At 44.8% G+C, this 128,258-nt stretch overlaps 1 protein-coding gene across 2 annotated transcripts; it reads left to right on the forward strand.

The window, feature by feature from the left end:
- The first annotated feature begins 42,042 nt into the window (after window positions 1-42,042).
- Window positions 42,043-121,262, forward strand: LOC134609268 (autophagy-related protein 9A-like). 2 transcript variants are annotated; one of them, XM_063452912.1, is made up of 16 exons: window positions 42,043-42,211; window positions 101,999-102,139; window positions 102,510-102,553; window positions 103,179-103,243; window positions 103,643-103,810; window positions 104,491-104,632; window positions 108,536-109,284; window positions 109,661-109,814; window positions 109,915-110,094; window positions 110,232-110,474; window positions 114,577-114,788; window positions 115,710-115,815; window positions 116,022-116,106; window positions 116,641-116,798; window positions 118,997-120,302; window positions 120,361-121,262. In XM_063452912.1, exons 2-14 carry the CDS (start codon window positions 102,031-102,033, stop codon window positions 116,778-116,780), a joined length of 2,397 nt encoding a protein of 798 aa, XP_063308982.1. In that variant the 5' UTR covers window positions 42,043-42,211; window positions 101,999-102,030; the 3' UTR covers window positions 116,781-116,798; window positions 118,997-120,302; window positions 120,361-121,262. The 2 variants fall into 2 exon arrangements, with proteins under 2 accessions (XP_063308982.1, XP_063308981.1); XM_063452911.1 differs by lacking the exon at window positions 42,043-42,211 and adding an exon at window positions 84,337-84,525.
- The last annotated feature ends 6,996 nt before the right edge of the window (window positions 121,263-128,258 follow it).

Genomic DNA, 128,258 nt, shown 5'->3' on the forward strand with positions numbered 1-128,258 from the left:
TCTACTACTTCAAAGACCGGATTTACGTACCTCCCTCTTTCAGAATTAAAGTACTCGAATTTATTCATGATTCTCCTCTGGCAGGTCATCCAGGTATAAAAAAGACCCTTGAATTGTCTAAAGGATACTATTGGTGGCCTCGTCAAGACCAAACTATTGAATCTTATGTCAAATCTTGTTCTGTATGCCAAAGATCAAAACATGTCCATCATCAACCATTTGGTCAATTATTGAATTTACCAATTCCTGAACGACCTTGGCAATCCATTTCTATGGATTTTCTGGTAGAATTACCTCCTTCTCATCATCATACCACCATTTTAGTGGTGGTAGACCGCTTCACGAAAATGTCTCATTTCATTCCTTTAAAGAAGTTACCCACATCCTCTGAACTTTCGAAAATATTTCTTGATAACATAGTCAAACTTCACGGACTGCCAGACGAAATCATTTCAGACCGAGGAACTCAGTTTACCTCCAAATTTTGGAATGCATTATGTGCCACTCTTCATATCCAACGTAAACTATCATCTGCATATCATCCTCAAACAGATGGACAAACTGAAAGAGTCAACCAATGCTTAGAACAATATCTACGATGTTATTGCTCTCACTTACAAGACGATTGGATAACTTGGTTACCTATGGCAGAATTTGCATACAATAACTCTTTTCATACCAGCAGTAAAATGACTCCATTTTTATCCAATTATGGATTTCATCCTTCCTCATTTCCTGCTCAGACAGTTTCTTCATCTAATCTCTCCGATTCGAATCAAATCTCTCATATGTCCTCTTTATTCAAGAAATTGCATGAGAATCTAGAATTGGCCTCCTCCAATCAAAAGAAGTTTTTTGATACAAAAAGACAACCTTCACCTTCTTATAAAATTGGTGATCTTGTCTGGCTTTCCTCAAAGAACATCTCTACAAATCGTCCATCAAAGAAGTTAAGTTCTCGTTTCCTTGGTCCATTTCCAATAATATCGGTTATCAACCGTAATGTTGTTAAATTGAAACTTCCACCAACTTTAAAGCTACATCCTGTTTTTCATGTGTCCTTGTTGAAGCCTCATCATCCTGACCCTTTCCAAAGAAATGTCACTACTTCTCCTGATCCCATATTGGTCCAGGGTGAAGAAGAATACGAAATTCAAAGTACCGTATATACTCGAGTATAAGACGAGTTTTTCAGCACATTTTTTGTGCTGAAAAACACTCACTCGTCTTATACTCGAGTCAGTTGTCTGTATTATGGCAATTTTCATTGCCATAATACAGACAAGGACCGGGGGCTGTCAGGAAGCTGTAACTTACCTTCACCGCAGATCCTGTCAGCTCCCTTCTCTCTCCTCCGTCCGTGCAGCTCCCAGGTCAGCTCCCTCTGCAACTCTCGCGAGAGCCGCGGGGTCAGAGCGTTGCCACGAGAGTTGCAGAGGGAGCTGACCTGGGAGCTGCACGGACGGAGGAGAGAGAAGGGAGCTGACAGGAGCTGCGGTGAAGGTAAGTTACAGCTTCCTGACAGCCCCCTCCTACAGCCCATCCACTGGACCACCAGGGAGTGAGAGCCCCCCTCCCTGGCCAGCTAACAAGCAGGGAGGGGGGACGAAAAAATAAATAAAAAAAATAATAAAAATAATAATAATTAAAAAATAATAATAACATAAAAAAATATATATATCACAATAATAATTAAATAATAATGCCCACCCCCACCAATGCTCTGCACACACACTGCACTCACACACACTGCATTCATACACACACTCATACACACACTGCACTGCATTCATTATATACACACACTGCATTCATACACACACTGCACTGCATTCATTATATACACACACTGCATTCATACACACACTGCATACACACTGGATTCATACATACACACATACACACACTGCATTCACACTGCACTCATACACACACTGCACTGCATTCATTATATACACACACTGCATACACACTGCATTCATACACACACTGCACTCATACACACACTGCACTGCACTCATATACACACACTGCACTCATTATATACACACTGCACTGCATTCATTATATACACACTGCATACACACTGCACTCATACACACACTGCACTCATACACACACTGCACTCATATACACACACTGCACTCCATTCATTATATACACACTGCATTCATACATTATATACACACTGCATTCATACACACACTGCATTCATACACACACTGCACTCATACATACACACTGCATTCATTATATACACACTGCACTCATATACACACACTGCACTGCATTCATTATACACACACTGCATACACACTGCATTCATTATACACACACTGCACTGCATTCATTATACACACACTGCACTCATATACACGCACTGCACTCATATACACGCACTTCACTCATATACACGCACTGCACTCATATACACGCACTGCACTCATATACACGCACTGCACTCCATTCATTATATACACACTGCATACACACACAGCATTCATATACACACTGCATTCATACACACACACACTGCATTCATTATATACACACACTGTAAATAAATATTAAATTAATATAATTTTTTTAGGATCTAATTTTATTTAGAAATTTACTAGTAGCTGCTGCATTTTCCACCCTAGTCTTATACTCGAGTCAATAAGTTTTCCCAGTTTTTTGGGGTAAAATTAGGGGCCTCGGCTTATATTCGGGTCGGCTTATACTCGAGTATATACGGTATACTGGATTCAAGGATCCATCGTGGCTCCTTACAATACCTCATCAGATGGAAAGGATATGGAATTGATGAAGATACATGGGAAAACTCCTCTGTCGTTCATGCTGACAAATTGGTTTCCAAATTTCACAAGCGTTACCCTTCTAAACCAAGTCAATAGCACCCAGAGGTTGCTCATTAAAGAGGGGGTACTGTCATGCCTTAACTATGGTATCCTCTTACTTCCTGGTTCCACGGAGCCTAGCCACACCCCTTTATGACACGGTCTGCCTATTTAACCTGACTGCACCAGCTGATCAGGGCTGGATTATTGAACTACGTTCCTTACTCACAACCCGGCTACAACTTCGTTGTGAAAGCCTCTGCTACCAGACCGGACTGAAAGACTCTGCAAAGTTCCCTTCACCTCTCCTCATCCACGACTAAAGATTAAACACTCTTCATACGCCTCTGAGGAGATCTCGGGAACCAGTGTTCTATGTGCCGGAAGCTAAGTAAAACCAATGTGATAAGAGTTGCATCTAAAAGCTGTTATTACCTGTCTCCAAAAGTCCTTCGGTAAAAACAATCCCGTTACAGCTAACTTCAACTCATACTTCATATCAGTTATCTGCATCTGTCTTGCTTCAGTTAAAGTATGGAACAGCTATTGTAATTACTTATCACCTAAACCGTTAACTCTACTAAGAGACTCCTTATTGATTCAGTGTCTGCAATTTACTATCGTTTACTACTTAAAGCTACAGTACCTGTAGATTGGAATTAAAGTCTTTACCTTTTACTTTCTTTAATAAATATTCAAACTATACGAAATCTGCAGTTGTGTTCCTTCATAACAAATGTTTAGACGTGACAGGCGGCCACTTCGACGGCTTCGATAGTTCGACGGTTTTGGTACTTCGACGGCTTCAGCACTTCGACTGTATTCGAAGTGCCAGTTAAAATGTTGAAACACTGCTCCCAAGTATTAAAAGCCAGGGCCAGGAGCAGTATACACAAATCCATTATGCCCAAATGTACGTTTTCCAGGCCAATACAGTCCAGGGCCATAGTCACAGGGGAGGAGGCAGGCAAGCAGGCCTCTCCAGGACAAAGTGGCGAGGGGGCACTTCGTCACAGGATGGTTCCAGGAAATGACTAATGAGCTGGTTTAAATGTTATGTTATTTAAAATTACATGAGAATAGATCTTAATTACCTAGGAGGTCTAACCAGCATTGAAAGGGTTATTCTAACTGTCAGCTAAAGTTTTATGGCCTTAACCTGCAAGCTCTGTGTCTGTGTGTAAGTTTCACTTTCGTTTCTCTGTGAAGACCGTCATAAATCTTGTCTTGACAATTAAGATTGCTATGCTAACCATTGGATTGTGTATTGCCATTGTATTGCATACTATGTTATACTAAATATTCATTGATTATTTTCACGCATGTTACTTATTATTAGTATTATTTAATTTGTCACAATAAATTGTATCTATTTTTATAACAAATTGTGATTTTATTTATATGGAATACATTTCACTTACACGATAACGATCTTTGGGATCTGAGAATTGAAATAGTGGGCAATTCTCAATTGTTTACTATTATTATCCCATAAATATCCCCACAGTGGGGACCCAGGGTGGGGTGATAGGGCACCCGGGGAGGGGTGATAGGGGACCCGGGGAGGGGTGATAGGGGACCCAGGGTGGGATGATAGGTAGCCTGGGGAAGGGTGATAGGTGTTATGGTTGCCTCCGGGCTAGCTGGAGGTTGGACCGCTTGGATATCCTAGTTCCCGAACTTGGAGGGTGAGAGCTGTCAGGGTATTTATATTGGCAGACATTTTGTGCTATGATAGAAATACAAAGTATATATTCTGAAGTCAATCTAAACAGACCAGACTCCATTTTGTTATTTTCAAGTTGACAAAGAGACACAAGATTTCTATCCTTTCTCTAAAACTGACCGCTTTGCCCGAGCTGAATGGAATGTGTAGTATAAACAAACCAAATAGATAAAGAAATGAGAACGGGGGATGGATAGACTGTCTAAATGCTAATGGAATAGAATAAATTCTAAACCCAGACATAGGTGACAGGGAAGATTAAATAATTATTTTACTTTCTATACCTAACAGATTCCCATTGTATTTAGGCGTCATTTGTAGTATTACAAACTGTCATATTAGGAATTACTACAGAAAATGCAGTCACATAGTCTGAGAAAGACCCTTTGATCTGAAAGGATACTTAAAATTATGGCACTGTAAAGATAAGCCAAAATGATGTCAAAATAGCCACCAGGAAAAGTTAACTCTTTCCTGGATAGGTATGTTTAGTAGGACAAGACTGCCATCTTGAGTCCAAATACTAAAATGGTTACCTAGAAGGGAACCACACCCCTAGTTTCCTATTGGTTCTCACCTAGAGAAATTTCCCTTTAAAAAGTTAAGAGAAAGGGGAGCGAAAAAAAAAGGCTAAGAGGAGGATTCAAAGATTGAGGCAGTCGGGGGGCAAGACACTCCATGCAGAGCAAGAGAGAAACATTCCTTGACACTTAGCTACCTGAGAACATCTGATGAGAAAATATCTACTTAACTGGTAAATATACTGGCATTTAATTAATTAATTAAAATTAATAGCATGATATATGACTGAATAAATCACGATCAGATTTCCATATTTAGAAATCTTAATTACTAAAGAATATATATATGGTTATAGCATCTGCAGCTGGGATTAATATAGCCATTAATGTATTTGTGTGATTAATATCACATGTTAGCATATCGTGACATTTATCCAGCTGTATTGATTTGCTCTAAAATAAGATAAAATATCTGTTAGACAAATTAAATTAAAAAAATCAGCTTATATAACATAGTAAGATTTCTCATTGGATGGATCAAGGAAGTGACTAATGACTGTTTAAATATTATTTTATTTAAAATTACATAGGAGTAGATCTTAAACCCCTAGAAGAGGTCTAGCCAGCATTGCAAGGGTTATTTCTAACTGCCAGCTGAAAGTTTTTATTGCTTTATTGCTCTACGCTGCAGCTCTGTGTGTGAGTTTCACTTCGTTTCTCTGTGAAAGACAATCGTAAATCTTGTCTTGACGGCCTAATGCTGTAGATTCTAAGCTACGTCTTAGTCATTAGGAGATGTTTTTATATTACCACTTTGTATTGCATATTGTGTTATACTGAATTTACATTGATTATTATCATGTATGTTACTTATATTATTATCATTTGAATATAAAAATAAATATTATCTATTTTTATAACAAATCTGTGACTAATTGATATGATATACATTTCACTTATAACGATAAACGTTCTTTGGGATCTGAGAATTAAATTAGTGGGTAATTCTCTCTGTTTACAATTATTATCCCATAAATATCCCCACAAATTGGATGCACTGCTGAGATCGTTTAAGTTGAAATTATATTCCATATACAATAATATTTGTAATTCATGCAATATTAATCTTGATTTAGAAAAGAGTTTTGTATTGAGATTAAATCACTGTATAAAATATGGCCAGCGGCAGCGATAAATCTGTAACAGATAATTGTGAAATAATTGAAGACCTAAGAAAAAATGCTCTAATCCATATTCATAAACATGAAATAAACATGAAAAATGATTTAAGCTATGATGTTTGGTTGAAAAGCATAGAATGGGATGCTAAACACACGATGACAACTGATGAACACATACTAACACATCTTAAAGTAATTGCTGAACAAAAGCACATAGAGAGAAAAATGGGGTTCATAATACACTCTTGGCCTTTCTTTATGACAGCACTTCTTAAGGCGTTAGATGAAAACAAGGTATTGAATACCAAACTGGACACGTACAGTGAACAATTTGGCATTCAAGATGGGAAATACCAAGATTTACTTGCTGAGCATAACACTCGTCAGGCTGATCATGAAAAAGAAATGAAAGCCTTGAAGGATAAATGTGCACAGGAAATAAATCAGCTTAAAACGCAATTGGATGAGTATGAAGAGGAGAGCCAGGAATCAGGCAGTGAGGTTGATAGCCATCATTCTGTGCCAAAAAGTTGCACAAAAATGCAAGAAAAGACTATCTATAAATCCCCTCCTTGTTATGATTTTCCCACACCGAACCAGGTTTTCATAAAACAGTCTCTAAGTAAAGATGTGAGTAATTCTAAGAAAACACCTGTAGATTCTTGGCAATCTTGGGCAGAACAGTTTGAAAAGACTGTCCTGGCCAAACTTGACAGAGGGAATCAGACTCAGGTTGATAGGAATGAAAACAGACATGGTTCTGTACACTGGCAGGATTCTGATGCTGATCAGAATTGTGACAGTGAACAAGAAGCTCAGAGTGATGGGAGTGAAAGTGATTGCACTGTCCACTCTGAAGGCCATGTGACTGATATGCCATCTGCACTGTTGTACGGGTCTAATTCCTCTTCAGCAGACAGATCGCATAGACGTTTACACAGGGAAAACAGAAACAGAAATCGTAAATCAACGACGCCTGTTTATGAATCGCCAAAGGTTATTAAGTTCCTTAGAGAGACTGTCCCACAATTTTATAGAGGTTCAGGAAACATATCTGAACATCTGGAAAATTATGATAGAGCCATGAATTAATTGGGCATGTATGATGACATTCAAAAGAAATGGTTCATTACATGGACCTTTGATTCAATGTGCCGTGTTTATCTAGAGAGTCTTCAAGCTATGCAATTAATGTCCTGGTCCAAGATGAAATATGAAATAATCATGGAATATGGTAAGTATAAAACCGTTGCGTCTGCAAAGAAGGCGCTTTATAACTTAAAGTGCCGTCCAGATCAAAGCCCCAGAGAATTTTTAGTAATTCTTAAAAATGCATACTCCGTGGCCCAAAGAAAACCCAGGTATGAAAGCACAGATTTTAAAGATCTGTATTTTTATGCCATGCCAGTAAACATACAAATGAATCTCGCAAGAGATTACGATTGTAAGCTACCGTTAGAATGGCTAGTCAGTCAGTGCATGAAATTGTATACCATACACCATGCACATGACGAAAATCAGCCAAAGGTTAAGAAACATGGTGATAAAATGGTGTCAGAGACTAAAATTCAGTTAGGTTTAGAAACCCAACAGAAAAAGAGGACCTATTCTGAGGTTTTGAAAACACCAAAGCCTCAGAAACAGGAAAACGCCAGAAGCAATTCTGCAAACTCCTCTGACAATAACTCTGAAAAATCCAATTCCAATGGGAATAAACGCCCCTGGGTTAATAAGAACCAAGGCAATTCCCACTGGAGAAGGAATCCTCAGGGAAATAGGAGATATAGAAACAGAAACAACCAATCTGCTTCCAATAACTCCCAACAGTCTCAGCCATCCCAGCCAAATTCTATGGGGCAAAAACAAAACGGCAATGGGGGAAATAATTTGCGTCGTCAGGTTGGTCAATTGACAGACCAGATGGGCAAATTAATGGAGGAAATAACAAAGATTAACCAAGCCTTTGCTATCAATCCTTTTTTAGGGACAGCTCCAATTGCAGAGCCACCTGTGCAACTGCAGCAGCAACAACAAGTGCCGCAGCAAATATAGCTACAGTGACTAAACAGGATAGGTTATCAGTAGATGTAATACCTAACCCTGTTTCCTTTCCAGGTACTAACAGTCAAATAAACGATAGTTGTGTTAGGAAACCGAAAAGAGGAGATTACCCAACCCGGTTGTCCTATAATAAGGCAACCAGATGGGTAGAAACCCAGTCCAATCTTGAGCTAAAACGTAGCAAAAACAAAAAAACTTTATTAAAGTCTATTAAAAGACTGGGTGAGGGTCGTAATGGACAGAGTCCTATAGGGAGAAAGAATCTTTCTCCCTATAGGACTCTGTCCATTACGACCCTCACCCAGTCTTTTAATAGACTTTAATAAAGTTTTTTTGTTTTTGCTACGTTTTAGCTCAAGATTGGACTGGGTTTCTACCCATCTGGTTGCCTTATTATAGGACACCCGGGTTGGGTAATCTCCTCTTTTCATGTTCGTAATTTCAGGGTTATGCCCTATTACCCAGTCTAGGTGACCGTCTCTCTTGGGGCACGGAAGTTGGGTTTGGAATTTTTCTTCCCAATCTTCTGACCCCTAGAGGCTTTTCTAATTTTTCTCTGTGTTAGGAAACCTATTGCCTATCCCGTCACTTCACGTCCGGGTGAAGGAGGCGCAACGTGTTCCTCTGTTATTTCATTTCAGCCAAAGGCTAAAATAGCCCCAGCAACCACTAGTTTCCAGGATCCAGCCCTGAAAGGGTTAACTGATGAGATGCTGACCACTAGTTCCCGCTTGACAGTTCAAGATAATCCTAAAAAGGATGGGCCTGTGGGTAAGACTGAGCATTCCTCAGTACAGGTAGAAACTACAGCTGTGACCGGTAATGTATGGAAAACAAGTAATATGTTGACACATTCTAAATTCTTATGTGAATTAGAAGAACATGAAGGAAGGTACTACATGTCTGTAGAAATACAGGATTCGCTACCCCAGCCTTTTAAAGGGTTAATAGATACTGGTTCACAAGCCACCATCTTATCCCATACCTACTTCCAGCAGATAATGGACTTAGCAACGGATAAGCCGAAGCTAAGAGATTTCCCCAATGCTCTGTTGAGTGTTGGAGGAAATGCACTTCATGTTATTGGCAATACCTGGTTAAAGTTTAAAATAGGTAACAAAACCTTTAGACACCCGGTGATAGTGGTAGATCTCCCCTATAACCGACTAATTCTGGGTATAGACATACTCAGAAGACTTAACACAATTATTGACTGTGTGAATGGAATTTTATGGCAAGACAGGAGGCTTCATATTTGCTTTATCTTTCTTTACTGAACCTCCCAGCAGCAAAGGAACAGTTAACAGTAATGTAAAAAGTTCAACCAATCAGATAATATAACAGTATTATATGATGTCATCAAACTCCTCCCATATCCTCTTTCTTTGCTGCTCGCCTCCCAGGTGAGTCTACTCCAATTATATTGCTGTATCATTTAACCTTTAATACACTATTTCAATTAAAAAATGTATTACAATGGTCATATACCTTTAACACTTTATTCACTTATCACTTTAACAACACTTTCTGTGGAAACATTTATGTTCTATTTATTTTAATTTCATTCTATTCAATCTTGGACTACTTTGTCAATTTCCTATTAAACTTTATTTAGGTTTCCCCTTTAAATCGCACAAGGTTTTTCCTCCTGCGACTCATTACTGCTTTTACTATTCTCAGTTTCGTGCCCTCGCGTTACCCCGCCCGTTCGCATCAGCACTTAGCAAGTGCATTGTTTCCCGCCCTTTTGCTGGCGGCGGCCATTTTATTCGCATTCCAGTCACCAGAGCAGCGATCAGCTCGCCTGACTTCGGATCTGGTAAGTACTATTTTCCTCTTCTGTTATAGCACCTTAACCCCTTAAGGACACATGACATGTGTGACATGTCATGACTCCCTTTTATTCCAGAAGTTTGGTCCTTAAGGGGTTAAAGTGCTAATACCTGAATTTCTTTTAGTGATTTTTTCCCCCCTTTTATTTCCTTCTCAGGATTTTTTCCAACACCTGCTGTATTATCATTGTTGTTACTAAATAAAGGAAGGCTTTGTGGGTGACCCCCACCATTTTATTATCTGCCACTTCATTATATTGAGTGTCTTTAATATCAATTCTTAAGGTGTTTCAACACCAATATTACTGTTAAGGGTGACCCCCTTATACAAATACACTATAATTACAGTGATACAGCACTTTAATATCAAATCTTAAGGTGTTTTAACACCAATATTACTGTTAAGGGTGATCCCCTTATACAAATGCACTATAATTAAAGTGATACAACCCTTTAATATCAATTCTTAAGGTGTTTTAACACCAATATTACTGTTCAGGGTGACCCCCTTATACAAATGCACTATAATTAAAGTGATACAACACTTTAATATCAATTCTTAAGGTGTTTTAACACCAATATTACTGTTAAGGGTGACCCCCTTATACAAATACACTATAATTAAAGTGATACAACACTTTAATATCAATTCTTAAGGTGTTTTAACACCAATATTACTGTTAAGGGTGACCCCCTTATACAAATACACTATAATTAAGTGATACACAACACTTTATTACTACTCAGTGGTGAACCCCACTGTCTATGGTTATAATTAAGTGGTTAACCCCACTGTTTACTATCATAGTGGTACAACCCACTTGTGTATATTTTAGTGGACAACCCCACTAAATATTGAGTGCCGCCTACGTATTAAACTTCACAAATATTTTGGGTGACCCCCATCTATACTCTGAAATAATTTTGGGTGAACCCCATTCAACTCCATTCTTTCAAATTAATATACTTAACTGTTTGGCAACCGCGCTAAGACATACCATGTCTGACAATAATGAGCCCGCTATATCCCAGGTACTCAGAGCCTGGTTGGTTTCAACCATTGCAGATTCCATCCCCAAGGCATTAGCAGCCTTTCATGAGAAGACTTCGGCCGAAGTCACCCCTACTGCACGTCAACTCTCTGATTCCAAGGACTCTCAACCCTCGGATCAGGAGGTTACACGCAAACGCCCCTGGAAAGGGGAGAGTAGGTCTGTGGGCAAGGGCAAGGCTCCTGCCAAGTCCCAAAAATTGATTGCCACTCGCCCCGTTCAAGCTAACTTTACCCCTTAGAGGGTCTACATCCCACACGTTAGACGGGGTTGACGATTATTTCCTTGGATATTCTGGTGAGGACCCCTCGGCGAATGCGCTAGGGGATACCCCATCGGAATTTGTCAAGGAAACCTTTCTCACACATAAAGATCTAGATGCTATACTACCTAATCAAAAGGACCCGATTCAGACATCCTTCTGGATGCTTCGGGTGATCCTTTATTTGACCCCAGGGTCATCAGACACCCACGGTCGGCAGAATGGGCTCCACCAGAGCACATTTCCAACTTTTGTAAAATGTGGTTATGCAAACCACTGGACAAAGAAATTAGGGCAAAACTCAGAGCCGAGTGCCCTCGACCGACCATTCCAAACAAGGTAGCTCTCACGCCAGATTTGACCCAAACACAGTTAGAGAGTGGGCCCAGAGAGCCTTATGCTTACTAGGCAACGCTAATGTGGCCATGTCCACTGAGAGACGCTAGGCGGCACTGTACAAACTGGATGCAAAATTAGCCGATCTGAGCTCCCGAGAACTGGGACCAGAGGCAATGGATTACGGTTTGGGGACTCGTTCATGAAAGACCTTTCCAAACATGTAGTGGTGTTCACCACCCTAAATAAAGCCCAATCCTCCTTGCGCAGGGTTTTTCGTTCTCAGTCAGGCCGTTTTTCTGGGAGAGCTGGACGTTATAGAGGCCGAACGAACAGCAGAATTGCCTTCACAGGCTACAGGCCTCGCCCCTCTGAAAACTATTGGCAATCGGGACAACCCCGACCCTACCACAGGCAACTATTCACTAATAGAGGGTCTATCCGGGGACGTGGATCTGCCTTCCTACACGGAAGAGCTGTTCCAGGTAATAAATCTCCCTTCTTTCAATGTACCTATAGCAGGTCGATTAACCAGTTTTTCCAACAGTGGGAATTACTTTCTCAGGATCTATGGATCCTACACACAGTCCAAGGGTTCAAATAGATTTCCTTTCCACCCCTTCCAGGACACCCCACCTACACCACTACAGATGTCTGCAGCAGACAACCTGACACTACAAACCGAACTGCGCAAGCTAGTAAAAAAAGAAAAGAGCCAATAGAGAAATCCCCTTTCCCGCATACTTTTCTAAGCAACATTTTTTTTTTGGCCACAAAAAACTGGAGACCTACGCCCAATTATCAACTTAAAAAAACCTGAATCACTTTGTCAGGTATCGCCACTTCAAGATGGAGGGCATCCATCTACTCAGGGACCTCCTTTGCGTGGGAGATTGGTTCTCCAGCTTCGATCTCAAAGACGCATACCTCACAGTTCCTATTGCTCGCAACCATCGAGCTTTCCTTCAATTCCTCTGGCAAGAGGAAATCTGGCAATTCACATGCCTCCCGTTCGGACTATGCTCCGCACCATGATGTTTCACGAAACTGATGAAACCAGTGATGGCGCTACTCCGATCACAGGGGATTCGATCCATCATATATTTGGATGACATCCTGATAATGGCAGAAGACATTCGCAAATTGTTATCAACCCATCAGATTCGCTTACGCGATCTGGCCCATACTATAGGCCTACTGTCCGCCTCTATCCAAGCCATTTACCCAGGACCTTTACACTACCGAGCCATGCAACGGCTCAAGACATACTACCTACACCGTTCCACCTCCTACGATCAGTACATCCAACTGACAGACGAAGTTCGCTTCACTGGTGGCTTCACAATATGGAAGCCTGGAATGGCAAAGCCATCTTCGGATCACAACCAGATTTCATTCTGGAATCCGATGCCAGTCTCCTGGGATGGGGCGCCACATGCGCCCAAGGGTCCACAGGGGGACTTTGGTCCCCATCCGAACAAGCACTGCACATCAATTGTTTGGAATTGATTATAGGATCTTTCGCAATTCGCAGTTTCACGAAAGACTGTTTCAACTGTAGTACTGCGCATGGACAACGTCTCTGCAGTGCGCTATGTGAATCGGTTAGGAGGCTCCCGATCCAAGCTACTATACGATCTGACCAAAGATCTTTACCAATTCTGTCTAGAACGGAACTTATCTATCAGAGCGGAATATCTTCCGGGCACGGACAACCTAGTCGCGGATTGGTTCTCTCGCCATTGGAGGGATGTAAGCGACTGGCAATTAGACCCCCGCGTGTTCCACCAAATTCATTGCCTTCGCGGGCCCCTTACACTGGACCTGTTTGCATCCCGTCTGAACCGCCAGACGGAAGCCTTTATCAGCTGGCTCCCAGACCCCAGTCATGGGCAGTCGACGCCTTTCTACATCCTTGGCCGGAGACAGGAGCCTATGCGTTCCCACCTTTCTCCATGATCCAACGCACCCTCTACCGGGTCAAAGCCCTAATAGTGACGATAGTCATTGTCACTCCACTAAGGAGAACCCATACTGGGTCAGCTGGTGTTTTTCAGCACCTCTGACGATCAACCTAAATTTTCTGTCTACCCTATTTGATCAAGGTAAATCCTATCGATCAATTTATGTCTATAGATCCACTATCTCTGCGGCCCATAATCCCATTGACAATGCGTCAATAGGGAAACATCCTTCAGTCTGTAGACTTTTACGAGGGATCAGGTTAGCCAGACCCCCTCTTCCTAAATACTCCTGTTTCTGGGATATCACTCAAGTCTTTTCCCTTTTTAGAATCCTGGACCGCTAATGAAAATTAGCGAACAAAACTAATTCTTCCTCTGTATTCTACCTTACTTTCCTAATAGACAGTCACTCTGCGTGGCACTCTGCGTAAGGCATTATTTAGATGCCACCACCACTCTACGCCCCCCTACGGGACCCCTCCTCGTGTCTTATGTAAATCCACACAAACCGGTATCCGCACCCACCGTCGCACGGTGGATCAGATGGATACTAGCACAAGCAGGCATTGACTCAAAGTTTGGCGCATATTCAGTCAGAGGAGCAGCCACATCCTCAGCTTCCTCTCAGACATTTTGTCATCTGCAGATTGGTCCAGAGAGTCCACATTCCGTACATTTTATTTCAAACCTATGACACATGCTGCATCTTCTATCATATAGGAGCGTTAAAACAGCAAATATGAAGCCTCCTGTCTTGCCATAAAATTAGGGATTATTCTAGCTTTAGTGACTGAATAATCTAAATTTTATTAATGACAGGAGGCGAATATTTTCCCCCCCTTCTTTATTTTCACTTTCTAACACCCGCCCAGGTAAGTTACTATGCATTCCAGTCTACTGGTTACACACACTTTATACACCATCTGCCATAGGTTCACGCCATAACACTTCTAATCTAGTGTTTGAAATATTCAATATTATATTCAAAGAGTAACTACAATTTGTTCTTAACATACATGCCATACATTGCATTCACCTAGTATGAGAACCTATACTCTCACGTCTCTTCTCTATTCCCTTAGTGTGAAAAATACCTACCTTTGTATATACGGCTCCTTCAAGCATGCTGAAGATTCCACATGTTGACTACTTCAGGACTCCAACTTAGTCCGCAGTTCATCGTTACAGTTTACACGGTTGACACAGACATATCATCGACCACAGCAAGAAAGAGGATATGGGAGGAGTTTGATGACATCATATAATACTGTTATACTATCTGATTGGTTGAACTTTTTACATTACTGTTAACTGTTCCTTTGCTGCTGGGAGGTTCAGTAAAGAAAGATAAAGCAAATATTCGCCTCCTGTCATTAATAAAATTTAGATTATTCAGTCACTAAAGCTAGAATAATCCCTAATTGTATGGTCACAAGCTAAGGTTCCTATAACCTATGAGAAATCACATGTACAATCTGATCGTAACTGCCATGTAATAGAAGAAAGACCTGACTCGATAGAGGTACATTTTAGGAATAGTCAGTCACCTGACGTGACTATCCTGCAGGTGAATGACGCAATCGCACCTGTAGATGAACATTCCGTAAGAATTGCTCCAGAGAGAATCCAGAATGTCTCTCTGGAAGGTGATGTTTTAACCATTTCTCTCCACAGGGACTATGTTGAATCTGTAGATCTGGCAGGTCATGCTCAATTCCTTGCCAGAATTGAAAGGGTTAATAACAACTTATTCTTTCCTATTCAGATAAATGACTTAGGAAGAAATAGGAATGCAAAGCTGGACTTAAAGAGTGAGAACAGCTATATTAGCAGAAGTCTGTTAAAGCAGATCGCTAATCCTAAAATGATCAGGTACGCTTCCCCACATGACAGGTGGATCCAGAACCTGGATGGCGAATCAGAGAGTCACAATGTGATAGCAAAATGTTTACTATCTATTTCCATCGGAAATAAGACAGTTAAACATTTATTCCTAGTGATAGACGAACCTCGCTATCAGGTTTACATCGGCAATGATGTCATACATCGCTTTGCCATACACCTTGACCTGATTAATTCCAACTTATGGACAAGGTTAAAAGGTAATCCTTGTGGATACCTACACCAGGAAAACGCCCTGAAATCAGGACAAATACTACCTTATGCGGTAAGTATCCAAATACCTGATGACATAACCATTCCACAAGGGACAAGTAACTTTCTTTTACCCCTACAGGTCAAGGAAGGTCAGAGATTAGAAAACTCTGATGCCCTAATCTGTTTATCCAAACGGATACAACGATTAGGGATGGTGGTAACACATACACCAATGGTAAGTATTGGTAAGAATCCCACCTATATCATGGTCAACAATGTTACACCCAATAGCGTTACTTTACCTAAAGGAACATCATTAGGTCTAGCATTGGATACTGAGTACTATACATTTGGTTTCCAAAACCAAATTATAGGCCTCATCCCTGAAGAACACTTAACTGAGGACGAAATTGTCGATCAAATATTCCATTCCTCCCCAGAAGGATTATTCACTATCCTATCTGTATATCCCTTCAACGTCGAAGACGGCTCGTGTAAAATCGAAGAAGCATCAATTACCTTCGATCATCCGCTCAATGAGCAGGAATCACAAGAGTATCACGACCAAAGAGAAAAGGTAAGTCAACACCGAACTGACCTAACTTCTAGGCTTGAAGAAGCTTATGAGATAGGCCAGCCTGAAATCTTTGCAGGATTTCAGGAAAGGCTAGAAGAGCAAATATCTTTAGCTGACGGTTGCTCCAACAAAGCTGAGCGGCAGCAGCTAAAGGAAATCCTAATGGAATTCCAAGATATTTTTGCCAAAGATTCCTACGACTGTGGGTTAACTAACCTCCACGTAGCCAGAATACAAACTGATCCAAATTTACCACCTGTATTTTTCAAACAATATAGACTCCCATTAGCGTCATACGATGGTCTACAAGACATCATTCAGAATTTAAAGGAAAGGGGCATTATACGTCCAGTGCACAGTTCGTATAATAATCCGATCTTGGGGATTCTGAAACCTAATGGACAATGGCGTTGCGCTGACTTACGACAGCTAAATAAACGCGTCTATATGTCTGGTTGGCCAGTGCCATACATAGACCAATGTTTGGTACAAATGCAGGGATCCAAAATATTCACTGCCATTGACTGTGCGCAGGGATATTGGACTGTACCGGTCCATAATGAAGACCAATACAAATTGACCTTCACATTTGGAAAGCAGCAGTATACCTGGACCCGTATGCCTTTCGGTTACATAAACTCTGGTCATGAATTCGCTGTGTTCATGCATAAAGCTATGCCTGACGCACTCGAGAGAGGAACGTTATCATATGTCGACGATGTCTTGCTGAAAAGCACTTCCTTTGATAGGCATATTGTGGCAGAAGCAGCCACAAGAGACTGTGACCTAAAATGTTATATCGTATTTGGACTACATGTCCCTGAATGTACCGTGTATTTTATCAGCATGTTATTACATTAACATTGTACCGTGTATTTTATCAGCATGTTACTATAATCGGTTCCCGAACCAGAAACCCGTAGCCGGTTCGGGAACCGATTGAAAGTACCGAATGCACGACCACCCTGCTGTGGTCGTGTGCCTCCCCTTAATAGAAGGGAAACAATGTTGCAAGTACCGTAATGGGGTTCGTGGGTGGCCGCCGTTCGCATAATCCCCACGTGGCGGCGGCCATCTTAACTCCCGAACAGCGGTGTTTGGTCGTCGAGCGTCTGGAACTAAAATCGGACGCTCGACTACCCAGACACCGCTCAGACCTCCAGGACCACCAAAACGCACGATTCAAACTGCCGAACGGCCCGCCGTTCGGTAGGATGAATCCCCCAGACTAGGGGATTCATCCGAACGTAAGATTAGAGCCGGATGGCTGAAATGTTCGGTACTTTTTGTTCAGTGAAATAGACCGACTACAGGGCCAGAATCCATGGAGCTGTTTTCGGCTACCGAATCCCTGCAGTCGGTCAAATCTTTAAATGGCTTTAACTCCCGAACCCCTGGTCTGATCTGGGTGAATTTTGAGTATGTTGCTCACCCAGAACAGACCTACCAGGGGACCCCTCATTTGTCACCGTACCCCCTGTATTTAGGGGACATCCCGAAACTGGGGAAAATTCTGTTCCCACTAATGAGCTTAACTGTTAATCTAAGGGGAGGAGAGGGAGAGGAGGTGACTACGATGTGATTGGATATTTTAAGTTACCTCCCTTGCATGGGAAAAAGACATAAAAGCAAATGTGTGAATAAAGCTGACAGTTGACCTCCAAGCTATGTGTCGTCTAGTTCTTGGAGGGAAGGGATTGTAACTACGCTACCTGTTTTATACCTGTCTTGGATTGCTGTTCCTGTCTACCAGCGGAGCTACCTTGGATCATACCTCTACTCCGCTACACATATAGAGATTAGACATGTTCTCACTCAGTTAAGAGAGGCAGGGATTAAACTGTCTTTACAAAAGGCGCAATGGTGTCGCACCCATGTCAATTTCCTCGGACATGAGGTAACCTCTGAAGGATTAAATCCCCAGAGGAAGAAGGTTGAAGCCGTCCTAAAGGCTAAAACACCTTCAAACATCAGGGAATTAAGATCGTTCCTTGGTATGACTAACTACTCCCGTAAGTTTATAGATAACTATGCAGAAATAACGAAACCACTCTTACACCTGCTTAAAAAGGAAACTACCTGGAACTGGGGGGAGCCTCAGGACCTAGCGGTAAGTGAACTGAGGAGGAAGCTCACTCAGGCACCCTGTTTAGCATACCCAGAGGGGGGTAAACCCTTCTATCTGGAGACAGGTTACACCGATTTAAGCATCAGTGCTGTTCTGTATCAGAAGCAGGACAGTTTAAACAAAGTTATTGCATATGCTAGTAAGACTTTGTCACCTGTTGAAGTTAAATTTAACACGTGTGAGAAGGCGTTATTGTCGACTGTCTGGGCACTACAAAATTTTCGTAGCTATATCCAAGGTGAGAAAATAATTGTAGAAATGGCTCACCAACCTCTACAGTATCTGCAGAGTGAAAGAATTAGAGACGGTAATCTCTCTAACAGTCGAATTACTGCATGGACTCTATCCTTACAGGGATGGCCGTTAGAAGTCCGTTATAAACACAATAAGAGAAGCCCAGTTGCCCAAGGTTTAGCAGAATTACATGACTGTACTGCTCCATCTCTGGATGATAATGACACCGGATATGACTTCCTAGAAGAGCAATTGCTATCCCCTTATAAAGTTTATGACGAGGAATACTGTCGACCACTACCGTGGGTATACATTGATCGTGTGACAGACCCCTTTGGAGTGAGAGATACCATCCCGGAGAATTGCCTTTTTACCTTGATTGTTGTGGACTTCGGGTACTTCTGGAACTGTACCGTACACGCAGCCACGTGGGGAGAACAATGGGTCGCGGCCATTTTGACCGCACGAACTAATGACCGAACACTAAAGAACTTTCCACACGGTGAATTTCGACCTTACCGGTAACTTACGCCCATGCTGTTCGACAGGTCCAGAGTACGGAACCAGAGACACCAGATCCACAAGAGAGTTTTCATTTATATTATGTGGTTTTAGTGTAAATGGTGCAAACGTGTATCTAGCGAACGGCCCAACCGATCTAGGGGATTTTCACGTATATTGTTCCCCTAGATCCCCGTTCTCTAATACACGTAGCACATTGTATTTCAGTTAAATATTGTGTGTGTTATTAAACGTATAATAATTGTGGAATATTCTGCCCGGTACAGTGGGAGGGATTCCCACTGTAAATGTATTATCTCCTCAGGATATGGGGAGGAGTTTTTGTACGGCATAAAAGCCTGAGCTGCAGAATAAAGATTATTCCTATTTTGACCCTCAACACAGAGTCTCGTCTCGTGCTTGGAGGGGATATTTATTATGCTGATTCATATTCTCTTGGAACGTGTTCGTTACAGCTGACTTCATCTTGGGGGAAAGGACACCTTCTTGGCGGCGTAAACCCCTACTACTCCGGGGTGCCGCTACAGATGGTTGTTCATATCACCACGTCGCTGGTGCTGAACGGAAGTTAGTTGCAGGTATCGAATCGCCTGGATAGGTGATTATCCCAATGTATCTATAGGATACAGTATTGGTCCCAAAAGCAGTTAGATAGCCGAACTCTGTGCAATATATAAGACCATTCAAATGGCAATAGAATATGGTATCACAGAATTTGTTATCATAACTGATTCCAACTATGTTCGCAACAGTTTCGTTGAATATCTGCCTAGCTGGAAACGTAACCAAATGCTGAAAAGCAGTAATAAACCTGTTAAACATGGGAAATTGTTTTGTAAAATTGATGAGTTGGTTAAGGAACATGGTTTAACCATATTTTGGAAGCAAACCAAAGGCCATTCTAAGATAGAAGGTATTGACAAGGATGGTAATGACTTAGCCGATTCACTGGCAAAACAGGCAGCCATCAATGGTGAAACCCTAAACATTGATGATCTTATGGGTTCAATTCATGTTGAAGCCATAACTAGACGACAGGCTAGAGATAATGCCGACTTAAATGTCGTGCAATGGAGTCAAGAAGCTCCTAGTGAGGACCTAATTACCAGTCAGAAGAATGATCCTGTCATAGGTATATTCTATAAACATATAGAAGACCCTACTGCCAATCCCATCACAGATGAGGATTGCAAAAATAATGAAGATTTACGAATCTTGATGAGATATAAAGTCCAATTTTGTATCATGGATGGGTTGCTGGTCAGAACTTCTAAACATGGTATTCAACAATGGGTAGTCCCAACTGTATACCGAGGGTTAATGCTCCAACACGCACATGATGCACCTACATCTGGGCATCGTGGTGATAAGATCACATATGAGATATTGCGTGATTATGCATATTGGCCACACATGTTACGAGATGTTAAGACATACTGTCAGGGATGCTTGATTTGTCCGCAATATCAACCCCATGGTCCAACCCATCGTGCACCACTTCAGAAGAGGGGGGTGTCATTACCCTGGTCTGATATCCAAATTGACTTTATAGGTCCTGTAACAAGATCTTCAAGAGGTAACAAATACATGTTAACCGTTACATGTATGTACACAAAGTGGATAGAATGTTTGCCTTGTAAAGAGAACACGAGTACCGTGTGCGCCACTTTGTTGATTAACCATGTCTTTTCCAGGTTCAGTCTGCCTCAAAGAATTGAGTCAGACAGAGGTAGTCACTTTACCAGCGAAGTAATGGCTAAGATGTGGAATATTCTAGGTGTTAAACAAAAGCCACATATTGCATACCGCGCTGCGTCTAGCGGGGGGGTAGAGTGAAATAACCAGTCTATCGTTAATATTCTGAAGAAGTACATTAAGGAGTCTGGTAAAGACTGGGACATTAAATTGCCCCTAGTTTTAATGGCGATTAGAGCTACACCTAGCACTGCTACCAAATTGTCACCTTTTGAATTGATGACAGGAAGAAAGATGGTTTTACCACAGTATTTATTATATCGTACTTCGGATCATAATTTGATCAATGCTGCCACTACACATCAGTATATTGAAGATTTGCGCAAGCATTTACAGCATGCGTTTGCTTTTGCCCAAAAGAATATAGAAAAAGCAGCGACAGGGGTTAAGACCTATTACGATTTAAAAACCACGAAAAAGGAATATGAGATAACAGATCAAGTCTATCTGTATAATTTTGCGCGAAATCAAGCCAAGGAAAAGACATTTTTACCTTCTTGGAAAGGACCATATGTCATCATTGACAAAATTTCCCCAGTAGCGTACAAAATAAAAATTCCTAAGGATGGTGATTTTATTGAAAAGTGGGTTCACATTAACCAGTTGCGTGCTTGTCATCCTAAATCTCAATTAACACCTTAAGGACCAAACATCTGGAATAAAAGGGAATCCTGACATGTCACACATGTCATGTGTCCTTAAGGGGTTAAGGATTGTAGGTGTGGATTTGGATGCAGAAGGGTGAACGACTAACCTGGATGAATGCTTGATTCACGTGGTATCGTATGATGTGAAATGTTGTGATGTGCCATGATCTCATGTACGCTCATGTCATTAACCATTTCCTTGTCATCCAATAACTACATTTTCTAAGCAGGTTACTAGCTTGTTTAACTGCTATAGGCATATTGCTGAGGAGTCAGTAATAAATGTAGTGAGGGATGAAGTTATAAAAATAGAATTAGAGAGAATACATATGTTGATGAATCGTAATAATGTGTTGTCCTAGGCCAAATGATGTAACACTGTTATAAGTTTATATGCTTAACAAACCTTGAATCATTAGTAGATAAGTCTGAAATGAGTTCCTGATCCGTGACTGTCGAAAGATGTCCAAGAAGGATGTGGCGTGTTTCTGGATCCTGTGCCAAGAGCTACGGACCGATCCGATCGCAGAGATGGGACCATCCTCCGGCATCCTGATTCAAGAGACACCAGGGTTCATCTTGACAGAGAAGAGGATCCTTACCCAACGTGTGTTCGTCAGCTTGGACCCCAAGATTTCCATCGAGAAGGCGTACAACATTTCATCGATGCAGCTTCCTGAGTTACAGACTTGGTACCAGACGCACCTCCAAAGAGCACAGGACCGTGTACGAAACATCTTGGAGCAAGCCCGGAAACCATTTGTATCCAGTTCTATTTCGATGAGCAACCGACCTAAAAGGTTCCTCACCGCTATCATTGTTGCATTAGTTTGTGCCACTGTCGGTGCAGTTGTCGCAACTGGAATGTCTGCAGCCAACTCTATTACTATCCAAAAGCTAGATATGGAAATTTATGCGCTAAAGCAACACATTAACGATATTCATCAGGTGATAAAACAGCAAAGAACACTTCTCCAAGACGTGTTAACTATTGTGGAAGACAAAGTTGTTACAACAAATTTGCATTCGGAGTTAATTGCCAAATCCACGGAGTTGCACCAAAGTCATGACTTATTTAAGCGTGAACTTCTATTTCTGCATGACCCGATATTGTCATATCCATGTAAAAGTCCAGACCCCAGATGTTTTGACTTTTCAACCGTGGGTACCAGATTGGTATTCAATACCCATTTTGAATGACTGTGAAAAGTTCAAAGACAATAATTTCCAATGTGATGGAAAACCTTTTGTGTACGATTCTACCAATGCTTTGTGTGGGATCGAGTACCTTAACCCGTTCGCGCCGTTACGACGTGCTATGCCGTCACGGCGTTTATGGGCTTAAACGCCTTCACGACGGCATAGCACGCCGCGGCGTTTAAGCACACCCACATGTTCCCGATCCCTCCCAAACTGCAGATCGCGGTTGGGGGACCTGCCTGGCAACCCAGGCAGGTTCCCTGTGGCCAATCCGCAGTGATCTGCAGTTTGTGATCGCAGTGACAGCCAGTCACTGCGATCACTGTTACAATGTGTCAGCCAATGATTTTAAATCACTGGCTGACACATTGTCTCTGCCCCTCTCCTCACCTCACTTCGATCTGAGAGAGAGAGGCAGAGAGATCGTTGCTGGAGAGTCCTGTGTCCTGAAAATTGTTAAAAAGAAAGTAAAAGTAAAAAAAAAAAAAAAAAATGTAACCCTTCCAGTGCTGGTCACAGCATTTTACACTGTGATCAGCCTGTTTAGGGATTTTAGTACATTTGTACTATTATTAATTTTTTTTTTTAGGGTCCAAAAAATTTTTTACATTTTTTTTTTACCCTTTGTCAGCCGCAGCAACCCAAATCACCCTTAACCCTTTCCCCGCTGCCGTGATCACTGTACTGTACAGTATCGCTACTGTACAGCATTGTACCAGTGATCACTGTGATCAGAGGGCTCTCTGATCAGGCTGACTTTTTTGGGGGGTTATTTTTATTAAAAAAACAGAAAATAAAATAAAAATTAACCCTTTCTGTACTGGTCGCAGCAGCCTAAACTGCGATCAGTACATTTATTTTATTTTTTGTGGGTTTTTGAGGGTGGGTAGTAGGGTGTTAGGCAGGTAGGAATTTAGTAATTTCCCCCTTTTTTTTTTTTAAATTAATTATTGAGTAGTCCCCCCCCTAGAATGGCACGACACTACTCGGCCGAGGAGGCGTACGCCATTCTGGCAGGCAGTGATAGTGACACTCTGCAAGATAGTGACACTATCACTGCCTCTGACATTGAGGCTATGAGTGACTCCTCTAGTGATGGTGCCCCACCACCACCACCAAGAGGACGCTCAGCAACCCCAATGCCAGATGGAGACTGGGTGCCCCCAAACCTGATGGCCCCAGATATTCCCCCATTTACGGCGACCCCTGGCATCACGGTTATAGTGGATGCTTGGGAGCCCCTCAAATATTTTGATTTGTTTATGTCAGAGGACGTATTTCAGTTATTGGTTGAGAAAACCAATTTATTTGCCAACCAATATCTGACTGCGAATCCGGGGTCACATTACAATCGGCGTAATATGTGGCACCCCACGGATCTCGCAGAAATGCGCAAATTTTGGGCCCTAACTCTAGTTATGGGCATTGTCAAAAACCGAGTATCAGGTCCTACTGGTACAAGCACCCCATCCTGGCGACCCCTCTTTTCCCTGGGGTTATGAAGAGGGATCGCTATGAGCAGCTGCTGCGTTTCCTCCACTTTAACGACAACACACTGTGCCCCCCAAGAAACGACCCATCGTTTGACAGGCTGTACAAAATTCGGCCCCTAATTGAACTCCTGTCAGACAAATTCTCCCAAAATTATGTCCCCGAAGAAAATATTTGTATAGATGAGTCCTTAATGAAATTTAAGGGCAGATTACTTTTTAAACAGTATATCCCTTCTAAACGGTCCCGATACGGTGTAAAATTTTATAAATTGTGTGAATCAAAATCTGGCTATACATGGGCGTTTCGTATTTATCAGGGGAAGGATAGCCATCTTGACCCACCAGGATGCCCTGATTCTGTGGGTACATGTGGCAAGATAGTATGGGACCTAATCCTTCCCTTGTTAAATAAGGGATACAGGCTATGGGTCGACAACTATTACACAAGCATAGAGTTATTTAAAACTCTATTTTGCTTTGAGACCGTAGCCTGTGGCACAGTGCGTAAGAATCGTAGAGGTTTCCCCCAAGCCCTGGCAAGAGGTAGACGCAGTAGAGGCTCCCTTTCAGCGCTCCGCCAGGATGAGTTGCTTGCCCTTCGGTTCACCGATAGGAAAGATGTGTACATGTTGTCTACAATGCACGACGAAACTTCAGTGCCAGTGTCTGTGAGAGGTGGAACTGAGCAGCTGGAGAAGCCGAAGTGCATTGTGGATTACAGCAAGTTTATGGGGGGAGTAGACTTGGCTGATCAGTGCATACAGCCCTATCTGGTGAACCGGAAGAGTAGGACCTGGTACAAGAAAATTGCAGTCTACATAACCCAGATTGCAATTTTCAATGCCTATGTGCTTTATAAAAAGGAAGCCATAGGTAGACCATGCCCATTTCTAGAGTTTATGGTCAAAATTTTGTCCCAAATTATATTTGCCCAGACCCCAAATCCTAACCCTCCTTTGGAATCAGACAGGGGCGGACTGAGAGCCTTTGGGGCCCCCGGGCAAAATTAGATCCCAGGCCCTTTGAATGCACAAATATATGTCCCCCTCCCGTTGCGCTGAAGGGGTTAAAACCCCTTCAGCAGCGTACCTTTATCCAGCACCGGGCCCCCTCGGCGCTGGTGACCTCTCCTCCCCCGCTGACGTCAGCTCATGAGTGGAGCGAAATGCGCATGCGCGGCAAGTGCGCTTTCAAACAGTCCATAGGAAAGCATTTCTCAATGCTTTCCTATAGACGTTCTACACGTCAGGATGACACCCACTAGAGGTTTGATTAACCCTGCTAAGTAAACATAGCAGTTTCTCTGAAACTGCTATGTTTACATCTGAAGGGTTAAAACCTGAGGGACCTGGCACCCAGACCACTTCATTGAGCTGAAGTGGTCTGGGTGACTATAGTGTCCCTTTAAATACAACTCTCATATAATACAGCATTCCTTTGGATGTGTATATTGTGAAGACCTGTGTATTAATGCATGTTTGTATTTGAGTCTGTGTGAATGCACTTGTGCATGTCTGGATGTAGTGTCAGTGTGAATGCATATGTGACAGGTGACAGAGTGTGTGAGGGAGAGGGTGACAGGTGGCAGAGTGAGGGGGTACCTGGAGGCAGAGTCAGGGAGGGAGGGGGTGACTAGTGACAGAGTGAGGGAGGGGGTGACTGTCCCCCTTACTCTGTCACTAGTCACCACCTCCCTCCCTCACTCTGTCACCAGTCATCCCCTCACTCACTCTGTCACTAGAGTGAGGGGGTGACTACTGACAGAGTGAGGGAGGGGGTGACTAGTGACAGAGTAAGGAAGGGAAGGGGTGACTAGTGACAGTGACAGAGTGAGTGAGGGGGTGACTAGTGACAGAGTGAGGGGGTGACTAGTGACAGAGTGAGTGAGGGGGTGACTAGTGATAGAGTAATGGAGGGAAGGGTTGACTAGTGACAGAGGGAGGGAGAGGGTGACTGTCACTAGTCACACCCTCCCTCTGTCCCTAGTCACCCCCTCCCTCCCTCACTCTGTCACTAGTCACCCCTCCCTCACTCTGTCACTAGTCACCCCCTCCCTCCCTCTGTCACTAGTCACCCCCTCCCTCCCTCTGTCACTAGTCACCCTATGCCTCCCTCACTCTGTCACTAGTCATCTCCTCCCTCTATCACTAGTCACACTCTCCCCCTCCCTCACTGTCACTAGAGTGAGGGGGTGACTAGTGACAGAGTAATGGAGGGAAGGGTTGACTAGTGACAGAGGGAGGGAGAGGGTGACTGTCACTAGTCACACCCTCCCTCTGTCCCTAGTCACCCCCTCCCTCCCTCCCTCACTCTGTCACTAGTCACCCCTCCCTCCCTCTGTCACTAGTCACCCCCTCCCTCCCTCTGTCACTAGTCACCCCCTCCCTCCCTCTGTCACTAGTCACCCTATGCCTCCCTCACTCTGTCACTAGTCATCTCCTCCCTCTATCACTAGTCACACCCTCCCCCTCCCTCACTGTCACTAGAGTGAGGGGGTGACTAGTGACAGAGTGAGGGAGGGGGTGACTAGTGACAGAGTGAGGGAGGGGGTGACTAGTGACAGAGTGAGGGAGGGGGTGACTAGTGACAGAGTAAGGGAGGGGGTGACTAGTGACAGAGTAAGGGAGGGAGGGGGTGACACAGTGACAGAGGGAGGGGTGACTAGTGACAGAGGGAGGGAGGGGGTGACACAGTGACAGAGGGAGGGGTGACTAGTGACAGAGGGAGGGATGGGGTGACTAGTGACGGAGGGAGGGGGTGACTAAGGACAGAGTGAGGGAGGGAAGGGGTGACTAATGACAGAGAGAGGGGGTGACTAGTGACAGAGGGAGGGGTGACTAATGACAGAGGGAGGGGGTGACACAATGACAGAGGGAGGGAAGGGGTGACAGAGGGTGGGGTGACTAGTGACAGAGGGAGGGTGGGGGTGACACAGTGACACAGGGAGGGAGTGATTAGTGACACAGTGACGGAGGGAGTGAGTGATTAGTGACACAGTGACGGAGGGAGTGGTGACTTGTGGCAGTGAGGGAGGGGGTGACACAGTGACAGAGAGAGGGGGTGACTAGTGACAGAGGGGGTGACTAGTGACAGAGGGGGGTGACTAGTGACAGAGGGAGGGGTGACTAGTGACAGAGGGAGGGGTGACAGTGACAGGGGAGGGGTGACAGTGACAGGGGGAGGGGTGACAGTGACAGAGCGGGGGTGACAGTGACAGAGTGGGGGTGACAGTGACAGAGGGGGTGACAGTGACAGGGGGGGTGACAGTGACAGAGGGGGGTGACAGTGACAGAGGTGGGGTGACAGTGACAGAGGGGGGGTGACAGTGACAGAGGGAGGGGTGACAGTGACAGAGGGGGGGTAACCAGTGACAGGGGTGTGACCAGTGACAGAGGGAGGGGTGACTAGTGACAGAGGGGGGTGACAGTGACAGGGGGGTGACAGTGACAGAGGGGGGTGACTAGTGACAGAGGGAGGGGTGACTAGTGACAGGGGGGTGACAGTGACAGAGCGGGGGTGACAGTGACAGAGCGGGGGTGACAGTGACAGAGGGGGGGTGACAGTGACAGAGGGGGGGGTGACAGTGAAAGGGGGGGTGACTAGTGACAGAGGGAGGGGTGACCGTGACAGGGGGGGTGACTAGTGACAGGGGGGGTGACCAATGACAGAGGGGGGTTGGCCAGTGAAAGAGGGGGGGTGACTAGTGACAGAGGGAGGGTGACAGTGACAGGGGGGTGACTAGTGACCGAGTGCCTATCTGTCTCTCTGCTCCCTCTTCTCTCCCAGGCTGCTGCTCCCTCCCCTGGTGGCTGTGATCGGGCTCTGTGTGAGAGGAGAATACAGGAAGTGATGTCACTTCCTGGCTCCGCCTCTCCCATCACACAGAGCCGCATGGGACAGGAAGGAGGAGCCCTGGCAGAGAGGAGGTGAAGCTGCCAGGTCTCGGGTGAGGGTGAGAGGGGGGTGATTTAAAGAGCGGTAGGTTGCTGGGGCCCTGCGCTGCATCAGGGGCCCCAGCAACCTAATAAAGGAAAATACTTGTTTTATTTTTTTGCCGTTCCAGTTGGAGAGATCTCTCCAGCTGGAGCATGGCTTTGCTGCCGGGCCCCTGGCTGCCTCGGGCCCTCGGTCCATGACCGATATGCCCGAGTGGTCAGTCCGCCCCTGGAATCAGAAGATGTCCAACGACTTACCAGCAAACATTTCCCTTCCCGAATCCCCCCGACATCCTGTAAAAGGCCACCCCAACGAAGATGCTGTGTTTGCTGGAAAAGAGGAGTCGGAAAGGACTCCAGTTATTATTGTCCCTCCTGTCCATCCCTACCCGCCCTCTGCATAACAGACTGTTTCAAAGTCTACCATACAGAGCTGAACTACTAAATCACTCTGTATGGGACTTTGGCAGTTTGTTTGCTTGATTTACCTGGATTCCCTGACCTCGGCTTGTCCTGACTATGCTTCGTTAGCTGCCTGTACCGACCCATTGGCTTGTTTTACCGACTACTCTGATTTCTGGATTCCCCTGACCTTGGCCTGTCCCTGTTTATGCTAGCCATTCTAAAGTGGCTACACCAAACAACTCAAAATACTACATTTGTAGTACTTGAAATGTGCCTTCTCAAAAAAAAAAAAAGCAAAAAACTAATCACAGGGTTAATGCTACAGTATCTGAGTCAAAGATCTATCTGCCTCTCTCTGCCTTCAGATCAAAGTGTATGTGTACTGTACTATTCCTGTGATATACTAAAAACCTGGAAACATTGTACATGTAGGTATCGTTATATTTAGAAGACAGTGTTAAATCAAAATACTGAGGTTTTAGTGCACTAACTAATACCAGGATTATGACATTTCTAGTGAAAATGCAATTTATGTGATTAAAAAGACAAAAATAAAAGTAGAAATTGCTACATGGGCCCATCATTTCTGTTAAAATGGCTAAACCAAACATCTCAAGGTCTGCCATTTGTTGTACTCTGGGTTGCCTACTTTTGAAAATGGTATGCCATAACGGTGAAAATGTTATTACCCAGGCTGCCATGCTCTCTAAATAGCCACATAGGGCCAGCAAATAACTTTGTCAAACTTACAAGCTAAAAGGACATCTAATATATTTCGCTCTGTACTTATCGGAAAGAATCTGAAATAATGATACGTGGGGGTACCGTTATATTCAGAAGACAGTGTTAAATCAAAATACTGAGGTTTTAGTGCACTAACTAATACCAGGATTATGACATTTCTAGTGAAAATGCAATTTATGTGATTAAAAAGACAAAAATAAAAGTAGAAATTGCTACATGGGCCCATCATTTCTGTTAAAATGGCTAAACCAAACATCTCAAGGTCTGCCATTTGTTGTACTCTGGGTTGCCTACTTTTGAAAATGGTATGCCATAACGGTGAAAATGTTATTACCCAGGCTGCCATGCTCTCTAAATAGCCACATAGGGCCAGCAAATAACTTTGTCAAACTTACAAGCTAAAAGGACATCTAATATATTTCGCTCTGTACTTATCGGAAAGAATCTGAAATAATGATACGTGGGGGTACCGTTATATTCAGAAGACAGTGTTAAATCAAAATACTGAGGTTTTAGTGCACTAACTAATACCAGGATTATGACATTTCTAGTGAAAATGCAATTTATGTGATTAAAAAGACAAAAATAAAAGTAGAAATTGCTACATGGGCCCATCATTTCTGTTAAAATGGCTAAACCAAACATCTCAAGGTCTGCCATTTGTTGTACTCTGGGTTGCCTACTTTTGAAAATGGTATGCCATAATAGTGGAAATGTTATTACCCAGGCTGCCATGCTCTCTCAAAGGCGAAATAGGCCCAGGAATTAACCTTGTCAAATTTCCAACTTTGAAATGGACATCTAATATATGTGTCCCTGTGACTTCCCCCAAAAAACAGAAAATCCGGTACATGGGGGTACCGTTATATTCAGGAGACAATGTTAAAAAAAAATTGTGAGGCTTTGTTGCAATAACTCATACCAGGAATAAGAAATGTCCTGTGAAAAGTGAGTTCATGTGTGGAAAAAAGCACAAATAAAACTATTACCGCTATGTGGGGCCTTCATTTCTGATAAAGTGGTTAGATCAAACATCTTAAAATGCACCATTTGAAATACTCTGGGTTGCCTACTTTTGAAAATGGTATGCCATAATAGTGGAAATGTTATTACCCAGGCTGCCATGCTCTCTCAAAGACAAGATAGGCCCAGAAAATCGCTTTGCCAATTTTCAATGTTTAAAACCAAAAATGGACAAGCGTATATTTGACCCTGTAACTTTCCAAAACCCCATAAAACGTATACACGGGGGGTACCATAGCGCTCGTGAGACATCACTGAACAGAACTAGGAGTGTTTCACGGCAGTAAACTATATACTGACAATAATATTCTCAGTAAAAGTACAGTTTTTATGTGAAAAACGCAAAAAAAAACACGGAACACTAACTTTGGCTAGCCTTTGTGCCCAAATGGCTACTACAAAAGACTGGCCATACCCAATTTTGAATACCTTGGGATGTCTACTTTTTCAAATGGTATGCCATTAAGGGGTAATTTTGATTTCTTGGCTGCCATACGGTCTCAAAGGCAGCCTAGACACAGCAAACTAATCTGACAAATTCCATTGTGAAAAATCATAAATGGATAAGCCTTATATATGACCCTGTAACTTTTGAAAACCCCATAAAACCTATACATGGGGGGTACCGTGGCGCTCGTCAGACATCACTGAACAGAACTGGGAGTGTTTCAGGGCAGTAAACTATACACTGATGTTAATATTATCAGTAAAAGTACAGTTTTTATGTGAAAAATTGAAAAAAAAAAACCTAACATTAACTTTGGCTAGCATTTGTGCCCAAGTGGCTACTACAAACGATTGACCATACCCCATTTTGAATACCTTGGGATGTCTACTTTTTCAAATGGTATGCCATTAAGGGGTAATTTTCATTTCTTGGCTGCCATACGGTCTCAAAGGCAGCCTAGACACAGCAAACTAATCTGACAAATTCCATTGTGAAAAAGCATAAATGGATAAGCCTTATATATGACCCTGTAACTTTTGAAACCCCCATAAAACCTATACATGGGGGGTACCGTGCCGCTCGTGAGACATCACTGAACAGATCTGGGAGTGTTTCAGGGCAGTAAACTATATACTGTTGTTAATATTATCAGTAAAAGTACAGTTTTTATGTGGAAAATGGAAAAAAAAAACCTAACATTAACTTTGACTAGCATTTGTGCCCAAGTGGCTACTACAAACGATTGACCATACCCCATTTTGAATACCTTGGGATGTCTACTTTTTCAAATGGTATGCCATTAAGGGGTAATTTTGATTTCTTGGCTGCCATACGGTCTCAAAGGCAGCCTAGACACAGCAAACTAATCTGACAAATTCCATTGTGAAAAAGCATAAATGGATAAGCCGTATATATGACCCTGTAACTTTTGAAAACCCCATAAAACCTATACATGGGGGGTACCGTGCCGCTCGTGAGACATCACTGAACAGAACTGGGAGTGTTTCAGGGCAGTAAACTATATACTGACGTTAATATTATCAGTAAAAGTACAGTTTTTATGTGAAAAACGCAAAAAAAACCACGGAACACTAACTTTGGCTAGCCTTTGTGCCCAAGTGGCTACTACAAAAGACTGGCCATACCCCATTTTGAATACCTTGGGATGTCTACTTTTTCAAATGGTATGCCATTAAGGGGTAATTTTCATTTCTTGGCTGCCATACGGTCTCAAAGGCAGCCTAGAAACAGCAAACTAATCTGACAAATTCCATTGTGAAAAAGCATAAATGGATAAGCCTTATATATGACCCTGTAACTTTCGAAACCCCCATAAAACCTATACATGGGGGGTACCGTGGCGCTCGTCAGACATCACTGAACAGAACTGGGAGTGTTTCAGGGCAGTAAACTATACACTGATGTTAATATTATCAGTAAAAGTACAGTTTTTATGTGAAAAATGGAAAAAAAAACACCTAACATTAACTTTGGCTAGCATTTGTGCCCAAGTGGCTACTACAAACGATTGACCATACCCCATTTTGAATACCTTGGGATGTCTACTTTTTCAAATGGTATGCCATTAAGGGGTAATTTTCATTTCTTGGCTGCCATACGGTCTCAAAGGCAGCCTAGACACAGCAAACTAATCTGACAAATTCCATTGTGAAAAAGCATAAATGGATAAGCCTTATATATGACCCTGTAACTTTTGAAAACCCCATAAAACCTATACATGGGGGGTACCGTGCCGCTCGTGAGACATCACTGAACAGAACTGGGAGTGTTTCAGGGCAGTAAACTATATACTGATGTTAATATTATCAGTAAAAGTACAGTTTTTATGTGAAAAACGCAAAAAAAAACACGGAACACTAACTTTGGCTAGCCTTTGTGCCCAAGTGGCTACTACAAAAGACTGGCCATACCCCATTTTGAATACCTTGGGATGTCTACTTTTTCAAATGGTATGCCATTAAGGGGTAATTTTCATTTCTTGGCTGCCATACGGTCTCAAAGGCAGCCTAGACACAGCAAACTAATCTGATAAATTCCATTGTGAAAAAGCATAAATGGATAAGCCGTATATATGACCCTGTAACTTAAAAAAAAAACATAAAACCTATACATGGGGGGTACCGTGGCGCTCGTGAGACATCACTGAACAGAACTGGGAGTGTTTCAGGGCAGTAAACTATATACTGATGTTAATATTATCAGTAAAAGTACAGTTTTTATGTGAAAAACGCAAGAAAAAACACGGAACACTAACTTTGGCTAGCATTTGTGCCCAAGTGGCTACTACAAAAGACTGTCCATACCCCATTTTGAATACCTTAGGATGTCTACTTTTTCAAATGGTATGCCATTAAGGGGTCATTTTCATTTCTTGGCTGCCATACGGTCTCAAAGGCAGCCTAGACACAGCAAACCAATATGACAAATTTCATTGTGAAAAAGCATTTATGGATAAGCCGTAAATATAACCCTTTAACTTTGAAAAACCCCATAAAACCTATACATGGGGGGTACCGTGGCGCTTGTGAGACATCACTGAATAGAACTAGGAGTGTTTCAGGGCAGTTAACTATACACTGACAATAATATTATCAGTAAAAGTACAGTTTTTATTTGAAAAATGGAAAAAAAAAACAAACACTAACTTTGGCTAGCGTTTTTGCCCAAGTGGCTACTACAAAAGACTGGGCATACCCGATTTTGAATACCCTGGGATGTCTACTTTTTCAAATGGTATGCCATGATGGGGTAACTTACATTTCCTGGCTGCCATACGGTCTCAAAGGCAACCTAGGCCCAGCAAACCAATCTGTGAAATTTCTATGTAAAAAATAAATAAATAGACAAGACGTATATTTGACCCTGTAACTTTCCAAAACACCATAAAACCTATACATGGGGGTTACTGTTTAACTCATGAGACATTTCTGAATACAAATATGTATATTTTATTGCAGTAAAACCAAACAGTATTGTGACATTAACAGTTAAATTGACATGCAGAAATTGAAAAATATCAAAATTTCTTAATTTTACAAACTTTTTTAGATTTTATTCATAGAAAATGGAGTTCTATATATGAATGTTTGATATGGAATGAAAGCCCTGTTTCCCCTGAACAAACCGATATATAATAAGTGTGGGTGCACTTAGTATGAAAGAGGTAAATTATAGTTGAACAGACATAGAGCCAAATTCTGTGGTTTGTTTACGTTTTGTTTTGATCACAACTTGTACATTTGGCTCCGTCCTTAAGGGGTTAAACATGGCTCTGAAACATGTCAAGTAACTATGTCAAAAACCGACAGTAATGCGTTAGTACATGCTATCTTAGTAAAAGATAAATGGTTGGTAAGCACGTGTCTTAAAAACATGAGTGTTTTTCGCAGGGACAAGGTGACTAATAAAGTAATTGCCTTACCAGCACCTGTATCACTGATCAAGGTACCCCACGACTCTCGTATCACCATCGGTGACGTTACGCTATACCCAGTGTACACTGATGTCATCGAAAGTGCTATTGAGATGGTGGATCCCTTCCAGAATCTAGATATCCCTCTAGATCCTAATCTAAAGTTCTTGCTGGACCATAAGCCCAACCAAACTATCCAAATGTCGATCAGGAAAGACAACATTTCTGTGGACACATTTAAATACTCTGAGTTAGATACTGACCTTATTGATCGTGTTGACTGGTTCATCCATGTTAAGATTGTTATTGGGTGTGTCATGATAATAATGATATTATGGTTGATTGTACTAAGCGTAAAGTTCAAAACACTTACAGGTACAAAAACATACGAACATGTTCATTCCACGCATGGGCCTAGGTTAGAAATGATGTGATTGCACAATATGTCTTGTGACTTCCATAGTGCCTACTCATAAGCTAAATTACTTGGCTATGATATGCACTAAAGGGGGGTTATGTCAGGGTATTTATATCGGCAGACATTTTGTGCTATGATAGAAATACAAAGTATATATTCTGAAGTCAATCTAAACAGACCAGACTCCATTTTGTTATTTTCAAGTTGACAAAGAGACACAAGATTTCTATCCTTTCTCTAAAACTGACCGCTTTGCACGAGCTGAATGGAATGTGTAGTATAAACAAACCAAATAGATAAAGAAATGAGGTTGTCTGTATTTTATGCTATGTTATGTATGTATTTTGCTGTGTCCTATGTGTCCATTGTAATTCGTATGCTAGCAGCCGTAAGCCACTAGCATTCAAGTACTTCGTTTCATGAACAGCGACTATCTGGGCTGTTCGTGAAACGAATATGGGCCCCCCTGATAGACCACACATTAAGAGACGTGTGGCGCTCGTTAACCGATTGCAACAATGTTGCAATCAGTAATTAAAGGCTTTCCTAGGTGGCCGTCGTTCGACTACCGACCACGCGGCGGTCGGCCATCTTGGATCCTTTGTCTCTTCAGCGGTGTTTGGTCGTCGAGTGCCTGGAACTGAAAACGGCTACTCAACGCCACGAACACCACTGGACTTCCAGAGCGGTCGGGAGTTCCGCCCGTATCCCATTATGTTTCCCATCGGGGTTCGGTAGTTTTAAACCGAACTCGATGGTTAAGTTTATTTCGTGCGCTGTTCGGTAGTTTTAGCTGGGATCTGAGCGGTATTCTCACGAAGTATAACCCCGGACCCCAGCTATCTACCGACCATCAATTCGTGTAAAAAAAGTGAATTATATGGAAGTTATGGATTTTAATGTGAAATGTCGGTTTTACTGCACGGAGGGATAATCCACTTAACGGTGTATTCCAGTGGGAGTATCCCTCTCGTGCAGCAGTGCCTGATGAGAGAAATGTCCAGAATGTTAAGTCCCCCATGTAGTCCCCTACTGTATTACCCCTGCTAAGTCTGTCTGGAAACCCCTTGCATGGGGAATGGTATAAATATGGAAGCCTGCGAATAAAGACCTCAGTTGACTCCCAGAACTGTGTTTCGTCCGGTTACTGGGGGAGTTGGGATATTGCCTTACTTTTTAGCGCTGACTATGGATTTACCCTTAATACCAGCGGAGATCGTGGATTTTAATATTGCACTCCGTTACAACCACTAGCGGAAAAAGCTCCAAAAAAGTCAAATTCCGTCCAAACGGGGAAGACCGCCACTCCTCCGGCCACTCCCCCGCGCACCACTGGCCCCGAAAATACACCCCGAAGCCAACGGACCCCGAGGCATCGGTAAAGAGCTCTAACGCAGCATTGGAGGTGGCCTCCCTCAACCAACAAGAGTGCCCATTGTAACGGCGTAGGAAGGAGCTCCACACTGCCAGATCCGCCCGAAGGCGCCTCATGATCCGAATGTAATGGAAGGGTTCCCTCACCCCCACTGTGGACAAGGACAATCTGAGACAAAATGCCCGACCCATCGGTAAAACCCGACACGCGAAAACCAAGTGCCCCAAAAGGCCCTGCATTTGACGCAACTGAACCTTCTTAGAACCCTTAACCAAGTCCACCAGACGAAGTAACACCTCCAACTTTTCCTCGACCGTTTTCTGTTCGGAAACTGGAACTCCGAAATCCGACGCCACACACCGGAAGGCCTGGAGCAAAGAAAAACAATCCTGAGAACCTGACGGACCGACAAACAAAAAGTCGTCCAGGTAATGGGTCAAGGAACCCAAACCTGACACTCTTGCCGTGACCCACTCCAAAAAGGAAGAAAACAGTTTGAAATAAGAACAAGAGATAGCGCAGCCCATGGGCATGCACATATCATAATAGTAGGAACCGTGAGCAAAACACCCTAACAAGTGGAAACAATCCAGATGGAGCGGCAACAAACGAAAGGCGGACTCAATGTCCGATTTAGCTAATAACGCCCCACGACCGGCCCGCCGAAGGAGGAGCAATGCCGAGTCGAAGGACGCATAGCGCACCCTGCACACATCCCTGTCGATGTCATCGTTGACCGACGCCCCCGAAGGGTACGAGAGATGGTGAATTAACTTAAACGCTCCCGGATCCTTTTTGGGTACCTATCCCAACGGAGACACTCTCAGATTGTGGAATGTGGGGGAAATCAAAGGGGCCGGCCATGCGGCCCCATTGAATCTCCGCCTCCAATTTTTCCCGTAATAAGTCCTCTTTTCCCCGAGTGGACCGAAGGTTGTCGGCAAACCGACCCTCGTCCGACAGAACGAATGGAATCCAGAAACCCGTCGTGAATCCGTCGAACAAAAGGCTTGCGACGTCCCGCTTAGGATACCTGTCTAGCCACGGTTGCATCTTTTCCGCGCTCACCGGAGTCCTCGCCGCGAGAAACGTCGTCCCTACCAGAGCCCTTGGCGGCGGATGGTCTACCCTTCCTGAAACAGCGAAGAGCCGGGTGGGCTCCCCCACAGTGGGCACACTTGTGCCGGAATCTACATGAACTAAACCACTTACAGTGGCTCTCGTTGAAGAGCCAACAGACTCCCTTTCTCTGACCCGCCGAATTACCCGTAGGAACGCCGGCAGCCCCTGGAAAGGGAGAGGGACGACACGGGGTCATCAGTAGCAGCCACAGGCTGCCGTCTTGCACCCCAAAACCCATGCCCGGACACGCCGCCATCTTCTGGCGGAATTGCTGGTCGTATTTGAACCAGCATTGCCCCCCATAAACCTTGTACACGCCCCAAATTAAGTCCAGATAGCCAAATAGCGATGGGGCCCTCTCTGGGAAGCGACGCACTAGAACACTAGCAAAGATATTAAATCCCTGCAGCCAAATTCCGAACGTGCACGGGATAGCCTTACCCTTCTCGCCGTCCAATTGTTCACCACGCCGCGGTCTGTCCACTGACTCCTTATCTGGCGGAACGAGGGAAAGGAGATCCACATACTCACCCCGAATAATCTTCTTCTGCACCTCGGATGGCACATGTAAACCTAGCGGAGCCAGTTCACACCCAGGGAGAAAAGAACCAACCCCTACCCCCTGACCCCTTAAACTATCCACACCAATTTGACCCTGAGCCCCTTGACCACTACCCCTAGCTTGTCCCTCCACTAAAAGCCTCAGCAGGCGCAGCACCTCACTATCCTGCCCTGATCCCCCTGCAGAACCCCAGGCGCCAGCGCATGCCAACTCACCGAATGGGGGAAGGCGCAGGGGTCGTCCTCCAGCACCCTCTCTCTCCTCTTCTGACTCCTCATCCTCTCCCGAATCACGCTGGAGCCTCCCAGCTCCCAGGGGGGCTGCAGCCGACACGGCCTCCCGACCGCCGGCATCCTGGCAGTACATGAGCGTTGGGGCTGCCGCCCGCTCCGCGGCACCCCGTGAAGTGACCGGTCCTGTGTGCTCCCCCAGCCTTGGGGCTGCCGCCCGATCCGCGGCACCCCTGTAACTATTGGATCCTGCAGGCTCCTCTTCCGCCCGTGTTCCCGGCCATCTGCTTCCGGCGCGGGCACCCACTTCCGGGTTTTGCCCGTCGCCATCTGCTGATGTCATTTCCGGTGCGCCGTCCGTGCCCAAACGGCGTTGTGACGTCACTTCAGGCCGCGCCGGAAGAGAAGGTGGAGGGCTCCTTGATCTTCCCGCCGGCTATAATCTCCTATGCCGGCTTGGTTCTGGGGGAGCATTGTGGCAAACCTAGCCACTTCTGGACTATATTTAACAAAGGTTGTCCGTAGGCTGAATGTGTTACTGTGTACCTTGATTGTGTATGTATTATATTATGGCCGTTTCGCATGCTGGCAGCCGTACGCTACCAGCATGCAAACCTTTCGTTTGACGAAACACGGCTATCCGGGCCGTTCGCCAAACGAATGCGGGCTCCCCAGGTAGACCACACACTCACAGTCGTGTGGCACTAATTAACCGATTGCAACAATGTTGCAATCGGTAATTGAAGGCTCTCCTAGGTGGCCGTCGTTCGGCTACCGACCATGCAGCGGTCGGCCATCTTGGATCCTTTGTCTCTGCAGCGGTGTTCGGTCGTCGAGAGCCTGGAACTGAAAACGGCTACTCAATGATCCGAACACCGCTAGACTTCCAGAGCGTTCGGGAGTTCCGCGTTCGCCACATTCTGTTCCCCATCGATGTTCGGTAGTTTCAAACCGAACTCGATGGTTAAGTGTATTTTGTGCGGCGTTCGGTTAGTTTAGCTGGGATCTGAGCGGTATTCTCACTAAATGTGCCCGCAGACCCCAGCTATCTACCGAATGGTCATTCGTATGAAAGCGAGTAATATTATGTGAAATATGGATTTCTATGTGAATTGCCAGTTTTGCTGCACGAGGGGATAATCCACTTAATCGTCCATTTTAGTGGGATGGTCCCTCTCGTGCAGCAATGCCTGTTGGGATAATCATACTGCCTGATGGGAGAAATCCCCTGTAACAACTGGAAGGAAACCCCTTGCAAGGGGAACTGCATAAATATGGAAGTCTGTGAATAAAGCGAGTTAGTTGACTTCCAAACTGTGTTTCGTCCGGTTATTGGGAGGATTGGGGATACTGCCGTGCTTTCTAACTCTGACTGTGGATTACCTAAGATACCAACGGAGATCGTGGACTATAATACTGCGTTCCGTTACACCCTCCTTCATTATACAGCCTCCCCTTCATTATATAGCCCCCTCCTTCATTATACAGCTCCCCTTCATTAAACGCCCCCCCTTTATTATAAAGCCTCCCATTCATTATACAGCCCCCTTCATTATACAGCCCTCCCTTTATTATACAGCCTCCCCTTCATTATACAGCTCCCCTTCATTAAACGCCCCCCCTTTATTATAAAGCCTCCCATTCATTATACAGCCCCCCTTCATTATACAGCCCCCCTTCATTATACAGCCCTCCCTTTATTATACAGCCTCCCCTTCATTATACCGCCCCCTCCTTCATTATACAGCCCCCCTCCTTCATTATACAGCCCCCCTTCATTATACAGCCTCCCCCTTTATTATACAGCCCCCCTTCATTATACAGCCTCCCCTTCATTATACCGCCCCTCCTTCATTATACAGCCCCCCCTTCATTATACAGCCTCCCCTTCATTATACAGCCTCCCCTTCATTATACAGCCTCCCCTTCATTATACAGCCCCCCCTTCATTATACAGCCCCCTCCTTCATTATACTGCCTCCCCTTTATTATACCGCCCCCTTCATTATACAGCCCCCTCCTTCATTATACAGCCCCCCCTTCATTATACAGCCTCCCCTTCATTATACAGCCCCCTCCTTCATTATACTGCCTCCCCTTCATTATACAGCCTCCCCTTCATTATACCGCCCCCTCCTTCATTATACAGCCTCCCCTTCATTATACAGCCCCACCTTCATTATACCGCCCCCTCCTTCATTATACAGCCCCCCTTCATTATACAGCCTCCCCTTCATTATACAGCCCCCTCCTTCATTATACAGCCCCCCCTTCATTATACAGCCCCCTCCTTCATTATACTGCCTCCCCTTCATTATACAGCCTCCCCTTCATTATACAGCCTCCCCTTCATTATACAGCCCCCTCCTTCATTATACAGCCCCCCCTTCATTATACAGCCCCCTCCTTCATTATACTGCCTCCCCTTCATTATACAGCCTCCCCTTCATTATACAGCCCCCTTCATTATACAGCCCCCTCCTTCATTATACAGCCCCCCCTTCATTATACAGCCTCCCCTTCATTATACAGCCCCCTCCTTCATTATACAGCCCCCCCTTCATTATACAGCCCCCTCCTTCATTATACTGCCTCCCCTTCATTATACAGCCTCCCCTTCATTATACAGCCCCCTTCATTATACAGCCCCCTCCTTCATTATACAGCCTCCCCTTCATTATACAGCCTCCCCTTCATTATACCGCCCCCTCCTTCATTATACAGCTTCCCCTTCATTATACAGCCCCACCTTCATTATACCGCCCCCTCCTTCATTATACAGCCCCACCTTCATTATAGCGCCCCCTCCTTCATTATACAGCATCCCCTTCATTATACAGCCCCCTCCTTTATTATACAGCCCCCTCCTTCATTATACCGCCCCCCTCCCTGCCTCCCTCCCTCCTTCATTTTACAGCCCCCCCGCCTTCTTTACACTGCCCCCCTCCTTCATTGTACAGCCCAGCCCCCTCCCTCCTTCATTGTACAGTCTCCTCCTAAGCCTTCCTCCTACATCAAAACTACCTCCCCCTGCACTGGCCAGCACAGCCAGCCCTCTACACTGAGTGCGGCCTGCCCCATCTGCCCCTGCACACACACTACTGCCTGCCCCATCTGCCCCTGCACACACACTACTGCCTGCCCCATCTGCCCCTGCACACACACACACTACTGCCTGCCCCATCTGCCCCTGCACACACACTACTGCCTGCCCCTGCACACACACACACTACTGCCTGCCCCATCTGCCCCTGCACACACACACACACACACACTACTGCCTGCCCCTGCACATACACACTACTGCCTGCCCCATCTGCCCCTGCACACACACACACACACACTACTGCCTGCCCCATCTGCCCCTGCACACACACTACTGCCTGCCCCATCTGCCCCTGCACACATACTACTGCCTGCCCCATCTGCCCCTGCACACACACTACTGCCTGCCCCATCTGCCCCTGCACACACACTACTGCCTGCCCCATCTGCCCCTGCACACACACTACTGCCTGCCCCATCTGCCCCTGCACACACAATACTGCCTGCCCCATCTGCCCCTGCACACACACTACTGCCTGCCCCATCTGCCACTGCACACACAATACTGCCTGCCCCATCTGCCCCTGCACACACAATACTGCCTGCCCCATCTGCCCCTGCACACACAATACTGCCTGCCCCATCTGCCCCTGCACACACAATACTGCCTGCCCCATCTGCCCCTGCACACACACTACTGCCTGCCCCATCTGCCCCTGCACACACACCACTGCCTGCCCCATCTGCCCCTGCACACACACCACTGCCTGCCCCATCTGCCCCTGCACACACACTACTGCCTGCCCCATCTGCCCCTGCACACACACTACTGCCTGCCCCATCTGCCCCTGCACACACACTACTGCCTGCCCCATCTGCCCCTGCACACACACTACTGCCTGCCCCATCTGCCCCTGCACACACACTACTGCCTGCCCCATCTGCCCCTGCACACACACTACTGCCTGCCCCAAGTCAGGGGCTGCACCATAAACAGGAGCTGCTGCCATGAATGGGCGATAGCTGGAAGCCCGGGGCACAAGGTAAGACCTGCCTCTGTCTCCATTTATACCCACTCCCTTTGTACCCCTTCCCTGGGTAATGGCAAGCTGGGTGCTGGGCCTGCCATCTTGAATTATCTGATACAAGGTGTCAGCAGGACCTTGTAATGTCACCTCCCCTCTGTGTCATGTTATTTTAATATATATATATTATATACACTGTGTGAGCTATATTATATTCACTGTGTGAGCTATATTATATACACTGTGTGAGCTATATTATATACACTGTGTGAGCTATATTATATACACTGTGTGAGCTATATTATATACACTGTGTGAGCTATATTATATACACTGTGTGAGCTATATTATATACACTGTGTGAGCTATATTATATACACTGTGTGAGCTATATTATATACTCTGTGTGAGCTATATTATATACTCTGTGTGAGCTATATTATATACACTGTGTGAGCTATATTATATACACTGTGTGAGCTATATTATATACACTGTGTGAGCTATATTATATACACTGTGTGAGCTATATTATATACACTGTGTGAGCTATATTATATACACTGTGTGAGCTATATTATATACACTGTGTGAGCTATATTATATACACTGTGTGAGCTATATTATATACACTGTGTGAGCTATATTATATACACTGTGTGAGCTATATTATATACACTGTGTGAGCTATATTATATACACTGTGTGAGCTATATTATATACACTGTGTGAGCTATATTATATACACTGTGTGAGCTATATTATATACACTGTGTGAGCTATATTATATACACTGTGTGAGCTATATTATATACACTGTGTGAGCTATATTATATACACTGTGTGAGCTATATTATATACACTGTGTGAGCTATATTATATACACTGTGTGAGCTATATTATATACACTGTGTGAGCTATATTATATACACTGTGTGAGCTATATTATATACACTGTGTGAGCTATATTATATACACTGTGTGAGCTATATTATATACACTGTGTGAGCTATATTATATACACTGTGTGAGCTATATTATATACAGTGTGTGAGCTATATTATATTCACTGTGTGAGCTATATTATATACAGTGTGTGAGCTATATTATATACACTGTGTGAGCTATATTATATACAGTGTGTGAGCTATATTATATACACTGTGTGAGCTATATTATATACACTGTGTGAGCTATATTATATACACTGTGTGAGCTATATTATATACAGTGTGTGAGCTATATTATATACACTGTGTGAGCTATATTATATACACTGTGTGAGCTATATTATATACACTGTGTGAGCTATATTATATTCTCTGTGTGAGCTATATTATATACACTGTGTGAGCTATATTATATACACTGTGTGAGCTATATTATATACACTGTGTGAGCTATATTATATTCACTGTGTGAGCTATATTATATAGCTCACACAGTGAATATAATATAGCTCACACAGTGTATATCATATAGCTCACACAGTGTATATCATATAGCTCACACAGTGTATATAATATAGCTCACACAGTGTATATAATATAGCTCACACAGTGTATATAATATAGCTCACACAGTGTATATAATATATATTATAATATACACTGTGTGAGTTATATTATATACACTGTGTGAGCTATATTATTATATACACTGTGTGAGCTATATAATATACACTGTGTGAGCTATATTATATTCACTGTGTGAGCTATATTATATACACTGTGTGAGCTATATTATATACACTGTGTGAGCTATATTATATACACTGTGTGAGCTATATTATATACAGTGTGTGAGCTATATTATATACAGTGTGTGAGCTATATTCTATACACTGTGTGAGCTATATTATATACACTGTGTGAGCTATATTATATACACTGTGTGAGCTATATTATATACACTGTGTGAGCTATATTATATACACTGTGTGAGCTATATTATATACACTGTGTGAGCTATATTATAATCACTGTGTGAGCTATATTATATACACTGTTTGAGCTATATTATATTCACTGTGTGAGCTATATTATATTCACTGTGTGAGCTATATGATATTCACTGTGTGAGCTATATTATATTCACTGTGTGAGCTATATTATATTCACTGTGTGAGCTATATGATATTCACTGTGTGAGCTATATTATATGTTTATACACTGTGTGAGCTATATTATATACACTGTGTGAGCTATATTATATACACTGTGTGAGCTATATTATTATATACACTGTGTGAGCTATATTATATTCACTGTGTGAGCTATATGATATTCACTGTGTGAGCTATATTATATGTTTTATACACTGTGTGAGCTATATTATATACACTGTGTGAGCTATATTATTATATACACTGTGTGAGCTATATTATATTCACTGTGTGAGCTATATTATATTCACTGTGTGAGCTATATTATATTCACTGTGTGAGCTATATTATATTCACTGTGTGAGCTATATTATATACACTGTGTGAGCTATATTATATTCACTGTGTGAGCTATATTATATACACTGTGTGAGCTATATTATATACACTGTGTGAGCTATATTATATACACTGTGTGAGCTATATTATTATATACACTGTGTGAGCTATATAATATACACTGTGTGAGCTATATTATATTCACTGTGTGAGCTATATTATATTCACTGTGTGAGCTATATTATATTCACTGTGTGAGCTATATTATATTCACTGTGTGAGCTATATTATATTCACTGTGTGAGCTATATTATTATATACACTGTGTGAGCTATATAATATACACTGTGTGAGCTATATAATATACACTGTGTGAGCTATATTATATTCACTGTGTGAGCTATATTATATTCACTGTGTGAGCTATATTATATTCACTGTGTGAGCTATATTATATTCACTGTGTGAGCTATATTATATTCACTGTGTGAGCTATATGATATTCACTGTGTGAGCTATATTATATGTTTTATACACTGTGTGAGCTATATTATATACACTGTGTGAGCTATATTATTATATACACTGTGTGAGCTATATAATCTACACTGTGTGAGCTATATAATCTACACTGTGTGAGCTATATTATATACACTGTGTGAGCTATATTATATACACTGTGTGAGCTATATTATATACACTGTGTGAGCTATATTATATACACTGTGTGAGCTATATTATATACACTGTGTGAGCTATATTATATACACTGTGTGAGCTATATTATATTCACTGTGTGAGCTATATTATATACACTGTGTGAGCTATATTATATTCACTGTGTGAGCTATATTATATACACTGTGTGAGCTATATTATATACACTGTGTGAGCTATATTATATTCACTGTGTGAGCTATATTATATTCACTGTGTGAGCTATATTATATACACTGTGTGAGCTATATTATATTCACTGTGTGAGCTATATTATATACACTGTGTGAGCTATATTATATTCACTGTGTGAGCTATATTATATACACTGTGTGAGCTATATTATATACACTGTGTGAGCTATATTATATACACTGTGTGAGCTATATTATATACACTGTGTGAGCTATATTATATACACTGTGTGAGCTATATTATATACACTGTGTGAGCTATATTATATACACTGTGTGAGCTATATTATATACACTGTGTGAGCTATATTATATACACTGTGTGAGCTATATTATATACACTGTGTGAGCTATATTATATTCACTGTGTGAGCTATATTATATTCACTGTGTGAGCTATATTATATACACTGTGTGAGCTATATTATATACACTGTGTGAGCTATATTATATACACTGTGTGAGCTATATTATATTCACTGTGTGAGCTATATTATATTCACTGTGTGAGCTATATTATATACACTGTGTGAGCTATATTATATACACTGTGTGAGCTATATTATATACACTGTGTGAGCTATAGGATATACACTGTGTGAGCTATATGATATTCACTGTGTGAGCTATATGATATTCACTGTGTGAGCTATATTCTATACACTGTGTGAGCTATATTCTATACACTGTGTGAGCTATATTCTATACACTGTGTGAGCTATATTCTATACACTGTGTGAGCTATATTATATACACTGTGTGAGCTATATAATATACACTGTGTGAGCTATATTATATACACTGTGTGAGCTATATGATATTCACTGTGTGAGCTATATTATATGTTTTATACACTGTGTGAGCTATATTATATACACTGTGTGAGCTATATGATATGTTCTGGACACTGTGTGAGAAATATTCTATACACTGTGTGAGCTATATTATATGTTCTATACACTGTGTGAGATATATTCTATACAGGGAGTGCAGAATTATTAGGCAAGTTGTATTTTTGAGGATTAATTTTATTATTGAACAACAACCATGTTCTCAATGAACCCAAAAAACTCATTAATATCAAAGCTGAATATTTTTGGAAGTAGTTTTTAGTTTGTTTTTAGTTATAGCTATTTTAGGGGGATATCTGTGTGTGCAGGTGACTATTACTGTGCATAATTATTAGGCAACTTAACAAAAAACAAATATATACCCATTTCAATTATTTATTTTTACCAGTGAAACCAATATAACATCTCAACATTCACAAATATACATTTCTGACATTCAAAAACATAACAAAAATAAATCAGTGACCAATATAGCCACCTTTCTTTGCAAGGACACTCAAAAGCCTGCCATCCATGGATTCTGTCAGTGTTTTGATCTGTTCACCATCAACATTGCGTGCAGCAGCAACCACAGCCTCCCAGACACTGTTCAGAGAGGTGTACTGTTTTCCCTCCTTGTAAATCTCACATTTGATGATGGACCACAGGTTCTCAATGGGGTTCAGATCAGGTGAACAAGGAGGCCATGTCATTAGATTTTCTTCTTTTATACCCTTTCTTGCCAGCCACGCTGTTGAGCACTTGGACGCGTGTGATGGAGCATTGTCCTGCATGAAAATCATGTTTTTCTTGAAGGATGCAGACTTCTTCCTGTACCACTGCTTGAAGAAGGTGTCTTCCAGAAACTGGCAGTAGGACTGGGAGTTGAGCTTGACTCCATCCTCAACCCGAAAAGGCCCCACAAGCTCATCTTTGATGATACCAGCCCAAACCAGTACTCCACCTCCACCTTGCTGGCGTCTGAGTCGGACTGGAGCTCTCTGCCCTTTACCAATCCATCCATCTGGCCCATCAAGACTCACTCTCATTTCATCAGTCCATAAAACCTTAGAAAAATCAGTCTTGAGATATTTCTTGGCCCAGTCTTGACGTTTCAGCTTGTGTGTCTTGTTCAGTGGTGGTCGTCTTTCAGCCTTTCTTACCTTGGCCATGTCTCTGAGTATTGCACACCTTGTGCTTTTGGGCACTCCAGTGATGTTGCAGCTCTGAAATATGGCCAAACTGGTGGCAAGTGGCATCTTGGCAGCTGCACGCTTGACTTTTCTCAGTTCATGGGCAGTTATTTTGCGCCTTGGTTTCTCCACACGCTTCTTGCGACCCTGTTGACTATTTTGAATGAAACGCTTGATTGTTCGATGATCACGCTTCAGAAGCTTTGCAATTTTAAGAGTGCTGCATCCCTCTGCAAGATATCTCACTATTTTTGACTTTTCTGAGCCTGTCAAGTCCTTCTTTTGACCCATTTTTCCAAAGGAAAGGAAGTTGCCTAATAATTATGCACACCTGATATAGGGTGTTGATGTCATTAGACCACACCCCTTCTCATTACAGAGATGCACATCACCTAATATGCTTAATTGGTAGTAGGCTTTCGAGCCTATACTGCTTGGAGTAAGACAACGTGCATAAAGAGGATGATGTGGTCAAAATACTCATTTGCCTAATAATTCTGCACTCCCTGTATTATATGTTCTATACACTGTGAGCGAGCTATATTACATGTTCTATACACTGAGCGAGCTATATTACATGTTCTATACACTGTGAGCGAGCTATATTACATGTTCTATACACTGTGAGCGAGCTATATTATATGTTCTTTACACTGCGAGCGAGCTATATTATATGTTCTATACACTGTGAGCGAGCTATATTACATGTTCTATACACTGTGAGCTAGCTATATTACATGTTCTATACACTGTGAGCAAGCTATATTACATGTTCTATACACTGAGAGAGCTATATTATATGTTCTATACACTGTGAGCGAGCTATATTATATGTTCTATACACTGTGAGCTAGCTATATTACATGTTCTATACACTGTGAGCGAGCTATTACATGTTCTATACACTGTGAGCGAGCTATATTACATGTTCTATACACTGTGAGCGAGCTATATTACATGTTCTATACACTGTGAGCTAGCTATATTACATGTTCTATACACTGTGAGCTAGCTATATTACATGTTCTATACACTGTGAGCGAGCTATATTACATGTTCTATACACTGTGAGCTAGCTATATTACATGTTCTATACACTGTGAGCGAGCTATATTACATGTTCTATACACTGTGAGCGAGCTATATTACATGTTCTATACACTGTGAGCGAGCTATATTACATGTTCTATACACTGTGAGCGAGCTATATTACATGTTCTATACACTGTGAGCGAGCTATATTATATGTTCTATACACTGTGAGCGAGCTATATTACATGTTCTATACACTGTGAGCGAGCTATATTACATGTTCTATACACTGTGAGCGAGCTATATTACATGTTCTATACACTGTGAGCGAGCTATATTACATGTTCTATACACTGTGAGCGAGCTATATTATATGTTCTATACACTGTGAGCGAGCTATATTACATGTTCTATACACTGTGAGCGAGCTATATTATATGTTCTATACACTGTGAGCGAGCTATATTACATGTTCTATACACTGTGAGCGAGCTATATTATATGTTCTATACACTGTGAGCGAGCTATATTACATGTTCTATACAATGCTTGGTTTATTATATGTTATATATGCTGTGTGAGAAACAGTCATGGAAAAAGTACACCCTCTTTGAATTCTGTGGTTTTACATATCAGGACATAATAACAATCATCTGTTCCTTAGCGGGTTTTAAAATTGGGTAAATACAAGATTAACAACACATGACATATCACACTGTGTCATTTATTTAACAAAAATTAAAGCCAAAATGGAGAAACTGTGTGTGAAAAACTAAGCACACATTATATACCTTATGATCGCTTGTAGAACCACCTTTAGCAGCCATAGATTGAAGTGATCGTTTTCAGTTTCTCACATCGTTGTGGAGGAATTATGGCCGACTCTTCGTTATGACGTTCCTTTGGTTTATTGAGGTTTGCTGACATTTGTTTGCGCACGACTCTCTTAAGGTCCCGTCACAGCATTTCAATCGGGTTGAGGTCTGAACTTTGACGGGGCCGTTACAACACCTTGATTCATTTATTTTTCAGCCATTCTGCTGTAGACAGGGGCAGACTGACCACTAGGGCACTTCGGGCAGTGACCGAGGGCCCGTGGCAGTCAGGAGCCCGGGTGCAGTAGAAGTTATGGACCAAATGGTAAGATCAGCAGATCACCCCAGCAAGCCCTGCATTTTTTTTTTTCCAAACTCCTTTATGAAATGCAGGCGGGGATAGGATTTTACATTATATCCCCACTTCTCAAAACACTGAGCCCCGGTCACGCGGGAAGGAGCCTGAACAGAAGGGAGGACAAGTAAGGAAAGGGAGTTTAGAAGAAACAAATAGGGAAATTGTAAAAAAAAAACAGAAAATTGTGAGAGGTCAGGAGGGGTTTGGGATTGAGAGATCAAAACATTAAGGGATTAGCTAACGTGTGTGGCTGGCAGTGAAGGACCTCCTCACCTCACCAAGGTCCAGCACTCTGCAGGTCAATCAGCTCTGTCACTTTAAATGTTACCAGCACTTTCTGCACACTGTGGCACTTTAAATAATACTTCTTTGAAATGATGTCAGTTTGGTGATTTTTTCCTCTTTCATAACTCTGAAAGAAAATTTGCTATTCATCTGTAAAATAGAATACTGGATGAGGCTCAATAAAAAGGAAAAATGATATGTTTAGAATAAGCTCTGAGAGAAATATGAATTCGAGGAGTGTGATTATTGGGAAAAGATCTGTGGGAATTGAGTATTGAATTTACTTAAGAGAAAAAATCACAACCTGGCGTTTTTTTTTTTTTTTGTAAATATGATTTTTATTTCAAAGATAAAAGAGTCATTCCGAGACGTGCAAGTCTCCATGTACAGTGATAGGCAATATTCAGAACACAACGTGTGTCCAACCATATAGAAACAATAGAGCACAGATATAAACTTGTGGGCGCGAAGGCCCCATGGAGCAGTGGACTCGCAGGTCCTCGTCAATACTCAAAACATCTCCACTATGCTTCACATAACCATATTATCAGGTAATGACTGTCTCGTGGTAAATTGAATCTGATGTTACATAAAATCATAATAAGCACTGTATATTCAATCACGACTAGGATTCAGGACATAACGTATGTCCATTTGGGAGAAAACAAAAGAACAAAAACACATTCTCGTGGGCACGCAGGCCCTATGAATCTCAGAGCTCGCAGGTCTTCGTCAGTAGTCAACAAGCAACATTTTGTCCGACTAGGTCTGTAGCTATCATGAGTTTGGTCTGGTGAGATATAGGATCGTAATGGGCACTACGAGTTCGGTTACCGACCAGGTCTTCAGATGTGTAGGTTGGTTAAGCCGATGGGCAGAGTTGTGTACATTAGCCGTCAGTGCCCAGTGCTCATGGTCACTCAGCCTAGTGTGTCTGCTTGCTCTGGGTTACGGGTCTTCATCTCTCTAGTCGGTGCGAGGTAAGTGAGTCAGGGAGAAGGGGGGTAGGGTTCAGGTAGGGAAGGAGGAATAGGGTTAGTCTACTGTCTCTGCATTTGTCGGTCGTGGGATATCGGTCGTGTGGCCCGTTAGCATAGTCTGGAATTCCGGTTTCGTAGTCGTCAGTATCCACTGCGTCCATATGTCTAGGTAAGTCTGTTGTTGTTTTTGCGGGCCAGCCGCGTGCATGATAAGTTCCTCAACAGCTCTGAGGTCCTCCATTTGGGTAAACCACTGGGATATGGGTGGGGCGGTTTTTTTCTTCCAAAACTGCGGGATTAATTTTTTGCTACATTAATGATCCGGATCGTGAGTGTCTTTTTATATTTGGATGTGGGGGTGGATGTGTGGTGGAGCAGCATGGCCGCCGGTTCAAGAGGTGGGGGATTATCTGAGAAGCGGGCTATAACTTGATGGATAGTGTGCCAGAACGGTTGTATCAGTTCACAGTTCCACCAAATGTGTATGAGTGTGCCTATCTCCTTTTCACATCTCCAGCATAGGCGGGAGTCTTGAGTGTTTATGTGATGCGCTGTAGCTGGTGTGTGGTACCATCTCGTGAGTAGTTTAAAAGCTGTCTCCTGACTCTTGCTAAATGTTGAGCAGTGGTGAACAGTGTTGCAGATCTTCTCCCATTCTGGGGCGCTAAACGTCTTATTTAGGGATTCCTCCCATTTCCCCATAAAGTTAGGTGTCTCTACTGGGGTTTGCGTTTGGAGAAGGGAGTAGAGATGTGAAATTCCATGTGATAGTGGGTCAGGGGCTGAGCACAGTCTCTCAAAGGTTGTGAGATCTCTGCCCAAGGCCTGTCCCTGTGGGAGAAGTTTTATGTAGTTGCGTACCTGTGCATAGCGAAAGCGCGTCAGGAAGGGCTGAGGGGTCACCCCACGTAACTCTGTCAGGTCTTTCAGTCCCCGGTTGGAACAGACATGTCTTAGTCGGGGTAGGGGGTCGTCTACCAAAGTTTGTAAGGCTTTCGGGTCAAGGCCCGGTTGGAAGTCCGGGTTGTGGGTGAGAGGTAGTAAGGGGGAAGGGTACGTACTAAGAGCATGACACCCCATGTTCCTCCTCCATATCGTCAGAGTCGCTCTTGTGTAGGGTGTGTATCGGGCTTCCCTCCCTGATCCTCCTGCTGGGAGCCACGGGAGTAAGGCGGTGGGGACACCCGCTGCGTGTTCCTCTATGGACTTCCACAACTTGTGTACCCCTAGTTTGGACCACTCCACTACTCGTTGTAGGTGACACGCTTTGTAGTATAGTAGAAAGTCTGGGAGGGCTAATCCTCCTTTGTCTTTGGGCCGTGTGAGCAGTGAGTGTTTCAGTCTGGGTCTCCTCCCGTTCCATACATAGGACCCCAGTGCTCCCCGGAGTGTCGTGAAGAAGGATGTTGGGATCAGGATAGGCAGGGCCTGGAAGAGGTAGAGCAGTCGTGGCAAAAAATTCATTTTCACCACTTGCACCCTACCCAACCAGGATATGTGGGGGAAGGCCCATTCCCTCATCTCATTCCGAAATTGGGTCAATAGTGGGGTAAAGTTTGTCGCATACAGGTTGGTTACGCTCACTGTCAACCAGGTACCCAGGTAGCGTATCTTGTCCGAGGCCCATTGGAATTTGTAGTTCCTGCGCAGCTGATCTGCGCGAGGTGCGGGTACACTAATGTTTAGGATATATGATTTTGAGAAGTTAATTTTCAGTCCTGAGAGGAGTCCGAATGTACGGAAGGACTGCACTAGGTTGGGCAGGGAGACCTCTGGGTGTGTGAGGAAAAAAAGTAGGTCATCCGCATAGGCGGCAATTTTGTGGTGCGTGTCCCCAGTGTGAAGGCCGGTGATGTCGGGGTGATGTCTAATGGTGTTCAGGAATGGCTCCAACGCTAGGACGAAAAGCAGCGGGGAGAGGGGACATCCCTGACGCGTGCCGTTATGTATAGGGAACGGGTCTGTTAGGGCCCCGTTGACCAGCACGTGCGCTGATGGTTTGGAGTACAGGGCTCTGATCCAGCCCAGGAGATGTGGTCCCATTCCCATGTGTGCCAGTGTCCGGAACATGTATTCCCAATTAACCCTATCAAAGGCCTTCTCCGCGTCCGTGGAGAGTAGGAGAAGGCCCGTGTCTGTCTCGGTTTTCCTATGCATAAGCGTCAGGGCCCTGATAGTATTGTCCCTAGCCTCCCGACCCAACACAAACCCAACCTGGTCTACGTGAACCAGGCTGGGTACGTGCGTCTGGAGTCTAGTCGCCAGGACCTTTGCCAGGAGTTTAAGGTCTGTATTGATAAGGGATATGGGTCGGTAGCCGCCACAATGCTCCTGATCCTTCCCCTCTTTGGGGATGATAGTGATGTGCGCCATTAGTGCCTGTCCGGGGAGTTCGTGCCCTTCTCTGATCGCGTTAAACATATCTATCAATGGGGAGTATAGTATGTCAGCGTATGTCCTGTAATATTTTAGTGGTAGCCCGTCGGGGCCCGGGCTCCGTTGTTATGGGCAAATGCAAATATTACAAGTTTTAGAATGAAATGTTGTATTTCTTAAACTGTGTACTTTGTCTTTAAGAGATATTGCAAACTGACAAGGTGTTAGAAATGGAACATATTGTTTTTCATAGATGTTTCTTTAAGCAATAACCTCAGTGCATAATATGTTTGCGCCATTTTGTCCCAGACTAATTACAATAACAATAATGCATAAACAAGCTGCAAGGCTATACTACGACTCTTTCAGTACACAATATACTGTGGTAACCCCAAGTTAATGGAACTTCCCCAAATCCGGGAATCTCCCACGACTGTGCACGTACGTCTTAGTATAAACAACAGATAAGCTATTCAGACTTTGGGAAGCCATCTTGAACTAAGTCAGGAAAATGTCCATGACGTGTGCACTTGCTTTTAGTTATGGCCTTGTATCTAAAGGGAGGTCCTAAATTGATTTAAAGTAGACAAGTTACTTTTTCATATATGAACTATGGTGACTCTAAAATTACGACACTTAAGGTATAAATAAGTACTTTTAAATGTTAAGAAACAGAGGAGAGACTTGGAGACAGACGCTGCTCCATCTTAAAATGACAGAGAGGCTGACATGATGACATGTTCAGAAGGGTATGTTAACCTATTAATGATATTTGCAAGCATTTAATTTCATCTTATAAACTCTGCTATAATGGATTTTATATTTATATTTTTATATAATAAATATCTAAAAAACAAAACTATTGCTTCCAAGACAATCCTTATTTTATATTGTATTCTCAATTATTTACATATGTTAAATAGAGGATCTCTTACTAACTATATAAAATTATGGCTAAGATATCTGTATGGTTAGCCCTACTAAGTTCTATGCTTTAAGACATTATAGTGGTAAATAAGGGAACCGCCAGCGGTTACACCGTCCTGATTTGGAGCTTTTAATCGCTAGCGCAAGTTCCTCCAAGGTGATGGGTTCTTCCAGTCGGTCTGTCACGCCTGTCGCTAGGGTGGGGAGTGTATGGGCCGAGAGGTAGTCATCTATAGAGTCGCGGAGTCTGAGGGTGTGCGTGTCTGTGTGCGGTCGTGGTAGGGAGTATAAGTCTGCATAGTATGACCGGATGATCTCCTGTATCTTCGTAGGGTGTCTGTGGAGGTTCCCTTCCTTGTCCCGAATGCGGTCTATGTATGTGTCCCGCCTTCTTTTGTTGAGCATGCGTGCTAGGAGCTTCCCACTCTTGTTACCGTTAACATGGAAGAATGCCTTATGTCTTAGGACTGCCCTATGTGTGGCGAAACCAACCTCGCCACTATGAGCTGGAGAAGCCTGGTTGCTCGCCTGCTTCCTTTGGACTATGGACCAGACTTTAAAAAGCTTTATTTTACCTGCAGAAAGGCATATTCGTGCCTTTCAGCCGGGGTGTTCAGTAGATTCCAGCTACCGAACAAACTACCGTATGAGGGACCACCTAGGAGATGGAGTGTGCCGTCAATTAACCGCCCAGAAGCTGCGGTTAACCGCAGCTTAATTGATGAACGCTGGGTGGCCTTTGTTCGTTTGCCGACCACGAGGTAGCGGCCATTTTAATCGTGCGAAAGACCAGCGGTGTTCGGCGAGGATTCTATGGAACTATAAACGGACACTTAATTGCACGAACACCGCTGAGCCGTCTGTCGCCTCGGTCCTATCGTACAAGGTTAACCGAACACTGGAATTCGGTATTTCTATGGGAATTGTAGTAACCCAGATAGCTATACCATGGAGCCTATTTGTGTGATTAAAGACTTTGGCTCCATGGCGATTAAACTGTATTCGTGTAGTCTGGGTGCCAGTCACTTAATAATGTGCACCCAGACCTGAGCTATCTGGGGATATGTAACATGTCTGTGTTGGGTGGAATAAAAGTGACATTATATATTTTAAAGCATAATACTGTATTTAGATCCCCACATGTGTAATGGAGTCTTGTCTTTGTCCTGGGAGGTAATTGGATTACCTCTACAATTATCTCCAGGGCAGAAGAGAGGAAACCAGGATGCATTGTGGGAATGTTTACTGCTGTGTGTCTGTAATTGGTTTATGTCTGTCCTTTGTTACAGTCTTCCATTTGGTCCCCTAGGGGAGTGTCCACCAGGTGGGAGACCTGCATAAATACTGGGCAGGTAGCCCTGAGTAAATGAGTTGCTGTTTAACCCTGAAGCTGGAGTGTGTCTCTTTCTTGGGGGGAAGGGGACTGTATGCCGACTGCCAGGAGTGTAAGCTGTCCATATTGCTTTTCCTGTTCGGCTGCTTCCAGGGTTCGTGTGTCTGCTGTTCGAGAGTTGGTGAATTCGTGCAGTTTGGGAGTTCGGGAAGTTGGTGCTTATGGTAGCTGCTGGTCTATGGAAAAGGGGATTATCGCCTAAACGCATTTTTCCCCTTTTATGCTGAAACGGTCCGTTACACTATGGTGTTGGGACTGTATGAGTGTGGTCAGTTCCCTCCTCAGTCCTAACAGCGTTGCCTGGTGTGTAGGGAGTTGGAGGTGTTTGTTGAGGGTATCTAGGTGGTGTATGTCTGCCAGTAGTGTAGTCATGCGTGCCTCCCTCTGTCTTTTCAGGAGTGCGCCCTTTTGTATGAAATGTCCCCTGATAACACTTTTGTGTGCTTCCCATCGTATGGTGGGGGACGTCTGGTCGCCATTGTGTGCAGTCAGTTCCGGTATGGCAAGTAGGGCTTCGTTCAGCCTCCACTTAGAGACCTTAGGTCTAAATAGGGGAGACTCCAGGGTGACCGACACCGGTGCATGGTCCGACCACGTTGCGGTGCCTTGGTCGGCCCGGAGTGTCGTCGGGGTGCAGTGCTCTCCAGCAGTCCACAAGTCTCTCCCTCGCCAGTAAGGCCCTGATTGCTGCGATGTGTTGGGTAGGGACGGGTGAGCGTCCCGAGGAGGAGTCCCATTTAGGGTCTAGAGCTACGTTTAGGTCGCCCCCTAAGACCAACACCCCCTCCGCGAAGTGCTGAAGGGAGCGGAGTATCCAAGCCAGGAAACGGTATTGTCTGCGGTTTGGGGCGTAGACGTTGGCGAAGGTGTAGAGTGTGCCCGCTATCTCCCCCTTTAAAAAGGTATATCGACCCTCTGGGTCGGTTTGTACGTCTTTTTCTGTGAACGGGATGTGTCTGTGGATGAGGATCGCAGTTCCTCTGGATTTTCCACCCTGAAAATCGCTATAGTAACCTACAGGATAGTGCTGGTTAGTCAGTGTGGGACGTGACCCCTCCCTGAAGTGTGTCTCTTGTACAAACACTATCGATGCTTTACGGGAGAGAAAGTCCCTCACAGCTCCCGACCGTTTCTCGGGTTTATTAAGGCCTCTAGCGTTTAGGGATTGTATCGTGATGGGAGCCGGGGCAATGGACATGACCGGGGCTCTTCTAGCAGTCTAGTAGTAGCGTAGGCTTGTCCGTCCGGCGGGCAAGCAGGAAGGTGGGATAGGGAGGGGGGGAGGGGGGGGGGTACAGGAAGGCTTAGGTCAGACGGGGAGGGAAAAAGTCAGGGGTCGTGTGTCACAGTCGTCAAGTCTGTACGAAATCGCTGTAACCAGCGGTATCGGAAAAGAACGTAGGGTGGCTGGAACCCCCCCGTCCGCTAGAGGGCGGAGGGGGACCGCTCACCTGATTCTTGTCGCTCACTCCAGTAGGGCAGTCGAAGGAGTTCCGGGAATCCCAAGTGAGTAGGGCCCAGGGGGCCAAGTGCGCTCTCAAAAAGGTCGTCACAGACCACTGTGACCTCTCGGGGCACCACCCAGTTAGGATCCATCGTCTCCCCGACTTACGGCACAATCTATACAAAATTCAGCATATATGTCAACCTCACCATGTAATGACAATAAGAACAGTAGCAATTGTAATAGCCATAACACAAAACATATCAACATTTCAATATTACCCTCCCCCCCCCCCCCCCTGGACGGCAGAGCCTGGCAGGTCTTCTGGCCTACTGTGCCGCGTCCCTCCCCCTCCCAAGCCCCCAACACCCCCCCCTCTCCCCCTCCCAAAGCTAGATTCCCCCTCCCTCTCCAGCCTAATGTACCAATCTCAAGTAATTCAGTGGGCTCCTGAGTGTCAGAGTGTGGGGGGCCTGACAATGGGGCTGTGGGGTGTATTACTCCTATTGTTTACCTCCCGGGCCTAGGCCCTTCATGGGTCCCCTTCCCCTCTATGAGAGTGCGGGTATAGTACCCCTTCCTCCCCCCAGGGCGATCCTATCTAGGCCTAAATTTCCCTCATGCCCAATGTGGAGCCTCAGCTCCCATAATACTTGCTGTGGCAAAATGATATTCAATGTTCACAATGGCGGCGAGGCGCCGAGGGTGTTCTGCTGAGTGTTACAGTTCACAGTCCGCTGGTGATGTCAAAATGGCGGTTTTGAGGAAGTAACTTCTCAGGGATGGAGCGGGTTTCAGTTGGGTGTCCCCACTGGTCTGGTCGTTTGAGTACGGGGGGGTCGAAGTCTCTGAGGGCGGGGGCCCGTATCCTGTGATCTGGGGGCAAAGGCGTAGAAATTAAGCGGGTTCGGCCATGTCAGAGTTTCCGGCGAAAGGTGCAGCTCTCTTTGCAGCGCCTGGGCGTCTTCTTCCCCTAGGATCATGAAGGGGCCGTTGGGGGTTGCAACCTGTAGGCCCGTGGGAAAGCACCAGCGGTACCTTATGTGAGCCGCTTGTAGCTGCCTTGTAAGGGGTTTCAGAGCTCTCCTGAATGACAGCGTGGCTGGGGACAGGTCAGGGAACAGGTGGACTTCAGAGTTTTCCAATAATATTTTATCCGTGCCCCTTGCTTTGCGGAGGATTTCCTCCTTTAGTGGAAAGCTTTCCAGACAGCAAATAATGTCACGGGGTGGTCCGTCTGGGGGGCCCGGAGGCCTCAGGGCGCGGTGCGCTCGTACAAAGTTAATGGGTGTCTGGAGTGGTCGCATCAGCAATTTGTTAAATAAGTCCAGCAAGGTGTCTTGGATTGGGCTTTTCCTGTCCGGCTCCTCAGGCACCCCTCTGATTCTGATATTTTGTCTCCTACCCCTGTTGTCCAAGTCCTCAATGTTGAGTGCCATTTGTTGCAGTACCTTAGTATGGGATTGCAGTCTGTCTGTAGTAGCTGCCTGAACCGCAGACATGTGGTCGCTGTCCGCTTCTAGCTGAGTCACCTTTTGGCTGAGGCCTTGAATTTCCTCTCGCATTGCGTGTAGCTCAGCGGTAATGGACGCATGGAGTTCCGCGTTTGCGGTCTTCAAATCCGCCTTCGTGGGCAGTTGCTGCAATATAGACATTATTTCAGGTAGGGAGGCTTGGGAGGTTGGTAGTGGATGGTCACCTTGTGGGGATCGCGGGCGGGAGAAACCGGAGGCCGTGGATTCGTTTGAGGCCTGGTCTAAGTCCGCCGGTGCCACGAGGTACGGCTTCACGGAGGGGGTCAGAGTGTTTTTCGGGGTGTCCCCGGGTCTTTGGGCGCACGATGCGCGCTGTGTTTTCCCCATTTTCGGCTTTAGATAGTGCGGTTGGTGAGGTGGAAAGTTAGGCCGGCGGGGAGCTCACAGTTTATGCTGCCATCTTCGCGGACCTCCAAGCCACGCCCCCACAACCTGGCGTTTACACTTTTCCTGGCATTGAGATATATTGATTAGGATATGTTTATGGAGTGCATTTATTGAAACTAACATGAGCTTGCAAGATATTGTATAGAAATTCCGCAATGGAACGCACGATCCGTTCGGTATGCGTTCCAGTGACGTCAGCCGACATAGGCAACGCCACCCAGAAGTGGACCGCATGCCGTCGGAATTGGACAGCAGGTTGCGTTCCAAGCGTGCGATAGCCGGAACCCGCAAGTGAAAATAACGAGGAAGTTAAGAAGACGCCGAGCTGCAGGAGAGCATTACAAACCGATTGAAAAAGCCCCTGGTACGGGGCGAAACGCGTTTCGGACATCTTTATTTGGACTTCTTTGCCAATTGGCAGGACTTACTTTACTACTTATAGAGCCCTATAGTCATAAGTTGTTACAGATACACTTTTATTATTTCCTTTTTTTTTTTTTTTTTTTTTTTTTAATCTGAAGAGTTTTATACAGTTTTTTACTCCAAATTGTGGAGCAATAAAGTTTCATCCTCAAAGGATATCATCTTATCTGTGGAGCTTTTATTGATGCTCAGCCGGAACAACCATAAGGTCATCTGGAAATATGAAAGGGACATCCTTAAGAAAAGTCCCACAGCGCTATCCATGAGAGCCACATGTTGAGATTTGGCTCTGGGCTTGTGAGTACCTGATTCCAACTCCTGTTTATATATAATTCGTACAGACAATATTACACTATATTGCTTTGTATATTTTACAGATATATCCAGAAGTGTGATCTACCTACTGTATTGTATGTATTATATGTTTGCATTTCTTTGAGTGGTGTAAGGGGTTTCCACTCGGGTGGTCTGTGGCATTTAGTGCTGCCACACTTATTCCCATTTGCTACTGATACTTTTGTTTTGTGCAATCAGCTGCCCTGCAGGAACCTCACTGATTGGACATCTCAAGTCCACTTAGTGTATTCAGGCAACATGGGCCATCTTGTTTTACCGCGTGTGTGCTTAACAACGGACTGTATTCCCTCCTATACCCTGTTGGAAAGCTGTACTTACCTCCTTCAGTGTGCAGATCCTTCTCACATCCTGTGAGTACCAGTGTTTCCCTATACTTACCAGCACCTGCTTTTATTGAAGGCTCCTTCAGTTTCTGTGAATATAATTCTGTCATACCTTGGTACTCCTGGGCTTCTGTGCCTGCTACATCACCAGAAGATTCCTGCATTCATTTGGCTGGGTCAGTCAGGTCAGTGCTGCTGCCTGTATATCTTGTGACCTGCACTTAAGGGTTCCAACCCTGTGCAACCGGGGTGAGCCCCCATTATAAGTACCTAAGTACTGCGCTGCTTATTGGGAGACTAGCTTTTGCAGTTCTCTCTAACTGGGTGAGCCCCAGTTTTACTAAGGTCACCAACTATACCCTGCTGGGGTTTTAACTGGACGGAGTTGTTATCCACCATAACCACTACATCAACTGACCCCAAGACCTGGGTGCCATTACTATAGTGCCTATCAGTGACGTGTTTCACAAGCCTACCCTATACCATGGAAGACTCCCAGAATACCCCTGTGGACTTCCAGGCTATGATTAATGCAGCTGTCGCTGCTTCTGTGGAGATGGCACTTTTCCAAAGTGCGAACTACGGCTCCTGATTTACCCAAATCTTCTCGCAGACGCCCACTCCACGAGTCAGACTCTGATGTCTCGGACTACCATGCCAGAGAGGACTCCCGTCCCAGTAAACGCCACGGGAAAGGCGAGGACACTACACCCAAACCAGCCAAGGGTAAGGCGCCTGCCAAACATAAAAAATCCTCCAAATTCAGTACCCCGGCCTCGCGTCAGGATCACTCTTCCGACGAAGACCAAGAACTGTCACACTCCATGTCAGTTCTAGATGAGTGGCAAGCAGACCTATCCGACTCGGACTATGACGCTTGGGGTTCGGACGAGAGTGCGGCCCAGACAGAGAGGAGCGAGGATCCTGTGGACGCAGATCCACCATTTGACTCAGACACCATATTAGACCCTACGGGTCAGGCTATGTTCGGCCCTCGCAACATACGCCATCCCAGATCAGGAGACTGGTCACCACCGGAGCACCTCTCCAGGTTCATGCACCTGTGCCTCCGCAAACCTCTAAACAAAGAGGTACGCAGTCGACTTAAATCGGAATGCCCACGTCCTTCCCTTCCGGACAAGGTGGCTCAAACCCCTGAGTTTGATAAGGTCATGACTACCTTCATGACGCAGAGGGGTGGAAAAAGGACTTTGGGGCGCTCAAGAAAATCTGCTGGATTCTGTTGGCCCCCTTTCCCGCATCATGTACTTGGCGGACGACGCCTATGCCAAGGCCGATTCTTTTTCTGCCGACAATATCAGGGAAGCACAACGATGCTTTTGTTTCATTGGAAACACAAATGTTACACTCTCTTCTGAGAGACGAAAAGCAGCGCTATACCGTATTAACGGTAAATTGGCAGAGCTTAGCACAAAGGAAATTGGGCCCCAGGCACAAGGGAAACTGTTTGGCGAACCGTTCCTCAAAGAACTCAACAAACACGTAAATGTGTTTACCTCACTTAATAAAGCGCAGTCCTCTATGCGCCGAGTCTTCAGAGGCAACCCCATGAGAGGGGTTTTTGGAAGGGCTGGCCGGCAACGGGGCCGTGCCGCCAGCCGGTTCTGGCCTTCAGGCTCCCGCACCCAGCCGACACTGTTCTACCCAACCAGGGATTACAGGCAACCACCCGCCTACTCCAGAGGCTCGGACAGAGGCCGTGGACCGCGTGGTCGCGGATATTCCCGATTTGCTACAGGTAGGCAATCTTATTCCTCCTCTCTTACCATGCACCCGCTTTGGAGGCTTTTTCAGCAATATCTTACTGGTCCGCAAAAAGACAGGAGAATTCCGCCCTGTCATCAACCTGCGCGACCTCAACGCGTACGGGGTGTACCGCCACTTCAAGATGGAGGGCATCCATCTTCTACGAGATCTCCTGCGGAACAACGATTGGTTTACTAGGCTCGACCTAAAAGACGCATACCTGTCTGTCCCAGTACATCCAGACTGACGACCTCTTCTTTGATTCCTTTGTCACGGCCGTCCCTGGCAATTCACCTGCCTCCCTTTCGGGCTCAGCTCGGCCCCATGGTGTTTCACCAAACTCCTGAAACCAGTGGTAGCCCACCTGCGGTCCAGGGGCATCCGGTGCATGATTTACTTGGACGACATCCTTCTCTTCTGCTCCGAGAAGTTCAGGCTACGTCAACACACTCGTCTCGCAGTGACACTACTGGAATCCCTGGGTTTCGTGGTGAACCACCAGAAGTCGGAATTGATTCCCTCTCAGACGATACAATTCCTGGGCTTCGAGATCGACTCCACATCGTGCACTCTCAGACTGCCATCCTCAAAGATCTCGTCTATTCGCAAGGAAATCCGCAGAGTACTTCGTTGCGACTCCATCCCATTATGCAACTTAGCCAGGATCTTGGGACTCCTCTCCGCCTCCATTCAGGCCATATTCCCGGGCCCCCTCCATTACAGGGCCATGCAACGCCTCAAAGCAAGATTCCTGCGCCGCAGGCCCACATACGAGAAACCCGTCCCAGTGACGGTGGAAGTTCGCGAAGAACTGTCATGGTGGCTGGACAGCATGCAAGCCTGGAACGGCAGGGCCATATTCGGAGATTCCCCGGATTTTATACTGGAGTCTGACGCCAGCTTGTGGGGCTGGGGCGCTACCAGCGGGACCACTTCCACGGGGGGAACATGGACGTCACAGGAGCTCTCCATGCACATTAATTACTTAGAACTCCTGGCGTGGTCCTTCGCAATCCGCAGCCTGGCTCGGGAGAAATCCAACTGCTGCATCCTCCTTCGCATGGACAACGTCTCCGCAGTCCGATATATCAATCATCTGGGGGTTGCACGCTCCCGCCTTCTGTCGGACATCACGAAAGACATCTTCTACTTTTGTCTCCCCCGCAACATCGCACTCCAGGCCGAATACCTCCCCGGAGAGATCAATCTCACGGTGGACTGGTTCTCCCGTCATTGGGGGGACGTCAGCGACTGGAAGCTGGACACGAGTATTCCGGGCCATCGCAGCCCGGAGGGGTCCTTTTCACCTGGACCTGTTTGCCTCCCGCAACAACCACCAGACCCCGGAGTTCTTCAGCTGGCTCCCGGACCCAGAGAGCAAGGCGACGGACGCATTTCTCCAACGTTGGCCGACCACTGGGGCCTACGCTTTTCCCCCATTCTCCATGATTGCGAGGAACACTGCACCAGATCCGGACACACCAAGTGACACTGATTCTCATAACGCCCTTGTGGCAGAGGCAACCTTGGTTCCCGGATCTCCTGGCCTCCTCATGCAAGGACCCTGTACTCCTACCGTCCTTCCCGGACCTGCTCACGGATCCCAAAGGATCACCCACTTCACCCACTACTCTTGGAAGACCGTCTACCCCTTGTGGCTTGGACTCTTTCAGGGTTTCCTGGCAAGTCAGCGGACTATCGCAGGCTTATTGGGACTCCTGGGCCCCCGGAACTAGATGCTGCTACCTTTCAGCTTGGGCCTCCTGGTCTACTTGGTGCGTGGAACGGGACTCCGATCCATTTACAGCACCTATTCCCATGATTCTCAACTTTCTTTCGTCCTTGTTTTCGACGGGTCGCTCCTACCGCTCCGTTAACGTCGTTCGTTCGGCGAATCCGGCGGCCCACACTCCCGTCGGGGACCTCCTGGTTGGCAAAGACCCTCTGGTCTGTCACCTTCTCCGCGGTATGCGGCTTCGCCGCCCTCCGGCCCCCAAATACACCCACCACTGGGACGTCTGGCTGGTTCTCCGTTTTTTCTGGGATTGGCACCCTAACGAGCAATTGTCTAAATTCGCCTTCCTGCTTTGCCTTGTGTCTTTCCGTCGAGTGTCGGACGTACGAGCCTTCGACGTCGACGCTCTCAATGTTGCCCCCGATGGGGTCACATTCCGTATTTCCCGTCGTACCAAGTCAGATTCGACCTCGGTTTTCTACCTCTTTTTTTTTTCCAGACGACCCGCAGCTTTGTGTGGTATCTACTCTTCGCAGATACGTCACGGTTACCTCCCCTCTTCGTAACTCGGCGTCGGGTCAACTCCTGGTGTCCTACGTTCGCCCCCATGCTCCGGTCTCCGTCACCACGCTAGCTCGATGGATTCGCTGGATCCTCTCTCTCGCTGGTATAGACCCCTCTTTCGACGCTCATTCCGTACGCGGAGCAGCGGCCTCCTCAGCCTTCCTAGCGGGGGCGTCTTTGTCGGATATCCTTCGGGCGGCGGATTGGTCTAGGCCGCAGGGGTAGGCAACCTACGGCACTAGTGCCATGCACGGCACTCGAGGTGTCTTTGCACGGCACTCAAGGCTGCTAGAGTCAAACAGGCTCTGGCCTATCAGGAGTCCCAGTAAAACTTCAGATATCTGCTAATACGAAAAGGTGGTGAAGGACAATCCTCAATTTATGCATTGCAGCACATAGAGGAAGTGATCTCAGATCACTTCCTCCCAGCACTTGTGAATAGGAAGCCACACTGTAGTAGAGCAGCTTGCAGTTGCTGTTGCAGCTCCTGTCCTTGACATGTACCTGGCCGGACTAGTCCCCACTGGAACCCAGGGAAGCCACCCACACTGCTAGATATACACAGAAATGCAGAATAACCCTCCCCTCATACAAATAATACGGACAGCCCACACACAAACATACACACAATCCGCAAAACGAAACACCACTAACAATTCACATACATGCACACAACCCCACATGCAATACCCCAAACAGCCCCCACACACTACCAAACACACACTTTGACATATCCATCCACACACACACAATTCCACAAGCAGCACCCATACACAGCTTACATTCATATGTATCATACACAATACCATAAACTACTCATGAACATAAACAATATAATAGCTCATATACGCAGGGCCTTCTTTAACGCGGGGCAAACTGGGCAGCTGCACTGTGAGCCCTGCTGGCCTCAACTATTTCTAACCCTCTGGCTGGTAATCTGCACACTAAGGAGGCCCACTGGGTGGCCCATGCACAAAGGACCACCCGCTGGGCTTCTGTCAGCAGGGACCCGGCACACGCTGAGGTGATTTAACAGCGCGAGCGGGCCCCTTGCTTTTCGGCAGCAGGCTGGGAGGAAGTGACGGCCACGCATCACTTCCTCCCACAAAGAGAGGAGCGCGCAGGAAAGAAAAGTAGGCAGATTGGAGGGGGGCTGGCCAAGAGCTCTAGACCCCAACTCCCAACGCCTTCAGCCACCAGCAGGAAAGGTAGGAAACTGGAGGGTGAGTTTTAAAGTGTATGTCTGTGTCAGTATGTCTGTCAGTGTGTGTGTGTCAGTATGTTTGTGTGTGTGTCATATCTGTGTGTGTCAGTATGTGTCAGTATGTCTTTGTGTGTGTCAGTATGTCTGTGTGTGTGTCAGTATATCTGTGTGTGTGTCAGTATGTTTGTATGTCAGCATGTCTATTTGTGTGTCAGTATATCTGTGTCAGTATATGTGTGTGTGTCAGTATGTTTGTATGACAGCATGTCTGTGTGTATGTCAGTATGTCTCTGTGTGTGTCAGTATATCTGTGTGTGTGTGTGCTTGCAATCACGCCAACACCACATACAAACATATTCCACAAAAACACACAAAAACTGCTTAGTGCTAAATACAGACCTGCAAACATGAGTAAATGGTAGAGCCCCAGCTGTCAATGCATTTCTGGAGTTGCACGACAGATGGGGATCTACCTTTTAATCACCCGTGCAACAGGGAGACCACCAAGAATTCTTGCACCTCTCTACTTTAGGTCCGCCACTGTGTTGAGGTGGAGGACGTGATTGCATGCCTGGGAAGGGGGGACAAGGTCCAGGGGGCCCTAAGCAAATGCTTTGCCCAGGGTCCAGTCATTATTAAAGACAGCCCTGCATATATACGCACAAATACAACGACACAAAGCAATTACAGTACAAATAACACAAGCAGAATACGGCAGCACACACATCTCGATTTATAAAAAAAATAGGACCGGCACGCTACGGGACATCACAATCCTATATCGGCACAGTGCTGCTAAAAGGTTGCCTACCCCTGGTCTAGGGAATCTACCTTTCGTACCTTCTACTTCCGCTGTCCTCCTTCTGCTGGGATATCTCTAATTCAGCGTTAAAAGTGCAAAATAGGAAGCCTCCTGTCATGTTATAAAATTGAAGATTATGCTAGCTTTAGTGTACTAATAATCTTAATTTTAATAAGGACAGGAGGCGAGTATTTTCCCTCCCTTCTGTTCCCTCCCCTGACACCTCGGGGGGTGGATTTCGAGGTGACGGATATTAATTTCTGGTTAAATTCGTTGTTTTTCCGACCTTATCATATTGTGGTCTATTCTGGTTAACACTTGGCACTCGTCATAGGGACCTGACATTATAAAGTTTCAGGAGCATGTTTTATTGTATAATAATATTTGTCATCTGCTCTGTATTAATTTCTTCTTGAAAGCATGCTGATAAAGGCTCATCTACTTGACCAGTTATGGTTCAGTACCTAAACTATTTTATACTCTCCTTTCAGTGTAATCCTCTTCAGGACCTCCACTGGATGCCGCTTCGGGATCTCTCACGACTCCGCTTGATTGGCTGAGGACTTTGTTTGCTTTTTGTTCCTAGTTTCACTGGTTAGGAGTCTCCTCAAGTTCAGCGCTTCCCGGAGGACGCTTCTACTAGTTTCGTTTGGTTTTCTGGTTATTTTCGAGTTCAGTCAGGACTTGGATGTCGCTTAAAGAAAGAGGAAGTGTACAGGCAGCATGACCCTTATATACACTATGCTGCTCATTGATTTATTGTTACTCTTTACGTTTTTCTTTACTGCTATGGAGTTTAGTAAAGAGAGTTAATGCAAAATACTCGCCTCCTGTCCTTATTAAAATTAAGATTATTAGTACACTAAAGCTAGCATAATCTTCAATTTTCCAGGCCAGAGAAACACTCCCTGGACTTGATGGGGCACAGGAACACAAAGGACATAAACCAAAACAAACATACAGTGTGTGACACGCCCATGTACAGCACACAATCCCTCCCATCTGCTTAGGAGATAATTGAGTAAAGTCCTGTGTAAGTAACTCAGTTATCTCCAGGCAGAAAAAACACATATTCACAAAGTTCAGAAAGTACTCCCAAAATCCAACATATCCACATAAAAGTCACATCCCCTGATAGCCCCGATCTGGGTGAACAACATATCCAAAAATCACCCAGATCGGTTCAGGGGTTCAGGAATTTCCTGGAAGTCATAGTTTTGACCGACCGCAAGCATGGCCCCTGGCTCAAAACAGTTCCAGGGAAATAAGTGCTAAGTGGTAGTATTCTACAGGATTCCCTGTAGGGCCCATAGTTTGTGGGCAGGAGGCTGGCAAGCAGGCTCCTCCAGGAGCTTGTGGCAAACTCTCTTGAAAAGATATGTCCCATTTTGTTTTCTCCCTTAGATTCCACACAAGGACTTTAATTGTTAAGCACTGCTTCCCTTCATCCCCCACTTTAATTGCATCAAATTTTTTGCATCTGTACACATAAGGAACATGCGCCAGAAATATCACTTGCTGCTATAGCTGGTCCTTGCTTAGCTCAACTTAACTTCCGGACCAGTGAGGCCAACTCCCCGCCTCAACATGGAGGCTTTATCATCCGCGTCATCGTTTTAGCCTCGCTTACCCTTCTATTTTCTCAAAGTTAGAGCCTCACGTGTCACGGCCACACATTTTACATTTTGTAGTGGCCAAGAGCTCCTCAAGCCAAATCATAAAGCCTCTCAATGTCGCTGGGCAGTTAGCAGGGCCTCATCTGCTACGGGGTAGTTAATTTTTTTTGACTTTCAGAACTAGTAGGCAAGCCAGTTCTGGATATGTTGTATTATTTCTCGTCCAGGTTCTATAAAGTATTGTTGCTTATTAGATTTTCTTTCTAGAATGTCTCAAGAATCGGGTCACGGACAGAATCTGTCTCTCCCCAGCACTTCAGCTCGACCCTGCACCTCTGTCAGACCTGGTACTCCAGCAGAATCACATGTCCCCGCTACTCACGTCCTGAGGTCTTGGACTATCCCCAAACTGGCAGCAGCCTATATATGTTTCCTCTTCCCTGTACAGCTCGCAAGGCGAAACTCTACAAATTGCTATCTGCTCAGTCCAATGACCCCAGGCACGGCACGAGCTGGCAGGGGGGAAATACTGAGAGCCTGGTGGAAGTGCAGTGAATGATGTCCACCATCATGGCTTCTCTACAAGCTATAAACTATGACACCCTTATGGCGTCAAGTGGAGGGACAATTACTACTTCACCATCAGGCTTACATTCGGATCCAGGAGCAGCCCAAAATTATTGATATTTTTGCAGAACAACCTAATGGCTGCTCCTAAATATCGTCTGGTGTCCCGCGGCAACTCGCTACCTGGATGACTATTTGTATACTGTCCCTGCACGCTTTTCATTGTAAACACTGAGTTTTCAGACTAACGGCAGGATTTACATTGCGGCCTAGTAACACATCTTGTGACAGTCACTCAGACGGCCTCTATAAGTGCTTCCCGGGTCAGTGCTGCACACCGACATTAATTCTCCCCATAGGGATGCATTGATTCAATGCATCTCTATGAGGAGAAGTTGATTGCGCAGCATGGTGTTTTGCTACGCATGTGCAATAGTCTCCCAATTTTTTTCATTGGGCAAACATTGGATTGCCTGAGATCAAGATTGATGATCTCAGCCATGCAGGTGGGGCCAGCACGGCATGGGAAAAAGGGGTGAGTAAAAACACCTTTCCCATTTGATTGGTGGGGGGCAGGTCACCTAAACATACACACTCACTGACCGACAAACTACCATCTGCCACTGGCTTTCTATGTGCCAATCTGCTCTATTCCCCTGGCTTATGGAGAAGCCTGCTTGCCTGCCTCATGACTATGGCCCTGGTGTGTATGTCCCTTTAAAAATGCTATTTGGGCCTATGGACTTGTATTGGACTGTGTATTTCCCTTTAAGAATTTGTATTGGGGCGTATGGACTTTTATGGGACTGGTGCAGGCCCTTTAAGCACATTTTGGGGCATGGTGAAAATCGGAACAATGCCCCTTTAAGACGATGTCCCAAGAGTCCCCAGACTATGAAAATGACTTGTGCATGGCTATTTTCCACTTGGTTCAGTAAATGGGGCTTACTGAATCAAGTGCGGTACAGGCGGACCACCCAGAAGTGGAAGCATGCAGGCAATTTACCTCCCAGGCTGGGAGGTTGCTGTAGGTAAATTGCCGACCGCTGGGTGGCCGCCGTTCGTACAAACGAACACGTGGCAGCGGCCCTCTTTGTTCAGGCGAACAAGGTCAGCGGTGTGTGCAGCCAAATCTATGGAACTGAAATCGGCTACACATTTCAACGAACACCGCTGACCCTTACCTTCTCCTTCACTCAGTTTTCAGCCGCAGCGTCTGTAACGGATCGACATGCACCCTGACTGGGTACCTCCGTTGATGGATGCTCCTAGCGCTTCCTGAGGGCTCCAAGCACTCCAGCTTGGAGCTCCAGTTTTCACCATGCCCCCAAAATATGCTTAAAGGGCCAAGCACCAGTCCCATAAAAGTCCAAAAGCCCCAATGCAAATTCTTAAAGGGCCATACACTGTCCAATACAAGTCCATAGGCCCAAATAGCATTTTTAAAGGACCATACACCCCAGGGCCATAGTCACAGGGAAGGAGGCTGGCAAGCAAGCCTCTCCAGGACCAAGTGGCAAAGGGCACTTCGTCACAACATACTCACTGACTCGCTCAATGACAGACACACACACACACAATCACAGACACACATACTGAAACACTCACTCACAAATCATTACTTTTATTATTTTAAATCCACCCTGCAACCTTTGGAAAAGCTGGAGTGGATTAGCTTTCCCTGGGGTCATCTCTCTGCTCTGCACCCTAGAGCGCTGTTTAGTGATGCGGGGCCGGAATGACTTCATATTCCGGCACCTGGCATCACTGGAGGAAGCAGAGCAGGGACTTAGGTGGCTGAACAGGCTCACAAATCCCGTAACCCAGGGCTCAACAAATCCCAGGTGCCAGGTCACCATAGCCTGGGATTTGTTGAGCCCTGGGTTACGGTGTCATTGCACGCGAACCTCACGGATGAGTAGCTACTAAACATCAGGGAACATTTGGACCGTTTCCTTCAGATTGGTTCGTGTACGCATGAGCATCTAAAGTCATTACTGGGATCCCTCATTTGCTATGCGAATCATTCTTGCAGGTAACATCGTTCATCTCTAGGCTACTCTGCTTCCTACCTGTCTTGCCCGATAATGGCACCATCATCCTTGACCAACCTCTCACTGGATATCTGACCTGATCATGTGGTACCAATTCCTTTTATATTGGAACGGTATCTCCATGTTCATCCCTCTGTTGTCAGAACAGTCACCGGTAACATGGACAGTCGCTACCACCCATACTGGGTTTGTTGCTATTTTTGGTGACCTTGGTTCAGGGATCATTGACCTATTGAGGCTGTCACGTTGCCTGCCTTCAAAGATCTTCTGCCCTGTTCGGAATCTCTCATTTTGGTAGCTGCCAACACCGGGGGTGATCTTTGGGCAGGGAAGGCAGAAAATGGTTACTTGGCAGCATGCGAGATAGTCAATAAAGTGCAGTCCTCCTCTTTGACTAGCATGCGTTTGGTCCAAAAAATGACCTTGCTTGCTGCCACATTTTTAAGTTTAATTTAGTGCATGAACACATCCCAGGTATTACCAACATTGCAGCTGACAGTCTGTCCCGTTCTCGTTTACATTAATTGTTCAGGTTTCACCCTTCTGCCAACAGGCACCCAATCCAGAACACCAGTATTTCTGGAGCTTGTCATGGTCTGGCCAACTTCATGGCTCACGATCGGTCATTGTCCTCACGATCGGTCATTGTCCTTCAATCACCATGACAGCTTACGATAGGGCATTGGCTGTATTCCACAGGTTTGCTGTGGAGCTCCACGTACAGGAGAACTCTTCCATTGTGACAATGGTGGCCTTTGCTGCTTTTTGCCATCTTCATCTTAAGCTAGCCTATATACATCAACCTTTACCTTACAGGGATTCAGCATCACATGCTCACCACCTATCTCTATTACACACTCCTATCTCATATCTTACCCCATCAAAGCATGCTCAAATGCATCAATAAAACCAATAGTCCCCATACCTCAAATAGACTACCAATAGACGGCCCTATATTCAGAGCCCTCTCCAACCACTGGATACTAACCCATTCGAGAGTCACAACAAAAACCTGATTAAACCGCTATATACATAGCTTTCTACGGATTCTCGAGGCCCAGAGTATTCACAGTAGTACGTCAGGCATAAGCTAGCTTAAGTCTCAAGACCTATTAAGCATAACAACCACTATGTTCTCACCTTTCAAACAAACGAACCAATCCAACCATCCATCCATGATCCTGCTCTTTTCCACAGTCAATAACTTGCCATTCCTTCCGAATAGGGGCAGTATCCGCAGCCTCCAGTAATGACATCTCAGTGCATATCTAGATACTAGGGAGATATAAATCCTCAATCTCTAAAAGATACATCCCCCAACCTGAAAGAACGTGGGAAGCTTTTAAAGTTTAGCTTTGCAATTGCTGTAATAAAGTGTGTTTCTGTTATACCTTTTTGCCCTCTTTTATTTACAGGCCTACCTGCCACTGCTGTATTTGCCTTGGGCGGCACTTTACAGGGGGCGGCAAATAACGCTGCCCCCGAATTCCCAGGCAAATAACTTTTTAACCTGGTGACAGGCGGCTAGCAGAGTTCCAGGCGGTGGCGAAGGAGCGGAGCAGAGAGAGCTCACAAATCAGCTCTCCCTCGCTGCCCACCTGGACCTCAACTGACCACTTGACTGCCTGCACACCTGCCTTCCACAACAGCCTCTCTGGACCCCAGGTAAAAAAATTCACCCAGCTCTCCAAAGTGTCAGTGTGTGTCTGTCAGTGAATGTGTGTGTGTGTGTGTGTCTGCGTCATTGTGTGTCTGTCAGTGTCTGTGAGTGAGTCAGTGATTGTGTGTCTGTCAGATTGTGTCAAATCAGTGTGTGTGTGTGTGTGTCTGTCAGTCAAAGTGTGTGTTAGTCTTTAACAGGAAGAGGTATGGCATTGACAGGAAGGGGTGGGGCAAATGGAAATTAGGGGGTGCCTGAGTTCCGTCATGCCTAGTGCAGCACAGATCCAAAATACACCACTGCTACCCGTACGTCGGTTTTGGCACACCACAACCGACTTATCACCACTACCAATTCATACATACTACTATCATGTTTCCGACCACAAGTCAGGTTATCTTCAAGGTCTGGAGATTCCATATTCTAGGGGACACCGGTATGGTATAGGGGTTCTTTATATCAGTTACCTGGAAAATCCCATATATTGGGGTTACATGTGAGGTCTAGAGGTTCCATGTATTGATGTTACCTGCACGGTCTGTAGGTCTATATATTGGGGTTATCTGCATGGTCTGGAGGTTCCATATATCTGGGTTACCTGTAGGTCTGGAAGTTTTATATTGTGGGGGTTACTGGCACATTCTGGAGGTATCATTGTGGCAGACCGCCTGGTACCCCGACTTGGTACCTCCACCAAACTCGCTTATTAGCGATCACTGGGACACCATCAGCACTTCAGCCCCTCGCTGCCGCAGCTTGGCCAGGATCTCGCCGTTACTTCCTACCCTGGCACATGGTCCTGGATCCAGCTTCCAGTGATCAAAGCTCTTCTGCAGAGAGTATAGCTGTGTAGTAATTATAGCGGTTATAGCATTCCCTCCACACATTAGTCGAGACTGAATGCTGGGAGTAGATCAGTTTAATGCAGGCAAAGCTTCAGAATTTATACAAACCGTAAACTCCTCCCCTGGGCCTGAGAGATAATTTGAGTCAGGAACTGTACAAACTCAATTGTCTCCAGGTACAGAAAAACACACAACTTTACAACACCCCAAAAGTACCCTAAAATACATGGAACCTCCCCGGATAGCCCTGATCTGAGTGCCTATCATATCCAAAAAGCACTCAGATGGGTACGGTGGACTGGATTTTCCATCGAGGTAAACTTCTCTCTTTCGGGAGTACAAAACCGAACAAAATGCCAAACTGATCCTCTGGCTCCTAGGTAGCGATTGTTCGCCTAGTTCATGCGAACAATCCTACCGTACGGCGCTCTCCTGACATGAGTAGAAACGAAGCAGCGGTTCGTTAAAGTAAACGGTGTTCGCGAGTTCGTGTCTGATTTTAGTTACATGCACCGCTGCCTGCATTCGTGCGACAAGTTGGCCGCCAATGTTGCATACGAACGGCGGCCACCCAGCCGAACACTTAGAATGTTGAGGTGTCAGGAGAGGTCAATAGGGGTTAACGAGCCCAGAGGTGGTCTGCAATTTGTGTGTTTGCTCGGTTCTCCAACTAAAAGGGAAACCACACAAAGTCTTTTAAAAGTCTGTTACATGACACATACTCCGTGGGCAGGAGGCTAGCCATCAGGCTCCTCAAGGAGCTCGTGGCAGCGGCATTTTTTGCCACAATCATATTGGGATTATCTTCCGGTTCTTTATATTGTGGGATACCCTCTCGGTCCGGTGGTTCCGTATATTGGCGTTACCTGTAAGTCTGGATGTTCCGTATGTTGGCGTTACCTGTAAGTCTGGATGTTCCGTATATTGGCGTTACCTGTAAATCTGGTTGTTCCATATATTGGGATTACCTGAAAGCGTTGGAGGTTCCGTATATTGCAATAATGTGTAAGTCTGGAGGTTCAACATTGAGATTACCTGTAAATCTGGAGGTTACATATATTGGAGTCACCTGTAAGTCTGGAGAATCTATATATTGTGGTTACCTGTAAGTCTGGAGGCATTGCTGCCTGATGCTGTGTGCATTGGAGGGTAAATCAATGATGTAATATTAAGTAAATTATCATTATTACATCATCTCGCATAGCTTGCTCCATAACAATGTATTTAACTCCATAACATCCTGCCCAGGGCACATCCTACCTGATAACTCAGGATGCTCGAATTTGTCATCAGCGAATATTTATTAACACCTGATGGATCACATGGCTGAGCTATGATTCTAGACTATAGCACCGTAATTAGTGAAGTTTATTTTATGGTTACATTTAAGGCCTCTCTCTGTCTCTGTTCCTATCTCTGTCTCCCCGCACACAGTGTATTATAACTGCAGCTATAAGGTTATGGTGTAAGGAGGTCCCCTGTCTCCCCGCACACAGTGTATTATAACTGCAGCTATAAGGTTATGGTGTAAGGAGGTCCCCTGTCTCCCCGCACACAGTGTATTATAACTGCAGCTATAAGGTTATGGTGTAAGGAGGTCCCCTGTCTCCCCGCACACAGTGTATTATAACTGCAGCTATAAGGTTATGGTGTAAGGAGGTCCCCTGTCTCTCCACACACAGTGTATTATAACTGCAGCTATAAGGTTATGGTGTAAGGAGGTCCCCTGTCTCCCCGCACACAGTGTATTATAACTGCAGCTATAAGGTTATGGTGTAAGGAGGTCCCCAGTCTCTCCACACACAGTGTATTATAACTGCAGCTATAAGGTTATGGTGTAACAAGGTCCCCTGTCTCCCCGCACACAGTGTATTATAACTGCAACTATAAGGTTATGGTGTAAAGAGGTCCCCTGTCTCCCCGCACACAGTGTATTATAACTGCAGCTATAAGGTTATGGTGTAAGGAGGTCCCCTGTCTTCCCGCACACAGTGTATTATAACTGCAGCTATAAGGTTATGGTGTAAGGAGGTCCCTTGTCTCCCCCCACACAGTGTATTATAACTGCAGCTATAAGGTTATGGTGTAAGGAGATCCCTTGTCTCCCCCCACACAGTGTATTATAACTGCAGCTATAAGGTTATGGTGTAAGGAGATCCCCTGTCTCCCCGCACACAGTGTATTATAACTGCAGCTATAAGGTTATGGTGTAAGGAGATCCCCTGTCTCCCCGCACACAGTGTATAATAACTGCAGCTATAAGGTTATGGTGTAAGGAGGTCCCCTGTCTCCCCGCACACAGTGTATTATAACTGCAGCTATAAGGTTATGGTGTAAGGAGGTCCCCTGTCTCCCCGCACACAGTGTATTATAACTGCAGCTATAAGGTTATGGTGTAAGGAGGTCCCCTGTCTCCCCGCACACAGTGTATTATAACTGCAGCTATAAGGTTATGGTTATTGTCACAGATTGTTTAGTGTTTGTATGTGTTATTGTCACAGTCACAGAGTGTGCATTTTTCCAGAGTCGATGACGACCGAGATTATTAGTTCGTGTTTGGGCTGAATGCCGTATATAGTGCCAATATTTTGTACATTTTAAAGTTTTGAAAAAGCAATGCAATTTCAACACAGATCTGGCATTAACTGATCATGCTGAAAGCAATCACACTCATATCACGCTCAGGCAGCCAGTACATTACAGTAGTTAATTCACTATCTCACCTACCTGCCTTCAGCTGAGCTCTGCATGTGAGGACTCACGGGGAGGGGGTGACGTAGGGTAACCTGGTGTCACAATGTGGCACCTCATTGGCTGCCGACTGGAGTTTCTGGGTGCACAAAACTGCGTGTGGGGTGACTGGGAGGGGTGAGTACATTATCCGTGATATTGGTGAATATCAGAACTATGCCAAACATTGGCTCTAATATTCAGCATGACCCAATAATTGGTCTATCCCTAGTGTGTATGTGTGACAGTCATGGAGCGTGTTGTGTATTTGTGACCGTCATGGAGTGTGTTGTTATGTGTTACTGTCACAGAGCTTGTTATGTGTTACTGTCACAGAGCTTGTTATGTGTTACTGTCACAGAGCTAGCTGTGTATGTGTTACTGTCACAGCGTGTTATGTTTGTGTTACTGTCACAGCGTGTTGTGTTTGTGTTACTGTCACAGCGTGTTGTGTTTGTGTTACTGTCACAGAGCTTGTTGTGTTTGTGTTACTGTCACAGCTTGTTGTGTTACTGTCACAGCTTGTTGTTTCTGTCACAGAGCTTGTTGTGTTTGTGTTCTGTCACAGTGTGTTGTGTTTGTGTTCTGTCACAGTGTGTTGTGTTTGTGTTCTGTCACAGTGTAAGGAGGTTGTGTTGTGTTTGTGTTCTGTCACAGCGTGATGTTTGTGTTCTGTCACAGATTGTGTTGTGTTTGTGTTCTCACAGTGTGTTGTGTTTGTGTTCTGTCACAGCATGTTGTGTTTGTGATCTGTCACAGCGTGTTGTGTTTGTGTTACTGTCACAGCTTGTTGTTTCTGTTACAGAGCTTGTTGTGTTTATGTTCTGTCACAGTTTGTTGTGTTTGTGTTACTGTCACAGCGTGTTGTGTTTGTGTTACTGTCACAGAGCTTGTTGTGTTTGTGTTACTGTCAGGGCTTGTGGTTTGTTCTGTCACAGCTTGTGTTTGTGTTACTGTCACAGCTTGTGTTTGTGTTACTGTCACAGCGTGTTGTGTTTGTGTTCTGTCACAGCATGTTGTGTTTGTGATCTGTCACAGCGTGTTGTGTTTGTGTTACTGTCACAGCGTGTTGTGTTTGTGTTACTGTCACAGCTTGTTGTTTCTGTTACAGAGCTTGTTGTGTTTGTGTTCTGTCACAGAGCTTGTTGTGTTTGTGTTACTGTCACAGCGTGTTGTGTTTGTGTTCTGTCACAGAGCTTGTTGTTTGTGTTACTGTCACAGCGTGTTGTGTTTGTGTTACTGTCACAGCTTGTTGTTTCTGTCACAGAGCTTGTTGTGTTTGTGTTACTGTCACAGCGTGTTGTGTTTGTGCTCTGTCACAGCGTGTTGTGTTTGTGTTCTGTCACAGAGCTTGTTGTGTCTGTGTTACTGTCACAGCGTGTTGTGTTACTGTCACAGTGTGTTTGTGTTACTGTCACAGAGCTTGTTGTGTTACTGTCACAGTGTGTTGTGTTTGTGTTACTGTCACAGCTTGTTGTGTTACTGTCACAGCTTGTTGTGTTACTGTCACAGCTTGTTGTGTTACTGTCACAGCTTGTTGTTTCTGTCACAGAGCTTGTTGTGTTTGTGTTCTGTCACAGCGTGTTGTTTGTGTTCTGTCACAGCGTGTTGTTTGTGTTCTGTCACAGCGTGTTGTTTGTGTTCTGTCACAGCGTGTTGTTTGTGTTCTGTCACAGCGTGTTGTGTTTGTGTTCTGTCATAGCGTGTTGTTTGTGGTCTGTCACAGCGTGTTGTGTTACTGTCACAGCTTGTTGTTTCTGTCACAGAGCTTGTTGTGTTTGTGTTCTGTCACAGTGTGTTGTGTTTGTGTTGTGTCACAGAGCGTGTTGTGTTAGTGTTACTGTAACAGCTTGTTGTTTCTGTCACAGAGCTTGTTGTGTTTGTGTTACTGTAACAGAGCTTGTTGTGTTTGTGTTACTGTTACAGCGTGTTGTGTTTGTGTTACTGTCACAGCGTGTTGTGTTTGTGTTACTGTCACAGAGCGTGTTGTGTTTGTGTTACTGTCACAGAGCGTGTTGTGTTTGTGTTCTGTCACAGAGCTTGTTGTGTTTGTGTTCTGTCACAGAGCTTGTGTTTGTGTTCTGTCACAGCGTGATGTGTTTGTGTTCTGTCACAGCGTGATGTGTTTGTGTTCTGTCACAGCGTGTTGTGTTTGTGTTCTGTCACAGAGCTTGTGTTTGTGTTCTGTCACAGCGTGATGTGTTTGTGTTCTGTCACAGCGTGATGTGTTTGTGTTCTGTCACAGAGCTTGTTGTGTTTGTGTTACTGTCACAGAGCTTGTTGTGTTTGTGTTACTGTCACAGCGTGTTGTGTTTGTTACTGTCACAGCGTGTTGTGTTTGTGTTACTGTCACAGCGTGATGTGTTTGTGTTCTGTCACAGAGCGTGTTGTGTTTGTGTTCTGTCACAGAGCTTGTTGTGTTTGTGTTCTGTCACAGCGTGTTGTGTTTGTGTTCTGTCACAGAGTGTTGTGTTTGTGTTCTGTCACAGAGTGTTGTGTTTGTGTTCTGTCACAGAGTGTTGTGTTTGTGTTCTGTCACAGAGTGTTGTGTTTGTGTTCTGTCACAGAGCTTGTGTTTGTGTTCTGTCACAGAGCTTGTTGTGTTTGTGTTCTGTCACAGAGCTTGTTGTGTTTGTGTTACTGTCACAGAGCTTGTTGTGTTTGTGTTACTGTCACAGCGTGTTGTGTTTGTGTTACTGTCACAGCGTGTTGTGTTTGTGTTACTGTCACAGCGTGTTGTGTTTGTGTTACTGTCACAGCGTGTTGTGTTTGTGTTACTGTCACAGCGTGTTGTGTTTGTGTTTTGTCACAGCTTGTTGTGTTACTGTCACAGCTTGTTGTTTCTGTCACAGAGCTTGTTGTGTTTGTGTTCTGTCACAGCGTGTTGTGTTTGTGTTCTGTCATAGCGTGTTGTGTTTGTGTTCTGTCATAGCGTGTTGTGTTTGTGTTCTGTCATAGCGTGTTGTTTGTGGTCTGTCACAGCATGTTGTGCTACTGTCACAGCTTGTTGTTTCTGTCACAGAGCTTGTTGTGTTTGTGTTCTGTCACAGTGTGTTGTGTTTGTGTTCTGTCACAGTGTGTTGTGTTTGTGTTCTGTCACAGAGCGTGTTGTGTTTGTGTTACTGTAACAGCTTGTTGTTTCTGTCACAGAGCTGGTTGTGTTTGTGTTCTGTCACAGTGTGTTGTGTTTGTGTTCTGTCACAGTGTGTTGTGTTTGTGTTCTGTCACAGAGCGTGTTGTGTTTGTGTTCTGTCACAGTGTGTTGTGTTTGTGTTCTGTCACAGCGTGTTGTGTTTATGTTCTGTCACAGTTTGTTGTGTTTGTGTTACTGTCACAGCTTGTTGTTTCTGTCACAGAGCTTGTTGTGTTTGTGTTCTGTCACAGCATGTTGTTTGTGTTCTGTCACAGCGTGTTGTTTGTGTTCTGTCACAGCGTGTTGTTTGTGTTCTGTCACAGCGTGTTGTTTGTGTTCTGTCACAGCGTGTTGTGTTACTGTCACAGCTTGTTGTTTCTGTTACAGAGCGTGTTGTTTGTGTTACTGTCGCAGAGCTTGTTGTGTTTGTGTTACTGTCACAGAGCTTGTTGTGTTTGTGTTACTGTAACAGAGCTTGTTGTGTTTGTGTTACTGTCACAGAGCTTGTTGTGTTTGTGTTACTGTCACAGCGTGTTGTGTTTGTGTTACTGTCACAGCGTGTTGTTTGTGTTACTGTCACAGAGCGTGTTGTGTTTGTGTTACTGTCTCAGAGCGTGTTGTGTTTGTGTTACTGTCGCAGAGCTTGTTGTGTTTGTGTTACTGTCACAGAGCTTGTTGTGTTTGTGTTACTGTAACAGATCTTGTTGTGTTTGTGTTACTGTCACAGCGTGTTGTGTTTGTGTTACTGTCACAGCGTGTTGTTTGTGTTACTGTCACAGAGCGTGTTGTGTTTGTGTTACTGTAACAGCTTGTTGTTTCTGTCACAGAGCTGGTTGTGTTTGTGTTCTGTCACAGTGTGTTGTGTTTGTGTTCTGTCACAGAGCGTGTTGTGTTTGTGTTCTGTCACAGTGTGTTGTGTTTGTGTTCTGTCACAGCGTGTTGTGTTTATGTTCTGTCACAGTTTGTTGTGTTTGTGTTACTGTCACAGCTTGTTGTTTCTGTCACAGAGCTTGTTGTGTTTGTGTTCTGTCACAGCATGTTGTTTGTGTTCTGTCACAGCGTGTTGTTTGTGTTCTGTCACAGCGTGTTGTTTGTGTTCTGTCACAGCGTGTTGTGTTACTGTCACAGCTTGTTGTTTCTGTTACAGAGCGTGTTGTGTTTGTGTTACTGTCGCAGAGCTTGTTGTGTTTGTGTTACTGTCGCAGAGCTTGTTGTGTTTGTGTTACTGTCACAGAGCTTGTTGTGTTTGTGTTACTGTAACAGAGCTTGTTGTGTTTGTGTTACTGTCACAGAGCTTGTTGTGTTTGTGTTACTGTCACAGCGTGTTGTGTTTGTGTTACTGTCACAGCGTGTTGTTTGTGTTACTGTCACAGAGCGTGTTGTGTTTGTGTTACTGTCACAGAGCGTGTTGTGTTTGTGTTACTGTCACAGAGCGTGTTGTGTTTGTGTTACTGTCGCAGAGCTTGTTGTGTTTGTGTTACTGTCACAGAGCTTGTTGTGTTTGTGTTACTGTAACAGCGTGTTGTGTTTGTGTTACTGTCACAGCGTGTTGTGTTTGTGTTACTGTCACAGCGTGTTGTTTGTGTTGTTTGTGTTCTGTCACATAGCTTGTTGTGTTTGTGTTCTGTCACATAGCTTGTTGTGTTTGTGTTACTGTCAGAGCGTGTTGTGTTTGTGTTACTGTCACAGAGCGTGTTGTGTTTGTGTTACTGTCACAGAGCGTGTTGTGTTTGTGTTCTGTCACATAGCTTGTTGTGTTTGTGTTCTGTCACAGCGTGTTGTGTTTGTGTTACTGTCACAGCGTGTTGTGTTTGTGTTACTGTCACAGCGTGTTGTTTGTGTTACTGTCACAGAGCGTGTTGTGTTTGTGTTACTGTCACATAGCTTGTTGTGTTTGTGTTACTGTCAGAGCGTGTTGTGTTTGTGTTACTGTCACAGAGCGTGTTGTGTTTGTGTTACTGTCACAGAGCTTGTTGTGTTGTGTTCTGTCACAGAGCTTGTTGTGTTTGTGTTCTGTCACAGCGTGTTGTGTTTGTGTTACTGTCACAGCGTGTTGTGTTTGTGTTACTGTCACAGCGTGTTGTTTGTGTTACTGTCACAGAGCGTGTTGTGTTTGTGTTACTGTCACAGAGCGTGTTGTGTTTGTGTTACTGTCACAGAGCTTGTTGTGTTTGTGTTACTGTAACAGATCTTGTTGTGTTTGTGTTACTGTCACAGCGTGTTGTGTTTGTGTTACTGTCACAGAGCGTGTTGTGTTTGTGTTACTGTCGCAGAGCTTGTTGTGTTTGTGTTACTGTCACAGAGCTTGTTGTGTTTGTGTTACTGTAACAGATCTTGTTGTGTTTGTGTTACTGTCACAGCGTGTTGTGTTTGTGTTACTGTCACAGCGTGTTGTTTGTGTTACTGTCACAGAGCGTGTTGTGTTTGTGTTACTGTCACAGAGCGTGTTGTGTTTGTGTTACTGTCACAGAGCGTGTTGTGTTTGTGTTCTGTCACATAGCTTGTTGTGTTTGTGTTACTGTCAGAGCTTGTTGTGTTGTGTTCTGTCACAGAGCTTGTTGTGTTTGTGTTCTGTCACAGCGTGTTGTGTTTGTGTTACTGTCACAGCGTGTTGTGTTTGTGTTACTGTCACAGCGTGTTGTGTTTGTGTTACTGTCACAGCTTGTTGTTTCTGTTACAGAGCTTGTTGTGTTTGTGTTCTGTCACAGCGTGTTGTGTTTGTGTTCTGTCACAGCGTGTTGTGTTTGTGTTCTGTCACAGAGCGTGCTGTGTTAGTGTTACTGTAACAGCTTGTTGTTTCTGTCACAGAGCTGGTTGTGTTTGTGTTCTGTCACAGTGTGTTGTGTTTGTGTTCTGTCACAGTGTGTTGTGTTTGTGTTCTGTCACAGTGTGTTGTGTTTGTGTTCTGTCACAGTGTGTTGTGTTTGTGTTCTGTCACAGCATGTTGTGTTTGTGATCTGTCACAGCGTGTTGTGTTTATGTTCTGTCACAGTTTGTTGTGTTTGTGTTACTGTCACAGCTTGTTGTTTCTGTCACAGAGCTTGTTGTGTTTTTGTTCTGTCACAGCATGTTGTTTGTGTTCTGTCACAGCGCGTTGTTTGTGTTCTGTCACAGCGTGTTGTGTTTGTGTTCTGTCATAGCGTGTTGTTTGTGGTCTGTCACAGCGTGTTGTGTTACTGTCACAGCTTGTTGTTTCTGTTACAGAGCGTGTTGTGTTTGTGTTACTGTCGCAGAGCTTGTTGTGTTTGTGTTACTGTCACAGAGCTTGTTGTGTTTGTGTTACTGTAACAGAGCTTGTTGTGTTTGTGTTACTGTCACAGAGCTTGTTGTTTGTGTTACTGTCACAGCGTGTTGTGTTTGTGTTACTGTCACAGCGTGTTGTTTGTGTTACTGTCACAGAGCGTGTTGTGTTTGTGTTACTGTCACAGAGCGTGTTGTGTTTGTGTTCTGTCACAGCGTGTTGTGTTTGTGTTCTGTCACAGCGTGTTGTGTTTGTGTTACTGTCACAGCGTGTTGTGTTTGTGTTACTGTCACAGCTTGCTGTTTCTGTTACAGAGCTTGTTGTGTTTGTGTTCTGTCACAGCGTGTTGTGTTTGTGTTGTGTCACAGCGTGTTGTGTTTGTGTTCTGTCACAGAGCTTGTTGTGTTTGTGTTACTGTCAGAGCTTGTTGTGTTTGTGTTACTGTCACAGCGCTTGTTGTGTTAAAGTCACAGCTTGTTGTTTCTGTCACAGAGCTTGTTGTTTGTGTTCTGTCACAGTGTGTTGTGTTTGTGTTACTGTCACAGCTTGTTGTGTTTGTGTTAGTCACAGCGTGTTGTGTTTGTGTTACTGTCACAGCTTGTTGTTTCTGTTACAGAGCTTGTTGTGTTTGTGTTCTGTCACAGTGTGTTGTGTTTGTGTTACTGTCACAGTGTGTTGTGTTACTGTCACAGAGCTTGTTGTGTTTGTGTTACTGTCACAGAGCTTGTTGTATTTGTGTTACTGTCACAGCTTGTTGTTTCTGTCACAGAGCTTGTTGTGTTTGTGTTCTGTCAGTGTGTTGTTTGTGATACTATCACAGAGCTTGTTGTGTTTGTGTTACTGTCACAGAGCTTGTTGTGTTTGTGTTACTGTCACAGAGCTTGTTGTGTTTGTGTTACTGTCACAGAGCTTGTTGTGTTTGTGTTACTGTCACAGCTTGTTGTTTCTGTCACAGAGCTTGTTGTGTTTGTGTTCTGTCAGTGTGTTGTTTCTGTCACAGAGCTTGTTGTGTTTGTGTTCTGTCACAGTGTGTTGTGTTTGTGTTACTATCACAGAGATTGTTGTGTTTGTGTTACTGTCACATAGCTTGTTGTGTTTGTGTTACTGTCACAGAGCTTGTTGTGTTTGTGTTACTGTCAAAGAGCTTGTTGTGTTTGTGTTACTGTCACAGAGCTTGTTGTGTTTGTGTTTCTGTCACAGCTTGTTGTTTCTGTCACAGAGCTTGTTGTGTTTGTTTTACTGTCACAGAGCTTGTTGTGTTTGTGTTTCTGTCACAGCTTGTTGTTTCTGTCACAGTGTGTTGTGTTTGTGTTTCTGTCACAGTGTGTTGTGTTTGTGTTACTATCACAGAGCTTGTTGTGTTTGTGTTACTGTCACATAGCTTGTTGTGTTTGTGTTACTGTCACAGAGCTTGTTGTGTTTGTGTTACTGTCACAGCTTGTTGTTTCTGTCACAGAGCTTGTTGTGTTTGTGTTCTGTCACAGTGTGTTGTTTCTGTCACAGAGCTTGTTGTGTTTGTGTTACTGTCACAGAGCTTGTTGTGTTTGTGTTACTGTCACAGAGCTTGTTGTGTTTGTGTTTCTGTCACAGCTTGTTGTTTCTGTCACAGAGCTTGTTGTGTTTGTGTTACTGTCACAGAGCTTGTTGTTTGTGTTTCTGTCACAGCTTGTTGTTTCTGTCACAGTGTGTTGTGTTTGTGTTACTGTCACAGAGCTTGTTGTGTTTCTGTCACAGAGCTTGTTGTGTTTCTGTCACAGAGCTTGTTGTGTTACTGTCACAGAGCTTGTTGTGTTTCTGTCACAGCGTGTTGTGTATGAGTGACTGTCACGGATGCAGTTTTGTTGTGAGAGATCAGTTCACAATGTTTGTAATGTGTCTGGAATGACAGCACACAGGGTCACGCCTCTAATTGCCATGACTCGTTCCTTAGGCTCTGTGTGAATGTGGCCGTGCTGCGTATCACGGAAGGCGCTCCATGTGTGTTGGTGTCTTTTGCAGGCAGGCACGCGTTCAGCTTTAACTCTTTCAGGGCTCTGCAATACGAGCCCAGGTCTGGGAATTCACGCAGTGAATAATAATCAATTTATCTTCCCCATTAGCAGTCTGTGTACATCTCTTATCATTCACAGCCAGACGGTGCCAGTGGATGCCAGAGGGCAAGCAATCAAATCTCCATCTACTCTATGGTTCTCACAGGGTTAACTGAGCTATAAATATCTAGCCTCTGATTGGCTGCGGCTCCGGGCAATGTGTACAGGTTTAAACAGCTGATCTCATTCACAACAATCTGCAAGAGACGCTCCGTGATACTCTGTACTCACCTAGGGTGCGGTGACACTGCATACATAGACTCCCGCCTGGAGGAGAACATACAGAGTGTCCATTCCTGAGACTCCTGGCAGGTAATGTGCATGCACATACTCACAGATACAATGTATATAGTACACACATATATTGTATACACACACAGATACAATGTATATAGTACACACATATATTGTATATACAGAGATTCATTGTACATATAGAGATACATTATACACACACAGATACAATGTATATAGTACACACATATATTGTATATACACACAGATACATTGTATATAGTACACACATATATTGTATATACACACAGAGATTCATTGTACATATAGAGATACATTATACACACACAGATACAATGTATATAGTACACACATATATTGTATATACACACAGAGATTCATTGTACATATAGAGATACATTATACACACACACAGATACAATGTATATAGTACACAGATATATTGTATACACACACAGATACAATGTATATAGTACACACATATATTGTATATACAGAGATTCATTGTACATATAGAGATACATTATACACACACAGATACAATGTATATAGTACACACATATATTGTATATACACACAGAGATTCATTGTACATATAGAGATACATTATACACACACACAGATACAATGTATATAGTACACAGATATATTGTATATACACACAGAGATTCATTGTACATATAGAGATACATTATACACACACACAGATACAATGTATATAGTACACACATATATTGTATATACACACAGAGATTCATTGTACATATAGAGATACATTATACACACACACAGATACAATGTATATAGTACACACATATATTGTATATACACACAGAGATTCATTGTACATATAGAGATACATTATACACACACACAGATACAATGTATATAGTACACACATATATTGTATATACACACAGAGATTCATTGTACATATAGAGATACATTATACACACACACAGATACAATGTATATAGTACACACATATATTGTATATACACACAGAGATTCATTGTACATATAGAGATACATTATACACACACAGATACAATGTATATAGTACACACATATATTGTATATACAGAGATTCATTGTACATATAGAGATACATTATACACACACAGATACAATGTATATAGTACACACATATATTGTATATACACACAGAGATTCATTGTACATATAGAGATACATTATACACACACACAGATACAATGTATATAGTACACACATATATTGTATATACACACAGAGATTCATTGTACATATAGAGATACATTATACACACACACAGATACAATGTATATAGTACACACATATATTGTATATACAGAGATTCATTGTACATATAGAGATACATTATACACACACAGATACAATGTATATAGTACACACATATATTGTATATACACACAGATACATTGTATATAGTACACACATATATTGTATATACACACAGAGATTCATTGTACATATAGAGATACATTATACACACACAGATACAATGTATATAGTACACACATATATTGTATATACACACAGAGATTCATTGTACATATAGAGATACATTATACACACACACAGATACAATGTATATAGTACACAGATATATTGTATACACACACAGATACAATGTATATAGTACACACATATATTGTATATACAGAGATTCATTGTACATATAGAGATACATTATACACACACAGATACAATGTATATAGTACACACATATATTGTATATACACACAGAGATTCATTGTACATATAGAGATACATTATACACACACAGATACAATGTATATAGTACACACATATATTGTATATACACACAGAGATTCATTGTACATATAGAGATACATTATACACACACACAGATACAATGTATATAGTACACAGATATATTGTATACACACACAGATACAATGTATATAGTACACACATATATTGTATATACAGAGATTCATTGTACATATAGAGATACATTATACACACACAGATACAATGTATATAGTACACACATATATTGTATATACACACAGAGATTCATTGTACATATAGAGATACATTATACACACACACAGATACAATGTATATAGTACACAGATATATTGTATATACACACAGAGATTCATTGTACATATAGAGATACATTATACACACACACAGATACAATGTATATAGTACACACATATATTGTATATACACACAGAGATTCATTGTACATATAGAGATACATTATACACACACACAGATACAATGTATATAGTACACACATATATTGTATATACACACAGAGATTCATTGTACATATAGAGATACATTATACACACACACAGATACAATGTATATAGTACACACATATATTGTATATACACACAGAGATTCATTGTACATATAGAGATACATTATACACACACACAGATACAATGTATATAGTACACACATATATTGTATATACACACAGAGATTCATTGTACATATAGAGATACATTATACACACACAGATACAATGTATATAGTACACACATATATTGTATATACAGAGATTCATTGTACATATAGAGATACATTATACACACACAGATACAATGTATATAGTACACACATATATTGTATATACACACAGAGATTCATTGTACATATAGAGATACATTATACACACACACAGATACAATGTATATAGTACACACATATATTGTATATACACACAGAGATTCATTGTACATATAGAGATACATTATACACACACACAGATACAATGTATATAGTACACACATATATTGTATATACACACAGATACAATGTATATAGTACACACATATATTGTATACACACAGATACAATGTATATAGTACACAGATATATTGTATATACACACAGAGATTCATTGTACATATAGAGATACATTATACACACACACAGATACAATGTATATAGTACACAGATATATTGTATACACACACAGATACAATGTATATAGTACACACATATATTGTATATACACACAGAGATTCATTGTACATATAGAGATACATTATACACACACACAGATACAATGTATATAGTACACAGATATATTGTATACACACACAGATACAATGTATATAGTACACACATATATTGTATATACAGAGATTCATTGTACATATAGAGATACATTATACACACACAGATACAATGTATATAGTACACACATATATTGTATATACACACAGATACATTGTATATAGTACACACATATATTGTATATACACACAGAGATTCATTGTACATATAGAGATACATTATACACACACAGATACAATGTATATAGTACACACATATATTGTATATACACACAGAGATTCATTGTACATATAGAGATACATTATACACACACACAGATACAATGTATATAGTACACAGATATATTGTATACACACACAGATACAATGTATATAGTACACACATATATTGTATATACAGAGATTCATTGTACATATAGAGATACATTATACACACACAGATACAATGTATATAGTACACACATATATTGTATATACACACAGAGATTCATTGTACATATAGAGATACATTATACACACACACAGATACAATGTATATAGTACACAGATATATTGTATATACACACAGAGATTCATTGTACATATAGAGATACATTATACACACACACAGATACAATGTATATAGTACACACATATATTGTATATACACACAGAGATTCATTGTACATATAGAGATACATTATACACACACACAGATACAATGTATATAGTACACACATATATTGTATATACACACAGAGATTCATTGTACATATAGAGATACATTATACACACACACAGATACAATGTATATAGTACACACATATATTGTATATACACACAGAGATTCATTGTACATATAGAGATACATTATACACACACACAGATACAATGTATATAGTACACACATATATTGTATATACAGAGATTCATTGTACATATAGAGATACATTATACACACACAGATACAATGTATATAGTACACACATATATTGTATATACAGAGATTCATTGTACATATAGAGATACATTATACACACACAGATACAATGTATATAGTACACACATATATTGTATATACACACAGAGATTCATTGTACATATAGAGATACATTATACACACACACAGATACAATGTATATAGTACACACATATATTGTATATACACACAGAGATTCATTGTACATATAGAGATACATTATACACACACACAGATACAATGTATATAGTACACACATATATTGTATATACACACAGATACAATGTATATAGTACACACATATATTGTATACACACAGATACAATGTATATAGTACACAGATATATTGTATATACACACAGAGATTCATTGTACATATAGAGATACATTATACACACACACAGATACAATGTATATAGACAGATCATTTGTGTATATACACACAGATTCATTGTACACATAGAGATATTGTACATATAGAGATACATTATACACACAGGTACATTGTGTACACACACTAAGAGGTATATTGTACACACACTGGTACACTTATACTCATGTAGAGCCCTATACATAGACACAGAGAGGGTTATACACTAAAGTGAGTCAGGGAGTGAGTTTCACATTTAAGGCAAAAATGTGCAAACTGTAAAATGGCTAATATTACGCCAGTTATGGTTCTAGTTGGGCTATTCTGTCCTTGATTTACTTAGAATTTGAACAATTCTCCTTTTAGTTGATATAGATCCTACATACGAATAATAATGCAGATATTCCCTAATCTGGGATCGTGTCTGCGATGCTGTCTGTTATTCTGTCCCCTTGTTTACCGGTGGGACACGTGGCCGGGATTGCATTCAGTGCCCTGTGATAGCTGAGCTGGGCACCATGCCAGTCTGCCAGGGAACCCAATCGCTTCACTCAAGAAATCCCAGGAATCAGCTGGCAAGGAAAACCAGTAAATAGAAGGAGTAACCCCTCGCTGTCTGCGGAGAGTGACCCCTCGCTGTCTGCGGAGAGTGACCCCTCGCTGTCTGCGGAGAGTGACCCCTCGCTGTCTGCGGAGAGTGACCCCTCGCTGTCTGCGGAGAGTGACCCCTCGCTGTCTGCGGAGAGTGACCCCTCGCTGTCTGCGGAGAGTGACCCCTCGCTGTCTGCGGAGAGTGACCCCTCGCTGTCTGCGGAGAGTGACCCCTCGCTGTCTGCGGAGAGTGACCCCTCGCTGTCTGCGGAGAGTGACCCCTCGCTGTCTGCGGAGAGTGACCCCTCGCTGTCTGCGGAGAGTGACCCCTCGCTGTCTGCGGAGAGTGACCCCTCGCTGTCTGCGGAGAGTGACCCCTCGCTGTCTGCGGAGAGTGACCCCTCGCTGTCTGCGGAGAGTGACCCCTCGCTGTCTGCGGAGAGTGACCCCTCGCTGTCTGCGGAGAGTGACCCCTCGCTGTCTGCGGAGAGTGACCCCTCGCTGTCTGCGGAGAGTGACCCCTCGCTGTCTGCGGAGAGTGACCCCTCGCTGTCTGCGGAGAGTGACCCCTCGCTGTCTGCGGAGAGTGACCCCTCGCTGTCTGCGGAGAGTGACCCCTCGCTGTCTGCGGAGAGTGACCCCTCGCTGTCTGCGGAGAGTGACCCCTCGCTGTCTGCGGAGAGTGACCCCTCGCTGCCCGCGGGGAGTGACCCCTCGCTGCCCGCGGGGAGTGACCCCTCGCTGCCCGCGGAGAGTGACCCCTCGCTGCCCGCGGGGAGTGACCCCTCGCTGCCCGCGGGGAGTGACCCCTCGCTGCCCGCGGGGAGTGACCCCTCGCTGCCCGCGGGGAGTGACCCCTCGCTGCCCGCGGGGAGTGACCCCTCGCTGCCCGCGGGGAGTGACCCCTCGCTGCCCGCGGGGAGTGACCCCTCGCTGCCCGCGGGGAGCGACCCCTCGCTGCCCGCGGGGAGCGACCCCTCGCGCTAAATGGAAGGCAGTTTCAGTTGTTTTAGGTAGTAATAGTATGGGGTAGTGTATTTCAGTGGTTGTAGTGGGTGAGTATTGCAGTAATTGTATGTAGTAGTGATGGGGAGTATTGTAGTATCTATATATTTTATAATGCTTTATCCAACTATCTATCTATCTATTTATTTTATAATGTATTATCTATCTATCTTTGTTATAATGTATAATCTATCTATTCTATAATGCACTATCTAGCTATCTGTGGTGGAGGGCCTGGCACCCTGACTGGGTGCCTCGGCCAATCGCTGCTTCCTAGTAATTGCGAGCACTATAAGCACCGCACTGGATCACCATAACCACTGTAACCCCACAGCCGCCGTAGCTTGGCTGGGGTCTCGCTGTCCTCCACCCACACTGGACACAAGTTAGGGATGCAGATTCCAGTGGGTAGAACTCTCCTACTCCAGAGAATATAGCAGTATAGCTCCTACAAGAGCTAGTGATTATAATCCAAGGGAGTATAATGAGTATAGCTATACCCAGAGTGAATACCGCTGTCCCCTCCACACATGAGATGAGGCTCTATGTTGAGGGTGAAGAGGAACTGTTTAATGGGAGCCACATGCAGCCTTAAATGCAGCTCCCCATGCAAGGGGTTTCCGGATACATATTCCAGGGGAATTCCCTACTGGACCTGAGAGGGGACTATGACAAAGTACACACTGTAATTACATTGGCTCTCAGGACCAGGACACTCCCACATAAAATAGGATAATCCCACCCCTGTGCCTGAGAAATAATTGAGTCAGGAACTGTACTCTCCACGCAGAGAAAACATACATTTTACAATATCCTGAAAATACCCCCAAAACACATGGAAACCCCGATCTGGGGGACCATCATATCCAAAAATCACCCAGATCGGTTCAGGTCGGTTTTGACCGACTGCGCACATGGTCCTATGCCCAAAACAGTTCCAGGGAATTAGGGTTAACTGTTGGTCTTTCTTTCTGGAGTACAAAAGTACATAAATCACATAAGTTTTAAACGGCCCGTAGTCTTTTGGCAAAAGACTGGCCAGCAGGCCCCTCCAAGAGCCCGTGGCGAGGTTATTTTTGCTACACTATTTATGTATATATCTATCTTTGTTATAATGCATTATCTATCTATCTATGAAGAAAAGTGGCCTCAGTTAAGAAAAAGGACAAATGAGTTGTTTGTTACAAATGAGTTTATAAAGGAAGAGGTTCTATTTCAACTGTCAAAAGTAAAGACAAATAAGTCGTTGGGGCCTGATGGAATACACCCAAAGTTATTAAAAGAGCTTAGTACTGTAGTAGAGCGCTAGTCTTGACAAGGACTTTTCCTCTGCTGGATCCGTAAAGACAGGAACTCAGAACCAGGCACTGGAATATGAATAGCTCTATCCCTCCCCAGTAACTGGACAACACACAATTCTGGGAATACAACTGGTTTATTCATCTCAAACACAGACCCCCAGCACGGGATCTCCATACAAAATCTACACAAGCCCCTCCCAGGCATCCCTCTGTCTGGGAGATAATTGAGTCAAAACTGAGTAACTCAATTATCTCTGTTACAGGAAAATACAGGAACCCCACAAATTTTATATCCCAGAATAGCTTGCATCTGAGCGTACAACGTGACCAAATAGCGTTCAGATGCGTTCGGTAGAACGGAATAGCCATTCGGGTAAAGTTCTAAGCGGCTGGCCACAAGGTGATGGCCCAAAACAGTTCCAGACAATTGAGGACAACGGCCAGTCTCCTTTTGGAGGTTCCTGTGCGAACACCAATGAACACTCCCACTGTCTTTTAGGGACTGAATGGTTCACCCAGTTGGTAGTTCCTATCTCCCGAACGCCATTCGTCTAGTTGGTCTGGACGTTAAACGGGCAACGGTACAATCTATGCCCGGGTTTGTGGAATTTTGTGGCTGAAAATAGTTCCAGGCGTTCAACCATGTACTGCTGCCTGTGTTCTGGAGACAAAATTACCACCATTTACTAGAATCTGTGAGTTCGATTTTACAAATGGCAGCCGCCCAGGGAATGCATTTGAGTTAATGTGTTTGTAACGGACCGTTTCAGCAGACAAGGGGTTAAAATCCGTTTAGGCGATATGCCCCTTTCTGAGAGACAGGCATAGCTACTGCAGAACACCAAACTCCCGAACTGGATACAAAATAGCACTCCGAACTGGAACCTCACGAATAGCTGCTAGCAGACGAACAGGAAAAGCTCCCAAGCGGCTTACACTCCTGGCAGTCGGTCTCTATCAGCATACAGTGAATCCCCCCAAGAACGAGACAAGGCTCCGTGTTGAGGGTCAAGCAGTGGTCTGAGGTGCTGGCACACTCAGCCTGGTTTTTATTACAGTTGTTGCAAATACAGGACTGCCCACAGGGAGGGATAAAACAACCAATCACATCAGTTACATCCCACATATTCCCTCCCCTTATCCTGAGAAGAAACTAAATTATACATACAGTTAAACATACTTTCTACCCAACTTTCATAACTCTAAAACCATACATCACATTCACATAACAATTACATATTCACAATCAATCCATTCAGGGGAACAACATATTAAAAAAATGGCATGAATCAAACCAGGGGTTCAAAAGTTAGTAAAATATATTTTGGGCCCTGGCTTGCACATGACTATCTGGCTCAGACTGGTTTTACAGAGCCCTCTTTCCTGGAGACAATGGGAATATAATCCAATTATATCCAGGGATAGAGGCAGACTCCATTGAGCACATGGCTGCAAAAAGACATAAAATACAATAAAATACACAAGGTTACATTTACTACATAAAATAAAGACATGCAACATATCCCCAGATAGCTTAGGTCTAAGCGCATATTATTGAATGGCGCTCAGACCACACACATACAGTTCAATTGCCATGGAGCTAAAGTCTTTCCCATAGTCTTTCATTATATGAATGGGCTCCATGGCATAGCTATCTGGGGTATCACCGCTCACACAGGGCAAGTACCAAATGACCCCACTGTATTTAAAGGGCCAGAATGAGTGACATGCACTCTGTTAGGGCCGAATACTGTTTTTAAAGGGCCCAATCTCCCAGGGCCATAGTCCAAAGGCAGCAGGCGGGCAACCAGGCTTCTCCAATGCAATGTGGCGAGATTGCTCTCGTCTCAGTGTTAATTGCGGTTAACTGCCAGGGGTGGTCGGTGTTCGGGGGAGGTATACAAGGGGAACCACACACCATCCATTCAGGAAACGAACAAGGGGGTACGGACAACTGAACAAAAGGGAATGAGTCTGCTACAAGTGGTGTACTTGCAAAACCATTAACAGATTTATGCAACCAATCATTGTTAACGGGAGTAGTCCCAGAAGATTGGAAGTTAGCAAATGTGCCCATTCACAAGAAAGGTAGTAGGGAGGAGTCGGGCAACTATAGGCCAGTAAGCCTTACTTCAGTAGTGGGGAAAGTGATGGAAACCATGTTAAGGGATAGGATTGTTGAACATCTAAAAACACATGGATTTCAAGATCAGAGACAACATGGGTTTACTTCAGGGAGATCATGCCAAACTAATCTTATTGATTTTTTTGATTGGGTAACTAAAATTATAGATCAGGGTGGTGCAGTAAACATTGCTTACCTAGATTTCAGTAAGGCTTTTGAAACTGTTGCACATAGAAGGCTTATCAATAAGCTGCGATCTTTAAGTTTGGATTCCAATATTGTTGAATGGGTAAGGCAGTGGCTGAGTGACAGGCAACAGAGGGTTGTAGTCAATGGAGTATATTCGAAGCATAAACTTGTCACCAGTGGGGTACCTCAGGGATCTGTACTTGGACCCATTCTCTTTAATATTTTTATTAGTGATATTGCAGAAGGTCTTGATGGTAAGGTGTGTCTTTTTGCGGATGATACTAAGATATGTAACAGGGTTGATGTTCCAGGAGGGATAAGCCAAATGGCTAATGATTTAGGTAAACTAGAAAAATGGTCAGAGTTGTGACAACTGAAATTTAATGTGGATAAGTGCAAGATAATGCATCTTGGATGTAAAAACCCAAGGGCAGAGTACAGAATATTTGATATAGTTCTAACCTCAACATCTATATCCTATAGCAGGGGTCCTCAAACTCCGCCCCCCCCAGATGTTGCTGAACTACAACTCCCATGATTCTTTGAATTACATAGATAGCCAGAGAATCATGGGAGTTGTAGTTCAGCAACATCTGGGGGGCCGGAGTTTAAGGACCCCTGTCCTATAGACTGTAAGCTCGTTTGAGCAGGGTCCTCTTCAACCTATTGTTTCTGTAAGTTTTCTTGTAATTGTCCTATTTATAGTTAAATCCCCCCTCTAATAATATTGTAAAGCGCTGCGGAATCTGTTGGCGCTATATAAATGGCAATAATAATAATAATCTGAGGAAAAGGATTTAGGGGTAATTATTTCAGATAATTTAAAGGCAGGGCCGGACTGGCACCCAGGGATACCGGGAAATTTTCCAGGGGGGGCCGTCGGCACCTGGGGCTGGGCAGAAAGCTGGGTGTGATGGCGGCCGCAGGGGGAGCTGTGATGGCGGCCGCAGGGGTTGCTGGCTGTGTTCCCCCGCTCTTGTGCGGTATTTAATGAATCCGGGACGTAATATGACGTCATATTCCGGCCCTGTTCGCATTAAGCTGCGCGCTGGGGAGCAGAGCCAGCACAGCCAGCTCCCCCTGCGGCCGCCATCACACCCAGCTGTCTGCCCTGCATGACAGGTAAAAATAATCTGTCTGTCTGTCATATGGTGTCTTTCTGTCATGGTGTGTGTGTCTGTTTCTGTGTCTGTCATGTCATGGTGTGTTTAAAAATAGTGTTTTTACTCACTTTTTTTTTTTTTTACGCCATGCTGGTCTCCCCTTGACTGGCCTTGCCTCTATGGCTGAGATCATCAAGCTTGATAATCTCAACCAATCCAATGCATTTCCGTAGGATTGGCTGCGAAATGCTGCACCAATCAGCCTCTCCTCATAGAGATGCATTGAATCAATGTATTTCTATGGGGAACATTCAGCACCTCCAGAGCGTGGAGGCCCTGAATGTAGGTGTTGCACACTGTGCAGCACTGACACAGGAAGCACCTCTAGTGACCGTCTGAGTGACTGTCACTAGAGGTATCACTAGGAAGCAATGTAAACACTGCCTTTTCTCTGAAAAGTTAGTGTTTACATTGAAAAGCCTGCAGGGACAAGCTATAGACACCAGAACCACTACATTAATCTGTGTGTGTGCGCCTGCTAGTGAGTGGGCTTGCTTGCGTGTGTGTGTGTGTGCGCCTGCTAGTGAGTGGGCTTGCTTGCGTGTGTGTGTGTGTGTGTGTGTGTGTGTGCGCCTGCTAGTGAGTGAGCTTGCTTGCATGTGTGTGTGTTCCTGCTAGTGAGTGAGCTTGTGTTTTTCTGTCATAATTAAACTCCCATGTTCGACATATACCCAGATAGCTTGGATCTGAGCTCTCAATATAAACGAAAAGCGGTCAGATCGCCATGTGGTTTAAGTGTTTTTACCGACCGTTCGGTATAAATCTGTCTAGAATTAGTTCCATGGCTTTTAGTCCTCAGGGTCGGTCTGGTTCGTGAGTTTAAATGTACTGAACGCCGCTGCGTTCGTATGAATCTAAACAAAATGATGGACATCTGGAAGTCCCAGCAGTTTTCATGTGAAACAGTGACCGAAAACAGTTCCATGCGATCGACGACAAAACGCCGCTGGGTCTTCGATAGTTTAAAATGGCCACGTGTTCATTCATACGAACTACGACCAGCCGACCGTTCGGGAGATGGAAGTGGCTGTGGTTAACCACAGTGTCAAAGAGGTCAAAAAGGTTAACAAGCAGCACACTTCCCTGCTGGGTGGCCAGCCATTCGGTTGTTAGTTCGTTTTAGTGAATGAAACCAGGTAAATAGACGAACAACCGGGAACTAACGAACAAACAGACAAAACAAGTTTTTAAGTGATGATCCAGAGACAGGGAGGTCTGTCACATGGGGATATGATAGAAACATTTAAATACATAAAGGGAATCAACACAGTAAAGGAGGAGACTATATTTAAAAGAAGAAAAACTACCACAACAAGAGGTCATAGTCTTAAATTAGAGGGACAAAGGTTTAAAAATAATATCAGGAAGTATTACTTTACTGAGAGGGTTGTGGATGCATGGAATAGCCTTCCAGCTGAAGTGGTAGAGGTTAACACAGTGAGGAAGTTTAAGCATGCGTGGGATAGGTACAGGGCTGGCCCGTCCACAGGACGGACTGGAACCATGGCTCCAGGCGGCGATTTTACATGGCCGGCATTTTGCCACCCCGGCCGTTAAGAGTCCGGGCCGCCTCTGCTGCATAGATATTCAGCGAGGCGGCTCTCTAGTTTCCTTAGGGCAGACTGACCTGGATGGGGCCGGCGGCTTGCCCTGTATGCTGCCGGGTGTGGGACCCCTCCGTTTAGTCTGCCTGAGGAAAGCCTCCGGTCTGCAGCTCCCCCGGGTGTGAGCTGCAGACTATGGAATGGAGTTCTCGCGACCTCCCAGGGCATTGCCACGGGTTACCATGGCAACGCTGTGACCGGAGCTTGCGAGAACTGGAACAGTGCTGCAGACAGGACAGCGATCCCACTGGACCACCAGGGAAAAGGTATGTCAATGTCAGCATCCCCACACCATGCCCCCACAAACCACCCCCCATGGCTTACATTCCCACACCCTGACCCGCACAGGCTGCCCTTAAACAGCCTCCTATCCTCCTATGCCCCCCCATACCCTGTCCCCCACACCCCACACAATTCTCTCCCAAGCCTGCTGTGGCAAATCTAGCCACTTCTGGACTACATTCAGTACAGGTTGTCCGTAGGCTGAAGGTATACTGTGTAACGTTAAAGATGTATGTATTGTCTTATGGCCGTTTGCATGCTGGCAGCCGTACGCTGCCAGCATACAAAGCATTCATACGACGAAACACGGCTATCCTGGCCGTTCGCCATACGAATGTGGACTCCCCAGGTAGACCACACACTCACAGGTCGTGTGGCACCAATTAACCGGTTGCAACATTGTTGCAATCGGTAATTAAGGGCTCTCCTAGGTGGCCGTCGTTCGACTACCGACCATGCGGCGGTCGGCCATCTTGGATCCTTTGTCCCTGCAGCGGTGTTCGGTCGTCGAGAGCCTGGAACTGAAAACGGCTACTCAATGATCCGAACACCGCTGGACTTCTAGAACGTTCGGGAGTTCCGCGTTCGGTACATTATATGTCCCGTACTTATTCGATACTTTTAAACCCACTTTAATGTTTAACTGTATTATGTGCGGCGTTCGGTCAATTCAGCTGGGATCAGAGCGGTATTCTCACAAAGTGTGCGCTCCGACCCCAGCTATCTACCGAACGTTCAGTTATTCCGAAGTACCGAATATTGGGTGAATTATGGATTTTAATGTCAATTGTCGGTTTTGCTGCACGAGGGGATAATCCACTTAATCGTCCATTTTAGTGGGAGTATCCTTCTCGTGCAGCAGTGCCTGTTGGGAAAGTCACAATGCATGTTGGGAGAAATCCCCTGGAATTTCTGTATGGAAACCCCTTGCATGGGGAACTGTATAAATATGCTGCCTGTGAATAAACCGAGTTAGTTGACTCCCAAACTGTGTTTCGTCCGGTTATTGGGAGGATTGGGAATATTGCCGTGCTTTCTATTCTGACTGTGGATTTCCTGAATGTACCAACGGATATCGTATGCTGTTACACTGCATTCCGTTACAATTGGTGGCAGCGGTGGGATCGTTCCTACAACCAGAGGGACAGCTACAGACAACACCATTCCTGGATTACAAAGTGAGGGCAACGCCAGTACCCGTACAGCACCCCTATCTACAAGGAACCAACTGCAGCAGAGCAAGCATGGCACCCAGTTACACTCAAGAGGCGTATGACAGAGAGGTCACCGCGGTGCTGGCTATATGCGGACCCAACCTCTCAGAGGATCTAATACAGCAGGTGAAGAAAGCAGTGCGAGAGTACTTGCCGCGGGAATCAGAGTGGGCCAGGGGGTTTGCAGACCTCCCTCCCCAGCGGCAATGTGTGCCCCAGGGAGCTGATGGTGTCGTCCATCCTCCCCAGCAGCCGTGTGCGTCCAAGGGAGCCGAAGGTGCAGTCCTTCCTCCCCAGCGGCAGGCTGAGTTACAGGGGGCAGAGGTTGTTGTTCCTGCCCCCCAGCAGCAAAGTGATATGCCAAGAAGGCAGTGTGAAGTGAAGGGAGAGGAGAGCAGCGTCCTCCCTCCCCAGCGGCAATGTGTGCCCCAGGGAGCTGATGGTGTCGTCCATCCTCCCCAGCAGCCGTGTGTGTCCAAGGGAGCCGAAGGTGCAGTCCTTCCTCCCCAGCGGCAGGCTGAGTTACAGGGGGCAGAGGTTGTTGTTCCTGCCCCCCAGCAGCAAAGTGATATGCCAAGAAGGCAGTGTGAAGTGAAGGGAGAGGAGAGCAGCGTCCTCCCTCCCCAGCGGCAATGTGTGCCCCAGGGAGCTGATGGTGTCGTCCATCCTCCCCAGCAGCCGTGTGTGTCCAAGGGAGCCGAAGGTGCAGTCCTTCCTCCCCAGCGGCAGGCTGAGTTACAGGGGGCAGAGGTTGTTGTTCCTGCCCCCCAGCAGCAACGTGATATGCCAAGAAGGCAGTGTGAAGCAAAGGGAGAGGAGAGCAGCGTCCTTCCTCCCCAGCGGCAGTGTGTACCCCAGGGAGCTGATGGTGTCGTCCATCCTCCCCAGCGGCAGTGTGTCCTGCAGGGAGCAGAGACAGTCAGTCTCGCACCCCAGCAGCCGGACAAGAGAATGAAAGGGGAGACAGCTGGTCCCCCTTTCCACCAGCAGAGAGAGTGGCAGGGAGAGGAGCCTGCTAAACCCCCTCCCCAGCGGCAGTTTACCGTCCAGAGAGAGGAGCTTGTTACACCCTCTCTCCAGCGGCAGCCTAACCCACCAAGGGGAGATGTTAAGCCCCACATCTGTGCAGATGGGACCGTAGTCTCTGCACGTACAGCACCAGGGGTAGGGACGGTCGGTCCTGTCCCCCAGCCACAGAGCGATATATCTAAAGGGGAGACAGTCGGTCTCCAGCAGCCAGGCTCCCACCAGACTACTCCCGTGGTAGTGCTGGCAACAGGACAGAGTACCGCTGGTCTCTGCCCCCTCAGCAACCCATCAAGGCAGCCTATCAGTCTCTCACACAGCCGTGAGGAGGCACCTGAACTTGGACAAAATTCTCCCTCACCCAGGTGTGGTAACTGTTTATTATGGGTGGGCTGCTCTACTACTTCTGTTCTGTGGGTGGGTTGCTGGACTAACCAGGGCACTGACCGGCAGGAGGTCAGATACCCTGTTAGTCTAATTGGTAAAGGGGAGAATTGTGGCGAAACCAACTTCGCCACTGTGGGCTGGAGAAGCCTGGCTGCTAGCCTCCTGCCCGCTGACTATGGCCCCTGGACATATTACACTTTAAAGACTAAATTTGGGCATGTACTAATTTATATTGCTGCTACTGGCCCTTTAAAATCAGCGATGGACATTTTGGGACTACTGTCCCTTTAAGACTGTGAAGCATGTTCTATTGTACTGCCTGTATATTGTATATGTATTTATGTATGCAGTTAACCTGGGTTATATATATATATGCAGCCTTCATCTGATTGTTCGGTAGAATCACTCCATTCCTTGTATTGAGGAAACTACCGAACAACCAGACCACCCAGGACTAAGTGTGCCTCCAATTACCGTTTGCAACAATGTTGCAAACGGGTAATTGGCAATCAGTGCAGTGTGGTCTTTGTCCTCTGGGTGGCCGCCATTCAGGAAACCAACACGTGGCGGCGGCCATCTTTAACTACCGAACAGCGGGGTTTTGCCGTCGAGTGTCTGGAACTGAAATCGGACACTCGACTAGGCAAACACCGCTGAGACCTCCAGACTTCCAGGATTTCGTGGAGAAACTACCGAACGGCCCGCCGTTCGGTAGAAAGAAACGTACGAACTAGGGGATTCATACGAACTCCCCTTAGTCTCTATAACACCAGTAATTCGTATGTTTCATTCACCTGTTTGTGACCGACCGCAGGGCCAAAATGCATGGCAATACTGTAAAGTCCCAAAACTCCTGAACCATTTATCCGAATGGGCTGATTCTTGCATATGTTGTCCCCCTGAATAAGGGCTATCAGGGGATACCTGTTTTGGAGGTGTAGCATATGTATTTGGGGTACATCCAGGAATTGGGGAAAAAGGTGTACAGTATAATTGTGTTAAGTGTTAATCTAAGGGGAGGAAATGTGTGGGAGGTACATCCATGTGATTGGTTAATTTCATCCTCCCCCTGGGAGTGTCCTGTATGTACTTGTTGGTAATAAAAGCCAGACTGGGTGTCCCAGTCTTGAGTTCCTGCTTAACCCTCAAAATGAAGTGTCGTCTCGTTCTTGGGGGGGATTGGATTGTAAGCTGACTGCCAAGAGTGTAAGCCGATTGTATGCTTTTCTTGTTCAGCTGTTCCAGTTCGGAGTGTTATTTCGTATCCAGATCGGGAGTGTGGTGTTCTGCAGTAGCTGTGCCTGTATCCAGAAAAGGGGATTATCGCCTAAACGGATTTTTCCCCTTTTATGCTGAAACGGTCCGTTACACCTGCCCTCCCACAGCCTGCCCCCCACTGCCTGCTATCCCACACCCAGCACTCCCACACTGTCACCCTCACAGCCTACCCACACACTGCCCCCCTATACTGTCACCTTCCTACACACTGTGCCTCCCTTCTTGCCCACAGTTAAAAGGCATGGAGAGGGGGATAATCCTGATTTAATTTAAACTGTTCACCCTCCCCCCCAGCACTTATCCAACACCACACAAACACTGCACGCATCACACAAACACTGCACGCATCACACAAACACTACATGCACTACACACACTGCATCCACTTCCACACACACAGGCAATGTAGTCAACACACATACTGCATACAATACACACTACATCCACGACACGAACACAGACAGCATCCATAACACACATAATGCATTCACTACACACACTGCATACACTACACACTGTGTCCACTACACAAACAGACATTGCATTCACTACACACACTGCATTACATGATGGATGTTGGCGCCGGGGGGTGGGGGGCGGAGCCGCATATTATCCTTGGATCCCGGCAGATTAGATGGCTGAATGATTCTTATCTGCTGTCACATTCTATGTTTCTATCTATATATTTTATAATACATTATCTATCTATCTTTCTCAGACAATTTGGATAATTTCATGTTTTATTCAGTAAATCACAGGACCTCACAACCTCACCATTTTGGAGGCTATTTATTTATGGAAACTGCGTTCAGCGTTATTGTGGCAATAACTATCAGCCGCTCTGAGAATGGCAATGTGTCGATTCACCGTCCAGTATATAGTGTGGTCCTGTTTGTCTACTTGTGGAATATTTTTTTAAATTTTGCACCCCAAGGATCGGCTGTTCTAAGACCATGCGCCTCCTATTCACAGGTTTCATCAGGAAGGGAAGGATGCCCTGAGCGATGGGAGATCAGGATCAGTATAGAGAGTACCATCGCCTAGAGGACTTCGAGGAGGACTCTCCGCCTGGAGAGGAGGATCTCCTGGTCCATGTTCCAGATGCAGTTAAAGGTGAAGAAATGGGTGCCGACTATCTTCTAATACCCTGGGGGCTAGAGGGCACTAAGTTAGGTTACATGATGGGTATAACCTCCTGGGGGGGTAGAGGGCACTGAGGTGGGCTACATGATGGGTATAACATCCTGGGGGGTAGAGGGCACTAAACTAGGTTACATGGCGGGTATAACATCCTGGGAGGGTAGAGGGCACTGAGGTGGGCTACATGATGGGTATAACGCCCTGAAGAGGTAGAGGGCTGGGTTACACGAACATTATAATTTTCGAATTCTACCTTTTCTCAGGCTGTTTGATCCTGTAACAAGAAGATTTTCTTTTCCAATTCTGACTTCATTTCCCTTTTTATTTATTTCTTTTGTGACAGATTCGTGGCATCACATCAAGAACCTGGACAACTTTTTCACTAAGATATCCTTTATCTTGCAAACGTGCTGGGGGTGAGGGGGTGCATCGTTTGCACTTTGAATGATACAGAGTGTAACTGGGTGCAGTTAAGGTTTAGACAAAACCTGCAAAATGGGGTACTGGTGGCCCAATAATACCTGGTCCTGCCCCTCTGTTTTACAGCATGGGTTTTGGCTCATAGTGAATCACATTTATTGATCGAGAACAGAACTGAAATTTTACACAACAAATAGCTAAAAAGGTCCGACACAGCATGTGTTGGCGAAGACGCCAATAATACGTACATGTAGAGGATGTAACTCCTCTTATTATTCCTTTATTTTAACAGACTTTAAAGAGTTATCTACTCCACTGCAGGAGCTTTTACTGGATGAGGGGAGCGAGGAATGAAGTGACAACTCAGCTTTAATGCTTGAGGGACACTTGGTGGTGCTGTTTTAGGAGTAAACTGTATGGGACTCTGGTTTCCTCTTTTGTCCTCATATTTAAAGTGTTCTTGAGGAATGGCACCAGATCCCATTCCCAGAATCCCATCTTACTTCCCAGGGTAGATACCCAGGCACCATCATTCTAGGGAGTATCTCTTCCAGTTCGTAGGGTGGTGAATCTTTCCTTGACTTCATGGCACATCTACCATTTCCATCAGAAGAATGGATTCGCTTGCATGGTTTTATCGGACTTCTTTGAGCTTATGTAAGTTGGAATCTTTGAACGATAAATATTCAATGCAGGACAACCAACAGATACAATGCACGAATAACAAAGTACCCCTTCACTAGGTGTGTTCCTTCCTAATAAGCTGATTGGGCCATTTAATGCTTATACGTGTATGAGTAAAGCCAGGCAGTCACCATAGATGGACACTGGTAGTAAATGGTCCCTGTTGCGGAGTTCAGTAAATATATATGGTGGCATTGTCGTTGGATGTCACCTTTCATACAAGTCTGTTACATATCTGCCCTGCTTGAGCTGCCCTGGCCAGCTGTCAATGCTGTTATTGTGAAGTATAGATACCACGAACAAGCCACATTTACCGAACAGGTCTTCAAAGAACCTAAGAATAGCTCCTAAAAGTTGTCTTTTCTTCTGCAGACAGTTCCTGTTTGTTGTCACCTTCACCACGTTCCTTTTCCACTGTGTGGAATACGATGTTCTCTTTGCCAATAAGCCTGTTAACCACACACACTCTGGTGCCGTGCCTGATCGCAATAAGGTGACTCTGAGTGATGCCATCCTGCCTGCTGCTCAGTGTGCCCAGAGGTAAGACCTGGTGGATTGGGGTCGCACTGGGTGATGTAATTGGCTTGTAGAGTGCCAGCCAAGCAAGACCAAGATGGGGGAAGCTAAAACTGATTTTTTTTTTTCTGGCAACATTTTCCTCAGTGTTGTACAAAATATACAAACAAAAAATGACTTATTTTAAAAGTAACAATAGTTTATGAGGACCTTGCTAAAAAGGAGGTGACATTTTAGGGTTAAATAGTTTATAATTTGTTGATAAATCGAAGACCAAAATAGCAGAAATTGTTGACAAAAAGATATTTAGTTCACCATTTTCAAAATTTTGTCAGTAAAATCCAAATGGCCCATTCCTCGCCTGTCCTCATCAACAGTCCCCTCAACAGCTATGGGAATGGGGCAGTGGAGGTTACTGGAATGTGGCTGGGACAGTGGAGGTTACTGGAAAGTGGCTGGAACAGCTGAGGTTACGGGAATGTGGCTGGAACAGCTGAGGTTACGGGAATGTGGCTGGAACAGCTGAGGTTACGGGAATGTGGCTGGAACAGCTGAGGTTACGGGAATGTGGCTAGGAGTTTGGCCGAACCAGAGTGAGAGCCAGAATTTGCTTTTAGTTCTTATAGCTTGAGTGTCTCTAAATTTCGACTATATTCGGTGTTTGAATAAATGAATGCACACTAATTCTGTCTGTTTGTGATCAGGATCAAGGTGAATGGATGGATTATCTTTCTCCTTGTCATGGCTGCCGTATTCTGGCTTTACCGTCTCATTAAGATGTTCTGTAACCTGCTGAGTTACTGGGAGATCCGCAGATTCTACATCCGAGCCCTGAAGATTCCTTCTGTGAGTGTATATGAGAGATTACTGGATATTGCTGTAATAAGAGATTGGGTGGGAATGTGTACAAGACCTGAGTTTAACATTTAGTGATGGCAGGCAGTGAGGACAGACACAATGTAATATACAATGATGACAAGGAATGAAACATATTACTGGATCCAATTCACTATATTAAGCAATTGTATACATAGTTGTAGCAGAGCTCCAATACAACGACTAGGTATCTCCGCAGATTCGTGCTCGAAGCTGTAAGAAGCTCTGTTGTGATTATAACCTTTCCTCCCAGCAACTAGACGACACATAGTCAACTGAGGTTTATTATGCCACACTTGGTGTGGCGGAACATACCGTTCCTTTCGACTGTTTTTACCCAAACCCACTGTATTCGACTCCCGAACAAGGACCACCCCTGTTCCCCATTAGAATCTTCACAGCAGTAAACATAAGTGCAAAACCGCAAGGGAAATGATTAATGAATGCTTCCCCTGGGTGGCCTCCATTTTGTGTAACCGAATACACGTGTCAACAAAAGAATGGCGGCCATTTTGTCTCCCGAACGTGGGCAGGGGTACTTGATCGTCGAGTGCCTGGAACTCTTTTCTGCTAGGCACTCGCATGAACTCCGGCAAAGATTATACAGCTGCCCGTCACACTTCCCGACCAGCTATTCGAACGACGTTTGGGAGATGGGAACTACCAACTCGGGGGAGCATTCGCTCCCTGAAACCAAGGGAATACCTTGTTTATTGTTCGCACAGGGACCCCCAAAAAGAGAGAGGCCGGGACACCTATTTGCCAGGAACTGTTTTGGGCTTTAACCTCGTGCTGGGCCGGTCAGAACTTCACCCCTATGGCAATTCCATTCTACCGAACGGATCTGAGCGCTATTTGGCCAAGTTATTATTATTATTTATAAAGGGCCAACAAATTCCATAGCGCTGTACAATGGGTGGACTAACAGACAAGTATTTGTAACCAGATGAGTTGGACACGCAGTAACAGAGGGATTGAGGCCCTGCTCAGTGAGTTTACATGTTAGAGGGAGTGGGGTATAGTGACACAGTAACAGAGGGATTGAGGGCCCTGCTCAGTGAGTTTACATGTTAGAGGGAGTGGGGTATAGTGACACAGTAACAGAGGGATTGAGGCCCTGCTCAGTGAGTTTACATGTTAGAGGGAGTGGGGTATAGTGACACAGTAACAGAGGGATTGAGGGCCCTGCTCAGTGAGTTTACATGTTAGAGGGAGTGGGGTATAGTGACACAGTAACAGAGGGATTGGGGTCCCTGCTCAGTGAGTTTACATGTTAGAGGGAGTGGGGTATAGTGACACAGTAACAGAGGGATTAAGAGCACTGCTCGGTGAGTTTACATGTTAGAGGGAGTGGGGTATAGTGACACAGTAACAGAGGGATTGAGGCCCTGCTCGGTGAGTTTACATGTTAGAGGGAGTGGGGTATAGTGACACAGTAACAGAGGGATTAAGAGCACTGCTCGGTGAGTTTACATGTTAGAGGGAGTGGGGTATAGTGACACAGTAACAGAGGGATTGAGGCCCTGCTCAGTGAGTTTACATGTTAGAGGGAGTGGGGTATAGTGACACAGTAACAGAGGGATTAAGAGCACTGCTCGGTGAGTTTACATGTTAGAGGGAGTGGGGTATAGTGACACAGTAACAGAGGGATTGAGGGCCCTGCTCAGTGAGTTTACATGCTAGAGGGAGTGGGGTATAGTGACACAGTAACTGAGGGATTGAGGGCCCTGCTCAGGGCATTTACAGGATCGCGTAGCCAGCATAGAGTTCCATATACTAGACGACCATGTATCGCTACCTGCGTTCGGGAGACAAAATGGCCACCACTACTTGGAGCACATGTGTTCGGATATATGAATGGTGGCCACTCAGGGAAACCACTTGAAATAATTGCTCATTTGCGGTTAACAGTGTGGCGGAGCTCCCTGTACCCCGGCTGGGTACCTCCGCCAAGGATTGTTTCCTAGCTGGAACCAGGGAAAACCTCAGCACTTGTTTCCCAGTCGCGGTGCCTCTCCATCCTAGAAAAGGATAGGATACTAGCTCTAGTCCTGGGAGGTATAATCCTTACTAGGACATTCCCTGTTAAATCCTCCACGAGCTGGAACAAGATGTTGAGCAGTGAATAACCCTTTCCCCTCCCAGTTACTAGATGACACGTAGTTCTGGGAGTACAACTGATTTTAATGAGCCAAACTCTGCATTTTATGCACCGACCCCAGCATGGAGTCTCCATTGTATTCAACACAAGCCCCTCCCAGGAATCTCTGGGCTTGAGAGATAATTGCGTTAAAGACAGCTAAGGCGATTTTCTCCCAACAGAAATATAAAAACATAAAAGTACCACAAAACATGATAAAAACTTGCAATAACCCACAAATAATACATCCCCTAATTGCCCTGATCTGAGCGCCCAAGTTGTCTAAATAGCGCTCAGATCCATGCAATGAAGGAGAAATGCCACCGTGTTAAAGTTCTGACTGGCTGCACACATGGTCCTATGCCCAAAATACTTCCAGGGTCCAGGTGCTTTTGCCGGTCAACTTTCGGGAGCTCCTGCGTCCAAAATACGGGGTACTCCGTCTGGCTCTCAGATACCATTTGTTCCCATTAGTCTCGGGCTCCTTCCCTCCAAAAAGCGCTATCTTGGCTGGTTGCAAAGTGGTTCAAAACCACTCAGACCTGGACCATAGTCGGTGGGCAGGAGGCCAGCTTCCACACTCCTCAAGGAGTTTGTGGCAAATGTTTGTGGGCGTTTGTAATATACAGTGTGGGAATGAGGACAGACACGGTGTAAAATACAGTGAGGGAATGAAGACAGACACGGTGTAAAATACAGTGAGGGAATGAAGACAGACACGGTGTAAAATACAGTAAGGGGAATGAAGACAAACACGGTGTAATATACAGTGAGGGAATGAAGACAGACACGGTGTAAAATACGGTGAGGGAATGACGACCGACACAGTGTAAAATACAGTGAGGGAATGACGACAGACACGGTGTAAAATACAGTGAGGGAATGAAGACAGACACGGTGTAAAATACAGTGTGGGAATGAGGACAGACACGGTGTAATATACAGTGTGGGAATGAGGACAGACACGGTGTAATATACAGTGTGGGAATGAGGGCAGACACGGTGTTATATACAGCGCGGGAATGAGGACAGACACAGTGTAAAATACAGTGTGGGAATGAAGACAGACCCAGTGTAATAAACAGTGTGGGGATGAAGACAGACACGGTGTAATATACAGTGTAGGAATGAGGACAGACACGGTGTAATATACGGTGTAGGAATGAGGACAGACACAGTGTAATATACAGTGTAGGAATGAGGACCGACACGGTGTAATATACAGTGTGGGAATGAGGACAGACACGGTGTAAAATACAGTGTGGGAATGAAGACAGACTTATATACAGTAAGGGAATGAGGGCAGACACGGTGTAATATACAGTGAGGGAATGAGGGCAGACACGGTGTAATATACAGTGTGGGAATGAGGGCAGACACGGTGTAATATACAGTGTGGGAATGAGGGCAGACACGGTGTAATATGCAGTGTGGGAATGAGGGCAGACACAGTGCAATATACAGTGTGGGAATGAGGGCAGACACGGTGTAATATACAGTGTGGGAATGAGGGCAGACACAGTGCAATATACAGTGTGGGAATGAGGGCAGACACGGTGTAATATACAGTGAGGGAATGTAGACACACGGTGTAATATGCAGTGAGGGAATGAAGACAGACATGGTGTAAAATACAGTGACAGGTTGTGAAATAAGGTCAGATTCTTGCAGTTGTTCTCCTTCGTCTGGTACTCTGTTTTTTCTCTTAGTTTGTGTTGTCTCTGCTTCAACAGGACGAACTGTGTAATTCTAGCTGGCAGGAAGTGCAGAGTCGCCTAATCTCACTACAGCGGGAGCACCCTATGTGTGTGCACAAGAAGGAACTTACAGAGTTGGATATCTACCACCGTATACTACGCTTCAAGAACTATATGGTGGCCATGATCAACAAGAATCTCCTTCCTGTACGCTTCCACCTTCCACTGATAGGGGAGGTCACCTTCCTCAGTCAGGGACTCAAGTACAACCTGGAACTGCTCTTCTTCTGGGGTCCAGGTTCACTGTTTCAGAACAAATGGAACCTTCAGCCGAAGTTTAAGCGCCCTGGACAGAGACTGGAGCTTGCTCAGGAGCTGAGTCGTACCATCGTTCTGCTGGGTCTGGCAAATCTTTTTCTCTGCCCATTCATTCTCGTTTGGCAGATCCTCTATGCCTTCTTTAGCTACACAGAGGTGATCAAACGGGAGCCCGGCAGTTTGGGTGCCAGGCGTTGGTCACTTTATGGTCGTCTGTATCTTCGCCATTTCAACGAACTGACTCATGAGCTTCAGGCGCGGCTAAGTAGAGGATACAAGCCCGCCACCAAATATATGAATTCCTTTGCCTCTCCACTGCTTGCCATTGCTGCAAAGAACCTGGGATTCTTTGCCGGATCCCTATTGGCTGTGCTTATTGCATTGACCGTTTATGATGAAGACGTACTTACTGTTCAGCATATCCTGACCGCTATAACTGTGCTGGGAGTCCTCGTTACCGTGGCTAGGTGAGTAGATCAGGGGGTGGAAAAAAGAGCTGTCTCCGATACAAAATTACCATATCAAACCTGACTTGTTTGTCACAGAGAGTAAATGAAGGCAGAGGGTAGGATATTGACATCTGGGCCAAGGAGTAAGTAGGAATTAATGTGGCAGATTCCTAGATAAACCCAGGCTTGCCACAGCCGGTAAGTCCCATCAGTTCCGGTGATCAACATGACTAGTTTCAGAGTTACCACAAGCTCTACAGAGCAGTGCAATAAAATGTGATTAGATGGAGGGAACATTGGTGAATAAGTCAGGTTAACCATTTACAAAGGGCAGTTCTTGTCAGCAGTGTTCCCTATAAGTATTTAGGCAACTAATTTAATTTCTCCCTCTCAGGTCGTTCATACCAGATGAACACCTGGTTTGGTGCCCGGAGCAGCTGCTGCAGTGTGTCTTGGCTCACATACACTACATGCCCGACCACTGGCAAGGCCACGCACACAAGTCAGAGACCCGCAACGAGCTTGCGCAGCTTTTCCAGTACAAGGCTGTAAGTTATGAGTATTATACGCTTCACACCCTTGTCCCAGACACACCAGGAGTAAAGAGGGTCTACACATCTCTACCATCTGACTTTCTTTGTCCTCTAGGTCTTCATCCTGGAGGAACTGCTCAGTCCAATCATCACCCCTTTCATTCTCATCTTCTCCCTGCGCCACAAGTCCTTGGAGATCATCGATTTCTTCCGCAACTTCTCTGTTGAAGTGGTGGGTGTTGGGGACATTTGCTCTTTTGCTCAAATGGACATTAGGAAGCATGGAAACCCTCAGGTGAGCAGAAGAAACTAATGGGTAATGGAGTGGTCTGATGGAGATAAACAGTGTTGTATCAGAATAAGTAATTCAAAAAACAGTGCAATAATGCAGACTAGCACAGCCTCTTTAAGTATTCCTTCTTCCTCCTGCAGTGGATGTCCGAAGGGCAGACCCAAGCCTCAGTCTACCAGCAAGCAGAGAATGGGAAGACAGAGCTTTCGCTCATGCATTTTGCCATCACTAACCCCCACTGGCAGCCTCCGTTGGAGAGCTCTGTGTTCATTGGCCATGTAAAGGAAAAGGTTCAGCAGGACGCGGCCAACGCTCCACCAGCACATCAAATTCTGTGTGACTCCCCAATCTGCAGCTCCATCCTTTCTGATTCTGGGACAGCGGTCAGTAGTCCTACCACTTCCTACAAGATAACTCTAAGTGTTTATAGCATGTCTGCTCTTATCATTACTTCTACCTCTCCAGCTATCTCCTCCTCTTCAAAAGATCTTATTGAACGCTGTGTATCGGATACAGCCTATACGCCTTCTATTACTCCATATAACCCTCCCTATAACTCCTTCTATTACTCCATATAACCCTCCCTATAACTCCTCCTATTACTCCATATAACCCTCCCTATAACTCCTCTTATTACTCCATATAACCCTCCCTATAACTCCTTCCATTACTCCATATAACTCCTCCTATTACTCCATATAACCCTCCCTATAACTCCTTCTATTACTCCATATAACTCCTCTTATTACTCCATATAACTCTCCCTATAACCCCCCCCTATTACTCCATAAAACCCTCCCTATAACTCCTTCTATTACTCCCTATAACTCCTCCTATTACTCCATATAATCCTCCCTATAACTCCTCCTATTACTCCATATAATCCTCCCTATAACTCCTCCTATTACTCCATAAAGCCCTCCCTATAACTCCTTCTATTACTCAATATAACCCTCCCTATAACCCCCCTATTACTCCATAAAACTCTCCCTATAACCCCCCTATTACTCCATATAACCGTCCCTATAACTCCTTCTATTACTCCATATAACTCATCTTATTACTCCATATAACCCTCCCTATAACTCCTTCTATTACTCCATATAACTCTCCCTATAACTCCTTCTATTACTCCATATAACTCTCCCTATAACTCCTCCTATTACTCCGTATAACTCTCCCTTAACTCCTTCTATTACTCCATATAACTCTCCCTATAACTCCTCCTATTACTCCATATAACTCTCCCTATAACTCCTTCCATTACTCCATATAACTCCTCCTATTACTCCATATAACCCTCCCTATAACTCCTTCTATTACTCCATATAACTCCTCTTATTACTCCATATAACCCTCCCTATAACTCCTTCTATTACTCCATATAACTCTCCCTATAACTCCTTCTATTACTCCATATAACTCTCCCTATAACTCCTCCTATTACTCCGTATAACTCTCCCTTAACTCCTTCTATTACTCCATATAACTCTCCCTATAACTCCTCCTATTACTCCATATAACTCTCCCTATAACTCCTTCTATTACTCCATATAACTCTCCCTATAACTCCTCCTCCTCGCCACCGAGTTAACTCATCACATTACTCCGTATAACCCTCCCTATAACTCCTCTTATTACTCCATGTAACCCTCACTATAACTCCTCTTATTACTCTGTATAACCTTCTCTATAACTCCTCTTATTACTCCATGTAACCCTCCCTATAACTCCTCCTATTACTCCATATAACCTCCCTATAACTCCTCCTATTACTCCATATAACCCTCCCTATAACCCCTCCTATTACTCCATATAACCCTCCCTATAACTCCTTCTATTACTCCATATAACCCTCCCTATAACTCCTCCTATTACTCCATATAACTCTCCCTATAACTCCTCTTATTACTCCATATAACCCTCCCTATAACTCCTCCTATTACTCCATGTAACCCTCCCTATAACTCCTCTTATTACTCCATATAACCCTCCCTATAACTCCTTCTATTACTCCATATAACTCCTCTTATTACTCCATATAACCCTCCCTATAACTCCTTCTATTACTCCATATAACTCCTCTTATTACTCCATATAACTCTCCCTATAACCCCCCCCTATTACTCCATAAAACCCTCCCTATAACTCCTTCTATTACTCCCTATAACTCCTCCTATTACTCCATATAATCCTCCCTATAACTCCTCCTATTACTCCATATAATCCTCCCTATAACTCCTCCTATTACTCCATAAAGCCCTCCCTATAACTCCTTCTATTACTCAATATAACCCTCCCTATAACTCCTCTTATTACTCTGTATAACCTTCTCTATAACTCCTCTTATTACTCCATGTAACCCTCCCTATAACTCCTCCTATTACTCCATATAACCTCCCTATAACTCCTCCTATTACTCCGTATAACCCTCCCTATAACCCCTCCTATTACTCCATATAACCCTCCCTATAACTCCTTCTATTACTCCATATAACCCTCCCTATAACTCCTCCTATTACTCCATATAACCCTCCCTATAACTCCTCTTATTACTCCATATAACCCTCCCTATAACTCCTCTTATTACTCCATATAACCCTCCCTATAACTCCTTCTATTACTCCATATAACTCCTCCTATTACTCCATATAACCCTCCCTATAACTCCTTCTATTACTCCATATAACTCCTCTTATTACTCCATATAACCTCCCTATAACTCCTCCTATTACTCCGTATAACCCTCCCTATAACTCCTCCTATTACTCCATATAACCCTCCCTATAACTCCTTCTATTACTTCATATAACCCTCCCTATAACTCCTCCTATTACTCCATATAACCCTCCCTATAACTCCTCTTATTACTCCATATAACCCTCCCTATAACTCCTTCTATTACTCCATATAACCCTCCCTATAACTCCTTCTATTACTCCATATAACCCTCCCTATAACTCCTCCTATTACTCCATATAACCCTCCCTATAACTCCTCTTATTACTCCATATAACCCTCCCTATAACTCCTTCTATTACTCCATATAACTCCTCTTATTACTCCATATAACCTCCCTATAACTCCTCCTATTACTCCGTATAACCCTCCCTATAACTCCTCCTATTACTCCATATAACCCTCCCTATAACTCCTTCTATTACTCCCTATAACTCCTCCTATTACTCCATATAATCCTCCCTATAACTCCTCCTATTACTCCATATAATCCTCCCTATAACTCCTCCTATTACTCCATATAATCCTCCCTATAACTCCTCCTATTACTCCATATAATCCTCCCTATAACTCCTCCTATTACTCAATATAACCCTCCCTATAACCCCCCCATTACTCCATAAAACCCTCCCTATAACCCCCCCTATTACTCCATAAAACTCTCCCTATAACCCCCCTATTACTCCATATAACCGTCCCTATAACTCCTTCTATTACTCCATATAACCCTCCCTATAACTCATTCTATTAGTCCATATAACCCTCCCTATAACTCCTTCTATTACTCCATATAACCCTCCCTATAACCCCCCCATTACTCCATAAAACTCTCCCTATAACCCCCCCTATTACTCCATATAACCGTCCCTATAACTCCTTCTATTACTCCATATAACTCTCCCTATAACTCCTTCTATTACTCCATATAACTCTCCCTATAACTCCTCCTATTACTCCGTATAACTCTCCCTTAACTCCTTCTATTACTCCATATAACTCTCCCTATAACTCCTCCTATTACTCCGTATAACTCTCCCTATAACTCCTTCTATTACTCCATATAACTCTCCCTATAACTCCTTCTATTACTCCATATAACTCTCCCTATAACTCCTCCTATTACTCCGTATAACTCTCCCTTAACTCCTTCTATTACTCCATATAACTCTCCCTATAACTCCTCCTATTACTCCGTATAACTCTCCCTATAACTCCTTCTATTACTCCATATAACTCTCCCTATAACTCCTTCTATTACTCCATATTCACTCCCTATAACTCCTCCTATTACTCCATATAACTCTCCCTATAACTCCTTCTATTACTCCATATAACTCTCCCTATAACTCCTCCTCCTCGCCACCGAGTTAACTCCTCACATTACTCCGTATAACCCTCCCTATAACTCCTCTTATTACTCCATGTAACCCTCCCTATAACTCCTCTTATTACTCTGTATAACCTTCTCTATAACTCCTCTTATTACTCCCTATAACTCCTCCTATTACTCCGTATAACCCTCCCTATAACCCCTCCTATTACTCCATATAACCCTCCCTATAACTCCTTCTATTACTCCATATAACCTCCCTATAACTCCTCCTATTACTCCGTATAATCCTCCCTATAACTCCTCCTATTACTCCGTATAATCCTCCCTACAACCCCTCCTATGACTCCATATAGCATGACCAGAAAGCACAGTTTAGAAAGCACAGTTCTGTTCTATCTCTTGTCTCCATACAGCCGGATAATTTATTGGCTAGTGTCCTTGTCCACCCGGTCCTAACGGCAAGTGGTTTACCCACCAAAGATCGGAGATTTGCACAGCCAACAACCACGGCATCTGCTGCCGCCAGCGTCCTCGCGTCTCTATCCTCATCTCAGATCACTGGCCATCAGGGAGCGCAGGTGAACAGCTCCATGTATCAGAGCGACCGTACTGTCCTGCAACAAAGGTCAGTGGCATCTGGGACCCCGGGGGTAACACAAGGTCAGGGAATGTACGATCTGTTTGTATTCACGTTGGTAATGAACTAATGTTACATTCAGGAACACAGGCTTTGTTGGCTTTTGGGAATTAAGTCTGAGGTTCTGGCTTATTTAGTCCTGGATTTCTATAAGTAGTGAAGGGGCAGCAAGATACAAATATCTATTTTTTTCCAATTTCTTTTTACATCTGGCAGCTGATTTTCAAAGAAAAAAGATCCTGCCGGCTACGACCCCCCTAGGTAACAGAGGGACTGTACCCCATTGTCCATGTAGTATGGCTAGGCAGCTGCATTGAACTCCTGGAAGAGACCCTGTTCTTAGTAACAGAGAGGTGGACACATGGCTAATCACCAGTTAAAATGAAGATATATTTATAGAGGTTGATTAAAAATATTTGTGAAATGAATTGATAAAGTAGCCTTATTTCTTTATTAACATTGTATAGAGAAAGTTGATCAAAGTGTTTACTGTATTTTAAATTGATCATTTGTATTTGTCTATGATGTCCCCCCCACCGTATGCTAACATAACTGCAGTGACTGAGGGACAAACTTCCACAAAGCCCTCGACAGAATCATTCTAGCTGGTTCACGGCAGCGCTGTGTTCCGTAAATCGGAGATCCCTCTCGCAGCGGTTCATTCTCAGGGTGCAATAACCACATTCAGCACTAGGGGGCATTGTTGATAAAATTATTAAAATTATATATGTGTGCATACAATTAAGATTAAAGAGTCAAAGCTTTTCTCAGTATTGTGCTGTGATGTGTGGGTTTCGTGACAAATGGTTATTTGCTTGCCATTGTCTATTGCTATCTTACTGCATGAAATCATGGATTTCCCCCCTGCCCTGGGTTTGTCATTGAGTCATCTCTCTCTCTCCCCCTTAGCATGTCAAACAGTGGTCTCCTGCTTCAAAGTATCTCGCGCTCGTCTCTGCTGGCGTCAGAATTCGCCTCTGCCGAGATGAGTCTGCATGCTATTTACATGCACGAGGTAGGTGTCTGTTAGATTTAGTCACAAAATTTTGAGCTAAAGTAAAAAAGTAAAGTTGGTGAATTTCTTTGGCCCAAAATGTGCAAGTCCTTTGACCATTTGCCTCAATTACCAGCTTAGTGAATAACCCTGAGTGTATGTCTCTGAGTCTCTGATCGCTGTCTGTCTGTCTATAATACTGACACATGTCTTCTTTTTGTCTCTAGGTACACCAGAATCAGGGCTCCTCCCAGCGGCCCCTGGGCATGTGGCAGGCGACTGATCTCTCACCTCATCAGAGACATCACCCCAGTAGGTTTAGCTGGGGGCACACCTGACCCATAAAGCAGTTTAGTTCTCTGAAGTATTTTTAAAAGTAAAAAGTGGGTCCTTTATACTTCATTTTGCAAAAAACTGCAGATTTCAATAGAAATTTCAACTGCAGATTTATAAATGAACCTTGTTACACCTCCCTGGCTGTCAATCAGACAGCCATCCTGTTACTTCCTGGTTTGGTTAGCTCAGTGGAGATAAACTCAAGAGACAGCAATTGCCCAGAGCACCTGCCCTGCAAAGACTTCTTATTGAGCTGCATTGAGAAGTCTGTGATTGGACAGATACAGAAAGTCTGGGCGGGGTTAGAAGGGGAGGGCTTGGAAAGGCTGCAGACAAGATGTGTTTAGATATAACTAAAATAAAAAATTTATAATTAAATGCCTGGTTGTTTTCATTTGGGAAATACCTACTAAACAGTGATTTTTATTGTGTTTTTATTTCAGCAGTCGAATGTCCCTTTTATACATATTAATCTATTTTATTAACCTTTTCCTCTCCAATTTGTTTCAGGCATGTGGTCGGGACCTCGCTCAGGATACCACGGTTTGCGTCTTGGCGGGTGGGAAGAGGAGGGACAGATGCAGGGTGTGGAAGGGAGTAACACCGAGCAAACTACGGCCACAGAACACAGCGCGAAAAGCAGCAGCTAACGTGCCTTAAATGATTGTGTGAGTATGGAGTCACTTATACCTGCACACATGCAAGAGTCTATGTACTAAGATAAGAACATTATCGCTACTCCAAGTAAGCTCAGTCACACTCTCAACCCTAGAGTTCTCTCTTTGTCTGGGTGTTCTCTCTTTGTCTGGGTGTTCTCTCTTTGTCTGGGTGTTCTCTCTTTGTCTGGGTGTTCTCTCTTTGTCTGGGTGTTCTCTCTTTGTCTGGGTGTTCTCTCTTTGTCTGGGTGTTCTCTCTTTGTCTGGGTGTTCTCTCTTTGTCTGGGTGTTCTCTCTTTGTCTGGCAGTTCTCTCTTTGTCTGGCAGTTCTCTCTTTGTCTGGCAGTTCTCTCTTTGTCTGGCAGTTCTCTCTTTGTCTGGCAGTTCTCCCTTTGTCTGGCCATTCTCCCTTTGTCTGGCCGTTCTCCCTTTGTCTGGCCGTTCTCCCTTTGTCTGGCCGTTCTCCCTTTGTCTGGCCGTTCTCTCTTTGTCTGGCCGCTCTCCCTTTGTCTGGCCGCTCTCCCTTTGTCTGGGTGTTCTCCCTTTGTCTGGCCGCTCTCCCTTTGTCTGGCCGCTCTCCCTTTGTCTGGCCGTTCTCCCTTTGTCTGGCCGTTCTCCCTTTGTCTGGCCGTTCTCTCTTTGTCTGGCCGTTCTCTCTTTGTCTGGCCGTTCTCCCTTTGTCTGGCCGTTCTCCCTTTGTCTGGCCGTTCTCCCTTTGTCTGGCCGTTCTCCCTTTGTCTGGCCGTTCTCCCTTTGTCTGGCCGTTCTCCCTTTGTCTGGCCGTTCTCCCTTTGTCTGGCCGTTCTCCCTTTGTCTGGCCGTTCTCCCTTTGTCTGGCCGTTCTCCCTTTGTCTGGCCGCTCTCCCTTTGTCTGGCCGCTCTCCCTTTGTCTGGCCGCTCTCCCTTTGTCTGGCCGTTCTCCCTTTGTCTGGCCGTTCTCCCTTTGTCTGGCCGCTCTCCCTTTGTCTGGCCGCTCTCCCTTTGTCTGGCCGTTCTCCCTTTGTCTGGCCGTTCTCCCTTTGTCTGGCCGTTCTCCCTTTGTCTGGCCGTTCTCCCTTTGTCTGGCCGTTCTCCCTTTGTCTGGCCGCTCTCCCTTTGTCTGGCCGCTCTCCCTTTGTCTGGCCGCTCTCCCTTTGTCTGGCCGCTCTCCCTTTGTCTGGCCGCTCTCCCTTTGTCTGGCCGCTCTCCCTTTGTCTGGCCGTTCTCCCTTTGTCTGGCCGCTCTCCCTTTGTCTGGCCGCTCTCCCTTTGTCTGGCCGTTCTCCCTTTGTCTGGCCGTTCTCTCTTTGTCTGGCCGTTCTCCCTTTGTCTGGCCGTTCTCCCTTTGTCTGGCCGTTCTCCCTTTGTCTGGCCGTTCTCCCTTTGTCTGGCCGTTCTCCCTTTGTCTGGCCGTTCTCCCTTTGTCTGGCCGTTCTCCCTTTGTCTGGCCGTTCTCCCTTTGTCTGGCCGTTCTCCCATTGTCTGGCCGTTCTCCCATTGTCTGGCCGTTCTCCCTTTGTCTGGCCGTTCTCCCTTTGTCTGGCCGTTCTCCCTTTGTCTGGCCGTTCTCCCTTTGTCTGGCCGTTCTCCCTTTGTCTGGCCGTTCTCCCTTTGTCTGGCCGTTCTCCCTTTGTCTGGCCGTTCTCCCTTTGTCTGGCCGTTCTCCCTTTGTCTGGCCGTTCTCCCTTTGTCTGGCCGTTCTCCCTTTGTCTGCCCGTTCTCCCTTTGTCTGGCCGTTCTCCCTTTGTCTGGCCGTTCTCCCTTTGTCTGGCCGTTCTCCCTTTGTCTGGCCGTTCTCCCTTTGTCTGGCCGTTCTCCCTTTGTCTGGCCGTTCTCCCTTTGTCTGGCCGTTCTCCCTTTGTCTGGCCGTTCTCCCTTTGTCTGGCCGTTCTCCCTTTGTCTGGCCGTTCTCCCTTTGTCTGGCCGTTCTCCCTTTGTCTGGCCGCTCTCTCTTTGTCTGGCCGCTCTCTCTTTGTCTGGCCGCTCTCTCTTTGTCTGGCCGCTCTCTCTTTGTCTGGCCGCTCTCTCTTTGTCTGGCCGTTCTCCCTTTGTCTGGCCGTTCTCTCTTTGTCTGGAAATTCAGTTATTTATTTAATTTCTCGGCATGCATGTCTGGAGTGGAGTTAGATCTTTCACTGTGTGGTTGGGTGATAGCCTCTGGGTTTGTCCTACATAAGACTGTAAGATTATTATATTTATTACATTGTTGTGTTTTTTTTCTTTTTTCCTCAGACAGAAGATCTCCACCTGCGTTGGAATTTAAACCCAATGGACATTGTGCAGGATCTGCCTGAGAACCTTTGTCTGTGTCCCTGCTGGACTCTGTCTGTTTGCTGACTGAGTGTGTGTGTTCCCTGCCTGAACCAGCAGAGACTTTGCCTTGGACAGGTTTATTTATCATTCGTTAAGGATAAGGCGTCGCTTTCCCCATCGTGTAATTATTTTTATGCCGAAAGGACTTTGACTTTTAGTGCCCTGATTCTCTCACAGCTGAGTTTTTACTCCTTATTTAGTTCTTCGGACACTACAAGCAGATTGACATTTGTAAAAGGAGGAGGTGGTGTATTTATTGCACAGTATTATTAGATATAAGCCCACACCTGGACGACGCCCGCAAGCAGTCTGGTTGTGAATCCTACAAGGCAGGCGATAGTTTGGTGTTGGATTCATCAAGGCGCAGATCTTGGGCACACTGTAATGGTCTTGGATGGAGGTGGGGCTGCTATGGGCGATGGTGTGTATGGCTTCTATGAAAACTTCTGTTGCTTTAATTGTCTACAAGCTGGGTGGGCTTTCAGGTGCTTCCTAAAGATGGCTCCAGAAACCCAGCTGTTATATTAACACTATTCATGCAATCTATTTCAATGAGGGAATCATTGAAACGCACAGGGCAGCACCATTGGATGTGTCTCTTATGCCGGTCTGACGGAGGGATCCATAAACAAAACCAGTTACCGGGCATGTTGGCGTAGGGTGAAGTGCCTTTTGGATTTGCTGCTTGTTCTGTGTGTTGAAATCATTACCCTCCAGAGAACGTATTTTTAAATTGCTGCTTGACACACGTTTTAGTGGCTGCTTCCTCTCATCGTGGATCATTACTTCTTGGTGACCCTTCCTGCTTTAACAGACTGCTGCTTTCTCCATGAAACAGGAAGGTTTGTCCTGTAAATTCAGGCCGTGGCCCAAAGTAAATTCCCTTCTGGCGTATGTATTTTGTAAAGAGCTATATTGTATTACGAGTTTCCAGATCTAGAAGCTGATAGGACAAAGGAGAGCCCAGCCATAATATAGGCCATAAAAACTCCAAAACCCAAATACCTCCAAGGCCTGCGGGATTTCTCTGTGTCTGCATCCTGGCATGATGCTTTGTTACCTCTCCCTTTACTCAGATAACCGGTCACATAGTAATAATATCTTAACCCTCTGTGACTTATCGTGAAAGAACACTTTGTTACTTGATGTGCGAAGTGAAATGGATTGATCATGGAACAAAATATCCTGTCTAAACCTGTTAATGCCTCTAAAATAAATCGATTTGGTGCTTTATAAACAGAAATATAGGGGATGAACTACAACAAATCTGAAAAGTGTAGCAGTAAATAATAAAGAGTGGCCGAACAGGCTCAGAGAACATTAGAGAGTGTGCCAGAGCCCTTCCTCTCTGACTGGTCACCAGTCACCACGTAGCCCTACATTACTCGCTGTGTATGGTCAGCTCCTCCATCAAAGCCATCCTCAATGTTAGCCCGCTTTTAGATCTTGAACGTTTTAGGAAATAAAGAACTAATTGTTTATTAGTGACGGTTTGCTGACAAGAGAGTTTTCAGGTTTAATAAATGTACTTTTTTTTTTTATTTTATTGATATTTACTATAGGATTTAGCAAGGTAATCAGTGGCTGGCCATTTTTTTTGTGTTCTACACCCAACAATCATGCATTATTCCATCCATCAGCCTAAAATACTGAATCTTTTAGATAAAACCATGTGTCCCGAGTCTGAATTGAGAAGATATTGAAGGTGGCAGAGAGGGATTTCAGAGATATGCATATTTTTGAGAGCGAGTCTTAGGCTGGGCAGTGGGCAAACCATGAGTGCCGGGCCGGGCTGGGCAGTGGGCAGACCGTGAGTCTGAGGGTGAGCAGAATGAGACTGGGCAGACTGTGAGTGCCAAGCTGGGCATTTGGCAGACTTTGTGCCAGACTGGGCAGGTGGTGAATTCTGATGAAGCAGACAGCAGATGGCAAACTAAGCTATTGAGCCTTTCTCTCTAGGTTTCATAGTGAAAGATCCTTCTGTTTAATTTTGCTGGTGCCAAGTTGTGCCCATAAGTTAGATTGCAGGAGTTATGTTCTGGCTGACCATACCAGCTGTTTACAGCAGATGGCATTTGCCCAGACTTGGTTAGATAGTCCCCTTATGCCTGATGTTGGTGAATGCACTGCAGGTACATCCTAATCCTGGTTCATTTTGCAATACATGTTTACATATTGTAAAGAATGCGAGTCCGTCTTTGTTTATTGACTTGGGTCTCAGATGTCATTATTGGCTATGGTAGACAGATTGCGGGTGTAACGGCTACCCAGGTAGTGAGAGGGTATCAGCCGTTGGAGACGTCCTTTTCCCTGCAAGCTGCTGTGGAGAAGTAAAGCTGGTATAATCCCATCAACGATATCCAGAGCGAGAGTCGGGTTCAGCTGTAAAAAGGAGCAGAAAATATTCCCAAATAATCCCCTTCCAAGAACGAGACGAGGCTACGTTTTGAAGGGTCAAGAAGAACTGAGGACTGGAACACCCAGCCTGCTTTTTATTACAGTTACATGCAAAAAGAACACACCCAGGGGGAGGTATAAAATCACCAATCAGATACAGGGTACAACCCACACATCCCCTCCCCTCAGATAACCCTTTAACACAATTAACATGTACAGTAATTTGTCTAAGTTCTGGATGTACCCCAAAAACAGGTATCCCCAGATAGCCCTCGTCCAGGGGACCAACATATCCAAAGATCAGTCTATTCGGACAAATGGTTCGGGAGTTATGAGGTTCCAAAGTTTTGACCGACCGCACAGACCAACTAGCCGAAAATAGTTCCATAAGTTTTGGCCTTGCGGTCGGTCTCCGTTCGTACGGTGAAAAGATAAGAAATTTGTGCCATCCTGTCGAATCTCGGTGGTCGCTTGAATCCTCATAGTTTAAGTCTTTCTACCGAACGGCAGGGTGTTCGGTAGCTTTGGCACGAATCCCCGGTGCTATGGAGGTCTCAACGGTGATCGCCTAGTAGCGTAGCTGATTTTAGTTCCAGACGATAACTGGCAAACACCGCTGTTCGTGCGCAAGATGGCCGCGAACACGCGCAAAGTCCCGAAATGGCGGCCACCTATACTTTACACAGTGGATTCGTGCAAACCCATACGAACGGAGGAATTGGAACTGTAACGGACCGTTTTAGCAGACAAGGGGTTAAAATCTGTTTAGGCGATATGCCCCTTTCTGAGAGACAGGCACAGCTACTGCAGAACACCAAAACTCACAAATTGGATATAAGTGAATGCACCAAACTCCCGAACTTCATACAAGGGAATAAGGTAGCACTCCAAACTCCCGAACTGGAACCTCACGAATAGCTGCTAGCAGACGAACAGGAAAAGCTCCCAAGCGGCTTACACTCCTGGCAGTCAGTCCCTATCAGCATACAGTGAATCCCCCCCAAGAACGAGACAAGGCTCCGTGTTGTGGGTCAAGCAATGGTCTGTTTATTGAGGGCTACCTGCCCCTGTATTCATGCAAGTCTCCCACCTGGTGGACACTCCCCTAGGGGACCAAATGGAAGACTGTAACACAGACAGACATGTATCACATTACAGACTCACAGAAGCAAAACATCCCCACAATGCATCCTGGCTTCCTCCCTTCTGCCCTGGAGATAATTGGAGAAGTAATTCAATTATCTCCCAGGACAAAGGCAAAACTCCATTACACATGTGGGGACCTAAATACAGTAATATGCTTTAAAATACATGAAGTTACTTTTTATACATTAAACATAGACATGTCACATATCCCCAGATAGCTCAGGTCTGAGTGCACATTATTAGGTGAATGGCACTCAGACCACACGAATACAGTTTAATCGCCATGGAGCCAAAGTCTTTAATCACACGAATAGGCTCCATGGCATAGCTATCTGGGTTACCACAAATTCACATGAAACAAAATACCGAATGAACGGCTGTTCGGCTACATCCCCACGAATAGGAACCAGGAGACGGACGGCTCAGCGGTGTTCGTGCACATAAGTGTCCGTTTATAGTTCCATAGTTTAGGTGCCGAACATCGCTGGCCGTACGGGACTTGTAAAATGGCCGCCGCCACGTGTTCGGTCGACGAACAAAGACCACCCTGCCTTCGTCAATTAAGCTGCGGTTAACCGCAACTTCAGGGTGGTCAATTGGCGGCACACTCCAGCTCCCAGGTGTTCGTGCAATCGTTAGTTTGTTCGGTAGATAAAATCTACCGAACACCCCGGCAGAAAAGGCACGAATAAGCCTTTCCGCAGGGAAAATAAGTCTTTTAAAGTCTGGTCCATAGTCCAAAGGCAGCAGGCGGGCAACCAGGCTCCTCCAATGCAATGTGGCGAGATTGGTCTCGTCACAGGAACGAACAGAGGATATAAACTGCAATTCCCTTGATTATTCTGACAGACACCAGGAACTTGTAAGGATCCGTTACAGCGGGTAAATATGGCACTGGCCTAGGGTGGGACATCGACTGATGCCCAGTGCAAAAAAAAAACCTTTTCCCTCCTTGTTAAATCTAAAAAGGTTTAATTCACTAATTAAAGACGTCATGGTGTAAGAGAGATTCCCCCATTATTTGAATAAATAATGGGGGAATCTCTCACACTAAGCTTTTCTTTTTTTCTTTTATTGACAATTGGTCTCCATACATTTTTACAGCAGAACATAGATAAAAAGAAAACCAAGCAGAAGACACGTTTATTCAATACTGCATACTTTAAAATGAAAAAAAAAATAAGAAACATCATTGTTACGGACCGTTTCAGCAGACAAGGGGTTAAAATCCGTTTAGGCGATATGCCCCTTTCTGAGAGACAGGCACAGCTACTGCAGAACACCAAACTCGCGAACTGGATACAAAATAGCACTCCAAACTGGAACCTCACGAATAGCTGCTAGCAGACAAACAGGAAAAGCATACATCAGCTTACACTCATGGCAATCAGTCTCCAACAGCATACAGTGAATCCCCCCAAGAACCTGACAAGGCTCCGTTTGAGGGTCAAGCAGTGGTCTCAGGTGCTGGCACACCCAGCCTGGTTTTTATTGCAGTTGTTACAAATACAGGTCCGCCCACAGGGAGGTATAAAACAACCAATCACATCACAGTTACATCCCACATATTCCCTCCCCTTATCCTGAGAGGAAACTCAATTACACATACAGTTAAAACATACTTTCTACCCAACGTTCATAACTCTAAAACCATACATCACATTCACATAAAAATACATATCCACAATCAATCCATTCAGGGGAAAAACATATTAAAAAATGGCATGAATCAGACCAGGGGTTCAAAAGTTAGTAAAAGTATTTTTTGGGCCCTGGCTGGCACATGGCTATCTGGCTCAGACCGGTTTTACAGAGCCCTCTTTCCTGGAGACAATGGGAAAATAATCCAATTATATCCAGGGATAGAGGCAGACTCCATTGAGCACATGGTTGCAAAATAACATAAAACTACACAATGCCACAATTACTGCATAAAACATATACATGCAACATATCCCCAGATAGCTTAGGCCTGAGCGCACATTATCGAATGGTGCTCAGACCACACACATACAGTTCAATTGCCATGGAGCTAAAGTCTTTCCCATAGTCTTTCATTATATGAATGGGCTCCATTGCTATCTGGGGTATCACCGCTCACACAGGGCAAGTACCGAATGACCCCACTGTATTTAAAGGGCCAGAATGAGTGACATACACTCTGGTATGGCCGAATACTGTTTTTAACCCCTTAAGGACCAAACTTCTGGAATAAAAGGGAATCATGACATGTCACACATGTCATGTGTCCTTAAGGGGTTAAAGGGCCCAATCTCACAGGGCCATAGTCCAAAGGCAGCAGGCGGGCAACCAGGCTTCTCCAATGCAAAGTGGCGAGATTGCTCTCGTCACAATCATAAGTTACTGCTCTATGATCAATTTAATCCTCACTTAACTTCATGAAGATCTCTAGCTGGTAATCCATAAAGGGCATAAATCACCTAACATTCTTAAATTGTTTGGAATAACGTGCTTTAAAACATCAGGTATGATGTTGTATCGATCAGGTAGTGTAAGGGTTACGCCCGCTTCACAGTGACAGACCAAACTCCCCGTTTAACGCACCGCAAACAACCGCAAACAGTCAATTTGCACAACCGCAAACTCCCCATTTGCACAAGGTTGGATACCAAGCTAGCCATGTCCCGTTCCTTGTCCTCACTGATGTCATTGAAGGTCTCTTCCTCCACCCAGCCACGTACAACACCAAGGGTCCCCGAAAGGTGACAACAAGCCCCCTGTATTTTTTTTTTTTTTTTAAATGTACACTACTGTTACACCAGATATGAGTTGCACTGGTGTGACACTGTGCCCTGGCAGGCCCTGAAACGCACATGTGTGAAGCAGGCCCGGACTGGCCATCGGGCATACCGGGCCGCGATGGCCGTGGGGCCGAGGCCGGCAGGGAGATCACAGGATCTCCCCTGCCAGCCCCTGCAGGGCCAGCGCTATCCGAGCGCCGGCCCCGCTGTGTGTCTCCATGGGCCGGTGGGGAGATCAAAGATCTCCCTCACCGGCCCAGAGGCAGTTACAGGCGGCCGCCGGCTGTGGGGTGTGAGGGAAGCAGGAGAGAGGACCGGCGGAGCTCTATCCAGCAGCTCCGCCGGGTCCTCTCGCGAGGTCTGAGTGTTGCCGCGGTTACCGCGGCAACGCTCAGATCTCGCGAGAGTGAACTCTAGCCTGCAGGTTAGAGTTCATTCTCACCACTGGACCGCCAGGGAAAGAAGCATGGTCCCCCCCCCCTCATGGCAGAACGGCTCCCCCCCTCCCCCCTCCCAGGCAGAACGGCTCCCATGCTAAAGGTAAGAAGGGAGGGGGAATAAAACTTTTTTTTTTTTTTAATTATTAATAAAAAAAATATTTAAATTTTAAAAAAAAATCACACTAACAGCACCCTCACACACACACATCACCCCCAGACACACACAGCACCCAGACACACACATCACCCAGACACACACAGCACCCCCAGCCACACACAGCACCCAGACACACACAGCACCCCCAGACACACACATCACCCAGACACACACATCACCCAGACACACACATCACCCAGACACACACATCACCCAGACACACACATCACCCAGACACACACATCACCCAGACACACGTAGCACCCCCAGACACACGTAGCACCCCCAGACACACGTAGCACCCCCAGACACACGTAGCACCCCCAGACACACGTAGCACCCCCAGACACACGTAGCACCCCCAGACACACACAGCACCCCCAGACACACACAGCACCCCCAGACACACACAGCACCCCCAGACACACACAGCACCCCGACACACACATCACCCAGACACACACATCACCCTGACACACACAGCACCCCCAGACACACACAGCACCCCCAGACACACACAGCACCCCAGACACACACATCACTCAGACACACACATCACTCAGACACACACAGCACCCTCAGACACACAGCACACACCACCTTCAGACACACACACCACCTTCAGACACACACAGCACCCTCACTCACACACAGCACCCTCAGACAGACCGCACCCTCACACAGACACACACACACACACATATTATATATATATATATATATATATATATATATATATACACATATATATAATATATATAAAATAACCCTCAGTGAGTTAACAGACAAAGAACATTAGAAACCTAGACTGTGACGGCAGATAAAAACACCCTCACACACAGCACCCCTCTTAAATACACACACACTGCGCCCCTCACAAATACAATACGTCCAAATATATATATACACACACACACTACAGCACCCCTCACACTGCACCACTACGCTCCAGATACACGCTAGATCCCTTACCCTATATGCACTCTTAATCCTCTATACACACACACACACACACACACACAATCTCCTATACACACTCTGGGTCCTTTACACACTAGATCTCCTACACACCCTCTCTACAACCCCTACACACACTACGTCACCTATACACACACACTACAGCCTGTATGCACACACTCGCTACATCCCCTATAACACTATACCCCCTATACACACACTATCTACAGCCCCTAGCCACACATATTACACCACAAACACAAATGAAATTGACCTATTTACACAATACCACACCACACTCTACACACACGCAATCCCACATGCACCATACACTTTCCTGGCCATTTTGTTCTCTGGTATCCCACTTGTGGAGACACCAAAGACAATTTAAAAGCAAACACAGCGCAAGCATGTTATTAAATTTGCTTGCGCTGCGCAGAACAAATTCAGGGCCTTTTTCTAATGCCAGAGCTCTTCAGCGGGGCTCTGCGCATTGAACCAACTTGCTCACTTTGAGAGGGGGCGTGCTTGTCATTAGTGATGACAAAACACACCCTCTCTGGCCCCGCCCCCTTCTTAGGGGGCCGCTCTGATTGAAAAATGCCCGGGCCTCATTTTTTCCCCAGTCCGGCCCTGGTGTGAAGGAAACTGACTGCTATTATATTACAGTCAAAAAAGTTTTGTTTTGTTTTTTAAATGCAAGCTATTGTGCCCCCAAAACGTTCGTGTGTGGTGGTGCTGGAATTACGTGGGCCAAGTGGAGCCTGAATCAACTTTTGGCTCCCACTGCCCTTTTAAGAGCAAGCTCGTGACTCGAGCCGTGCTCCTAGTGCCAGGCGGGCCACGTGACCGATCACTGCGGTCAGTGCACGCAGCTAAGTCAGAAGAGGAGATCAAGCCGCATGCGGCTCGTGTGGAGGCAGGAGTGATCCAGCCACGCTCGGCTGAAGCTTAGGAGCCAGGTCGGTCCCAGGATTAAGGTAAATACAGCCACAACCACTTATCCCAATCACACACCTTTCCTAACGTCTTATCCCATTAAAAGCATATTACCGCGTATTTAATAAAACAGACCCCCTACTTCATCCAGGTTACCGATCGATGGTTCGATATTCTGAGCCCTCTCTGATTTACTGTACACGACTATTCGATATTCCCACAAATTTTATATAGCATTTGATGTTTGTTTGAGACCACCTTAAAAATATTGGATATCGCTAAAAATCATGATCACTATATACTTTCTCTACAAACCTCTAAAACGAACCAAACTACTCATCCATCCGCTATACCACTTTATCCCACCTAGAACTAGTGCCCAG

The sequence above is a fragment of the Pelobates fuscus genome, chromosome 4 (assembly GCF_036172605.1).
Source record: "Pelobates fuscus isolate aPelFus1 chromosome 4, aPelFus1.pri, whole genome shotgun sequence".
Taxonomy (NCBI): domain Eukaryota; kingdom Metazoa; phylum Chordata; class Amphibia; order Anura; family Pelobatidae; genus Pelobates; species Pelobates fuscus.

Coding starts and splice junctions, on each gene's coding strand:
- LOC134609268 (XM_063452912.1), top strand. CDS start 102,031: ATGGGAGATCAGGATCAGTATAGAGAGTACCATCGCCTAGAGGACTTC. Junction 109,815..109,914: donor AGCTTTTCCAGTACAAGGCT/GTAAGTTATGAG, acceptor TTTGTCCTCTAG/GTCTTCATCCTGGAGGAACT. Junction 114,789..115,709: donor CGTACTGTCCTGCAACAAAG/GTCAGTGGCATC, acceptor TCTCCCCCTTAG/CATGTCAAACAGTGGTCTCC.